The 142,785-nt window shown below is 50.0% G+C and overlaps 2 protein-coding genes across 2 annotated transcripts; one reads left to right on the top strand and one right to left on the bottom strand.

Annotated features, from left to right (window-relative positions):
* Positions 1 to 19,937: 19,937 nt before the first annotated feature.
* IGFBP5 (insulin like growth factor binding protein 5) lies at positions 19,938 to 39,898 on the top strand. The gene is made up of 4 exons (XM_075711323.1): positions 19,938 to 20,268; positions 38,847 to 39,073; positions 39,250 to 39,369; positions 39,767 to 39,898. The coding sequence occupies exons 1-4, from the start codon at positions 19,938 to 19,940 to the stop codon at positions 39,896 to 39,898; spliced, it is 810 nt and encodes a 269-aa protein (XP_075567438.1).
* Positions 39,899 to 50,130: 10,232 nt separating this feature from the next.
* IGFBP2 (insulin like growth factor binding protein 2) lies at positions 50,131 to 112,441 on the bottom strand. Its single transcript, XM_075711403.1, has 4 exons — positions 112,039 to 112,441; positions 54,110 to 54,333; positions 52,510 to 52,650; positions 50,131 to 50,298 (listed from the first exon to the last, which is right to left on the bottom strand). The coding sequence occupies exons 1-4, from the start codon at positions 112,439 to 112,441 to the stop codon at positions 50,131 to 50,133; spliced, it is 936 nt and encodes a 311-aa protein (XP_075567518.1).
* Between the last annotated feature and the right edge of the window lie 30,344 nt (positions 112,442 to 142,785).

The following is a 142,785-nucleotide window of genomic DNA, read 5'->3' as shown; positions in this document are numbered from 1 at the left end:
GGCCTCTCCTACACATCTAGAGATGCTGATAGCTCAGTCAGGCAGTGAGATTTGGCTGGCCCTTTCTGTTTATAATAGCTTACAAATCTTGCAACTTAAAAAAAAATTACAAACCACACGCATGTGCTGCTAAGTCACTCAGCTCCACATGGCTGGGGGAACCCAGCAAGTCCAAGCACAGCACAGAAACTCAACAGAAAAATGGACATCAGATGGGGTATGAAAAGAGGGCTGACAACCTGGGGGCAGTTGGCCCCTATACAGCTAGAAATCTGTTTGAAATTGCCTCAGGTAGGAGCTGTGGCCTGTTTCCTTACAAGTCTTTGCTAGAGAGATGCCAGCTCCCATCTTTCTATGTTACCATGTGCTGGTTTTGGCACCACCAAAATCCAGGTGCACTTCAAGCCTCCAGCACTAGGTCCTCCTCCGATGGGCTGCCACAACTGCACCCAAGAGCACCTGCCTCTTGCACTGAGACCTTCTGATGGGTGGAAATATTCTTTTATTACTAGCAATTACAGCAAGAGAAAATGAATTACTCGTCGCAAGTTTGGGTTACAATAAAGCAGCTGATGCTGGGTCTCTCGAGACAATTAATACAGCTCAGCTTGGAGAACAACATGAGAGCTAACAGCCAGCTGGAAGACTGCAAACAGCCTAGTAAAATGGCAAAGTTGGCAGTTACTACATTTTCCTGGCTGGTTGTGCATCTCATACTAAAGAGAGGTGACAACCTTTGGTCACTTTATGGGCTTTAATCGCAAACGATGCTCTCAGCAAGAGAACCCAACCGCCCACAGCTTTGCATACTCTGCTGTAGTCCCACAAAGCACCCTGTTGCACCACAGGCAACTAAACATGGACTGTCTGCCAGCACCTCGGCTGCACAAAGTGGGTGTATCAAAAATCAGCACAACAGTGTTTCTGTGCATAACAAGACATTTGTTCCCAGGTTCAGCCACCTCTACAGTTCAGTCCAGCCCTTGAAAAACATGTGAGTGTGGTGGTATCACTCAGGCCTGAGAGTGTCCTCAGGCAGGAGGAGGTCTGATTGCTGGAAGGAAGACTTGGGAGCCAGTACTAAAACCAGTGTGAGCACATATGGCTGCAATGGGCCAAAACTCCAGGCACTACTGGAAACAAAAAGTATCAAAATCTGGGGTTGTCTCATGCAATCACCCAGCACTTGATGGAGGAAACTATCATTTTCCAAGGCTGGTGCTCTCTCTCTGTCCCTCTGTCTAAATGTGCTGTTTGCTGAGGAGCTCTGCTTTGCACCACTGCAGTCAATACCTGAGAGAGAATGCAAGACAGAAACATAACACACTGTACAACTGTCTACCAGGCACATCTGGATGCAGTGTAAACCTCACCTCTTCGTCAATATAATAGCATGCATTTATTTCTCCCTCTGGGAAAAGCAAAAACAGTTCAGATCTGTGCAACAACAACAAAAACCAAAACAAAACTGTGATTAGTGATGTGGAAATGCTGCTAGAGGAGGAGACCCTGCAAAATGTGGACTGGTTTAGATAAATCGGGTGAAATATCCAGCTCTGTCCAAAACAGAAGCCAAAGCCCCCTTCAACCAGGTTTTCCTTTCCCCAGGGGAAGGAAAAGAGAAGCACTGAACTGCAGGACTGCTCATGATGGAGATTACCCCCATCTGCTCCCTCCTGGATGTAATCCTGAGAGTTACTGTCTTCTATAGTTTCAATGGACTTCCCATTCCCCATTCTCCCATCCTGGTCACCCGTGATGTAACAAATGTGACAGCTTCTCCAGTTCTCAGCTGAGCAAATATCCTGGCCACAATCATGACCACACTGATAGCTCTCCTAAATTTCCCCACCGCCTCTTTCCCCAGCACCCTTCCTTCTTTGCCTGACATGATGTTGCCCACATGGGACTGTCCACCCTCATCCTGCCATAAGCATCCCAAAAGCTTTTCCTGCTGTCCTGCCATCGCAGTAGGTTTCACAAGAAGCTGACACCAGGTTCTCTCTCCTCACATGGTCCTCATCCAGTGGATTATATATAAGCACAGATGGCTCTGCACTGTCTGCTAATTGGGGATTGGTCCTTTTTATCTAGTCACTGGGGCTCATCCTGGGCAGGGGCTGCCTGATTTCTTTGGTTTTGATTTTAGAGGGTTTTGTAAGAAGTTACCAGGCAGAACTGAAGGGCTAGTGGATGAGGCTTTCATGAATGCTTCGATGTGCGTGGCCTGCCAGGAAGCCTGTAGCTGTGCAAACACACCAGTGGCTTTTCAAGGATCTGCACCGGACAGCAGGGCTATGCAGGAATGTGACCCAACAAGTCTCCAATCCCCAGGACAAGGATGAAAGTTCATTTAGAGTAGGGATGGCTATGTTTCTTCTACCAGCCCACCCCCTCTGTCAAGTCCCTGAGTACCAGGAGTGAATAAGCTCAGCATGTGCCACAGGCCAGTGCGTAATGAGCCATTTTTATCACCCACTTCTCAGAGCTATGTAACATCCATGCATCGTTCTGCTCTGCTCTGCTCAGCTCTGCTGGGTGTGATGCATGGGAAAGCTTCAGCTCAGAGCAGCTTATGCCTCCCTGTAGGCACTTCTCCATCACTGCCTGCCCATGGCTGTAAAGCATGGGCCAGTATGGTGCATGCAGAGAATTGACTCCTTCTGGGTGCCTTTGAACAACTACAACTCCTGTCTCCCTGCTCTGCTTCCCTCCCTTCCTAACCCACCTTAGCCTCTCTGGTTGAGGCAGCCTGGAGCACAGTGACGGGGCAAACGGTGGGCAGAAGGAAAATGATAGAAGAGAATCATAGAATCATAGAATCGTTTAGGTTGGAAAAGACCTTTCAGATCATCAAGTCCAACCATTAACCTAACATTACCAAGTCCACCACTAAACCAATTAAGGGTATAGTAGCAATTTTGTGTTTCCTGGCTTGGTGGCTGCATTATTTTTAATGAAAGTAAAAACTAGGAATCATTAAGATTGGAAAGGATATCTAAGATCATCAGTCCAATCATCAACCCAACACCACCATGCCTACTAAACCATGTCCCAAAGTGCCACATCTACACTTTTTTTGAACACTTCCAGGGATGGTGACTCCACCACTTCTCTGGGCAGCCTGTTCCAATGCTTGACCACTCTTTCCATGAAGAAATTTTTCCTAATATCCAATCTAAACCTCCCCCGACGCAGCTTGAGCCCATTTCCTCTCATTCTATTGGTAACTACTTGGGAGAAGAGACCAACACCCACCTCACTACAACCTCCTTTCAGGTAGGTGTAGGGAGCGATAAGGTCTCCCCTCAGCCTCCTCTTCTCCAGACTAAACAACCCCAGTTCCCTCAGTCGCTACAGTGATGGAGCAGTGCCTCCCACAGCAAGGGAGCAGGGAGGAGGAGAAGATTTCGAAGCAACAGTGAGCTCCAGCTCTGCAGGAGGATCAGCTACAGCAGTCCCCTCATGGCGTGTCAAACTTGTAGCAAGGAACATGCTTCACAAACTCCTCAGCACATCTGGCCAGACTCTATAATCTAGCATGGCTCATCCCACCACCTCCGTTCCCTGTGTGGACAGTCTGCCAGTGGTTCATGGGAGGGCTGAGCTGATGGTGTGATTCTTTCCTACATTAGCCTTTAAGAGGGAAAATAACCCTCAACTAGGACATCCAACACCTAATAAAAATTGCCTTAAAGAGACTTCTGACAATATTCCCTAGACCTCACATTTCAGTTACACATAGGCACAAAACCTTCTGGTGGCAGAGGCAATTCTTATGCAGGTGAGGCTATTGGTGAGCATTTCCCAATGTGGGAACACCTTTGGCAGAGGAATGAACTGTCTGGTTGCAAAATATCATGCAGGTATTCCTTAGATGGCCATGACCAAACCCCCGCCAACTTGGAACGAGCAAGACAAGCAAACAGACCTTCAATTCTTCTGTTGAGTAACATCTCGGCAGGGGAGCGCTCCTTTGCCCTTCCTGTGAGCATCCAGGCATCATTAGCATCCCTAGCGTGTGGAAATCCTCATCAAGGACATGACCTCATTGTTTCAGCGGCTGCACAAATGCAGCTAAAAGACAGTCTCTGCCCCCAAAGAGCCCATAATCATGTGTAAAATGCTGGATGGGGACCACAGTTTGATTGAAAGAGAGTGTAAAGGAATAATAAGATAATACTGTAATATGTCTTTGGCCTGTCTCCCTTTCCTCAGTGTGTTACTCTCTCAAGCCTGATGATGTGATGTCTCATTTACAATTCTGGAAATGTAGGCCATATATATCCTTGTAACTAAGAGATCAGGGACCGTACCCTGGAGTCTGTCTGGCACAAGTCAGCTCAGCTTGGCTCATAACTAAATTCCCTTCCCTTCCCTCCTCCATGCTGTGGTAGCCGCATCCACAATCCTTACTGGGAATGGCCCTGGGACATGCTATTCCCCAGGCCAAGCCTAGGAAACACAGGTATCAGCTGACCAACTAAAAGGAAATATTTATTATGCCCAGTGTATAAAGCTAAGAAGTTGAGGCTAAGACTTGCCTGTGGCCACAGAGAAAGTCAATGTCAGAGACCAGGCTTTCCTTTCCAAGGGTCAGACCAGGAGACAGAGAGAGGCATATTTTCAGGTTAGGATTAGCCCTTATTGCATATCTGTTGCTTTTTTTAACACATCATTCAGAATTAGTTGTCATAAGGCTCAACTTCGTAAGAGTGTGCAGGCACATAAATCCTAATGTCCTGTGCTGCATGCACTTGTGGGTCTTTCTGAGGTGTGAGGAGTATTGGCTGCACATACAACCAACCACTGCCATGCACAGTGAAGCCTTTTCAGCAAATATAAATGCTCTTTCTCAACCAGTACATGGTTGGTGTTGCATATAGTGCCCTGGGAAAAATGGTCTGCAGCAAGTTATTGCAGTGTTCAGCAGAGGGCTTCTGGCCCTTGAGGAGGATCAAGTTAGCTCCAGCTGAGCCCCAGATGTTCAGCCACAGCTTCTGATCCTGCACGCACTACCAAGCTGGAGAGCACTTGTTATCAAATCTTCATCAGTGGTGTCTTCGGACACTTTTGAGTGATGGCTTGAAGTTAATCCACTGGAGATGTTTATCTCCAGTGCCATGGCTTGTAGTATAAGGAACTTGGATCTGGGAGTCCTGGATAGCTCAGGGTTCCTGTGAGTCACTACTCCTTTGAATTAGGAAGTAGCATTTGTCACACCTCCATTAAGCAATTATAATAAGCAACTTTAAGCTACAAGATCGCATTGCCTAGATGTGAGGTTTTACTCTGCGTGGCTGCATTTGCAGAAATGTCATGCTGTCTGCTTGCGCTTCTGTCTTCCTCTCTGCTGCTGTGGAGTATCTGCAGTGAGAGAACAGGGAAGGGATTTATTTTTTTGGGTGATATAAAGTGAGTGGGGAACAGTGAGAAGAGAACTGTAGATTTGACCTTGAGTGCTGGGAGAAAGCATAACACACAGTCTGTATAAAGTTTCCTCTTGAAGAAAAATAATAATAATAATAAAAAATCTTTTTGTTCCTCTACCAGAGAAGACTATAAAAATCTGCTCCTGCAAAGCTGAAGTGGATTTCACAGCCAAAGCGAGGTCATTCAGAAACTGTTGCCAGGTCAAGTTTTCACTTTGAACATTTTCACAGTTAAAGGAGGATCCAGAACATGGAAGAAAACACAGCCCCAGACTTTCCACTTTAAACTGCTTCTTGCTTGAACTATAAGGTTCAAAGAAGAGAGGAGGATTGGGGGGTCTGGTGTGGCAGGGCTTGGGTGACTTGTTTATCTAGAAAATCTTTGCATCTGCTCTTTTGAGTGAAGTTCCCATTGCTTTTTTTTTTTTTTACTCCATTTTCCAGCTGTGTAGCACAAAGCACAGGCAGGTCAACAGCCTTGCCGAAGATCACAGAGTGAGTCAGTGGCTCTGGAGAGATCAGAGCCAGGACCCCACTGCGTGCCAGCTCTTTGTGCTTCCCTCTGGTTTTAAAATTCATTTCAACCCCAGGTGCTAAAACAAGGTGAAATAGGACAAATTCCAGACTGTGACTTTGGCAGAGGCTTACAAAAGACACAGCAAAAATGCCACCACAATGCTGTGACACCAGACACCGCAGACTGAACGGTGCTCGGTCATGTTTGTGTTTAGGGGTATGGGCATTTCTGTGTCCCCATGACTTTGCAATAGCTTTTCAACCCATTGGTCCATTTCAACCCAATCTGACAACACTGCGAGGTCCTCCAAGATGTAACATTTCTAGTTTTCATGAAAACTTGCAACCACATAAAGGAGAGAGCTGGAAATTAAGTACCCGCTATAGGAAAAGGTGACTCAGCCACAGCATTAGCCACCAGCAAATCCACCCGAGAAGGGGGGTGGGGGTGGGGGGGGGGCTCAAACCAGGGGCTGTGGCTGCACTGGCACATTAAAACAAGTTAAAGAGGACAGGCGCTCAAGCATCAGCATGTCTGCACTATGTAACTGCTAGCACACTCCTCGTCACAGCTGTCATAGCATCTTCTAAGCCTTGGGACAGGTATCACACAGGCAAGAGACATGCCCATGCATAAGATGGGTGACATCTTCCTCTTTTGGGGGGGGCGGGGGTGGAGGGATGGAGGGTGCGCGACAGAATGAAATCACATAGAAGTGCCGCGCCACAGGACTTGGATCCTCCAGACCGACATTGGGCATTCCTTCTTTTTCCTGATTGGACAGTTAACCTATTAAAAGTGATCTCTGCCTTTTCTCCCAAATTACTATTTCTTTGTGCTCATGTTAATCAAAGTTCTTGCCATGAGTTTTAATTTCTGAAATGGCTAAAAATAAAAAAAAAATAAATATGTATTTAGAGAGCTGTTTTGAGGTATTTACAAAAAAAATAAAAATACCTGTCTATATTGCCAGCAGTGGATCTCGATTTGTTATTGTAGGGTCACTCGAAAGTAATGGCTGGCAAGGGTGAAAGTAATTTGCAAGCCCTGAGCTACATTGATTAATTGTGGCCAAGTTGTGCAGTGATAGTGGGGTCTTTTATTGGGAGGTCACCAAAGGGTACAGGGCTGAACAGAATGGATCATTACTGTAGGGCTGCTGGTTAACAGAAACTATAGAGCTGTTTATGAACAGGGGGCTCGGCTGGTCTGAACAGGATATTCATGAAGACTGGGCTACAAAATGGTTCATTGTTGTGGTCATGCGCTCTGGGCTGCTAATATTCGTGGGTGCACTTGTGTGGGCATGTTCAGTTTATTTAAAAAATAAGGGCATTGAAGCACTTGTTTTCTGAGGGAGAAAAAAAAATCACAGAGCAAGAATTACTCCAACTGTGCAAATATTGAAGAGAAAGAAAGGAGAATGTCTCATTCTCCTTTTTACAAGTTTTTAAATGACAAAACGAAAGATGTGAAATGCTGGGCAGAGCTGTGCTTGCCATCACCTGGGGTCCCCAGAAGGCTGCTAAACCAATAATCTTGCTTTCCTGACCTTGCAGCCTCCTAACAAATCCTTTCTACTTTAGCAGGATTTGTTTCAGAGAACTAGGCTGTGTAATCTGGTACTCTGGTAATGTCCTCATTTAACAGATTCAAGGCCAAATCCTGCTCATACCTCTGCTGGCACAGTCCCATCACTTTTGGTGTGACTGCTCTGGCTGAAAGCAGACTGTGACGTTTTTCCCATTAATCTCATTCCCCCTTCCTATTGTGTTTCATTTTATGGTGCCCTGGAAACTGGGAAACCTGTATGGCTTCAGCCATTTGATGTATAGGAAATGTAGTTGCTTAACTAATCTTTTCCCTCAACAGAGGGGTTTTTTTTTGGTTTGGGGGTTTTTTTGTTTGTTTTTTCAGAGCTGTCCTCACAATGCTTATGGAAACTGGTTATGGTAGAGGGGAAAAAGATTAGGAATGGTAACTCAGCAGCCACATACATCATGCTCAGTTAAAACTCTATCCAGGCAGCTCCAGGAACAGAAGTCCTGAGTCCAAACTTTGTCTAAGGCGACTCTCCAGCTATGCTTTCAGCTAAAAGAGCAGCCTTTCTGGCTCGTCCACCAGCTGGAATGGATGCAGTCATGACTGAGCCTAAGGCATCCCGTGTAGGCTGCAGCTGTACCACAGTGACTGCAGCCGTCTGCCGCTGCCTGGTCCTGGAAGTTGAGCAGGCTCCTGAGCCTGCTGGAAAAGCAGCAGTGTCCAAGGCATGAAAGCCAGGCTGGTTTGGATGAAGGACTGAAGGCATTAGCCCTGCGAGCACTGGAGCAGTCACCACTCAGTCAAGTGACCCTGGAAAGGACAGGATTTCTCAACATCCACCAAAACTCTCAGGTCTGGGGACATCTCAGATCCCCTGCACCTATCTTTAACCATGAAAGAGCTCAACAACTACCTTCAACCAGACAACCAACTTTTAGATGTGTAAAAAGAGGTGGGATGGAGTCTGCAAGCATAGCTAGTTAGGGTGTACAGGCTACTACATTGATTTGGAAGAGTGTGAGTAAAGTTGAGGATGAGATGGTGGAAGGATGGAGATGAAGGTCTTACAGGAATTTCACTGTGACCCCCCCAACATCTTGCACCGCTGCACTTGAACTATGTTCAGATTTAGGAAGGTTTCAGTGGACAGTGAGACATACAGTAAAAGGTTTGAAAACTTTGCCCACTTTTTGAAAAGATGAGATTTTAAGAGGCAGACGACAAGGTCTTCAAGGAAGAGATGGGAAATCAGGCAATGTGCTATTCACATACTCAGAGACCTCAGAAAACCATCAAGGATCTGGCAACAAATAGTGGCTTCAGGCAGAGCTAGAGCAGAGAGAATAGCTACAGGAGCCAGTCACCTGGGAAAGCTGCTACAGTAAAGTTTATATTGGATCAGGCTGTCCTGAGGGATTTCTGCAGGAAGATTGAAGAGGCTGCTGAAAACTCCGGAAAAAGAGTGCAAATGGGCCATAAAAATGAAGGCAAGTGGGAGGCATGTTTTTTTTCCTTTGGCCTAAATTTGTGCACAGGCTTTTGCTCACAGATGAAGTTCTTGTCCTGAGGAAGAATCCATCACTCTGGTATATGAATGTTGGCAGTGTTGGCATCATTGCCAGGATGCTTGTTTACTGTGCTGCTTCCTGATGTGACATTTCAACACTAAGAAAGGGCTCTCCAGCTTTCTTATGCTGCAGGAGAGGCAGATCCTTGCTCCTCTTCCTAACTCCATTGTAAATTGCTTGCTCTTCATACCACTGTGTCCTCTAAGTCTACCCTGTCAAGTTGGTCCACATTTCTCTTGAGCCCTTAACCTTCTGTTGCCCATTTTGCACACACTGGTTCAATCCCAGGCTCCCATCTGAAATGTAAAAAATAACTGCCATAGAGGAAGCCCAATATCTTAAGGCATCGTTTACACCAGACTTGCTCCAGACAGAGGGATGGTGATGAAAGGTCCATGGATCCCAGTAGAATGTGAGACCCATAGCTGTGGAGAAGCTTTCCTGGAATTTCCTTTCACAGGAGGGCTCAGCTTCCTTGGCCTATTCCCGTTACCCTCCTTTTGTCAAGCAGCATACAGCTGGATGGTGTTTTCCCGAGACTGTTGTGAGAAGTGCCTTCAAAGACGCATTGTCACATGTACTGGAGCATGCCTCCGCTCTGAGTGAGTTCCTGTCAGCTTGACGTGCGGGGGGAATACTGAATTAATTCCTGATGCCGTTACATGCATCACAACATGAAGATGTCACCACTGGCGTGTTGAGTCACTGCATTTCCTAAGGCTGCAAAAGCACAAGAATCATGACCATTTCCCGGCACAGACCCATGAGGGTGCTGGCTCCTGCAGAGACCCATGTGCTCTGCTCAACATCCCAATGACTTTTCCGAGGAGTTAGCACCAATGCAAGGCACAAGCGGGTCTGCCTTTCCCTCTCCCTCTCTCTCAGCCTACCATAGCATGGTTGTGAAAGGAAAATAGGAAGAGTCCAGAGAAAGCTATGCACCTGCCCCAGGTTGTGAAACTTGGTTCATATGAGGCTGTGGAGATTCCCCGCTCCAAAAAAAAAAAAAGTGTGTGTGTGTGTGTGGGAAGGAATTAAAAAAGAAATGATGGTTTGGACCAAGTTCAGGTCTTTGACATGTGCTCTGAGTCTGGGAACCCAAGAGACAGTTGTATGTTTAATGCCCCACTATTTCTGTACTGGGCGTAGACTCTGTTTTCCCTCACCACCTCCTGGATTGCATCTAATCTTATTTCAACTACCTTCTTAATGCATATACTTTAATACCACTTTTTAATTATTTCTTTTAATATTGAGTGAAACAATGATATTAAAACAAATAATTTTATGGGCCAGTCTCAACTCTATGGACCAGTGTGTCCCAGGGCTGTTCATCAGAGGGTGGCAAGGACTCCTGCTGGGTCATCCATGAGCGATGCTCCACTCTGCCAGGAGGGCTGGCAGAGCAGAAACAGGAGTCAGGATGCTTCCTAGGGAAAAAAAAGTGCAAGGGAAAGGATGTCTTGTTCACAGGGTGAAAATGCCTCCCCTCACCAACTAGGTGAGGGAATTATGGTAGCAGACTGGTAGTGGGGCCCTACAGCTTTTGCTGTATGTACTTTTGCTACTACTGCACAAGTGGGACAACAAGAGGGACGATGGCTGCAAGCCATTTGTCAGGAGTGCCAGGGAGATGTCCCTGGCTTACAAACACCACCCGTGGCTCTCTGCTGTGATGACGATGCCGGTCTATGTTAAGGGAGCCGGCAACTGGAAAGCAGAGGAGGATGATGGAAAAGGGAAGCAGGAAGGCTGTTGGTCCTGGATGGACAGACAGATGGATAATTATTGCCTTTAGGATCCTGGGGGACAGGTAAATTGTAAGGGAAGCTGTAATATGCCATAAAACGAATATCTCTTGTTGAGGCTGTGATTTGTCACAGCCAGGAGAGTTATGAATTTTAGTTCTAGAGTCGGTATTATTTCAGCTTACCCTTGAGGATCAGGATTCACAGGCTGGAGATGAAGTGAATGTTGTATAAAAATGTTTCCCCACTGGTAAGTGGGTGTTTCTGCTCTTCGCTGAGTGGTCTGCATGATATGCAGTTTTAGGGAGGGCATTTGGTATAAGGCATAAAATATATCACATTACAGGTGAGAATATGTGGGATCCAAAGCTTTTGATAGGTCTGAAGTGAGACAGCTCTGAAAATGCAGATAACTGGGTCAATGACAAAATGTGTTATTTTAGTGCCTTTGAGGTTTTGCTTCTGATGAGTATCTGGGTCCCCACACCTCTGGCTTAGGACAGGAGATGGGGTTTCAAGCAGGAAATGTCAAGCACAGGCAATAGAGGAGATAATAACTTGGGCTGTGGTGCAAGGGAGAGACTTGTCAAGGATCTCAGCACTGCAGGAGACTGGGGAGGATGGTGGCCTCAGAAAGAGGCACCAGAAAAAGGGGCTGGTTGGAGGACAGCCAAGTGCCTTTTGACATCTCTTCTCTCTTCCCTAATTGCTACACCCCTCTGGATAAAACAGGAATGGTCTGATTTGCAGGGGCTGCTCCGAATCGCTGTGTTTATCCATTAGACCCATCCACGCAAGGGCATGTTCCCAGGAGATCTGAATGAGGCACAGTTCAGCCCATAACTAGGAGATGACATCCCTTAATTCTTCTTTGCCTTGAATAACAGCTTTAGACAGTCACCCCCAGTCCTGCATCCTGCACCCCACCTCTGCTGTGCTCCAGACAGTCAAGGGATTGGGTTAACAAAACGTGGCACTGAAATTCGGCCTCAGAAGAGGTGGCAAATTGGCAAGCCAAGCCAGGACCCATTCACGGGAGCAAGCTCTGCCGTCAAGGGGGTGAAGCCATCCGCTCTCCCTGCACATGCACATTGTCCTCTCTGTCCCACTGGGGACAGAGGTGTCCCAGCAGCAGCTGCAAGTCACAAAGGACTTGTTCTAGAGGAAAAGCAAAGGCCAAAATGCGCACACAGGTTCCCCTGCAAGAGCTGATCCTCCTGCATGTCAGCAGTGTAACCGTCTGGAACAGTGTAATTATTGTAAATGTAATTAATAGTGATCTGGGAAGATTATAACTTTCTCTCTCTCTTCTTCTTCCCACCTCCCCTCCAAACTTTCTGGTTGTGCTTTTTTTGGCAACTCCAAAATAGTAATTTGATGCAAACTCTGGCCACAAATCCAATGGAGCTTGATAGGCTTTAAATGAGAGGAGGGGGATAGGCAGGGGTGATTGCTTTAATAACTGTTCTTGGAGAAAAGCCACTGATGTGTTTTCATTACTCGGAAGAAGAAGAAAGCCAGAAAGAAAACAAGTGGCAGGACAGCCATTAGAAAATAACTATGAATAATTATAGAGTGGGGGTAAGGGGAAGTCCAGGGAATTACTTCAGGGATATAATCAGGAGCCCACATCCAGGCCAGTTACTGGTGGCTAAGAAGAGGATGTATCCAAGCAGTGTTTGAGGGCCCCTCTGGTTTGGGTCCGTCTCCATCCAGTCTTGCACGAGCCTGCGTCCCCATCACAGAAGCTGTTGTCCCCGGTGTCTCAGCAGGACCCCAAAACGCTACACACATTCCTGACCTTACAGCGCTCTGCAGACCTTCAGGGATGAGGCTCCATGCATGTGTATGGGACAGGATGGGAACAGGATATTTTCTTTTCACAGTGGGGAAGCTGAGGGTCTAAGCTGCAGCCTGGATTAGATCCGTGAGGATCTTAATTGTCCTTCAAATGACATGACTGCTCTACTCATTGTGGGTGTTTAATGAAGGAGGCTATACACAAGCATCCCACCAGCAGAAAACTCTGCAAGAAATCAAGGTGTGTTAGTCAAAGGGAGGAGAAAGGAGAGTTTTCCCTAGTCAAAGGGGATATAAATGGGAACAGCCAGCTCTTCCCATCCCCACATCCCAGGGTAGTTTGGGTGTCCCTGGGAACTTCTGTGGCACCTCAGCAGAAGAGACAGCCTGGTTTCTGAGCACTGTTCAGAGTGATGCTGTAGAGGTCACATCTCCTCATCTCTAGAAAGCCTCCAAACCATCCATACTCACTCCTGTCAACAGTGCAGCCAGACAACCACCCGTGGGGCTCTCCATGCAAATTAGATCTCCCTGACCTTTGGAGAGGGGTTTTGGGGTGTTCCTGGTGGTGATATCGATTCAGACAAGAACATTTCCAGACAAGTGGCAATGCAAAAGGAAATTAAAATCCCAAATCCATCTTGGCTCATGCATAGAGCAGGAGGGAATCTGGAGTGCTTGAAAGATGAAAAAAGAAAAAAAAAAAAATCAACAGGGTCCTAGAGGTTATTTTCATGCCAACTCCTCAGGCGCTATGCAAAGGTTCAGGAATGAACGTGCGCAGCGGCCTGGAGGGAGCTGATGGTCACATTCAGGAGTCATCTCTTCCAGGTAAAGCACTGCTTACTGCCAGTTCACAGGGCCAGGCAGCAGGTACGTGATCACACTAGGCAAAGGGCATCCCACGTCACACCCAGCACACCCTGTAAGGGACCTCTGGATTCTCGGTCAACTCCAAGCATATTTTCTACACAAAATCATTATCCTAATGCTCACAGCAGAACCTGCAAAACCTTACAGGGCAGAAAGAAGCATCCTTCCGAGGACAACTGCTTCTTCTAGGAGATGCCCCTCACCCACGATAGCAACACTCTATTGTATTTGTGGGTCACCCATCACCATGGCATCCATCTGCACAGCAAGGCTTCTAAAGCTCCTTAGTCTATGCCAGAAAGACATGGCAACCCCCTGTATTTTATTGCACTACAAGGTAAATAATTAGACAATACCTACAGAAGACAGCAGGCTGGGGCATCTGTTCAAGTTTCCCAGAGACCATCTGAATTTATACTCTTCCTTTTATTTATACCATTTTTTCTTCTGGTTATTGATGATGTTTCTCATTTGTTTTTATTAAATGCAGGTGTTTTCTGCACTTCAGCTGGGAGCACTTTCCCTTTTCAGCCAATTCCAGATCTACTTTGTGTCTCAGTCACCTTTTGACTGTGATACTGGAGAGGCAGAGAAAGAGAGAGAAAAAAAGAGAGATACCGGTTTTTGCTGCCTCAGCAGATGTGTGTTAAAGTGTTTTAGTGATTCAGCCGGTGCGTCTGCCTGAGGCCAAAGGAGAGGCATTGTCTGAATCTAAAACAATTAATAACAAAAAAAGAATGCGGGCAGCACAGAGTGGGGGAAGGTGGAGGTGGAAAGTGAGCGAATCACAGGGATATTTCCAGTTTGCAGAGAGCCTTGACAAGATCTCCAACCACTTTCAAACACAGCCCTTTAAACCCACCCAGTCCCCTCAGAGATACAGAAGCCTCATCAGCCCTGTTGCGTAGATAGGGGAAACTGAAGCTGCGTTTGCAACTCATCCCCGGTCATCCAGAGTCTCTGGAAGAGGGCTAGCCTCCTCCCCAGATTCAGACTGCGCTTTCCTGATGCCCCAGGGAAGAGCACGACCCCGTACGCAGGCCCATACCCATGGCACGCATGGCCAGGGGGGACTGGGACTGTCGCAGCACCTGCTCGCTGCTGGGCCACGCACGTGTGCTGGGATGGACCCAAGCCACTCGCCCCGCATTTGGGGACCCCTCTCAGGTCCTTCAAGAGCCACCAGCAATGCAATGACCTCTGTTCTCTGCTCCATCTGGGAAGGTGCAAAGGGGAACCTCTGTTGTCTGCTCATGATGAAACATGTCTTTTCCCCATTAGCAGAAGAAACTAATTTCATCTGTTCTCAGGCAAGAGGAATTTGTCCCCTGAGCCATTTCTGCCTCTACCATTTAAACATCCAGCACAGCCTTTATGCTTTGGTCCTTGTGAAAGACTCTGAGGGCCTCCTGATGCTCAGGATCTGCTGTCCCCTCACTTACTGAATCCCCGCACCTTGCAAGTTGACTCAGGTAGGCCACAGGGAGATGGAGGCACCCCAGTCACCAGTCACCGCTGGAAATCTTGGCAGCTGAGCCATGACGATGTGAAACAGAGCCAACACAGCCCCACAGAACACCCAGGTGCTGATCTGGTGAGGGGAGACTCCATTTCTACATGTGGTTTAAAATTGATACCCCCATGAGGCATGTTAGAAAGCAAAACATTGATGCTGTCTTCACTGGAAGCATCAGTTGCTTTGTTTTTTTAATGACACAGAAAGCTGCTTGCAAAGAGATAATTTCATTCAGCCTAGCCCTTGCTGGATGTGGAAGGAAGTCCTTGGAGGTGACTCTGCAATGTATCCACTATGCCACCTAGCCCTCGCTAGCTCTACTACACCCGCCGCTGCAGGATGGGCTGCTCACGCCTGCTGGAAAGGGGCTTCCAGCATGAAGCTGTGAACACTTGTTGGGGTTATCATCACCAGTAAGAAGGCACTGTCCAAGGCAAGGATAAATATCTTGGGAAGAAATCCCATTTTGCTTCTGACACTCAACCCAGTCTCCATGCAAGTGAAATATCTTGTCAATACCTGCACCGCCTGCTGTTGCCCATCTTCCCTTTCTGCACTGCTGTCTCAGACTTGCCCCATCAGTTCTATTTTTGTCACTTGTCATTTTTCCCTCCAAGGATGAAATATTGGTGCTTTTATGTAACGATGCTTCAGGCACCTGATTTCACAACCTATCGGTGTTTTTAAATACTTGCACATGAAAAAAAATTATACATTCTCCTGTATAAGCATTATTTTGCTAATGAGTTTCAGATCTACACGAACTGGACAGTGGTTTTGGAGGGAGAAGAAAAAAAAAAAAAATCTCACTTTTGTATCTGTGATTCAGCTCTTAAACTTTCTAGATTGCCTGAACTTGTTTGATGCTCAGTTTAGCCCAAACTGATTAAAGCATATGTTCCATCCTTTTTATCATACCCAGGAAAGTCGGTGCTTTTGCACATTACAGAGAGTATTGTAATGAAGTGTGATGTACCTGAGATGTAAAGAACAGTAACTGATTTCCAAATAATTATTTATTTTTTTGCAACAGAGCCATATGTAACACATGGAGCCTATAGCAATGAAATGTATTAGAAGATGCTAATAGAAACCTTGGTTTCCTCTGAACGCTCTCTGTTCACTCCCCCAAAATAAGAAAGCATGTCTTATAAACATAAAACATGATTGTGATCTCCCTTGGAAGAGCGTAAGCCAGGAGAAATGTGATCTTTGTTGGCTGCAGGCTCTCCTACAGCTCACGACCAGCCATACACTGCACGCTGCCCTGTTGCTTTCCCAGGGTAGTGGGGTTTTTCTGGAGTGTCAGCAAAAGATGCCAAAAAGATAGCCCTCATGAGGAGCATGGACCAGGAATTCATCTGCAACTCCATCCTGACTGCTGGGCTCAGTGGTTCAATGCAGGTGGTAGCCCCAAGATCCCCATGGCTGAGGCTACTTTCATAATGTGGGAGAAAACCCACCATCAGGGCACATCTCATGGGTAAAACCTCATTGTCTTCTAGTTGAGGATATGACTCAGTTTTCAGGTGCGCTTTCATGGATGAAGGTCCTTGCAGCACAGCGTAGCAGTGAAAGTGGGTGGCTGCTAGACAACTTCACACCAGCTGGATTTTGGCCACCTCTGAAAGCTCAGGAGAAAGTTCCCGGGCAGACCTAAATTAGAGCAGCTTCCCTAGGGATCCCTCGCAGGATCTCTGCCCCATGGCGATCCAGCCGTGCCCAAGCCTCCTGTGCCAGGGCTTGCAGCTGGGCTCGATGGAGGCAGCTCTCTACACGCCTCACCATTTTGTGTCTGGCAGGTTGGAGTGGGAGTGAAACCTCCCCTCCACCCCTCCAGATACTCCTGCTGTCTCCATACCAGGTATTAATATATGGGGCACACTGTTTCTTAAGGGGTAGAGGAGAGAATGAGGAAAGCAAATTCTCTCCTGCCCTAAATCTGCTCACAAAGTGCTTCCAGATCTCCAGGTGAACAGTACTCGCTCTCTGCCCGGTGCTATTTTCTGCAAAGCACCCATTCAGACCGGTGGCAGATTCTCATAAAAATGAGCGGCAGGATGCAATTAATATGCTGTAAAAGTCATAAGTGTCAACTGGAGAAACCATTTAAAAACACTTCTAGATAAAATCCTAGCGGGTGGCTTTCTTTATCTTAAGGGTGCCTATTTTTTTGCAGTTAACTGTGATCTAAGCAGAGAGTCAGGTAGTATTAAATAAAATATCTGGAAAACCTCTTGGTAGGAAAGAAAAAGGAAAAGGAAAAAGAAAAAAGCTTAGAAACGTGGATTTCTTTCTTGAAAAGGGGGGGCAGGAGGGAGCTGATCTTTACTACAGAATCCACATGGGGCAGGAATGCAGTAAAACAAGGAACACCTGAGAGGTGCAAAAAAAGCCTTAAACTTGGAAATTTTGGAGAAGAAGGAGTTAATGCTTTTAAGCAACCATCCGTCCTCTTACCATAGATAAGGGTGCATTCTAGTGGCAAAATCCATGCAATGCAGCTGCACAGATGACTGATCTAAAAAGAAACCTGGGGAATATGAGGCTTTGGAGGAGTGTGTGCATATGTGGAAGGGGGGTTGACTTGAATCGCATGTAAACCTCATCCAGAACTGGCTGATCCCTTTTAATTTCCCACTCCCCTGGTAGATAACCCTGTGCTTGTGAGTGAACTCCCACCCCTTTGCTCAGCCATTCCTCCCGGCTGGGTTCAGGTCGTCCTTCTGCTCCAGGTGTAACATCCCGGTGCACAGCTGCCTGGGCGGGCCACGGGGCTGCAATTTTGGAGATTCCCTTCGCCATGCTTCCAGCTTCCCAGCTCCTAGCAATGAATGAGCACTGAGGGAGGCAAGTGCGAAGGACCATGGCCTGGAGAGCTGTAACCCTTAGGAATGCAGCGGTGGAACAAAAGACAACAAAACCCAAGCTGTCCAGGACAGAGGATGAGCATTGCAAAGCGCTTTTTTTTTTTTTTCCCTCCCCACTTTGTGCAGGGCAAGAGGCAGAAGAAGAATGAGCTAAAACGTGCAAATTGGACTTCACATGGCAAAATTCCCCTTGTTTTCTGGCATGCCCTAAGCAACAGCGAACTTTTCCAAACAGGAATCTAACACAGTTCTTAACAAGCAGCCCAACCCTCCCTCCTGCTCACTGTCCGGCTGCATTAACCCCTGCTGTTTGGGGGCGTCAGGGGCACACCCTGGCACCGACAAAGCCTCACTGCGTTTTTTACCCCTCGCCCAGGGGCAGAGGGGCAGGAGAAGAGAGCTGGGCACCCTGCACGCACAAAGGCTCCTTCCCAGACCAGGGCGGCCAAGAGCGGCTCCCTGGCACGCACCCAGCCATCTCCCTCCTGCGCTCACCTTTGGAGCGGGTGGGAAGGTGTGTGCACCGGCTCCCCCGTCTCTGAGGGTCCCCAGCCTGCCAGCTGCATAGGCAGCGGATGGGGGCCCATGCCCCACCAGCTTAGGGTAAAACGTGCAGGATAAGGCCCTGCTAACAGAATGCCCCCCCATTCCTCCCCAAACTCAGAGCCCTGACCTCTTCCTCCCAGACTCCCTGCAGCCCAGGCCGTCTTGCAACCCAATTGCAATCACTTTTCTCCTTTTTTTTTTTTTTTTTTTTTTTTTTGCTTAAACCAGAAGATCTGAACTTCCCCCCCTCCCCATCCCCGGCTTCCCCTCCCCCCTCCTCCTCCCCTTGTCTCTCCTCATAATATTATCCTTGATCACTGCCCGGGGTTTGAAGCCCAGAAGTCAGAAGCTGTGCACCCCACCCCCACCGGCTCGAGTGTGCACTGATAGGGCCCTCGCTGCTGGCACCTAGTCAAGCTGAGGTGTCATTGGGATCTCAAATTGCAGCTAGGGGCTGGCAGGCAGCCAGAGGCAGTCTATTTAAAAGACAGCCTGTTCTGCAGTATTCAGTCTCTTTAGAAACTTCTCCAGGGGAAAAGTGTTGGGAGATCTACAAAGTGGATTTTTTTTTCTTCCCTCTAGTTTCTTTTTTTTCCCCCCTTCCCCCTGCTTTTTACCGCTCCTCTGCAGACTTTGCAACAAAACACTCCAACTTTGCAGAAAACTTTTTTTTTCTTTTTGCCTTTTTTTGGCCTTTTTTTTTTCCGCTTTTTTTTTTTTTCTTTTTTGCCTTTGCAAATCTTGGAAGAGGAAAGCGGGAGGGTTGAACAGAGCCGATCGAAACACAACTTTGCTTCATACCAAGCTTCCCAGCAGCTCGCTGCGACGGGAGAGACTTTTTTCTCCTCCTGCAGAAGAAGAGAGAGGGAAGGGGAGCTTTGCATCCCCTCTTCCTTCTCCTGCGTGTTTTTTTTTTTCTCCCCTCTTGACTGCTTTGATGCATTAATAGCAGGACACTGGTTTTCAAGGAACTTTGCTCCCTTCCCAACCTGCCTCCTCCCAGCCCTTTGGGAAGAGTGTGCGTGCGTGTGCGTGAGTGTGTGAAATCGCCGTCCCACCTCCCCAAACCCCTCTGCTCCCCCACGCCTCCCCCTGCGACCTGTAGGCTGTGCAACCCCTGCAGGCTTTTCTCCCTTTCCCCCCTTCTTCCCTCCCCCTCTCTTTTTGCGCTCCCGCGGATCGCGGTGAAAATCCCCCCTTTCCAGGCGAGAAAAAGCTGAAAGAAGGATAAAAAGGAAAAAAAAAAAAAAAAAAAAGAAAGACAAAAAGCAAACCTAGACGCCCCCCCCTCCCAGCGCCGAAAGAAAAGCGGGAGGGTCTCGCACCCCGAGAATAAACCCCAGAGTGGGGCGCCTGCAAGAGGGGCTGCGCTCTCCGACCCTTTTCCTTTTTGAAATTTTTTAATTTTTTTTTTATTTTTTTTTTTTTTGCCCCCGAAGGGGCAAGCGGAAAGCGAGCGCCGCCCGCCCCCCGCCCCGCGCCGGCGGCAGCCCCCCGCGCCCCGTCCCGCAGCATCCCCGCCGCGATGCTGCTGCGGCTCCTGGTGCTGCTGGGCGCCTGCCCGGGGCTGTCGCGGTGCCTGGGCTCCTTCGTGCAGTGCGAGCCCTGCGACGGCAAAGCGCTGTCGCTCTGCCCGCCGCCGCCGCTGGGCTGCGAGCTGGTGAAGGAGCCGGGCTGCGGCTGCTGCCTCACCTGCGCCCTGCCCGCCGGCCAGCCCTGCGGCGTCTACACCGAGCGCTGCGCCCGCGGGCTCCGCTGCCTCCCGCGCCAGGGCGAGGAGAAGCCGCTGCACGCCCTGCTCCACGGCACCGCCGTGTGCCTCAGCGAGAAGAGCTACCGCGAGCAAGCCAAGGCCGGTGAGTGACACCCCCCCCCCCCCCAAAACCGCTTCGCCCAGCCTCATCTTTCCCGGGTGCTTTTCCGCCTTGCCGGCTCCTTTTCCAGCTTTCTGCCTGCTGTTTCCACCCCACCACCATCTCCCGGCTGCTCTTCCCCTCTTTCCGGGTGCTCTTCCATGCCCCGCCGCTTGCTTTTCCGCCTTTCCGGCTCCCTTTCCATCTTTCCGCTTGCTTTTCTACTCCCTCCCACTGGCTGGTCTTCCCTGCCCCCCCGCCCCCACCCCCCGGCGGCTTTCCCACCCTTCCGGCTGCTTTTCCATCTTCCCAGGTGCTCTTCCATGCCCCTGCTTGCTTTTCCACCTTCCCGGCTACTTTTCCATCTTTCTGCCCGCTGTTCCATCCCCCCCCTCCCCGGCTGCTCTTCCATCCCCCCTCCCCAGCCCTGTGCTTTTCTGCCTTTCTGGCTGCTCTTCCATTCCCCTCCACCACCACCAGCTGCTTTTCCATCTTTCTGGCTACTTTTCCATCTTCCTGCCTGATTTTTCTCTCACACACACATATACACCCCGGCTGCTTTTCCATCTTTCCAGCTATTTCCCCACTCCTTCCCCTCCCCGCCCCCTTCACCGGCATCTTTTCCAAGCCCCTGGTTGCTTTCCCACTGCTTCTCCACCACCACCACCACTTCCCCTGGCTGCCCTGCCATCCCCCTATTGCTTTTCCACCTTTCCAGCTACTTTTCCATCTTTCTGGCTGCTCTTCCATCCCCCTCCCCCCAGTTGCTTTTCCATCTTTCTGGCTGCTCTTCATCCCCCCCAGATGCTTTCCCATCTTTGCGGGTACTCTTCCATCCCCCTAGCTGTTCTTCCATCCCCCCCCCCCCCCCGCCCATTTTTCCCATCCTTCTTTCCATCCGTGCCCTGGTTGAACCTCCTGTTGCATCATCTCACAGCCTCCCCCACCCCCACTTCCATCATCACTGCTGGGTTGTCCCATCCCCAATGGAAAGCTTTTCTTCCCTCACCTCCCAGATGCACCCTCTTAGTCCCAGCTACATCCCAGCCCTTCCCCAGTTGCATCCTTTATACCTTTCCCACATCCCTGTCTTCACCCTCTCCCTGACCCCTTTCTCTGGCCATATCCTCCACCTTGCTCTGGGGCCCGAGCTGGCCTCCGCAGCTTGAGATACAGGGGAGGGCAGGGAACCTCCCTGCAACCATCTGCCCCATCCCCAAAGTCCTCAGGCCCCCGCAGGTTTGTTGCTCAGCCTCCGGCTTTCTCCAGCAGCCTGCTCTTCCTAGCTGCCGGCTACTGGATGTCGTTGTTGGGCAGTGGGTTTTAGCCCAGGGAGGTGCAGGTGCATTAGGGACAGGGAATCTGTGAAAGCAAAAGATAATGCTAGTGTTGCTAATAATTGGAAAGAATAGGTTAAAAGCAAGCCTGAAGGCTGGCATGGTAGCAGCAGTGCAAAGCCAAGCTTCAATGTTTGCACCTTGCACGTGACAAAAGCACGAAAGAAAGCGCTCCTTCACTTTGGCACGCATTAAACTCCCATTTCTGGATCATGTAGCTTGTGCAAGGACACTTTCCCTATGTTCTTCCAAATACATCTGTATTTCTGCCATGGTGTGAAGGGGAGGCAGGGAGGATGTCTGCATGTCCGGGGGACCAGGGAACCACTTGGCAAAAAAAACCAGAAGCAAGCCCCCCGCTTTTTTTTGGTCCATGAAGAAGTCATTTTTGCTTGTTAGCAAGCTTCTGCTTATACCCGCGCAATGGGAATCCATTTGTCCTTTCTAGCACCTAATAAATCTTGATGTTTTATTATTTTTCCCCATTGCTGCTTGCAGGCAGTGGTTGTGTTGCTATGCTCCATCCTTCAGAGCAAAACCAAATTCTGTGTGTGTAACTTCCCCCTTCCCTCAAATGACAACAAACGTCCAAAATCCCTTAAAATCAGCCAGAAACAGCAAAGCTGAGCTTGGTTTCTGAAGGGGAGCTGGAAGGAGTGAGGGCTGGGAGGTGGACCTGCACAGGGAGCAGAGGGTGAAGCCAGGAGCCGTGTTCCTGCCGTGGAGCCCAGGAAGCCGGGCAATAACCCGCTGGCAGCAGAGCTATGCGAAGTATTCCGGAGCGCGTCATCCCCGGTGTTTATTTACTCTGCGCGTGTGCGTGCGTGGCTGGGGGCAGGTGGCGTGGTCGGGAAGGCAAAGCTGTGCAGCGGCGGCTGGGAGAGGGTGCCCCGTGCAGACCGAAGACACCTGAAAAAGCTTTGGCACTTGGCTCCCAGCGTGAATCTCCTTTCGTTCCACCTGCCTCGCTCTTCCCAAGGAAATTGGTCCTTTGGCAGGTGCTTTGCATGAAAACTTCGGCCGGTCCCCTCGTAACATCGCTGCTTTTGGTTTTCTTGGGATGGGGAGCACCCGTTGAATGAACAAGGAGAGGGACAGGAAAGAGGTTGCAGGTTTGTTGCAAAACCAACCCCCTGGCACTACCTGCACTTCCAGTTTGGACTCCCCGAGCGCCGCAGGGGCCTCTTTTCGATGGGTTTTGTTCGCAGCCGGGAGATGAGCCTGGATCGGAAAGGCTGCTGCAGGAAGCCACGGGAGACTGGCAGGCTCCTCTTGAGATTTGCGCGATTGCAAAAAAGAAATAAAAAATAAATCAGGAATTCCTGAGGACGGGAGAGGGAAAAAACTCTCTTGGCATTCGACTGGTAGCATGTGAGAACAAAGTATATTTTCATAGGCGTGTTTCTAAGCAACAGGGCAAGGAAAGAAATGAAGTTTGACTTGAACTTTCTGGCCTCTGCCAGTTTGGCCAGCAGTGCAGGGACCATGCTCTGGGGAAGCTGGCCTGGCCCTCCGATCTATCAATGACCAAAATTGGCCCTGAGCTGCGGCCCGCTGAGAAAGAATCAGCATTCTGCAAAATAAACTATGTGACAGCAGCGAGGACTAGATCAAACTGCATTTCTATCTATTTCTGCTCTTGCACTGGCCGAGTTTAAAATCGCAGAGGCTTTCCTCCTTTTAGTCGAGGTGGAGAAGCAACAAGCAGTATTGCAAGAGCCTAAGCCTGGGAGGCCAGGCTTGGCTTTCCTCTAGACCCGACGTCTTGCCTGGGGACAAGACGCTCCCGGCTACTGTGCCTCAGTTTCCTCATCTGTAAGCTGGGCACAGCGGTACTGAGAAATGCCGGAGCTGCGGGGCAGGATGTGCTGCTGGTTTGCTGAGAGGTCGGAAATGAAAGCAAGTGTGGGATTAAAGAGCTTTGGTAAGGCTCGTTTTAAGTAGACAGATGTGTAGGTACTGACAGGACGGTCCCTGTAGTCCTTCCTGGCACAACAGTCAGACACTGTCCTTTACCGAAAGCCAAACAACACGGCTGTAATTGACTGTTCCTGGTAAAAAAACATGAATGAGCTTCATTTATGGCACAGGCTGCAGGATTCTGGGTTTTCTCTGTTTTGTTTAGGTTTCCTTTGAAATACACCACGTCTTTCCATTTTTCTCCCCCGTGCTCCCGCCAGACTTCCTCCTGCTGAGACAGCAAGGTCAGGCCAAGCGCTGGGGAGTGGAGGGCACAGATTGGAGCCTGCTGCCCTAAAAAGGCTCGTGGAAAAACAAAGGTTGTCAAATATTTCCTTCTCCTCTCTCGTTCCTGCTCTCTTTCTAGAAAGCGAGCAAGACTTGGCAAGTTTCCTCATGAAACCGTGAGCCAACGATAACCAGGAGGGGAAAGGGCGGGGGGGTGTGGAGAATTAGCCCTAAGAAAATCGTCTTTGCTGTGTCAGCTGGAAGTAGGCAGAGGTGGAGAGCTGCCGAGCCCAAGTTTCCTGCGGCTCATGTTCGGTGCAGTCTTTTATCCCTCCCCAGCATATTTCCCCCACCCCATTTCTCCTTCCCATTTGGGGATGGAGGGGCTTCAGGGGCGAGCGATGAGGACGTTCAGGGCAGGTGGGCAGCCCCGCGCCGAGGTCCAGGGCAAGGGTGAGGGTTAGGGCAGGGGTCGTGGGAGCGGGGCGCTTGGGGAGGGAACATGTGTCGCTCGGGGAGGGACCCGGCTGGTGCTGAGCGGCAGGTCCTTTGTGCGAAGCAGCCCCCGAGCTGTCAAGGCGAAAGCTAGTAGCAACAGGCCTGCAAAGCCTCGGATCCGAAACAGGAAAATCTCCATTTTTCTTTTGATCTGAAGTTTCAACAACAATAACAATATATTAAAAAAAAAAAAAAAAAAAAGAGGGTGAAATCCATCAGGTGCCAGCAAGAGAGCCGGGTTTCTGCGGTGTGTGTGTACGGGGGAGGGAGGGATGGGGTGGTTCAAACAGGAAAGGAGGGGCCTTGGCTGGAAAGATTTTTTGGCAGCCTGGTTTCTAAGGAAGGAGCGAGAATATTAAGTAGTTGATACAAATGAAATTCCTGCTGGGTGCCAGCAAAGTTCACCAGAGAAAAGACGTGGCTCTGTGCGTGCGTGAGTGCGTGCATGAGAGATAGAGCTGGTCCCGAGCTCCCGCGCAGCGCTGTCAGCCTGGACCCGCTCCAGAGCCTGTACCGCTGCAGCGCAGAACAGGGGCTGGCCTTAAATGGGAGCCTCTGCAAACCTGAGGGATGCTGGAGGAAGGCTGTGTGCCTCCTCGTGTCAATATTTAAGAACCAGCATCCTGTGCCTAGATGACCGTTGCGCCTTTGGCACGTCAGCGGTGTTGAGCACAGTTGTGTGCGACTGGAAGCGTTTGCATGACTGAGGCGTGAGGTGTCTCGTCAGGCTGAGAAGAGAGGGGTAGGAGAGCTCGGGTACGTTTTGTGCCAGCTGCGGGACAGCCCCTGGTTTCATTTGGTCGCGTAGTTTGGCACGTGTGCATCAGGGCAGCTGGGGAGGAAGGAGAGGAGGAGAAGCAGCGAGCGGGCGCTGCCTTGCACGGAGCACGGTGCTCTGCTTCCTCCTAACGTCCGCTGGAAGTTTTACCCATGCTGGATCGAAAGGCGTCACAGATGTAGGAGCAGCTGTGGGATCTGTTATAGTGGTGGCGGTTCCCAGAGCTCTTCACCCAAACTGGAAAGCCTGGGAGCAGTCTGGGAAGGGGGGCAGAAACCTCAGCCCCTCCGGGGCTCATCCTCCTCTGCTCAGTGGGGCGAGCCACTAAGAACAATTGCAGCTCGTTTCACCTGTGCTAAGACACAGCGGAGATAAAAGGGCCCATGGCACAGCAAATCCTGCCTATTTTTTTACCAAGCACTTAGTAGTGCAAATTCAAGGTCAGACATAAATGAAAGCAGAATTTCGCTGGAACACACCTGCCCCTCGATGCGGGCTGCAGAGCAGCAGGATTAATGTGCACGAGGAAGATATGCATGTGAGCATACGCACACATGTACCCGTGTTCACACGCCCGCGCACGCCTGCACAAACATTTAATGTGTGCAAGCACACAGGGAGCATTTTTGTCTCCGGGGGCAGAATGGTTTCCAGGCAGCACACACAAACCTGTCTTAGGTGCGGTGGTTCCACTTATGACTGGCACTTCGGTATTTTGCCATCAAGATCAGATATTGGCATACAGACAGGCCTACTCTGTCCTCCCACTGAGGGCTGAGAAATGAAGTGCAGCAGGTGAGCATATGAAACAAGGGGAGGCAAGGAAGGAGATAGAGGCAAGATATTCCTCCCAGCCAGCTATGTGGATCTGAACTCACCTGCCATGTTTGGAGGTGGGTTGTATTTTCTGGATGGACTGAGTCTATATTAGTTAAATACCCTGAGAGATATCCCAGTGAAGGTGCAGATAGGTTGTGTCTTGCAGAGGGCAGCCAATCCTCCTGCTGCATGCCAGGGCCGGAGGACACGTGTTGGGCGCACTGGTGCCTGGTGGCATCAGTAGAGGAGACGGCACCAGGGGCACTGAGTGCCCTGGGACCCTGCAAACTTCTCTTTGCCCAGGCAGCAACAACTGGCTTTTGGGAAAGTGGGAAAGAAAAACTGAATTGGGAAAAGATAGCAAATCTGCTGAAATGTGGCAAGACGAGGGCAGGAGAAACAACCTCCAGCATTGAGGAGGAAGAAGCAGCAGGACTTGAAGACATGGTGCATGCAGAGGTCAAAGATGATCTAAAGAGTTTGGCCTGGGTGAACTCACTGGCAGCCAGCATAATAACCACCTAGTCATTTGTAAAGGGATTTTTTACAGGTAAAAAGATAGATATTATCTGTTTATCCTCAGGAAAGGTGTAGCCAAAAGCACAAGAAGGCTCTACTGGCAAGGAGGAGAGGGAACCCCGTCCCAAGTGCTGTGATCCTCTAAGACCTGGACCCCCCCAGGCCCATTTAGTGAGGGCCTCCATGCTGGGTGTCCCTGGGGCGATGTTCAGGGCTGCCTGTGGGTCACAGAGTGGGGTGGCAGCTGTGCCAGCACTCCCAGACCCAGGGGCTGCCCATTTGAAATCACTGGGCACGGGTCATGCTTGATGCCTCTGCCCATCTGGGAAGGATCACGTTGCATCTGGTGAAGGAGTGAAATTCCTCATCCTCTCGCCCCTCAACCCCCACGAGACACTCTCTTTTCCTTCAGCTGTGTGGCCAAGGCAACTCTCAGCAAGATGTTGTTTTTGAGGTGGCTCTTTGACACTAGTGATCTGAGGGGACCCCTTAGTGTTTATGTCAATCCATGGCTCACAGTTAATCCCAGTGGAAGCCAGCGTAATGTGTTTGCAGAAATTTGGGAATCTCAGTAGTTTGATGTGGGCAAATTTGCTCTCAAGGAAGCAATTGCTCAGCATGTTTTGGTAGATCTCCTGTCTGTTTATGATGTTTCCAGGACAAGTGCACTAACTGCCCATCAGCCCATGTCTTTTAACCAACAGCTTCTGGCTGGGAGACCTGCCTTAAGCTATGCCTGCAGGAAGGTCCAAGCCTCCCTGGCTGCAGAGAGACTCTGGTCAACAGGCTAAACCTTGAGGAGGCATCTTAAATTTATGCCTGTGGAGTCAGCGGGCACTTCTTGTGTGTGTTTGCATAAAGCCTTGCTCTCACGATTGCTCTCATTCTCCAGACCCCTCTGATATTCCCATAATTTTCCCTTGTGCCTCCACCCTTTTGGTACTGCCTCTTTCACACAGAATGTGGAAATGGGGTGTCAATACCCCCCACAGCAAATTGGCACATCATTCCATATTAGCCTGGCAGGGCTTGATCCTGCAGGATGCTGAGCACCTTTTCGCTAGGCCCAGAGCATCATAGGCTTTCAGGCACCTAAGCCCCTTCATGGGAGCCAGCTACCTCGGTCCTCGAAGCACTGTGAGGCCAAAGCTGAAGATGCTGTTGGCTTCAGTAGGATTGGAAAGCTCTTAGCAGCTGCTTGCCTTGAGGGCTGTTATTGCAGTTTGGTTTGTTTGCTTGTTGGATGGACACAGCTGGCTCACTGATGGAGGTGATTGTTATGTTGATGGAGATAACTGGTCTGGTTGCTATTTAAGGGCAAGAAGGTAATCCTGATGGATACTCTTAAGGAAATGATCCCCTAGCTAAACAAGAGAGGGAATGTATCTTAAAGGTAACTTCAGGGGCAAAGTTGGCCAATAGTCATAATTCTTTTTTGTAGAAAACCAGTAGAAATATTTTCTGTTTCCAAACTCAGATGGGATTCATCCTCGGAAGACAATTAAATCAACAGACCCATTTATTATTCATGGTTAAGAAGTCAGATGTTATGCATTGGACTAACGATTAAAATCTAGGAATTAAATAAGCCAGTGAACAACTATGGAACCTGGCTTTCACTTTTTAATTTAAAGGGGATGCTGGAAAAGAAAAGAAGTTTTATTAGGGAGGGACTGCATGTCTTATACCTGTCCAGCAGTCAATTACGGTGCTGTCACAGCCACATGTATGTCTTAATACATCTTAATAATGTCTAAACACGAAGTGACATACAGTCACTTTGCTTTCACTTGTGACTCTTGCTTTCCTGAAGAAACAGCAGAAATGGGTGAAATTTTACCGTATCATTTCATAACCATTTCAGTGTTCAGTTATTTGGTTTTGTAATAGCAGACGCGGCTTGAGGTTGCAGGAAAAACAACGAAGTGCAACAGGGATTTTATCATTCCAGAAAGGTTCTGGGCCTGTGGCAAACGGTGACCAGTTGTCTGTCTTGGAGTTTCAGACCCCAAAATGGAGGTCTGCACCCTTTGCTCCATCAAGGGACCTGTGATATTTTTTTAACATTGAAAAGCATCTTTGCATTGTGTTGGACCAAAGGGAATTGGTTAGTGTATGCAATGGTACAGTGCAGGGAGGCAAATGGCTAAGAGAGGCAAGAGTCATCCATTAGGATCAAGCTTCAGCAAGTTTCTGCTTATCAATATTGTCAGAGTGTGAACATCAAACTTCTAGTACTTTTTTGTGGTACTACTTAGGTGGACTGACGGATTAAATAATGGCCAGGCCTACTCCAGGCGAAGGCTTTCTGAGAGAAGGAGCCATTAAGAAATTAGAAGGGAGTCCTGAGGGCAGAGCTGGCAATCTCATCACTTGGAGCTCATAAAAGTTAGGTCGGACGGTACATGTGACGATGTGTCATCTGGTGCTGACACAGAAATGAGCAATGGATGATCTCACAGATCTTTTCCATCTGATTTAAGGCAGCGTTGTGAAAGTCATGCTGAAGGCCTAGAAATTAATCCAGGCTAGGCTGGAGGTTGCAATCACAGCTGCATGCCTGAAATACTGTGGTGTTGGACCAGTTCTCATCCAGCACCTGACACAGGTGCATCTCCACACTTTACCTGATGTGCCTTCACCTCTCTCTGGGACAGGCAAAGGGTTTGGCTTTCTTCGCCCATCCAGTTACTGGCTGCTGTTGAAGCTGACAGAGACCCTCAATAACATGAGGACGGATCTTGTGATGGAGACCACCAGCCTCCAGTGGGAGCAGCTTCTCCCAGATTCAGTTCCAGTAGGCCAGTTGTTAAAAGCTTCTGCTCGGTATGAAACTAAATCAGATTCAAAACCCTGACTAAAAGGCAAAACCCACCTTCATCCATAAGCAGGCCAGAGAGCTTAGCATAAACTGTAGTGGCTACATCTCCAGTAGGACATCCTCTTCTTGGGATCATCTCCTTCAATACAGAGGTTTCCTCTTAGTTGCACATTGTTCTCAGGGTAAAATGCTACAATATCCACAGTGATATCCCAGCTTTTGATGGCCGCCAGCAATACCCTTCCTGGTTATGGTTCTCTTTCTGAGGCCTTCTTAGCACCCGTCTCTACTGTGATTTGTCGTGTTTGGGTTTCAGTGATCAAAATAGTATCAGCATCCTGGCAGCAACCTGCTTTCAAGTCCAAGTTTCTTGATATCTCGTGTATATTGACACCCGCCTTCAGATGAGTTTTGGAGACAGGCCCCACATAGTCCAAGGGGGCAAAGCTACCTACTCTTCCTCCCTAGTGACGCTTCGCCCACTGCTGTTGAGCTACCTGTTAGGCTTTTCCAACCCATCATACCTCCTTCATTCCTAAAGACATAGTGAGATTTTTTTCAGGTGATCCCTTACCTGGTGGCCAGACGAGCAGTTCACACCCTTTTGTTTTCATTCAGAAGACCTGAAAATATGTTTGCTTTCTAGGAAGAGTTTTCCTGTCTTTTTGCCATGGAGAACCTGCTGGTAAACAATTAGACGATGCTTGTCAGGAACTACTTTAGTTTTTCCTGACCTTTACTGTCAGTTAGGCAGAGACTGTCATGCAGTCTTCTTCCCTGAGTTTTCCTTCTTTGCTCTTTTCTGCTCTTAGTTCCTTGGCAGCCTGGTGGGATTTTTGCTGCCGTTATTACACCTGATGGAATCTGCCGCTAGGGTGGCTTTGTTGGAAATGATGCAAGACTAAGAAAGACTTAATTTTTCATCCTTTCCAGGAAGGAGAAATATGTCTTGGTCACTATGATATTGAAAGATGATTTCTTCAGATTTCTCTGGGTCATTCTTAAATTCAGCTCTCAGCTTCTTCTGTAGTTTCAGCATATGGAATGGGGAACATCTGTAGTCTCCAGATGATATGAAGGAAATATGTTTTATCTTCCTATCATCAGTGCATCAGCAACAGGAGCTTCTTGATGTAAATCTAATCCTGAAGTACTTCCTTCCCCTCCACTTGCCAGCTCAGTTGCCTGGAAGATAACTTTGTTCAGGAAATGTCAGGTTGATACAAGCAGCTATCTAGAAACAGAGTGCCTGCAATTTTGCAAGATGGTGCACGTTGGCATCATTTAATTGTAATGGATGGATGTTTGTTCCCCATCTTACCAGAGGGAGAAGCTCTGGAAGGTTTCCCAGCTCTTTTACTGGTTAGACATTTTGGGTTCCCTCTTGCACCAAAATGTTTGTTGCTGGGAACCCCAAGTCTCTGGCCACACTGTCTGTCCACCACAGGCCCAGACCTTCACCTGAACTTGGTGTGTCCTGTATATGCATTGCTAGCTCCCAAGCTTCTGTTGAGAACTGATCATAGCCAGATTTAGGAGCTCTCTGGAGAGACAGGTCAAAGACAACAGTGAGCCCTAGTCCTTGCTTGTACATCCCAGGTCAGAACCAGCCCTTGCTTGGAGCCTGCTGAACTAGCAGCTAGCAACATGTAGAGAAGGAGCTTACATCTTGGAGCTCCTCATCTCTAAAGTAGCTTTTCTCCTTGCTCTAGAGAGTTGCTCACAGGGATTTTTATTTTGTGGCTGCAGCAAGGAAGGGCAGCTCAGGAAAGTATCATTTGGCACACAGCAATGCAGATCCTTCCTTATGGTTCAAGTTCCCATAGCCATACCTCTCCCACCTCCGCAGCGTTTGCTGGCACTGCGGAGAAGTGGTGCTGACCCAGAGATCCGTTCCTGCAGATAGGCCCTGCGTTTCCAGAACAGACCAAAACATGAGCTGGTTCCCTTGAGAGCTCCTTTCCCACATGCTGAGCTGCATTTCTCCCCCATCCAGCTCTGTATGAGGACACTGAGGTCATCAGGATGATGATCTCCCTTTCCCATGAATCCTATGTGAACCTGGGGGCAGCCCAAGCACCTGATATTCACGCTCTGCAGGTGAGCCCTGGCTGATGCAGCAGAATCTGCATCCACAGGTTTCTGCTGAGGAGACAAAAATCTCCTGAGAAAGAGTTGGTCTTCCGGGCTAGTTCAACAAAGCCCAAACAACAACTTAAAAAAAAAGGCTATGGTATAGCACATCCCTCTGCCATCCATCCCCACTCTCCGAGGCTCTTTCAGGTATTCCTGAGCTGTTCCCAAGCATCCTACTGGACCTTGGCTTAATAAAATGGAGGTAAATCTTAACCTACGGTTGAGTCTTTCCAGCCTTCTGGATGCTTTTCCATCTCTTCTCTGAGCTTGGTCCCACAGATCCATATGCTTCTCTTTAAATGTGTCTCTGTGGGACAAGAGAGTGAAGTCCCAGCAGCTTTCACCATGCTGTCACAGGGATTTAAGGTAAATGGGATACCCCAGAGCTCTCATCCAAAATCTTGTGTGGCTTTTGGCCATGGACTATTTGGACTCTGATCATATGTCTTTGGTAGGGAACTGGGCAGAGTGGGCGTTTTTGTGAGTGCTCCACAATGCTTTGATGGCTAAAGACTTCCTTCTACCCTTTGCATGTCACAAAGGTGATTTGCTGCCTTCAGCACACGTTGAGATACCTAATCCCCAGTGAAGGAACTAAGTGTCTGGGTTTTCTTACCACTGCTTCTGTGCCTGTAAAACAGTTTGGCACTGCCACCCGTGAGAGCTGCACCACAGGCTGCAAGGGGACCAGTACTGAAGAGGTGGTGGTATTTATCTTTCTTAACTTCAGACCTTTGGAAGCCTAAGTGAGACCATTGGAGTCACAGGAGGAGAGAGTGGAGCCTCCAGAGATAGGTCGTTCCACCCTAAAACCGGCGCCCAGGCCAAATTATGGGGCTGGTCACAATTTGGAGGATGCAGCATCTCTGCAATGACTTAGAAATGGAGTTGAGCCATCCAGCAAAGCCCCAACACCTCTGTGTTAGCAGACGGGTGTTATTTGACACAGATCTGTCGTAAATGCCTGATGCACATTGCTGGGACTTGGGGGAGGTGGGGTGGCAGTCCAAGCAGGGCTGCTGTTTTTCTGTCATTCCTGGTGCGTGGCGTCTCCTCCCAGTCTCTCATCGCCTGCGAGCACCTCAGTGTGCTCCCTCACCAGTCCCCACCAGACTGGCTGTACTGGCCTGCCGACGAGTCCCCACCAAAGCACAAAAGTTCGTCGAAAGTCCAAGGCACATTGCAGCTGGCTCTCTGGCAGCCAACGCCCTGGGCTAGCGGAGGGACCGGCCAGAGCCTGCATCCCGGCCCTGGCTGCTTCTCCTCTGGTGGGTGCCAGACAGCCTCAGGCTGGGCGGCCGCCTGAGATCACCGCCTGACTTCACCAGGGCGGTGGTCCGGAGCAGTAACCCTGGCCCTGGGCATCGTGCCTGAGCCGGCTCTGCTGCCCACCCCCTCAGGGCTGTGATGAGGGGCTGGGGGTCGTTCACCACCATACTGGGGGTTGTGCCTGCAACAGGAACATAAACGAGCTGTTCTTCGTTAGGGCGGTGAAAGCTCATTGCTGTCTGGGCTGATCCCAGTGGCCGCGGAGGAGCTCAGGAATGCTTGTGCTCAGTTGTGCTCTCCAGCTGCCAAAGGGTGCGAGATGAGATGACCCTCCTCTCTCTGCATCCCTTCCCTGCCTGCATCATCCCTTCCCTGCCTGCATCATCCCTTCCCTGCTTGCATCATCCCTTCCCTGCCTGCATTTCGGGAATGCAAACACAGTGGCTGTCCCTGTGTGCTGATCAGGAGGGAGGGATTTTTATTTTCCTGGAGAGGAACTTGCCTGCCCATCCCAGGAGGTTTCAGTGGTGGGTCAGGCAGGTCCCTTCTATGGAGCAGGGACGAGTCGGGAGGGCAGCTGGGGGACATGCATGATGGAGGTTTTTACCAGCCAGGGACCTGAGCACAGACTTCCTGTATAAGACCCAATCTGAAGAAGAATAGGTGCATTTCTAATGTGATTTACAAGTGCAAAAGCTGTTTTCAGGGGCGTTCCTCCTCTCCCAGCCACAGGGAGCCCAGGGAAGCTGCTTTGCGTTGCCCAGCAAGAACCAGTGCCATAAAGGACGGGGGAGGAAGGAGAAATGGGAGGATCCCGTCTCTCCGGCAGGTACAGGGAAGAAGACAAACATTGATTTCAGCAATCATTGCCTCTGCCTGCGTGTGCGTGTAAAGTCCAGCAGGAAGACGTAAGAAGCTGGTGTGGGGCTGGGCAGATAACGGAGCCGCTGCAGATAGGACTCTGCAGCTGTTTGTGCCGGGGAGCTGTTGTTACGGGTGAAGCTCAGAGGGAGTGTCTGTATCTGGCTCTGATTAGTGCTTCGGGGTCCCGATCAATGGGAACTGCAGAAAAATCCCTCCCTCTCTCCCCAAGCCTCTCCCATAGATTTTTTCCCTTCTCTGTCGCCAGTGTCTGCTGCCTAGGTGACCGATGCCAAAATGTGGTACCTCCTGCCAAAAAGAAAGCCAAGGTGTCAGAGATCACCCAGCTAGGTTTGGAAAATGCCCCATTGTTGTAAGCAGCGATGGGATAGAAACTGGGATCCTCCAAAGACAGCTGCCACCAGGGCCCAAAACCACAAGGAGCCCCTTGGAAAAGCAGGATGAGGGGTCACTTGTGACGTCCTGCAGCTGAGGATATTCCCTTCATGGGAATGCTGGGAGGTGGCTCTTCATCCTGGGGGTAAATCCTCCTCCAGTGGAGAGCAGAGACATTGTGCAGTGTTGCACTGCGCGATGTAGTGGGAGACACTTGCTGCTCTCTAAGCAGTGATGTTTCAGCCCTGGATAACGGAAGCCTTAATTTCCATCTTGCAGTGAGTACCTCTGAAAAGAGATGTCCCAGTTTAGGGGCAAAGGAGGGACTGGGCAACTTCTTAAGTTCTCCACCAGTGACATTTGCTGTCATTCCTATGCTAGAGGTTTAACCGAGATCCCCGTTAAGTCCTTCTCAAACACCTTCCTAAGTGGTGTATTATGCTAATACTCATGCCGTAAATAATAATAATCATGATACTAATCAAGAGGGCTGTTTAGCAAGGTTGTGCTATGATTATGCTTGTCCTTCTTAGGTGCATGTGGCTTTTTTTTGGGTGTTTGAATGGGACAGCAAGTCCTCTAGCAGTGGGCTGTGGATGTAACAGGCACGGATCATTAGCAGCAGCAGTCAATAGATACTTTTCCTACCTTCCTGCCAGAAACCAATGAAAATGTATTACAAAAATTCAAGCCTCCTAGCCATTTGGAACAAGCTTCCTGCTCTTCTCTGTAATGTCAGCAAGCAGGGAGGTGGTGTTCCCACATGCCCCGCACCCACATGTGCACACACACACACCCTGTGAGGACCTCACACGTGAACAAAATGTCTGCAGCACAGAAGCACCCAGGCTGGGTTTTGACCCAGGTGCAGGAAGGTGCATGGGCTGCTCTGGGTGATGTCTGTCAAGGACAGCAGGCAGTCAGACAGGAGCAATTTGAAGCTTCCCAGAAACTGTGCCTGGTATTTTGCTACTCCGTGTCCCTTCTGTAGGGGCAGGGTGAAAGGGTTGGAAATAGATCTTCCGACAGAGCTCCCTCTAGCCAGCCTGGAGTGGGGAGAGGGCACTAAGCCCTCAGCCCCAGGGCAGAGGACAGGCCATGCTCTGCTATGGATATTTTCTGCTTCCCAGGGCTTGTGGGAGCCTGCATGAATTATCATCAACACCACAGTCCTTCTGGCCTGATTTGCGCCATGAGCATCTCCAGATGCTTGCCCAGGGGTCCTCCATGGGCATGGCACCACAGCATCAGACCAGACATGGAGCCATGGGGTGGCTCTGAGTTGAGTTCAGTCTCCTGCCTTGGCTGTAGGGTCAACATCCTCTTGAGGTGGCTATAGCCCAGGTCTTACCTCCAGGCTAGCCAGGCATCCTCGGCTTGGCCAGCAATGTCATTCTTCTTTGTGGCCAGCAAACCTGAGAACTCCACTGAGAGGTCACCTCCTTCTGAGGAGTGGAGAGAAGCGATGGAGATGTGAAAGCCACCCACCTCCTGCTTCCCACTGTCCCCTGGCTGGGGACAGGGTGAGTAGGACCTTCCTGCCTATGCCTTGTGCCTATAGCTGAAACACAGAGATGTAGCATGCTTTGCCTCTGCAAACAGCTGCCGCCTGAAACCCAATCGCTAGGTTGGCAAGGCGGATGGGAGTAGGCGGGAAGGGGCTGTGCAGCGGACCAGATCCTGACAGCGAGGGAGGAGGAACTCCAGCCTCCTTCCTGCGTCTCAGACAGGCACAATTAGGGCTCATTCAGGGAAATTGGGCGTTGCTCCTGCCGGCGTCTCCTCGGGAGTAGAGGTGCAGCAGTGCCAGCGCTGCCTGCCACGAGCCAGCCCCCGGGTGGCAGATGGAGGTTAATGAATGAGCTGGTGGGTGAGGATGGGCAGGCGGGTGCAGGGGCTCTGGAGATGCTGACATGGGTGTCTGGGCCCAGCTGCGGCGGGCACCTGCCGGTTGATGTGGATGAGCCAGCCAGGAGGCGAAGCAGGGGGACTGTGTGGGTGCTGCCTGCCCTGGATCCGCCTTTCCCTCTTGTGTTGGCACCGGGAAGGTTCCTCACCAGCTGCCTAGAGCTTGTCAGGAGTTTGTGTGTCAGAGATCTCTGCCCTTCAGTTTGTCAAAATTGTCTTGTTAGTATCAAATTAGGGAACAGATAGTTGAGTGTGTGAGCAGGGACAGCTTCAGCCTTGTTGCTGAAGGAAATTAGGCTATAAAAAACATCAGAGGGTGGAGGGAAAGGATCCCTCCAAGGCATCCGTGGGGCTCTCACTGGGAAATGAAGACCCAAACTAGACATCACTGCTGAGCGGTAGACGGAGGAGTCCCACGACAGCCATCCCTTGTCGTATTGCTACTTCAGCAGAGACCTGTGCATGCTGGGGAGGGTGAAGGGGGTCATTTCCAGGTGCTTTTTTAGACCTGGACTCAGGCTGGGAGCTGGGCATCTTTCAGTGCACGCCAGCCCTCTGCTCCCTCTGCAGAGCACCGGGCTCCTATGGCTCCCATCTCCCCTTGCCAAAAGGGCTCCACATTAGTCCCGAGCTCTCAGCCCACTCTGGCTGGCTGGCAGCTTGCAGGAAGCAGAGAAATAAGGTGTTTACAGAGGCTGAAGCTGCTGACTGTATGAGCAGGCTGAGCTGCTGCAAACACCCATTGCACTGTGAGTCCTGGGGACTGGACACCCCGTGCTGTTTTTCTGACTGAATCCTTACTGCCTTGTGCCATTTGTTTGTTATTTTAGGTTTGCCCAGGTAGCTGTGCCTCTCATATTTGTTATTGCAGAGGTAATGAGCTGTGCCCCTCTTGTGTTACTGTAGGATTGCCGGCACCAATGTGAATCCTCCCCTCCCTTTATTTACGGTAGGGCAGCCCAGGGAGATGCCCTGGCTCTGCCGTGTCCGGTCCTGGCAGTCGCTGCCTGAGGGGATTCCTGGGACAGATCACAGCGTGTTTCATTGCCGTCGAAGGGCTTAGCCACTGCGGATGTCTCCAGTCTCCTTTTGGACCTCAGATTGCCACAACATCTTTGTGGCAAAAGATGCTCTTTTACTGCACCTTGCACAGTGTCATTTCCTGGGGGACGAGATCATTCCTGATTTAATCAATTTCTTCCCTATCCCTTGTCTGTCATCCCCTTATAATAGAGGAGCCTGAAACTGTGGGGGCCTTTGAGTCCTGCAGCAAGAAAAAAACCCCAAACATATCAGCATCATGGGGCAAAACAGCAAGAGAATCCCATCCTGGGGATACACACGAGTCCCGGGGATGGTGCACAGGGTTATTTACATTGCTGTGGGCAGTTGGGAGGGTGCTGAGTCTGGGATGCTGACCCAGCTCCGTTCTTATGGAAAGAGGGAAAAAAAAAAAAAAGGCTGCTTTAATAAATAAGTGGCCGTGGAAAACTTTCCAGTTTTACTGGGAGAGGGCAGGTCTGCCTTGGCAAGGAGGGAGGGGAGACTGGCAGCTGTGGCAGGCTTGGGGGTGCAGCGAGCAGCCGGTCCCCTCAGCCTCCTCCCAGGCCACCCTGCTGGGGTGCGTGACAGGCCGGTGCTGCCATCTGCCGCTGAGCAGCGTGGCTGTCCCCCCTCGCCGGGCATCCCCCGGGCACCCCTGGGCAGCCCGGTGGGACAGAGCCATCCTCCCCACCTCAGGGGGTGCATCTGGGCTCCAGGGAGCAGCCAGTCTGCAAGGAGACTCCTGTTTGCCTTGTTGTGTGGGGGGGCATTATCCGCTTTTATTTTCACCCTAAGTCTTTTTCTTTTGTCCCAGCAGTGATGTTGCAAGGAGGCGCAAAATCGGTGCTCTGCTGTCTTCACCATCGGGTTGCAGGAGGGGATGAGTCAGGTTCACTGGCATTGAAGTAGCAGGAAACACCGTGCAGGGAGGGATTTCGGCCGCTCTGATGCTTTTCCTCCCGCCGCGGTGGGTTCCCCTGTGCCTGCCTGCTGGCCCCAGCGCAAACCTGGCATCAGTGCAGGGCTGCTGGGAACCAGGGACTGGGAGACCAGGAGCCTCAGGAGCCCTAAACTCTATTCAAATTTAGTCCAGAAATAACCCTTTTCACTCCGGTGGCTGTACTAAATGTCACAAGTCATCTAAGTTTAGCCTGTCACCAGCTCTCTCCTATATATAACTGTGAACGGCTCCTGACTGCATCCTGCCGGCACAGGTCACGCTGGGGCGATCCGGGGGGGTGTATAGGAAGGTGACTGCCATGGGCAGAGCCTAAATGCACCCCTCCCTTGCCGTCGGTACTATTGGTGGCAGCTACGGTCAGGCAGCACCACTCGGCAGCGTTACCCTGGGCTTTGCCGGCTGCTCAGTGGGTGCCAGCGGACAGGGGCTGGTTCGGTCCCATGAGTGTGGGGCTGCAGACTGAGGACCCTGGAGATCCCAGCACTTGTCAGCCGTGTCTTTGGCATCACTGCGGAAGTGTCGGCCCAATCACATGGTGGCTTTCCTATGGGATTGACCTTGACTTTGGAGTTGTCTCATCTTTGAGCATCCCTGGCTTTTGCTCTTGCATCTGCAAGGCAGGATGGGGTGTGAATTTGTCACTTAATCCTCTCGCCATGGCTAAGGAAGGGATTCTCTGCCACATTTTGCATGTCATCTGGTCCTTTCTGAGTTTGGGATAACCCTTCCACCAGTCCTTCTCCACTGACACTGCAAATGATGGTGGCCTTGTATGTAGGGGTCCATCCTGACCCCCAGCTCTTCTATGCCTTCAGACACCTTCCTGTCCCGAGCTCAGGGGTCACACAAAAGCCATGCTAAGTCTCACACAATGGGATAAAGCCAGGGCTGTAGGCAGCAGCTGGGAAAGGGGATTTCTTTGGTCATTTATTCCCATCCTGCCTGGTGCAAAGATGGCCTCTGGGGTTAGACAGGCGGCTCTCTGTGCAAAAGCAAGACCCAGTCAGCTTGTGGAGACCTAATGGTTTGGTACCCCTTCCCTTCCAGAACGGGAGTCCCGAGAGCATGAGGAGCCGACCACGTCGGAAATGACAGAGGAGACCTACCCACCCAAGGCCTACCGACCCAAGCACGGGCGCCTCTCCGAGCTCAAGGCTGAGGCCCTGAAGAAGGACCGCCGGAAGAAGCTGACCCTGGCCAAGTTTGTGGGCATGGCGGAGAACACGGCGCACCCCCGGGTCGTCATCCCTGAGCTCCGGCAAGAGTTTGAGCTGGTGGGTGCCTTCACCTTCCCTCTGCGGGGCTCTCATGGGCAGGGGGCTGCGGGAGGGCTTTGCCCCCCTGGGGAGCGGGTGCTGGTGGAGGGGACAGGGGACCTGGGAGCATTTGCAGCTGGAGGCTTGCTGCAGGGTGCTCCCCTTCTCACGTTCCATCTTCTCCCTGCTCGCAGGGCCCCTGCCGCAGGCACATGGAGGCATCCCTGCAGGAGCTCAAGAGCAGCCAGCGGATGGTCCCCCGTGCCGTCCACCTCCCCAACTGTGACCGAAAAGGCTTCTACAAGAGGAAGCAGGTAAGAAAGAGCCCCACGGAGGGATGCTTCCCACCAGGGAGGGTCTGCTGGATGGAAAGGATGGAGGATTTTCCTCGGCTAGGCGGATGGGGAGGTTGCTGTGAGCATCTCCAGGTGGTGGGTGGCCTTGCTGATGGCTCTGAGTGCCGTCCGGCCTGAGGTGAGCATCCTGAAGGAGCTGATGTGGGAGGAGGAAAAGTCAGAGAGCCCCAGGTTGGGGTAGCAGCAGGGATGGAGATGTGCTGCAAGCAGAGAGCAGGAGCTAGGTCCTACCCAGGGGATTGCATCGCTGGGGTGAAAGGGGCAAAGCGCAGGGCTGATCCTGATCCCCAGTGGGAGGGAGCCATGCAGCATCTGGCAGCCAGCTCTTGATCTCTGCCCTTGGGTGTCTCCCCAGTGCAAGCCCTCCCGAGGCCGGAAGCGTGGGTTGTGTTGGTGCGTGGACAAATACGGCATGAAGCTGCCGGGGACTGACTACCTGAGCGGAGACCTGCAGTGCCATGCGTTCGACAGCAGCAACGTGGAGTGAAGTCGCATCCCCTCCCTCCACCCCATCACTACCTACCCAAGCTCCCTTCCACCCTCCCCTCTGCACCTCCCCGCACCCCGGGACTCCGATTCCTTTCATCTCATGTAAGAAGAAAAAAAGAAAGGAAAAGAAAAAAGAGAAAGGAAGGAAAAGGAAAAAAAGAGAAAGGGAAAGAAAGAAGTAAGGAAAGGAAACACAAAAAGAGAGAAAAGAAAGGAGAAAAGATAAAAGGAAAAGAAAAAAGAAGAAAAAAGAAAAGAGAGAAAAAAGAGAAAAGAAAAGGAAAAGAAAAGAAAAGGAAAAGAAAAAGAAAAGAAAAGAAAAAAGAAAAGAAAAGAAAAGAAAAGAAAAGAAAAGAAAAGAAAAGAAAAGAAAAGAAAAGAAAAGAAAAGAAAAGAAAAGAAAAGAAAAGAAAAGAAAAGAAAAGAAAAAAGAAAAGAGAAGAGAAAAACAAACCCTGAAGAAACTGAGGACTCGGAATCTACAGCAGCCTCTTGACAACAAGGACTCAGCAAGGAAAGGACAGAGCCAGAGACAAATCAGCTGCGGCCGTTCCGCCGGTCTGTGCCTCTTCCCAATGCCACCCGCACCCCCCTGCCGCAAGCAGAGGCCACCCTGATGTAGGAAGCTCTCCGAGCTGGTGATTTTCCAGTACAGGTTTCAGGCGGGTTAATTTTTTTTTTTTTTTTTTCCTGGGTTAGACAGTCATTTTCTAAAGGGTCTTGAGAGAAAACCTTGCGGCCACCAGCGTCCCCTCTCCTCGCTGCGGTCCTCCGGAGTCTCCTCCCCACATCGCTGGGACTCACTCAAGTCGATTTCATTTGACTTCAGTCTCAAACGACCACCCCGGATCCAGGCAGATTTCGACACGTCGGGAGGAGGAGTGGGACTGCTGGCTTCGTGTCTGGAGATGAGCCGGGAGGGAAACACAGCTCCTGCAATGGCATGAATACCTCCCCCCCCCAAAAAAATATTCGTGGACTTCAAAAAGAAATCATCCAAAAAGGAAAGATATCCTTCTCCATCCTGTTCCTCTCAAATGGGATGTCAGAAATCTTTTTTGGACAAGCGGGACTCTGACCGTTGTCCATCCAGGTGTGGAAGCGTTTGTCGCCTGCGTGCGTGTGCGTGTGTGTGAGCGTGTGTGTGCACGGACGTGGCTTTTCCTCCTTGCAAAACTTCACCTTGAAACCTGCAATCTGGAGGGCTTAACTGTAAGCAGGGGGAGAGATGCTACCCCCTCCCAAAAAATAATAATAACTTGCTGGACTAAGCACGGGAGCAGAGTTACGGAGGAGCATCGGTGCCTGCGGGATCAGGGCCCTGCCAACGCCGAGGGCCCCGAAGATACTCCATCGCTGTCCAGACTGAAGCATCCCTATGTGGGGACAGAGGGATCGGGGCCAAAACTCTTCACTGCCCTTTGCTGTCACAAAGAACAAGTATGGAGATTTTTTTTTTTTTTTTTCACAGCCAAAAAAGTGGTTTGCTCCAGGGGAAAAAAAAACCCAAACCTACACTTTTTTTTGTCTTGGATTTTTGTGAAGGCTGGTTTATAGCCTTCCCCGTGGGTAGGAAAACACGGGTCTCCATCCTTCTGCATTGAGGATACTGCTCACGTTGCCACGGCTGATTCCTGCCACCCTGCAGTAACATCTTGCGACAGGCCCTCGCCTTTAACCTGGGATCCAGCTCCTTGTTGAGTGACAGCAGCCACCATGCTGTGGAGACCCACTGACTCAGGTGTGCTGGGCCAGCCCTCAGCTGCCTTCCCGACCTTTTTGTTGTTTTTAATTTTTACGTTCGATTTTGGGACTGTTGCCTCTCATTTCCCCGTGACAAGGGTCTCCAGGATGTTGGTGCTCAGAGGAGAACCTGCAGCAAAGGGAAGGAAGGAAAGGAAAGCAAGCCGTGGGGTCTGGGTGCTGTGGTCCCAGTGGGAAAACATGCACCCACCAGGGACCACATCCCACCACCGCGGCTGGAGCTGGCAGCCGGCACTGCCCAAAGGACACGGCTGACCTCAGGGCGAAGGTTTCTGCACCCCCGAAGCCCCTTTGAGCATGCCGGAGCTGGGCAGGGAGGAAAGGGGGTCTGCAGCACCAGCAGGGATGGGACAAGGGGGTTTCGACACCGAGGGGCTCCGGCGGAGGCTCCTCTCCATCACATATTGGGCACCCTGGTAGCCTCCCACGGCATGGCATTGCTCCCCCGAGCACCCCGTGGACCCCTCACCAGGACACTTGCCCTGATCAAGGGCAGGACTGGACACCCTGCAGTTATTTCTCCCAGAGTTATGCTGGGGGCAAGTTTCACAGATGGACTTCCACAGAGACCCAGTGGGGCATGTTTGGAGTTGGGGGTGAGGCATCTTCCCTTGCCAAAAAGAAGGGGGTGCCACCAAATGCAGATCTGTCCCCCCAAAAACCCTGCACAAGTGGGGTGACCCCTGTGTTGCTGGAGGGGAACATGGTGGGTGCTGGGGCCAAGGGAGGGACCCCTCCGGGCTCTGCAGGGCTGATGGAGCAGGGGCGGTTTGATGAGAGTGGGGGGTTAATGGTGCAGTGAAGTTGGGGTGAAGAATGGGGTAAAGAAGGCAGGTGGAGGAGGAGCCTGTGCCAACCCCAAGGGCCACAGGTCGCCACTGTCTCCCATCAACTCCGCTCGCCGATCCCTGTGCAAAACCTCCTGTTATAGGCCAGTACCACCTTCCCCAGGACCCTTCCCTCCTTCTCTCTCCCTCTTTCTTGCTTTTTTGTTTGTTTGTTTGTTTTGTTGTTTGATTTCCCAAAACTTGAAAGCCTTTGGCTGCAGAGAAAGGAGACGTGCTGCCAGGGCAGGATAGGAGCGGGCAGAGAGACGGCAGCTCCCCGTGGACCTTGTCTTTCAAGGCTGATGCTTTTGCATGGCGAGGGTCAGCTCACAGGGGATGCAATCCAGCTGGGGGCCCGGTGGTGGTCTCATGATGTGGCCACCATGGTGACACTGGGAGGGAGACACAGGGTGCCTCCCCAACCTCCCCCTACAAAGTGAGTCTCAGCCATGGCCCCAGGAGCACCAAAATCCATCCCACATAGCCTCCCTCCCCGCTGCACATCCAGTGCTGGGACGGCACTGCCTGTCCTGTCCCCACCAACGTGGGGGGAGGAGGATGCAAGGAGGGGGTTGCACAACCCTTACCCCCCTCCCCCTAAACCACCTTGGCTCTGGGGACAGGGCACCGAGCAACCCCCTGGCTGCCCGCTCCCTGGAGGATCCCCGGCAGGACGAGGCTGTTTGCAGGCTGCACTAGTATTTAGGACCGGGGTTGGGCTGGGGGCGAGCGGCTTCAGGAGAGGTTGGCCACTCCCTGGGGTGGCAGTGATGAGGTGCTCCTGTTCTCAGCACCCAGCAGCACCCCTTTGCATTTGGGCTGAGAAAACCAAAAGGGGCAGATTTGGGAGCTGGGGAGGGCAGAGGGTGGGGGCAAGGCACATGGGGAGATGCTGGTGATTCATGCATCAGGGGGAGGTGTGAGGCTCAGGGGTCTCCGGCCACAGCATTTGCACCGAGCCCACGCCGGTACCCGGGATGCTGGCTGGGAAGGAGAGGACAAGGATGGCGCAGGGGTCAGGACAGCCCTTCCACCACATCTCCCCGGGGAGCGGCGCTCAGCGGCTGGGCTACCCCTTGTCTGTACTGCAGTGGACTTCGAAAACCACTAGTACAAGAGCATTTTGCACTATTTCTCCGCTCTCTCCCCCCTTCACTATTTCTCCCCCTTCCCCATGAAAACTTTCTTTTTGTTGTTGGGTTTTTTTTGTTGTTGTTGTTGTTGTTTTTTTTTTCCCAAACGGAGCATTGTATATTTAAGGACCGACAGTTCACCTCGCTTCCAGACCGCTGTCCTGGCCCTGGCTAGGAGCCCTGCCTACTGTGCCCCCCTCCCCAGTCCCACCAGCCCCCCCGCCACTGCCACCGGGACAGATGTCACCGCGCACATTACCCATCGTTGTAACACAGTTGTTAAAACACACCAGATTCCGAGTTTCCTGCCTGGTTTTTATCTTTAAGCAATACTCACTACACATTTTACGGTAGCTTTTTATAGCTTTACATACATACGGTAGCTCTGTTGTTCTGTTTTGTTTTGTTTTTGTTGTTTTTTTTTCCAGTAAACAAGAAATACTCATAATCTTACTGGTGGGAAAAAAAAAAGCAGTTTGTGAAAAACTGACAATGGAAGAAGAGCTTAATGCTCTGTTTAGCATTTTGTACTTAAAAAAAAAAAAAATCTCACATTTTATTAAAAAAGTGAAGATTGCTGTATACTATTTATTCAACTTATAATTTATGTTACTCTTTGATCTTTGTCTTTTCTCATGACAAAGCATTTATTTAATAAAGTTATGCATTCAGTTAGCTTGTGCCTGACCCTCATGGAGCGTCGGTGTGCCGGGGCCCGTCAGCGAGTTGCTCCAGCCCCGAGCATCCCCTGGCTGGCCACACTGTGCCCCCGGGGGGGGCTCAGCCAGCTCCATAGGGGTGCTGGGGGAGGTACAGGGTGCGGGGTAATGTGGTGGCAATGGTTTAGGAGAGCTTTTGATACCAGAGCAATCTGCTAAGTCAGCGGTAAAATTGCAAGTCTGAGTTTAGAGCATCTTTAAAGCAGAGCTGCCCCATTATCTTTTTAGCAATTTATTTGCATGGATGTGGCAGTGGGGCACAGCACCTGCATTCAGCTGGGTTATGTGGGGGGAGAGGGCCTGGCTGCTGGTGATGCTGAGCCCTCAGCTGCTATCCCAAACTGAGCCCCACAGTTTGGGATCTGACATGGTATTTCAGCCTCAGACTTCTCTGGACTCAGTCTGGGAAGATTTGCTCCAGGGCCCCAGTGTGGAGGAGCATCCATGTGCCATCCCTGGGGCAGCCCAGACCAGCCAGGCTGTGGTGCTCAGACACCTTGTGGTAGCCCTCGGTGGTCCTTCCCACTGACCCATGTCCTCTCCGATTGGAGATCTCATCCCCCCACACCCACAGCCATCACCCTTCATCCTCCCACACACCCCCTCATCTCCCTCCTCCTGTGCCCCCCCCCCCCCCATCCACCCGGCTGCCAGCATCAACCCATGTGCCCAGAGCAGGATGGGGGGGCAAAATCGTCCCCTTTGGCCCCCACTGGGGACCGTGGGTTGCCAGGGTGTGCTAAGGGGTGTCCCCCATCTTATTTGCATCACTCGGAGTGCCACAGCCACCCCGTCCCCGACGGCCTTCTCACCCCATAGCACAGCTGGGCCCAAACCTGCTACCCCAAGTGAGTGAGGTTGGGGGGTCTGCACCCCGCTGCCCCCCATGCCACCCCGTAAGGCTGGGCCCGCCCCCCCGGGCACCCCACACTGCAGGAGCCGCAGCCGGCAGCAGGCGACGCGCCCAGCCTGCCTGCACTGCCTGCACTGCTTGTGCTGCCTGCACTGCTTGTGCTGCCTGCACTGCCTGTGCTGCCGCGCTGCCTGCGCTGCGATGCCTGCGCTGCCTGCGCTGCCTGCACTGCTTGTGCTGCCTGCACTGCCTGTGCTGCCGCGCTGCCTGCACTGCGATGCCTGCACTGCCTGCGCTGCCTGTGCTGCCTGCGCTGCCTGTGCTGCCTGCGCTGCTTGTGCTGCCTGCACTGCCAGCGCTGCCTGTGATGCCTGCACTTTCTGCGCTGCCTGCACTGTTTGTGCTGCCTGCGCTGCCTGCGCTGCTTGTGCTGCCTGCACTGCCTGCACTGCCTGTGCTGCCTGCGCTGCCGGGCAGGGAGGCATTGCTGCTGCTTTCTGCCACACAGGCACTGAAAATGCGCTTTCCGCCCAAAAAGTTAGTGCTCTTCCCCCGCGCCCCCAACTAGTGGGCTAGTAAATCATACTCCTACCCACAAGCTGTAGCTATAGCTGTACATAGATACAGCTTTATACTAATTATTTATATTAAATATCATTATTTATATTATACTAGTGTATAATTTTTACGCTGTACTAAAACTGTAGTTTGCCAGCATAGATCGTTTTGTGTGTGTACACCAGAGCTGCTGGGGTTTCGGCTAGCACCCCACATACTGCTGGCCCCATCCCAATGCCTGACCACACACCTGACTACCCAGAGTACAGGAGGCACAAAGGTGGCCCAGACGAAACCCCAGAGCCAGGATCCAAGCAGTGACACTCATCAGACACGTACGCAGCCTTCGAGGTGTGTTGCAACCCTGGGGAAACCTAACCAGAAGCTCTTTGCTCTCCTTGCCTTACTGCTGTGTCTCTGCCCCTCTGCAAGGAGCCTGGCCGGCTGCAAGCCCCCTTTGCTGGGTGAGGGCTCCTGTCCTCCTCAGGCTCTTGACTCAGGTGCAAGGGTCACCTCCAGCCCTTGAACCAGTGCGTGGCCCCAGGCATGGCTGGGCTCTGGGCTTGGACGTCTCTGCCACCCCCAGCCCTCCCTGGGCAGCATCTGGCTTGGAGCATCTATATGCCCCACAGTGCTGCTGGCATATCCACTGCGGCATCTCCTGAGCCGCCTTCAGCTGCCCCCAGGGGAAGAAAACAGGATGGTATTAAATGTTAGTTTTGCTCCTTTTCCCATGGTCTCCCGCTTACATCCCCCGCCAACCTGCCTGTCCTCCCCCCCTCCCCTGCAGTCCCATGCACTCACTGCCTCCTGTCCCCATACATTTTCCTGGTGCTCCCCACCACTGCCCAGCCCCTTGGCATGCATCAATCTCACTCAACGTCCTGGCATGGGGTAGGAAAAAACAGGTGGGGAAGCAGCCTGGCGGTTTTGTCTTCCTTTGGGGAGGCCAAATGGAAACCGCAGTCACCTGGATGCTGGTGGTTGAGGGCCTCTCCCTCAAGGCTGCAATTTTTACTGAATGCAGTATGGGTTGGGGTTTTTTTTTATTATTGTTCTTTGCCTCTCTGGTGCCCCAAGCACTGAGCTGTGCCGTCATGCTCACTTAGGCAGCACCTCTCACCCTGGGAGAAGGTGCAGGGCCTTCAAGGGATGTGTCTCCACGGCCCAATGAATGGAGCAGCTCAGCCAAGCCCTGATCTCACACGCAGTCCAGGTCTCCCTGCGCCTTCCCAGCAGCCTGTTCTGGGCAAAGACTTCACATGGAAACACTAAGGCTGGCTTTTTGGCTGGATCAAATTTTGCTCTCCTTGAACAAATAAAGGGGAGAGCCCTTGGAGGGTCCTTCATGGAAACTCATGGAAGGGTTTCTTGCTGCAGTTCCCTGCTCAGACGGGGAACTGTTTGCATGGGGTGCAGAGGAGACCAAAACCATAGCGAGATGCTTAAAGGAGCCTGGATGATTCATGGAAAACAGGTCCATCTGCTGGCTAAACCAGCACGGTTGGATGCAACTGCCAACTCAAGAAGCCCCTGAAATACCAAGGTTGGGAAGCTGGAAAGAGCAGAGCTCCCTGCTCCTTATAGCTTTTGCCCAAGCATCTGCCAAGGTCCCTGCACTGGGTAGAAGGGACCTTCCCTTGAAAAGCTGCTCCCTGCTTAATGAGCAGGAAACCACTGCTCTCATGCAGTCTCTCAGCAGCTCAGGGAGCTCCAGAAGCATCATGCCAGACAGGGCATTCACGTTGCCCCCAGCAAAACAGGACACAACCACCCTTTTCCAGCAAATATAGCTGCTGTCAGGCAGGGAGATGGTCTCCGTACACATGCTGGCCAGACGCTGACTCAAGAGGACTCGAGGGCATGGTTGCATTTTGCAGACTCACAAGGTACCATGTGTGGAGCAGGAATGTAGCAGGCCAGCGGACAAGCGACACCAGTTCCTCCCCGCTCATCCAGCTTGGACCAGCAACAATAAAAGGCCCAACTCCCATTGCTGCTTGTCCAGCCCACTGTTTAAACACTCCCAGGACAAAAGCTGAACCGGCCCAGTTTTGTGTGTGATGCATCAGGAAACGTGTCCTGTGAACAGAGGGGAGTGGGGAGGGGGAAGATGACAGTTTTCTGGCATCCCATTTAATTTATTCCAACTTTATGCAGCTCAGCTTTTCCAAAAGAAAAAAAAAAACACAAAAGAAAACTTCCTGATTCCTAAACAAAACAAAAAATACAAACTACAAATGAGAGCCAGCGTGTGCAAGGTTTACATGAAAAAGCAGAACACCCTCAGATGTTAACAGAAAACAGGTAGCATTTTTACAGTTACTTCGCTTTGCATGCAGGTGGGTTTCCTTTCTCTCTCCCCCTCATACACATCCATGTGCACAAACCCCCACCCCTGCCTTTTCAAAGGGGGGCCTTTCCCTGTCTCCTCCACTGCCACATCCAAACCCCTGCAAAGTTGTAAGGGGCGTAATTTGCAGAAACCACCTCTGCCCTTGGCACTCAGGATCTGAAATGTGGGGCCAAGAAGGTGGGAAAAAGCAACAAACCCCAGCGCTCCCCTTCCTCCAGAGCCCGTTGGGCTTTTCGCTTTTCCTATCCAGATCAAAGTCCCCAGATGAGGGGGTATCAGCAGTGGGGACCGCGAGGTGGTGTTTCTCCAGCACCATTTGGTGCTGGCAGTTAGCAGGGGCTGGTCACATCCCTACGGGTCATGGTCAGGCAGCTTTGCTGCCTGGCTCGTGTGGTGCAGGCATAGGGTGCTCCCAGCCAGACCCCACGCTTGCCAAGGAACCTCCTTCCTCCACCCTATTCAACCTAACCCCGCAAAGGACCTGGGATCTGGAGGCTGTTTGCTACTCAGAAGCATCTGCCAGAAATTGGGAGATGCTTTATTTCCCACCCCCCGCCCTTGATTTCATTTAAGGAAAGCCCGAGACTTTTGCTGCAAGGAGAGGATTCTTGCAATTGCTCTACAAATGGTATCCATATTAAAAAGGAAAAAAAAAAAAAGGAAGAAAATAATAAAATCTCCTTGCTTAGGCGATGGGGAAGTTATTTATTCTCAGCATTGGTGTGTTCTGTACAGAAAGAAATCAACAGGTGAAATAACAGCAGAGACGTATCTCTCCTTGGAGCGGCATGTCCAGCGCAAAACCTCTCAGAGCGCCTGGAATCACTGGGATTTAATCTATACAAATGTGTCTGTGGGCAGAGGGGTGCGTGTGTGTCAGGGCCTTTACAAAGCAAGATATATACTGTAATTTACTTACAAAAAAAAGAAAAAGTGTGTGCTGAATAGCTGATGCTCACTCCAGTCCCAAGCGAAAATGGAGGGACAAGGGGAGCTGCTTGGGAGTGCAGGTTTTAGATGGTTTTTTCCCTAGCTAGAAACAAAGAAAGAATGAATGAGAGAGAGAGAGAGAGAGAGAGAGAGAGAGAGAGAGAGAGAGAGAGAGAGAGAGAGAGAGACTCCCTGGTTTGTTATCCTAAATCTACACAGGCATCCTTCCACCCAGCCCCAGCAAGTTCACTTTAGCTCCCTTAGCATAAGCTGATGCTAAGAAATACTGGGCAATAGCCCTTCAGATCCCCTGGAAAACCAAGCACTTAGCTTTGCCGTCACTCAAAGGCCCCATCCTCTCGGACCAGTGGCTGGAGCTGGGTCCCTGCAGGGCTGGCTGTGCCCCAGCACCAGGCAGGGAAGCACCCAGGGGTGTTTTGGGGCAGGCTCTCTTATCCTTAGCCCTTTCCCTCACTGACGCCTCCTTGGGGGATGCATCCCAACTGCACCAGCACGTTCCAGCTTGGAACCGGGGAGCTTTCCTCCTTCCCTCCCTCCCACACCACATCCCATGCCAGGACTGATGGCTGGGCTGGAGCACAGGTGACCGGCAGGACACAAGAGGCAGGCGACACAGTATTTACAGTCTTTGGTCTCGGGGAAGGGAGGGAAAGAAGGGGAAAGGGTGGGTTTTTTCCTTTGCTTTTTGTCCCCCTCCTGCACATGGCGAGGGGTTTTGCCCCTGGGAAGTGTCAGGGAGCACACGGCGCTCCATGCTGGAGGGTGCGGGAAGATGCCGCGAAGCAGCAGGGAGGGCAGGGCCACGGGGCGAGGAGCAAAAAAGACTGGTTCTCTGGCTTACGTTGGGTGAAAGACTATAGGAAAGCAGTCCCTTCTCCTTGCAACCCCCCCACCACCCTTCCCCTCCCGTCATCCCTCCTGTCCCCAGGAGCCGGGCAGCAGGGGAAGGAGGGCAGCACGCAGTACCCAACCCCAGTCTCTTCCAGAGCCTAGAGACATGCTGAAACCCATGTAAAATCCAACACTGGGGCCATGGTGAGCCACCTCCAGCGAGCAGGATCACGTCCGTCTACTGGCTCCGCAGGGCATGTGCTCCCCGGTCCTCCTGCTCGTGGGCTGTGTAGAAAAGGTGGCACTCAGGGTCCCCGCGGATGGTGGGTGCGCCCTGGATCACCTTCCCGTGGATGGGGTCCACGCACCAGCACTCTCCCCGCTGCCCATTCACCGACATCTTGCACTGCATAGAGAGGAACACAGCAGATGTCAGAGGAGGAAATAGGTGGACAGAACAACCCCCTTCCCAGCCCCACCAGCCCAAAGCCCAAACACAAGAAGAGCTGGGGTTCCTCCAGGGATTTGGCACTAGTTTGGTTTTAGGCAAGATTCATGGATGCTGCACTCGGACACCCCAGGGTCTATGCTGCACCAGCATCACTGCTCCAGAGGTCCAGGCTGAGGGCCGGACCTCTTCCCTCAGGGGCTGTGCCAGGGACCAAGAAGCCAATTTTAATGAACCACAAGGACAACTTCCCCTGAGATATATCACTCCCTGTCATCTGTGGATGAAAGCATCCATGGAGTCAAAATCCCTGGGGGAAGAGGGATGAGACAGACTGACAAAGAAGCTGCGTAAGCTGCTTCTCACCTGCAAATTGGGCTAAACAAAATGAAACATGAGAGCAAGGCCCCCACAGCCAGATACAAACATGTTTCCAAATAGGGTTTTACTCTGTCCCAGAACAGAGGTAGGGACCGTGGTGCATCTGGACCTGGACTCTGCCCCCACCCCAGCCTGGTCTGGTTAGAGAGAAATTTCTTGTCCTAACGATTATTATCCACCTCTTGCCCTGGAAGGGCTGCAGGCACTTTGAACGTGATGCTCATCCCTCCACCCTTTGAACAGGGCGTAGCAGGCGATGCAGAGGTTACTCCAGCAGGCCAGCCTCTGCGTGCACTCTGTAAAGCTGAATTCAAGCCATTTTCTGCAGCTGGACTGAGGTCAAAATGCAGCCTTGTTCATGGGAACAAAAAGCACGAAAAGAGAGGAAGAAAAAGCCTCCCCAGCAGGAGAGTGCACCCAGGCACCCTCCACCCGAGCACAGGCCCACAGGAGGTGGGAGCAACTGGGAATGCTTTTGTTGGCATCCACTTTCCTGCAAACGAAAAGGAGCCGATGCTCAGCTCCGGAAACCTAGATGGAGGGAGATGGGTATTGCTTCACATTTGCCTTGTTTGCCCTTAACCAGGGCAGGGTAGGGGGGAAACAGAAAGCAATTTTCGTCCCCTCTCTTTTTCTGCAGCAGTGACCAGTGTGTAACCCATCTACACCCTTCAGTGCAGGCTGACTTGTTTCCCAGGCACAAGGAGTAGCAGAGACTGTCCTTCCTTTTGCGGTGTTCCCCAGACACGGCTCATCTCCTTATGGGGAATTTGCCAGCTCTGCTCCATGCACCCCTTCCAAGTGTGCTCATGCTGGGGGATCCAGCCAGCCCGTGGGGCTCTTCAGGGGGAGGCAGAGAGTGAGGGTCCAGGCAGGACAGGGAAGAGAGAAGGGATGGAGTGAGATTATCTCAGAGCATTCTCTTTTTTTAATGCTTTTTTATGCTCCTCATCAAGGGGTGGAAGTAGCCCTGAGAAAAAGGCTTAGCCAAGAAAACAGCAGGTTTTCTGGGGTCCCCTCCAAAGGCACAGTTACACATAGCTGTAAGGGGTGCTTGTATCCAGGCACTATTCACACATGGCTGCCAGTCAACCCCTGGACAAGCTGGTGTTTTGCTGCCCAAGAGGTTTTTCCTGGCATCGTTTCCCCCCCCACGCCTTTTTGCATGAATGAAGCCAAGAAGTCAAAATTCAGATAGATATTAAGTCTTCTGAGTCCTTTTGGGCCCTGTAAATACTTTCAGAAGGATGCTGCCCCCAACTCCCACCTCATCTGAAAGGAATCCCTCCTGGAGCTGTGGGACCAACCTCAATTTGTGGAGAATAACTAGTAAAGTGTGCTAGAAACCTACTTGACCCCAGGAGAAGTGTTTTCTGCTTTGTCTGCAGGACTGGCCATCATTCAGCCCCTCTCTGCTTTTCCCTGTAACGGGGCCCAGCCAGGACAGGACTTGGCTCCAAGCACATGAAAACAGACCTGGACAGATAAGCAGCTCTCGCAGGGAAGAAGGAGCTCTGAACTAAACAGACACTCCATCTCTGGGCTTCACACAACCAAGCATGGATGTGGGTCCCATCTCCACTTGCTAGCCTGTGGCTGCAGATGCACCTGGGTGTTACTAACCTGTCCATGCCACATACGATATTTGCCATTTTCACTATGTGCATGACATCAGCCCAGCCCGGAGCTCAATGTAAGCCCATGGCTGCACATGGGGGGACACGTGTTAAGCTGAGGGCTGCCACTGGGAACACGGCCAGCCCTGGGGCTCTGGGTCTCCCTACTTACCTGTTTGAGATTGTACAAGCCATGCTTGTCACAGTTGGGGATGTGGAGGGAGTAGAGGTGCTCCAAGGGACCTCGCTCATCCGGCAGCCGCATAGTAGAGATGCGTTCCAGGACCTGATCCAGCTCCTGCTGACAAGGGGTCTGAAAAGAGCCCAGAAAGCAGAAAACAAAACCAAAAGAGTCAGGGCAGTGGGACCATTCAACGTTAACACTTTGGACAACAGAAACACCAGTAGGGATGAACACCTGTGTGTGCCTCCTCATGACACAGGTTTGCCACTGGGTCCTACTGCAGACTTTACTTGCAGGCACCCAAAATCAGAGTGCTACATGTCTGCACATGCCGATGTGTGGAGATCCACACAGGGAGACATGCACATCTCTCCCATGTGTCTCATGTAGCCAAGAGCCAACGTGACACCAGGTCACAGGCCGCGGAGGCACAGAGGAGAAGCCTCAGAGATGCTCCCATGGGTCCCACTGGTGGTGACAAGTGACTAATCCTGACAGACTAGGAGGGTTTCCATGAGCATAGCCCAGATCCCACACCTGTGATGCAGCTTTGGCCCAGACATGCAATTCAAAGCATGTGAGATCCCATGGGAGTGGAGGGGAAGCCCCGGGAATGACAGCACCCAGCAAAACCAGCCTCTGGAGGCATCCCTCTTGCTCCACAGCAGCCCCAAGCCAGTGCTCCCAGCCAAGGCAGCCTGGTTGAATTATGCGTGATGTGAGCTGGAGTGAGTCCATGCCTCTCTGCCTCTGCAGTTGCTGGTTTTTTTTCCAAAGGAGCAGCAGCAGTGTGGGAGCTCTTTAAGTTGACAGAGCCTGCACCTTATCTTGAACTTCTGCTTTGCCTGTTCTTTGGAGGGCATGAGGGCTCTCTTTTAAAGCCCCTTTCTGTTCCTGTGCTCCTCAGATATAAATATATGTTCACAGAGATAGGTATTACGGACCTTTTGGGGTAGCTTTCCATCCCCATCCCATCTGGTTGCCTTAACCAAGCTGCCCACTAGAGGGAAACCACGGCCAAGGACTGGAGGACAGAGACAGGGATACGGAAGCAGAGGACAGGAAGGACTCTGAGCATTCTCCCTGCTATGTGACAGCCCCACAGCCCATCCTCGGGGGCTCTGGGCCGCCCCCCCTCAACCTGGACTGGGGCTGCCCTGCAGCAGGCAGACACCCTTCCACCTCCCAAATCCCCTTGGGCCATCCCTGGCACTTGCTTAGGGAAAAAGAGTGTGAGAAAGCCGGTCTGCGGGCAAAGGGCATGCTCGCACCCCTGCAGAGGTAGGTGCTGAGCCAGCGGGACCCCCCTTCCCTGGCTCTGCTGTCAGGAGATGAAGCTGCAATGAAAATAACGCCTCCTTGCCAGCACATCAAAGTTCATCAGATGGTGTTTTCGGCCCCAGCTTCAGGCCAAAACAAACGTTTGCTTTTCTTTCTTTCCTCTCCCCCTCTCCCCCTTTTTTCTTTCTCTATTTTTTTTTTCTTTTTAAGACAGTTTGTTGCAGATGTCACTAAGGCTTTTGCATTCAGCGTTTCCCAGTGAGCCCGCAGCTGCCTCCGTTAGCTCCCCATGCCCCCGCCTTCTCACCCTGCCCGTCGACAGCCGTGACTTCTTCGAGTCCTCGTGGTTGTGATGGGGCTTGCCGACTTTGCCCATCTGACGCTGCTGCTCATTCACCTTCTCCCTCATAACCGCCAGCTCCTTCATGCCCGTCTTCATGGGCTTCCTCCCACCGGCTCCACTCAGGATCCCCGTGGTGCCGTCCACGTGGTTCTCAGCGAGAATGCTCTCAGATCGGTCATCGCCATTATCTGCAGGAGACAGGGCAGACAAGGAAAGGGTCACACTCAGCCAGGCACTCTCACGTGTTCATCCCATCCTGGATCGCTTTCAAGCGTGGCCTGTTACCAAGCCATAAAATCTTCGCATGCAAAAATTTTAAATTGCATTAGCCCTTTCATCTGGAAGGTGAGAATAGATCCTTTCATTCTGGAGTTATTACCACACTAAAAGACAGTTTAGAGAGCTGGGGAAATCGCTGCTGGAGAAGTTGTTTCTGGTTTTTCTTTGACCTTCTAAATTACTTCCCGAAGAATGTAATTTTCCCATCAGAAGTCCAGTTGGGTTAGGGATGCCAAGTGTACTTCGGCTCCAAAACTTAAAACCACAGTGATTAGTAACAATACCTTGAGTCCATCTATCATCCCCCAGAGTATCTCCAGGAATACTTACTCAATATTAATGTGCTAAAATAAATTCTCAGGCCTGCTTTCAAAAATACCTTGCCTCTGTTTTATGGCCTCCCTAATTTCCCTCAGAGATCCTGCCATTTCAGTGATTGTCTTTGCTGTACTGTCTTTCACATCGTGTGTCATACAGTGCATTACTCATTTAGCTTCCACCTACTTCTGCATTTGGCCACTTCTGCTGACCGTGGAACAGACCCATGTGTCCTGGGCCCAACCCTGCCCCTGTTGCAAGCTGCAAGACCCCCAGGTAATTCGGCCATTTCAAAATCAGTTAGCAGAATCTGGGGATAAACACTGGACTTTTACCACCTCCTCCACTCTCTGCTTTGTGCATTTTCCCAGTTCACTGAGTGCCGTTTCTGAGAGCAATCCTTGCCAAAGTAGGACACAATGGTCACAATGCTGCGGACACCAGTCCCTTTGGACTTTGTGGTGGCAATGAGGACAGATCTCAATTCCCCCTGCTTGCTCCAGAAGCCCAGAAGGTGACAGCTGACCCCTCCTTGGTACCTGGTCTGATCTGGCTGAGCAAGCACATCTAACTGTAGCTAGATCTAACATTGAAGCTGGCTCTGCTTTAAGCAGGAGCTTGGACCAAGACCTCCAGAGGTCCTTTCCAGCCCAAATTATGATTCAACCCATGCATGCACATCACCTCTCACTGCAATAACCCAGGCTAAGTATACCTCTGTATATATATCTGTATATAGGAGCTCTTCAGCAGCTCCACAGGTCCCACACAAGTGACAGACCAGGCCATTCTGGTCCTACAGTGGTGACAAACATGAAATGTCTTTTAGCATATGCCAAGGAGGAACTGTAGCAGCCAGCCTCCCAACATCAGCATTCTCTCAGGCACCTCCGATTTCAGCCTTCCAGCACTTCAGAACTCAGGCACTTCTATAGAAGTAAAGAAATCACAAACTGCACAATGGAGGGCAAGCAATGCTTTAGCTCATGTAACAATGCTTAATTTATGGATATCTCCTGCTTCTTGGAAGACCAAGCACACAGAGCATTTACAGATTTTAACACTTCCTCTTTTTCAGAAGCTGCATTGTGATGTTTTGTCAGGGCATAGCTCTACTGTCACGACAGAGAGTGAAAAATCACAATAGCAAGTGTTTTATTTCTGCCACAGCTTTCCAAGCTCTTTTCAAGTGTTACAACCCCAGGCTCACACAGGGGAAACTGCAAGAAGAGTTTTGTCTGAACTTACTCAGCAAATGTGCAGCTGCCTGCAGACTGATGGCAAGAGAACGGCACAAGTGGGCTGGATCAAAGAGCCACCCCAGCCCAGCATGCCATCCACAAGAGACCAGCAGCAGCTGCTTGGGGACACACATCAGAAGGACCATTCCCAATCTGTGCTGCAGACCAGCAGTAAAAGCCCTTTCATGGCTGGAGACTGCATCTGACCCACAGGATTTAAAAGCCACCAACAGACCCATCCCTCAATGGATTTGTCCAATATCCTTTTGAACTTCCTCACCATTTTGGCCTCAGATCTCCCAATACTGGGATCGTCCCACTTCCCAGAAATACCAAATGCGTTTGGTCTGCAGGTTTTTAGCTGCTTAGGTAGCAACTGAAAAGCAAACACGGGGCAAAACCAATCTGGAAAAGTCCATGACTTTCCTCAATACTGGTTCCAGATGAGAACTGGGACCAGGTTTGATAGCCAGATGGGCGAGCTCAAAGTCTGGGCTGCTGCCTGGCGATTGCCGTCTGGCTGTCATCCTAGGAGCCGGACAAGGAATATTTTGAGCAGGAATCTTCTGTTTATACATCAGTCTCCCCGTTAATTAGAAACACATAGTGAGAAGAGAGAAGGCCATGAGGCCGCCCTTCAGACAGGATCAAATGAAAAAGCACCGTGCAAGAGACAGGCAAGGCTGGCCAGGCTCTGATCCTCAATGAGCTGCTTAGGAGGGTTTTAGCCTTCCGACGTCTTTTGTGCTCCCCTCCTTGGTGCCCACCAAGCTGTCAACAACAGCAGAAGAACGAGGGCAGCATCTCAGACACATTGCAGTCTCCTGCTTCATTCAGAAAACCAGTGGTACAAACTGACGGAAAAGCAGCAAACTGGAAGCGGTGCCTTCCCCCATCAATTCTTGCTCCTTCCTGCCTCCAACTAAAATATATAGACATCTGCCCAAATAAGCACTGTGCTAGTAAATGAAGGCGAGCTGGTAAGCCTCTTGTCAGCTGATTCATTCACAAAACCTGCTTCTGATAATATTTTCGCTCATTTTTCTCACTTTCCAATGCTAACAAATATCAGCCCAAAGAAAACCACTGATGGGAGTAGAGTGTGCAAGCCCATGTGCATGAACACACCCAGGGACAGGGGAGATTGGTCTTGGCTCCCAGGGCACCATCACAGGAGCACAGACCAGGAAGATCTAGCTGCTATCAACTGCAAGCTCTCCTCTCCAAGGCCAAGCCAGCCACGGTGAGCCATACCTTTGCCTTGCTGCCAAGCTGGACCGATCCACCTGGGGCTGATGCGGGAGCCCCATCACAGCTTTTCCGTCTCCCAAATCCAGTGCTGCTCTTAGGAGGAGCTCTCCTGACCTGGGGGTTGCACGGATAGCTCAATCACTGGGGAAGGGAGATGGGACAGAAGAGGTTGGCCCCACGTGCAAAGCGCTGGTGTTTCCTTCACGGACAAGCTGCATGCACAGGAAGAGGCTGAGCATCAGGTGTGATGAATCACATTTCAAAGAGCAAATGGGCCAGGTAGCAATGACAAGAGCGGAGACACCAAGCCTCGAGGTTGGGAGAATACAGAGCATGCCAAGAGCCAAACAATGCCTTTTACAGCCAGATAATGCTTTTTAACACTGCCCAAAAGAAGCAAGTTGTGCGTGCTTGCTTATGACTATCCATGAACCAATTAAGCCACCCATCAACCCTACTTGCATGGGATGGGCAGGTATGCAATTGCCTCAGATACACAACCCTAATCTTTTTGTCGTGCTGGCAAACACCTTTTTGCTGACCAATTTCAATTCATACTAAATATATCTGTGAATGGAGTGCTGTCAAACTCCAAAACAATTAAGTTTTATAGTTCTTCCATTTTTTTATGGCATGTGGAAAACATCTCCTGTGCTATTTTGCATTAAAAGGTAGAGCACTTTGTGCAGGGTGGGACAAGCATGGCAGGAATCAAAGCAGATAGCTGAAGTTCTCCTGACCACTCATGTGGAGCCCATGAAACACCTCTCTCCATGCCAAGAAAATGATTTCTTTATGGCCTTTTTCAAGGAAAATTCCCATTGGCTTCAACGGGGTGAGGACTTGGCTGAGGAGGAAGCGTGTTCAAATGGCCATCAGCTAACATCTGTAGGGAGCTGCACAGTCTCGCCAACATTTTCAAAAGCAGCTACCAATTTCCAGCACTGAACTGTTCTGGAATCTGGTTTGACACCTCTAGGCACCTCTGCTAAGATGGCTGAGAAACAGAGGGGCTTAAAAACAACCTGCCACTTCCAGAGCTACAAGAAAAAAGCACTGCACAACAAAAGGCAGCTGCCTGAAGTTAAAAATACATCTTTATCCTTTTGAAGAGCCCCAAAGCATATCTGGGCTGTGGGACGGAATAGAGCCAGTAGCACCCACTTCACATGAGAGGGCCAGGCTCTACCACGGGGAGAATGCACCATGCCAAGGACGGCAGCTGCCCTCTCCAGCACTGCTCTCTGCACTTGCTTTCCTTCGACAACAACTTGCCCGCAGGGTTTCACATGCATTTGCTTATCTGCCCGGGGTGTTTGCATAGCATTTAAGTGCTGATTAAGATCCCAGACCCACAGAAAGTTTCACCCAAGTGGCCTTCAACAACCTGCCTGGAGCCCTGCTACTCAGGTCCCAGCTGTGTCCTGGGCTGGACAGGGCTTACATCTCCCTCCCGCAGCAATCGCAGCCTCCACTGGCCAGCGCTTCCCCTCTGAGGACATCAAAGCGCTTCACAGTTCATTAATTACCCTGGCGAGAGAGGCGTTCATCCTGGGTTGCACACGGTAAAAAAACAAAGAGAAAAATTTGAGAGCGTTGCCCGAAGCCGTGCAGGGAGTCAATGAGCAAACGCAGGAGCCTGCGCTCCTGCCCTGGCACTGCACCGTGCACAGGAGCAAGCGCACTGGGGGCTGCAGGAATGTAATATCCAGAGAGTGATTTTTTTGAGTGTCTGTCTCATCTAGCCTTTTTGGGTTTTCCCCTCCAACACTTTTAGCTTCTTGTGGCTGTGAGTTCTACCATTTCAGGATAATTTAAGTGCCTGCTCTGGGTTTTGGTTGCCACTTCTTATTTTAAGGAGCAGAGCTGCCTGTCCCAGGCTGCCAGGAACCCAGCACTTGTCCTTCACAGCCTGAGAGCAGACAAGGTCTTTAAACCTGACCTTTAACATGCACAACAGCAATGGCTGGAGAATTAAGTGCAGGAAGGTGGGGAAGGAGCAGACAAACCCTGACTGCAGCCCCAGTGACCTCTGCCTCATCAGTCTGCAAAGTATTTCTAGGAGAGCCCTGGGCAAAGGTTCCTGTGCAATAGCTCTGGTGTGGGTGTTGACCTGGAGCTTGGATACCTCAGAAAACGTTTGCCAGCAGGGATTATACCCACATTGCAATTTCCTCACAGCAGGAGCTGCCAAGAACAAAGTCCCCCCCAGGCCCTCTGGCCCATCCTACCCCAAAAAGGACCCAAGGTTTGCTGATTACTGTTGCCAAACTGCAAAGTGCTGAGCCATGGCACAGCATTCATCAGCACTCAGCCAGCAGCAGAGGGGAAACGCAAGGGCACTGGTACGTGGTCTGGCCCTAGGCATTATCAAGCCAGGATGGACGCAGCTCTCCAGAGGCAGACGAAACCAAAGCAGCCACTCAAGTTTCACTCTTCACTTTGCACAGAAAATAAAAAGCATGACTGGGAAATGTCACAGCAGGAGCACGAGCTATGGGCTGCGTAGGAGAGGGGGTAGTGGGAGGAGAGGGGATCCAGAAGGGATGTAGAGCAGAGAAGCAGCCCCCCTGCCCCAGGACAACATCTCCCACAGGGGTCAACCATGGATGCTCAGGAAGGAGCAGAAGAAAGGACACAATTACAGAACAATCCCTCCCCAGCTCTCCTCCTGGCAATCAGCAGTTCAGGAGCCAAAGGTTGCATCTAGAGTGTGTTTAATAGCCATTGACAGGCCTAACTGGGGAGGAAGCCATGCGTGATCCCTTTCTAGATTCAACTACAGGGACACCCCCCATACCTCCTCCTGGTCCCCTCCTCCCCAGCCACCAGCCTGTTCTACTTAGCCTCATCTGATTCTGCACAGGCAACACATGGGTGTCTAAGCGCTCGATTTGGTTGCAGAGGACACACAGCCAGCATTCCTGGACAGCCCAGGGGTGTCCGTGCCACCCAGCTTTTGGGAAGGCTGGCAGGAAGGCTGGTCTACCCAAATCTCTCAGAACTGTGGTCTGCCATGAGACACAGAGACGGAGATCAGCTCAGAGCATCTCTCAATCTGCCAAGGAGCTCCTCAGGGTGGGTTCCTGGGATCCTCTGCCTGCACTCCACAGGGTTATTTCATCCCACCAACTTGCTCAGTAACAGCAAGGCAACTGCACACCACAACCAAAAAATTCCTGCATAGGCCTCCAAGAGCTTGTTTTAGCTCTGTGATAAGCTGTCCACAAAGCACTCTGAGATCCCCTGGGGCTGAGAGCCCTGAGGCTCTGCAAACACCCTTTATTTTTGCCATGAGATCTTTTCAGCCCATCTCTACCAGCAGGGAGAGCAGGACTGGGGAGGGAACGGTGTGTTCTGGACAAGGGTTGGTTGCTTAGCAAGCTCCTCTCCCTGCCCTGAGCGGCTGGCACCAAGGGGTGATCCAAGGGGCACCCAGTGCCTTCCTTTGGCTCTGGCGTCCCGCAGGAAATGCTTTATGCTCCTCCAAAGTGCCAGGGACATTGACTCGGGGCAGCGCAGCTTTCAGCAGCCTGCTTGGCTCTCTTTTCTCTGCCCATTCCTGGTGGCTGGAGAGAGCAACTTTCCCTCCTTCATCCACCTAGCCAAAGAAAAACCTCTTACCCAGCGCAGCGTCCTATAGTGTGCCTGTGCCCCATCACACACAAAATCCTCTGGCACCCTGGAACAAGCACAGAAGTGATACTGAAATGGAGCTAATGTCAGGTGAGGGAAGAAGAGGGACCCAGATGTACCTTCCCGTGGCCTTTACTTCAAACAGTCTTTTTTTTTTTAATCATGTTTGTAGACTGGTTTCCCAAGGATACGGGACTTGTGCAATAACACAGCCTGCCTTTATGTGTTTCTGTATGTGCATGTGTTTGCATGACTGCCTGTCTCCCTATTAGTCCTCCTCCCCCTCCACCTCCCAATATATCTACAAACACGTCAGCAAATGCCAACTACATCTCAAACAGGAACAGAATTCTCAAAAATAGTAAGTTTCCACCATTTCATGGAAATGTGCGGCCAGGCTGAAGAGAGATAAAATAGCAGGGTTTGTTTTGTTAGCTTTCTTTCAAAACGATTCGACTGATGGGCTGTGTAGCACATCACCAGCCCACTCCGTGTGGGCCCAGCAGAGCACAAACCACCACTGGGGAAGGTCTGCTCCAGCCCTCCTCCTGCCAACAGCCAGCCTGCAAGTGTTGTTTGCAACATCCTGTTCCCTCCCACGCCAGCCGCTCACTGCCTGCCAAGAACGATAAGGGAAAACGCTGTTCAGGTCCCTCAAAAATGCAGGGGAACACTTCAAGTCCCCTCATTTACTCAACTTCCACTTGCAATCCTGATTTTCTGTCACTCACTTCTTCCCCCTGCACGTGGGGCTGCTGAGCATCCCAACGCGCACCTAGAGCAGAGGCTCTCCGGACTCACCTAAAAGCTGAGGAGCCAGAGGGTCTCATCTTGTGGCTGATGACAGTGGTTTTGAGCATGTGCTTAACTTCAACATGTGTGAAGGCAGCTTGCTCAGGGGAAAGACCTTAACATGTTTGGAAGGTTTTGCTGAGTGAGGCTCTCCGAGCTCCCTGCCACCATAAAAGCATTCCCCCTTGTTAGTGAACCGTATCTCAGCCTTTTCAACACACTTCTCCGATTAGCCCTCCACAAAGCTGCAACCTTCCCAGCAGAACCAAATGAATTAACTTGAAAACACTTCCAAGCTTAAATTAATTGCACTGCAGCTTCCCGATTTGACCTTGACCCCGTCTGTAAAATCCCCAGAGTAGCTGCTACTTAGTCATTAGGGGCTTCTGCCTGAATGAAACGAGCAGTTAACCTTACCAGGCCAAGTCTCTGCTCTCCTTCCCCAGTCACTCGCATGCATCTGTGTGGTCTTCAGTGCCCCAGCCACCCCAAAAACCTGCACCAACTTCTAGTATAAGCTCAGCTCCTACATCCTCAGTTCCTATGAATTTCCAGAATGAAACCAGACCACAAAACCAACTCATTCATTTCCTACAGGTTTTACTGCTGTGATTGAATTACCTTTATTTCCCCAGTTTGTTTTAGGAAACACTGGCTCATCTCTGACCCCAAGTCTAAGCCCATCAGGGCTTTTACATCCCACAGTCCAGACTATGCAAGCACAGAAGAGTTTTCCTTACCGCAGCCTCTGTGAGGGTACCTGCATGTTAATTATTACCTAGATGATCTCTGGCATTGGGATGCTGCACCTCTCTTTCCTGCAGGAGTGCCAGAGGCTGGCAGAGTTACAGGAGCTGTGAATCTTAACAAGGCTTATTCCCAGGTATGACACTCGGCAGCCTGCCAGAAAGGGCTGATGAAGGACTGATGATCTGACGGTCACACAATCACAAACAAGAAACTCTTCTAGGAATTCACACGAAACATTTCTGCCTGCCTCGCACATTTTTGGAAAAAGTATAATATACAGAACCTGTTCAGACTCTTCTCCTATTTTAAGATGATTACCTTTATAGGTGTAGGCAGGAACAAGCAAACACCAAGTTAGCTGGAGACAGACTGTCAAAAATCGATTTGAACCTGCACCAAGGAAAGACGTGCTACTGGAGGAAGTGTTAACATATGCCTGTTGGGGTCTTCAAACCCACGTAATGTGTCTCTTGGATAGCACGCTTTAGCCAAATACAAGATGCCTTGCTCCAAGGAGAGGTGGCTGAGGGAAATTGTGTGGTCTTTATCATATGAAAAGCTAGGGGAGATAGTCTAGGGGTTGTTTCTGGCAATGCCCTCTGCCTGTTCTGGCTCCTCAAGGATGGCGTAGCTCACCAGAAAGATGTCCTCTGGCTCTGGAAGCCCAACTGTGCCTTTTGGTGCCTGATCATGACCCCCACCAAGATCAACGGTTGGTGGGGAAGCGGCTCTTGACAGGGCATGACCAGAGGAACCTATGGCAGAGTATTTCTGCACACCTTCTGGGAAGGCTGCATGCAGAGCGGCCGAAAGTCTGACCTTCCACCCTGCAGAAAGGTGGAAAAGCTTCAAAATCAGGAGGAAAAAAAATACAAGTAAAGCAAAAAAAGACTTAAAACCCCCAAAAGGTCAGAGCAGTGCCCCACCCTGCCTGCAACAGCAGTCTTTCGCCTGTCTCTGGTATTGCTCCACTCCCTTCTCAGCCACATTGGCTTATCTGGTTATTATGACTATTGCATGCAAATGGAATGAAATTCAGCCATTTGTATTACTAGTTTTTAAATAACATCTCACTTTTCCACAGTCGATTTTCCAGACGGCAGCTCAGTCCAGGGCTCCCCTCACCACCCACCCAAATCTCACTGCACATTTCCTCAAAGTCTGCCTTTTTTAAAATGCACTATGATTACAGTAATTCCTTCCTATCTTCTCCTCAGAAACCCTGCAAGAGCCCAACAGCAATTACCACCAGGGTCACCTCGAGGTCTGCTGGACCTACTGTCCCCACGCAGCCCCCAAGCCAAGCACCAGCCCTTGAAGCCAACACTGTGACGCCTTTTTCCCCAGGAACCTGCATTCCCCAGGGACAAAGCACAAGTGCCTCCAAACAAAACCAGAGCGCTGAACTGTAGGTGGAAAGAGGCAGTATCGGCTGTTAATTTAGTTGTCTCTTCTGCCCACCAGCATCTCCCAGCTGCCTCCAGCACTCACAGACATCATCCTTCCCTCCTCATGGGGGATATTACAGAGTTGCCATATCCCATTATTTAAGCCCCAAGTTGAGCTGTTCACAGATTATGGGTTTTTTCTCATTTGATGTTCAAGCTAAACAACGTTGCAATCGTTTCAGGTTATGTCAAAACACTCTGTTCATCTGTTCTTGGGCAATATTTCACTCAGTTTTGCAGTCACTTTGCCGGATTTCTTTAACCCTTGTTTTATCCTTCTCCCAGGTATTTGAACCCTCATGTTAGAGTACACCACGAGAAGGGACTAAACCTGGTCTTGCATGTGTATTTATTATGCACATTTACTATTTATCTTACTATGTGCATTTACTGAAATAAGGCAACTGCCACTCTCTAGGCAGGAAGTCTTTATTGACACAACACTGCTATTGGAATAATGAGAAGTTTTGCCAAAATTAAGACTTGCAGATTTGTCCCACTGCTGATTGACATGCACTCATACAGTAATGCCATGAAGAGCTCAGACTCATGGACAGGCTACCAGAAGGCAGTGATTTACTGCAGATTGGCTGATCTGTAATAACTGTTTATGGCATACAACAGCCATGCGCATGCAAGTAATGCAAGTTACTTTCATGGTCCTTCAGTGACTTCCAACATCCAGAGCCTACAGTGTGGCCAGATCAATGTCACTTGGCCTTCAGAAGGGGAAGTTTCCTCCCACACAGGTGGGAGGGAAGCAGTGCAAGGCAGCCTGCTGCTTCGCCCTGCAGTGTCATTGCTTTGGTCTCTTGCCTTAATAGAGAAAGGGGCTGGATCTCACTTTGTTTTCAAAGGACTCTGTATTTTGGGCCACCCATGAAGTTGCCCAAGCTCCAACCTCAGGAATATGCAGGCTCCCACTGAGCTATAAGGCAGGAAGAGAGAGTCATAAAACTGTGGTAGAGGAAGGAAGAAAAGAAAGGGGAAGATCAGTCGGCTGCATTCCCAAGGAGGAGGGAGGCATTGCAAAGCTTAAAAAACAGACCACCACAAAACACAGAGTGATGAAGACACATGTGATAAGCCAGCTGAACCACTGGAAGGGAAGCTTGGATGTGCAACAGTCAGCTCTCCACTCAAACAGCTCCAGAAACGATTTCATGTACATCCAGCCAGCACGCTCAGCATCAGTGCCCTGGTGCATTTGCTGTGCACCCGATCTATACAGCACCTCTTTCCTGCTGGGAGGATCTGGCTACCACCTAAAGGCTTAGAAGATACCCAGGCTTGTGGCAAAGAGCCCTTTAAAAGGGGGAGCTGCTGGTATGTGGTGGTGGGGTGGTCCCCAAGTTGGAGCAAACCACCCATGCCTGTGTTAACAAGCCAAGTAGTTAAAACACTGAGCTTCTGCAAGAAAATGCCAGGGAATCCCCTGGCTTCAAGAAGGATTGGCTTTCACAAGGAGTTCACCCCAAAACGCTAGACAGCTTCAGCTGGCTTGTGGCATACTGATGTTTAAGTCCTCCTCCAAACCAGCCCTGCACATGGTCTAAGCCTGGCCCAGGTGAGCCTCCCCAGCCAAAACCCAGCCGGCTGCTCTGCAGCAAGTATCACTCACCCCATACATTGCAGGTGGTATACAGCATGTGAATAACAGGTTTTACCTGGCCTTTATCCATCTTATTACAGCCAAAACCATCTCACAGCTTTCTGCTGCATTTTTGAACCCCCAAATTTGCAAAACAAAATGTGGCAGTCATTTAAAGGCGTGTAACTCCCCAGGCACCAGGTCTGGGGAACGAGCACATCAAGGGGGCCACCACAACCTCCCATGAGCACTAAGGTGGGAGGCTGTCATTAGATAAATTGCCCTGGAGTCTATCTAATTGCCATTAGATAAATTGCAACTGAAAAGCACCGTAACCGCAGCCATCCCAGGGCAAGGGGGCACGAGCTGAGGGGACAGTGGGAAACATCAGCCCCGAGCACCCACATACCCGCCGAGGGCTTTCATCAGCCCCCAGAACAAAAGCGCTGCTGTGCCATTCCCCGTCGGGAAGCAATGGGCACACACACCCACCTCCATCGTACTCGGTCCATAAAACTCCACTTCATTAGAGCTGCTGTTGCCACATCTGTTAGTGCTTTAAAGCACGTACATCTGGCTTAATAGAGCACTTGACTTTATTGCTGCTTTATCTCCATTTTCTGAACAGGCCTTGGGGAGAGGGTTTTGTGCATTTCGGGTTTGGGTTTTTTCCCTTCTTCCTTTTTAAATTTTTTTCCACTGAAAACCCACCTGAAGCAGGAACAAAAGCCCCTGTGACAGTTGCTCACATGCTGGGGGCTGCTTTTAGGAAAGTCTCCCCTCTAGACAATGAACCCCATCCTAAATATTCTGGTTTATGTGCTCCAAAGCTGCAGAGCCTTGATACACCAATCCTGCCCTCCCACTCTCTCTCTGTCCCCCCTGGAAAAAATCAGAGTTACTGACGGAAGGTGTCACAGTACATGCCAGGGAGAAAAGAAAGAAAAGGAAAAGGATCTTGCTGCCCCTGCAGTCTCTGAAACTTCGCCTCTGCCAAGTTACAACAAACAGGAAAAGCAGCATCAAAACACAGCCCCCACGGCCCCCTCAATCCACCCATCGCAGGCTGCGCTGGTGCCAGCTACCGCTCACAAACAATCACGCTGCAAGCCTCCTCCGGCACGTTCCTCCAGGTGGCCTGAAAAGCCCAGCTCAGGAAGCCTGCATCCAATGCATGGGGTGCTTGAAATCCCTTCCAGGAAGCGCAAAGGTTCTTCATGCCCCCAGACAGAGGAAAGGTTACCCGCAAGCCCCTTTGCCAGCTCCTGTGCTAGAAGATGCTTGTGTTTCCCTGTGAAAGGAGAAACCAGGCACGCAGTAGCTTGGGAACAGAGAGGAGCACTGGCTGCAAAGTTGGCTGTTTTCCCACTAAGGCACCCCAAGTGCTTCCCAGCCACTGGGAGAACAACAGGACTGGTCCCTCCTGTGGCAAGGAGTTGGGGCACCAGCAGCATCCTCCCAGGGACCCATGCCCAGCATCTTTCCACAGCTTTCAGGCCATGATCTGGCATGGGCAGGTACCAGCAGCGTCTCCAAAGCCTGGCTTTAAAACACTGCCGCAGATAGTATTTCTCTTGCCACAGACTGAGGCTGGGCCTGCTCAGCAGGCAGCCTGGCTTTCACCGAGCACCAAATGCACAGCAGATGCATTACGCTAGCTGATGCTAACACAGGATGCAACCCATGCATGCAGCCCAGGAGCTTTATACCTGCTAAAAGCAGGCCAGCTGCTGAAACCAGGACTACCGCAGCTTCAGGGTAAGTGGCTAGATGAGAAGTTGATGCCTCACCACACCACCACACATCATGGCTGTGATGCAGCAATCCCCACAATCCGTTTCAGACGTTCAAAAGTAAGCTCCTCAGTGACACCCCTTGCTTTTTGTGCCCGTCAGGTACGTTCCTCGCCCCCGGTTGGTCATGTCCCCACATGTGCTGCTCTGACCATCAGCTACTTGTTCTCCTGCCCCCCACCCACAAGGGAGTCCTGTTCAGCCAGCGTCACTCTGATCCCTCCTTGTAAGCTTTGGCTTTCAACTCTTCCGATGGAAGCAGGCGTCGATGTCTTGCCTGTCCCCCTTCCTACGAGAGTAAGATACTCAAAGCACTGTCAGCTTTCCCAATGCCATGTTCCAGTTTGATTTCATGCTGCGGTGCTGAGTCCAACCATCTTTTATCCCCACTGCCTGGTATCTTTTCTCAGATGTCTAAACACAAAAGCCACCCCTGAAGCGAGTAAAAAGCAAGGCGTACTAGCAGTAGCCGAATGAGCTCCCCTGGTCCTTCCTGCCTCAGTCCAACAAGACTTCAAGCCCAGGAGAAGAAACATCTGAATAGAGAAGTGAAAGAGGGTCAAAATGTAATTAAGCTCCGCACTTTCTATCCCAAACTGTTGGTGGGTGTTGCTGCGGGTTTGAGAGTTACTCAGGCACTCTTGTTTCACTGGAGAGGAAAACAGTCCTGTCTCTAACAAGACAAGCTCTTCTGGATTCCTTGGGAGGAAGGCAGTAAGCAAATTACAATTTCTAAACCTCTCCCTGTCCTCTTCCCTTCCTCCAGCAAGGCTCACATGCACAAAGCAGAGACATCTTTCCTATCAATAAATCCCTCTTCAGGCTTTTCAACTGAACCTGGTTGGGCTCTAGCCATGGGAAGGACCAACCCAAGTCCTCCTCACAAGGACACCCCATCTTCTGAAGTTGGGGAAGGCAGAGAATACAGATACTGCAGTACATAAAAAACAAAACCTGCAACCGGAGCCTCTGACTGCATGTCCTCCGCTCAGGGTCCATGCGCCCCACGAGCCGAGTATGGCTTACGTGCAACCCATGTTAACCCCCCTTCCACTGAGAGCCATGGAAAGGAGGCAGCAGAGGGCATCTGCAGCGATGCTCACCAGTCAGAGAGGGAGCAGGCTGTGGCAGTTCCTTGTGCGGAGACCAGACCAGTCACGACTCCAAAATACAAGCTGACCATGACGCAGAGACTCATCTACGCAGAGGCTGAGGGAGGAGCAGGGCAGGCCCATCCAGCTGCACGCAGCTTGTTTGAGGCCCCAGCACGTGACTGCTTCATGTCTCCCTGCCAAGGCACCAGCGCGCTCTTCTAGCACTGGGTTGCTATCTCCGTGGTCCACCAGCAGCTACAGCTGCGGTCAGCAGCAGATGTTAGGAGGAGCGTAAGGACTGATCTTTTCCTCAGCTTCTGTAAGCCAGTGGTGTAGGGACTTTCCAAGCCAGAGGCTGCACATGGATCTTTATATTTCATAGCCAGCCATCCCTATAGTTCTTTTTAGAAGCCATTTATACCAAGGACATTTCCAACCTCCTACAGCAGTGACTTTCATAGTTTAATTCTGTGCCCTGCTCCCGCAGATGTGCTGCTTGATCTTTTCATGGGATGCCAAATAAAATTGAAAAATAGTGATCTTCTCATTCCTCCCCCTATTCACAATTTCATAGCTATCCATCTCAGCCCACAGGAACAAGTCAGCAGAAAGACCTAAACACCAAAGTGCAGGTCTTCATACTCTGTTGAGACAGGTTTTGAAGACCACTTAACCAAGGGTTGACCTTCAGAAAGCAATGTGCACCTGCTGTGTGCCACGCACACCTCCATCACGCCTCCGAAATCAACCACGGCCCTCACAAGGGGCTGGGAGCCAGGACACCTCTTCTTTAAAGAGAATGTGAAAAGGCCAGGCATTTTTCTAATACAGAAGGCCTTGGCACAAGCTGAGGGCACAGGAACAAAGCCAAAGCACATGGAAAACAGCGGCAGCAGCAGTTCTTACTGCTGCCTGTCTAATTGGAGAGCCGGGTCGCCACCCCAGAGTGAGGGATTCATTGCAAGCTCCTGACAAGCTGCGCAGGGTGCCCTGACATGGCGAGAGACCCCTCCAGTGCCACCCCTGCTGCTGCCCCGAGGGCCCCAGCCCATCGGCACTCGCTCTTGTCGCAGGCTGCTCTTTCTCAAAAGCCTGAGAAGCATATTGGCTGAGCCCCAATGAAAGCACCTTCTAATGGGATTTTTCAGGTTTCAAGGATATCAGTGTCTGGCACAGGCTGAAGTAATTAAGAGGACGTCCAACAGACTATCTGGCATTGATTAACCGGCTGTTTACCACTGCGAACATTGCAAGTCCCCCTGTAAAATTCTGCACTAACACACTTGGTTTTTTCCTAATTGTTTTCTCCTTTGCCCCATCCCTGCCTTTCACAAAGCCCAGCCATGGCTCCTCTCACACCTCCCTCAGCCTCCCTGTGCTTTGCCTTGCTAAATAAACCGTGATGGTGTCAGCCAGGCTAAAGCTGGAACACTTGCTGAGGGTTAAAGGGAAAACGTGTTGCTCTTGGCAAACAGATAAACCCAGTTTTCACTGAACAGGCCTCAAGATGGACAGCCACATGCGCTTGCAATCATCATGTTTGCATTTGACTCTTCCTATTGAATACCAGGGTAAGAAAATTCTTGGGCTGATCTCATTTCTACCCACTTCACTGGGTTTGTCCCTACACATACACTGATCAGTTCACCATCAAGTTCTTCCAGACCAGAGACATTCCTAAAGCTGCAACAGCTGAGTTATAGACTCGTTTCACTATGTCTCCCTCCTACATCGCTTAGAAAGCGTGCCTGGAGGAGCAGCAAACAGTTAGCCCTGGAGGGAAGGGTTTGTAGTCAGCAGCGAAGAGTTACTGGTGGCATTTAACACCTCACAGGAGCAGTAATGCAAATTCTGCAGGGAGAGAGCAAAGACAGGATTTGTTACAGCAGCAGAGACAGCAGAGTTGGTAGGTCCAGTTTCACTGGACACAGGCTGGGTCCTCCACCCCAGCAGAGGAGGACCCCCATGCAGCAGGCTGAGCAAGCCCTGCACAGTTTGTCAGTGGGTCTCATCGTGCAACAGCCCAACATACAGAAAACAAAAGATCAGTGGGTTTTTAACAGCAACTGCTATTTCCATACACCAACCAGACTGCATAATGCACCACATGGGCCACCTCTTCTAGACATGCCAAGCAAATCACCAGAGTACGTCCACTCTCTCTGCATGAAATACCACCAGTGGTTATGTCCTCCCCTTTCTTTGAAGGACAAGTAGGAAGTTCTTCCATTCACAGGGAGCTCCAAAGGAGCAAATGCACTCAGCACCTCCAGTATTCAGATCCACCCCAGCAAAGCTGTTATCATCTCTGCTCCCAATGCCCCCCCGTCAGCAGCATGGGAGATGTATGGGAAGACCAGAGATTGGTGGGGGAGGACTCTGCCTCTTTTGATGTCTGCAGAATGCTATGTAAAACTGATGGGGCAGCACAGATATTTATTATTAAGGGAGTGAATGAGGAGAATGGAAACTGCTAATCAATAATGAAAAGCAAAAGTGAATAAAACCTGCAGAGAAAATTCCCCGCAAGCTTCTTATTCATTCCTAAAATACAAGTGTAATGGAGCACCAGAGAAGAAAGCAGGATAAATTGGTCAGATAAGAAATTAAAAAGGAAAAAGAGCAACCAGGGAAAATTTGACTTCACCTACAGTCAAGTATATGAAGACCAGAAAGGAATTAATGACACTTGCAAATAGTCAACTGAGATGAAGACTTTACTGGATGAGACAGACATGGATGATCCAATTAGTTAGCCACTGGCACAGTTTACAAAAGGGTTGTCATGGTGTCTCCTGTTGGGAGTGATTTTAAAGTAAAAACTGAATGTCTTTTGTAATGCTCTGGTCAAAACAGCAATTCACACAGCAAAAATCTGTGGTCTGAACTGGACGAAGAGTCAGCCTTAAGGATGGGACACCTTCATTCTGGCCTTAAAGCTGTGAAAAATGAACCCAAAAGTACCAGAGATGGATGCATCTAGGAGAAGACCTGACATCGCATGGCCTGACCCCTAAACCGAGTACCTCTGCCAAAGAAAAGGGCAGTGCTCAGATCAGAGCTGCTACTGTGGAGATGGTGAGCGTGGGATGGAGGTCTCCAGATGATGATTCCTTACAAAAGCGGCCTTGATCAGTTGCCACGACTGAGGAGGTTAGCATAAATCCTTAAATCAGACAGGAAATGAGGCAGCGTCAATACAACGAAACAGCCCCTGAGACGGACAAAGGAACAAACTCTTAATACAGCATCAGGTGGTGGAAAATGTGAGAAGTCATTGGAGAAGTCATCCAGACAAGTTAACTGGAAAATGGCAGGAGGCTGATGAATATTTGGCGCTGAAACAGCCATCAGCCTCCCTGGGATGTTCCCAGAATGAAACTGTAGAATGAGCCATAAACAGTCTGAAGTGCATCTTGCTCCTTTGCCCCGAAGGCAACACGGCCACGCTGGGGGAGCTTGGAGGTGGGGAGAAGCAAATGTCTAAATCCAACCCTCAGTGAGTCACAGGAGTAAGTCACTCTACAGCAATCTACAAAGGACCACTGTAAGCTGGGGAAGAGCCTTCTGGAGACCTTAAAGGCATGTGACACTTCTCAATTTCTCTCCTGCCAGCTTCTGTTTCATTTGCAATTAAATTATCACAGATGCCAGCTATCCTTTTCCCTATTTCCATCAGGGCTGTTGGCCTCAGACAGTGTACCTGATACCTCCTCTTGAACAACTGATTATCTATCAAGGGCTCCTAACTTTACCACATTATCTAGTTATTGGCATTGTACAAGGGCTTTGTTTTAAAATCTTCTCCCATCTCCCTGTTGCAAATACTCACTTTCTGAGCACTTGCTATCTCACCATTCCCCAAATCCCCTTTCATTGAAAGTTTAAGGTCACAAAGTACAGATTTCCTCATTTCAGTTCCCCCCAAAGCTGGAGTAATTTGGCTTGGCAGCAGGGCAAACTCTAAAGCCTACAGAAAACAAACACATAGGACACTTCTGTTACCCTGAAATGCTGAGCAATAATATCTCAGTAAATAAATAAATACATGGAAACTCGCTTTAGGTCAGAGTACGTCATGCTGCTTGGTTTGCTACAATTAAATACAAAATCTATTTAAAAAAAAGAAAACACACAGGCAGACTGGGGTCCTGCACCTAGAAAACAGTATTAACAAAAAGAGCAAAAAATCTCTACATCTCCATTCCCTTTAAAAATTCTGTACAGTAACTTATTGTGAAAGAGGAACACTGCTTTAGTCTAGATCCAACTGCACTTTGAACCAGACCCCAAATTCTGAGAGCACAATTTTATTTTGAATTTGGTGGGTAAATATTGATCTTTAACAACCACTCTCCCATTACAAAACGTCCCTTTTGCCAAACTGAAGGAACATTAGTATGGCAAGGTTGGCCCTACGTTTCCCTGTACACTGACAAAACCTGCTCGGCCCACAAACAGAACAAAAACAAAACCAAAAAAAATCTTGTTTAAGGGAAAACCAAAATCCTCCCTGGTATTAGTGCAAGGGCCTCCTGAGCCACTGGATGTGGGACTTGCCATCAGCCACATCGCACCACCCTCCTTGGGAGCAGGAACACATCTGCCCTGCCCTCAAGGTTTCACCTGGAGAAGATGTCGTAGAAGGACAGTGCTCCAGCCAGCAGGAGATGCCGGGTTTTCTAGATGGGATATTATTAGGGCAGAGTTATGGTACACTGTTCTCATGCCAACACTCTTCTCTAGCTTACGGCGCTCTTTCCCCTCCCCGTCTTTGTTTCCCTCCTGTATCTCAAGGGAGCAGCCAAGTCCTTCCCTGCCAAGCCCTCCCTGTGGCACATGCTCCCACTCCTCTGGAGCTCGTCCCTGCACCTGCGCCTGCCCACATCCATTTTTTTTCAAGCTCATGACTGCAGCCAAGGGCTTGCCAGCTGCTTTCAGAGGGGTTAACACTTCCCTCCCCCTGTGGGATGCTTCTTTCTGGATATAGGGTGAGCCTGGGTGGTTTTTGCAAAGCAGGACCCGAGTGGCAGTCCACCTTCACCCTGGGATTCATTGAAATATACCGGTCTTAGTTGTGCACTCACAGATTTTGCTCGCAAAATCCTGTTCATCAAAGTCTCCAGTGTGGTCTTTTGCTGCTCATCCCAGCACTCCGTACTATGCAGTTTTACCCCATTCCTGACCCTGTCACCCCTCCACATCACTTATCCTAAAGATTTTTCATGAGCTTTCTCTCTCCATGACAATGAACCTAACTCACCCCAACCACAAGTGTTCAACACCTACGGTTTCCACCAGGGCCATCATTGCAAACCCGCAGCCAGGTGCACCTCACTTCTTATCCCTGGGGTCCTCTGCAGCCAAATCCCACCATCCCCACACAAGCCTCTGTCACTCCCTCACCATTTCTCAAACTGCCTCCCCTTTTAAGGAATATTTTCTCACATGCATTTGTATCTACTGCTCCATGGGAGATCACACAGACCAGCTAACTGATTTTTCAGAAAAGTGCAGTGTATCAGACAAAAGTATTGGCTCAGCCTGGCACGATCCACCTTTGCTTCATCTGCTAGGTGTTTACCTTCAAGTCCTCTATTACTCTGTCCTCCAGATCTGCCAGTGTCATCCACGGCTGAGGATGGGTTAATGGGTCTGTATTTGTTTGAATCACTCCCCCACCTTTGGCAATCTGAAATACTGGGTCCCTATCTCTTATTTACCACCATGACCTAAAAATCTTTATACATGACACAGTGATTTTTCTTTTTTTCTTTTTTCCTGGTCCCTTCAGAAAGGGTGGCCAGTGTTCCTGGCCTCTGCTCTACAACCAATTTCAATCAATTTAATTCTTTGACTTTTGGTTTTTCCCCTTAGTTTTCAAGGTTTCCATGTCCTCATCCCCTCCAACTGTACTGAACACTGAAGCAAAGTTCGGTTAATACTGGAGCCATACCTAGATCATCTTTAATCTCCAGTTGGTTTTCACTGCACAGCAGCTTCAAGTCTCTTTTTATTTATATAGCTGAGAAACCTGTTGCTATTTGTTTTAATTTCCTTTGCCAGGCCTAAAGCAGCTTGACTTTTGGCAATTCTCATTTTATCCCTACCCCTCCTGACCTCTAAGACATTGCTTTTTTGCCGATTAGTCTTTTTTTCCATTCCTTACAGACTCTGTTTAATCCCAAATATCCTTTTTAAGGTGGCTATTCACCAGCTTCAGCCTGGAGCCCTTTCCTGCCATGTTTTCCTCGCTTGGGATCCCTGGTCCAGATAGTTTCTGCACCTCTGAATTAGAGAGAAGCTCTGCATCTTCTGCATTCAAGCTCTCGTGCTCCTCTGCCCAGATGACTTCACCCACCAGGTTTTTTCATTTTTCAAAGTCTGCCCTTTCAAAAGACAAGTATCCTAGTTCCAGACCTACTTTTGTTTAGGCTTCCATTTAATTTAAAAGGAATCTGTTTTATGAGCACTAAGTCCAAGATTCCTCTGTACAACCAGGCCCTCCTATAACATCAACACTAGTTACCAAAACAAAACCTAAAATAGCACCTCCATTTGCTGGTGCTGTTACTATTTAATGAAAAAAATCTGGGCTATCACATCCAGGAATATTTATGTTTCACCTTATTAATACAGTGTGTTTGCCAATGTGTATTCCTAGATATTAAGATACATTCCTAAGCTCCCACAGCAATATTATTTTGGTAACATTTATCTTTCTAATAACATTACATAGAGATCTATCCACACAACCCCTGCCACTCCTCATTTAACAGTCTGCAGCTCTATCTACCTATCCCAAGGTACTTCTATGAAGTGCAGTCTCCTAAGGTATTTTGTGAATACCTTCAAGTGGTCCTATCACCAGGATGTCTCTCAAAACAACCAGCCTGTCACAGGAACAACTGTACCAGCTCAGACCACAGGTCCACATAGCCTCATCTCGTACAGCAGACAAAAGTGGGTGAAGATCAAAGACTGTTTGAGGGGATTTTTAACCCCCATTAACTTCCCCAGTCTCCCCTTGGGCACTCAGAAATTTTGAGCGTTCACAGCATCCTCTGGAAAGTAGTCCCACAACCCAGTTACTGATGCTATGAAAAGCCACATCCCTTTATTTGGGCAGCCTCTGACCTCTCAGCTGTGGTCCTCAAAAGAGAGCCATAAAACACCTTCAAAAAGGTGAGCTTAGAAACAAGCATTTATAACTGCTAGATACTAGAAATCCTGGTTTCAACAGGGAGATTGGCTTTATTGCCTGCTGTAGTTCTGTTCTGCCTCCTTTCAGCTAATCCCATGTTCAACAGATGGTAAGTTCTCTCTCTCTCTTCCCCATAGAAGGCAATTTCCTTTATTGCACTTTTTTTTCGCTACCACCCCTCTCATATGCAGGTATGAATTACCTTTCTCTCCAACAACCTACCTGATCAACATACCTCATCAAGCTTGCAGTATTTGCTCTCAAACAGAATGTAGCTTGGAAGACTGTCATCTCTGTTCCAGACTTCAGCTCACGTACCTGAAAGCTTGGCCACTAGCCTAATAAGAGAGGTTACCCTTCCCCACATAGCCTGCCTTGCCTGCGTCTTTAGACTACTACAGCTAGGACAACACTACTAGTCCACATAGTCTACCTGCTAGTGCTTGTGGTGTCATGAACTCTGTGGTTCTTGACTTCTGATCACAGCTCCCCAGACCCTCCTCCTTTCTGAGGATACTACTGAAGAAAACAAAACACACTACCACACAAAAACACCACCACAAAAACCTTTCATCGAAGACCATTTAAGTCTTTGCTACTGGTGTCCTCACCTTTGGTCTGTTTGAGATGGAGTCAGGAGTGTTGTCTCAATGTGAGGGGCTGTGAATGGACTTGTCATGGAAGTCACAGGACCTGGCACGTTTCTTCATCAAAACCAATGTTATCCAAAAAAAAGGGGAAATGCAAATGGAAGAGGATGAATTGGACTAAGACAAAAATGGATTCTGGTAGACTAAGAAAGTCCCAGTGCCCCTTCTGTTACTGACTGTAAGGCCAAAGAGCTTTGCTTTCAGTACTTTGTACCTGCTCCCACTCCAATTTTTGTGCACTGTGTTTCACAGTAAAGTCCTTGAAAGCATCTAATGTGGCCCTGGCCATAATCTGCTTAAGGCAGTTTACAATGGCACGGTAGAGCTGACTTCAGAGAAGTCAATCCTGACACCAGGAAGGTCCCATAAACAGTCTCAGGGCCAAGTTCATGAACTGGGATTCAAGAGAATTGGATTCAAGCCCTCCTATTCTGCTTCCTTTAAGAGACCTTGAGGAAGAAATTGTATCACTCTGTCTTGTAGTACACATCTATAAAAAAAAGGGATCATAAAAATCCCATCCTTGACAGAATGACTGTTAGCATCAAGCCAGCAGATAGAAGGAAGTCCTTGTAACTATGGCAAGGACAGCCATATAGCCACACTGAATAGATATTTAGGTGCAAGTCCCTTGCTCTGACACTGACCATGCTTTTAGTGCCACATAAATAATTCCACTTTATTTTGTCATGCTATTATCTCTGCACATACAGTTAAAGGGCGGGGGGGGGGGGCGGGGAAGTCAAGTTTCTTTTTCTCTTCAGCACTGCAAAGACTGGTGCTGTTTAGTGAAATCTGAGAGGAAAAGGATTGTGGTAATTACCTCACCTGCCTCACTCCAAAGATTGCCTCTTCACAAAAAACTTCATGCACTGCAGCTGCCCAACCGGAGACAACCCCAGGCATTAACCCTGAGCTGTGCATCTGACTTGCTTTTTATCTCAGGCTATGCAGATTAAGCAAAGCTGACCCCATGCAGAAACCCAGGAGAGACAGCTGCCTCTGGATGCTTACCCTGACATGGCTCCCAAACCCAAACCACCCAGCAGGGTGGGGGAAATGCAGCTGTTTCCCCATAGCACCAAACAAAATCCACTTAACCATATCACCTTGTTACGTGCTGAAAAACTCCTATTCTTGCTTGGCACGAGGCACTGTGATTACAAAGTGTGGCAGAGGTTGGACACTCCTCAAACTCGGGACTTTCAGGAAAGATTTGGGTGCGCCTTTTTTTTCCTCCCATACAACAAGAATCAGCAATTTTGCAGAAGTGATTTGCATTTTCTTAACCCAGTCATTTTTCATATCAAAGAGGTGTACGTGCCAAAACACACGTGAGCCTAGGCACGTAAGAGGCAACAGTAGTCTCCAACTTGCCCTTGAGAAAAGTTAGGCAGTAATGAGCTATTTACTCATTGGGAGAAAGTTACTCGCAGTCAGTGAGCATCTTCAGAAGGACCAAGGTTCGGTCCTGAAAGAACCGTAAGACCCCAGGAGCAAAGGTCAGACTCAGCCTCCTAGAAGTGATAAATTAATTCTACACCTGAGCCACTTCATCAAATGCTATTGTTATCACTTAAGAGGAACATGTTGACCTGAGGTCCCTTCAGGGCAACAGAGTCCCAGCATACAATTTGCTGAACAAACCCATTTAGAGACAATCGCGTCTCCTAAAGACTTCTTCACAGAAAAAACAGTCAGGCTTTAAGGGAAAAGCTGAGCACCCCTAATCTCATTGCTTCATGACTGGATTAGCTAATATGGATCTTCAGGTTCAGGTCCTGAAGCTGAGCTCCCTCAAACCCACCTGCTCCTGCTGAACCTCCTGGCTGACTCAAAGGCTGCAGTAACCAGCCACGTTATGGAGAGAGAAGTCCTCCAGCCCAGAGCCTTCACTCTCCTTGAATGCATCAAGGTTTATAAGTTCTCCAAAATCAACACTGCACCATCACAATGCTTGCTAACAGGCAAGCTGGAGCAACTGAGGGTCATCTGCTCAAGATCACGCAGGCATCAGTGGCAGAGCTGGGAACAGAGTCCCAGGCACCAGACTCCAGCCCTTGTTTTTTTCCACAATAGATAGCGTAACTCCAGGGTTAGGCAACTTGCACAAGTCCAGACTGGCTGCTCCTCCCACCATAAAGAATGCTCTTGCCTGCTCTCTATTGTAGGGCTCAATGGCCATGGGTTTGGAAGGAGGACAAGGCAAAGACAAAGGAACAATACAGCGGTATATGATACAGACTGGTCTCTCATGTTGCCCTATCTCCTCAGCTGGTTATAATCTCTTCCACAAAATGAAATAACAAGAGGATGACTAATGACTGGAAGATGAGAGCCTTGCTGAAGCAACACAGCAGGGCAAAGGACTCTTGCCAAGGGCAGTCGAGAATCTTATTTCATTGCTTCCATGAATACAGCAGCCATTTACTTATCTCACCAGATCCATCATGCCTTCAGTAGGCTGCTGCAATTAAAAGAAAAAAAACCCCAACCTTATCTTCCACTGAAGGCACTGATTAATGCCCCCAAATCACCTTAGTTGCTCTGAACCCATTTTCCCTTAATGAGCTAGGCCAGCTCTGTGCTCTTCCACCACAGCTGTTCACAAGCACCTATTAGAGATTTCAAGCACTCGGGGAAAGCAGCATGAAGAGGATCAGCCAGGAAATCCCCAGATGGCCTACGGGGAGGGAAAAAGGGTTGCATGATGCAACCTTGTGCTTAAGTAAACCTGCCCTAACCAGTTCCTATCCAGAGTAATTTCTTCCCAGGGCAAATGAATTTCTTCCTGAGACAGCTGTTCATTCACATACAGATGTCCAGAGGCAGCTAACTCCATGTTTCTGTTGCATTGTCTCCACCACTTATGCCACAACTTCAATTATATCTAATGTTATTTCACTCCCTGCTTTGACCAACAACAGCTCTTGTTTCAGGGAAGGTCACTCTTCCCTCTTGTTTCCCCTCCACGTCTGCACATCTTGGACCAAGCCTTTGCTGTCTCTCTTCCAAGAGCAACGTTAGTTTGTGACCCTGTCCTCCCTTCTGCTCTGATGCCAAATAAGCACCAGTCCAAACCTGTTCCCATAATGAGGATTCCCACCTGGATGAGCCTCTGGTGACTACAGCAGTTTCTGTAGCAGCTTACTCTGAACTTGAAGGTTGTGCTGTGCTGCATCATCAAGAAACACTTGGAAAAAGGGAATTGGGGTCAGGGCACTGAGGAAGGAACCAGGAACATCCAACAGATGTCAACCTGCCATCAGCAGGGGTGGAAACAGCAGCAGTTCTCAGGAAGAATGCACAGAACAGGAAAGAAAAGGTTTCACAAGGCAGAAAGGAACAATTGCCTTAAAATGGCCAGATTTCCACCAGAATACTCTTGGGTTGGGGGAGGATGAGGCCAGTTTCAGCATCTCTTCTGCCCAAAATGACAATGCACTGGTGGGTCCTCCAGGGAGCAGAACCGAGGTGGCCAGCTGTCCAGGGGACTGGCACAGATGAATGCTTTCCATGTGGTTCTCTGACGTCAAATTCAAAGTATTAAAAGGGTCTCATCTCTGCCAATTTTCACAAAATGAGTAACAAATAGTTTAAATGGCTTCAAAGATTATTACACTGGGCATGCAATGGAATGACTGAAACACGGGGAATGTCACCACTTACGTTTGTTTAAATACAGGCTGAGAAGTCACCCATAGGACCTGACTCCCGTAGTCAGTCTAGAAAGACTGACAAGAGACTATACATTTGCTTACCACCAAATCTTTCCTTCTTGAGCATTAACCATCCCCAAAGTCCAGCCTAGCAGGGAAGCACACAGAGTCAAGGTGGAACTGGAAAAACTCCTGGTGCCAGACTGTAGCTGTGTGCCACTGCAGCTGGACAAGGCAGAGAAAGAAAAAAGACTTGGCACATCCAAATGATGGTGCAAGACAAGTCAATGGGTCTCCAATGAGTGTCTCCCCTCCAAGAGATCTAACACCTATAGGAAATGTGATAATACAAGGTAGTCCACAAGGTTCCTCTTCCAGTCCCCTGCTTTAGCTCCTCACGTGTGACCTTAACGAGGGGAGAGATGATGCTCACCCCAGGATAAGCTCCAGAGAGGCCCAGAAGACAGACATCGCTGCGACAGGAATCTCAGCAAGTCATCTCCCAGAGCCAGAAACACTGACTAATTAGAAACATCTGTAAATCCCCAACTGGGGAGGTGCCTGAAAAAAGCCAAAACATAATAATGATTATGATGATATTTGTAACTGATGTTACTTGTTATCTTCTCAAAATGTTGACAGCAGCTCTTAGCAAGCACACACCAGTGAATAGCTTACATGCACTAATTCTCTCTTAAAAAGCACATGTTTAACCCTCATCAGAGAGAGCACTTCTCCATTCCACACACGACCTTAGGGATTGCCAAAATGATTTAAAACCCTAGCAAACAAGAGCTTTTGGAGGTGATAATCAACCCCCTCTTGCCCACACGTGACTCTCAAGGTCTGTTTCTCATGCTCTACAGTTTCCAGCTGGGACCCATCAGCAAGCTATCAATTACCCCTTACATACAAATGAACAGGTAATTAGTAAAATGACCTAATTAATATTAATGCACTGGAGTGATAGAGCTAACAAAGCTTGATTTTTAAGGAGGTTTTTTTTTTATGTAGCTCTTTCCTGAGACTGTGCCCGAGAGTTTGTTGTTGGCTCTCTGATGTCTAATACTGGATGAGTTTCTGCTACAACCCCATCAGGAGATGTGAACAAGGTACAGTCCCACCACCCAGCAATTATTTTCGTAAAAGCTGTAGGAAACCAGTATCTTAGAGCTCGATCCCTCCGGTGGATTTTCTGGTTCAAAAGTTTTCAGGGTAGCCATAGAGACAAAGATAATCCACACGTGCCCACACACAAGGCTCGTTTGGAAGAAAGCCAGGCTCAAAATGGGACAGCCAGTACATTGCTTTAAAACAAGAAAGGAAAGTCTTTACTGAGTGCAAGAGCTAAACAAGGACCACGTTTGCACTTTACCACCCAGATGCCCTCCCGACAGAGTTAATATGGCATGGCACACTGCAGAGATGTTAAGGGGGAAGGATCTGCAGTTTGACTGTAATCAGGTGCTTAGAGCACTCTGCGTACACAAAGCTTGCATGTACATGACAGGGATCAAAAATGTAAAATTTGGGAATTTTAAGGGGTGGGGGAGAGGCAAAGAACAGGCACAGTGAACCCAGCCTCACAAAACACATGCATGCACTCGCCTGCGCTAAGTGAAGATGCCGAGAGCTTCATCGTCAGGCCCTGGAGCAGCGCAGGGGATCCCCCCCCGCCCTCCCCATCCCTGGGGCTCAGGCGGCGGCACGAACAAGTGGGGACAGACGTGTTACGGAGCAGCCCGCGGGGAAGCAGAAAGCCAGTTGCTCACCTCCCAAAGCCTGCAGGCAAGGCTTGCTCACTGCCTGCCCCCAGCTGCTGCGGCAAGAAGATGTGGTCCCTGCGTGCATGATGCCAGCAGGGCAGCACCCCAGGGAAGGGGCAGAGATGGGCAGCCCTGCACATAGCAATAGGGTATTTTACCCCAGACACCATCCAGGCCTGGAGGTGTTCCCATGTTTCTGACTCCAGCACATCCCATATGGAGGGAACCCAGGGACAGGGCTGGATCAAGCATGAGGAATTAAGCTTGAATTCTCTTAAAGCAACTTTAGGACCCAAACAAAATACAGCGGGTCAGGGGGACCCTGCCAGCTGGCTGGGCTGGCCACACTGCAGCTGAGGAATTCAGGGGCACCTTCTCCACGTGAGAGACCTCCCAACTCCAATTAGCCTTGTCAGCAAGGAGCAGTATTTGCCCCTGTGCCATGTCACCCAAGAGACCATTGAACTAATCAGCAATTCAAATATTCTCGCAAGTTTTCTGCTCTCCTCAGGTTGGGACAGTTTTCAAGGGACATTGTCAAGGCTGACATACCCCCCCAAAAAACCCAGCACACATCACATCCCCAGCCTGAACCCTTCAAAAATGAGAGGCAGAGGGAGAGCAGAGAGAAAGGCAAAAAGCTGCATCAGGATGGAGGACACAGCACAAAGGATGCAAGCACAGGCACGTCGACAGCCCCTGGGAAAGGGGGGCAGGGGGGTTGAAACACAGCCCAGGCCTGCTGCTTAGCAGCTGGGATTTTAACACTTGTTGCAGCAAGAGAAATTAGTAACAGAAATCAGCACAGGGAAAGATGAGGGTGTCAGGTTCAAGGCCTGTGCTGCACTAAAAGAGAGCAGCAAAAGTGGTCTTTAGGGAAGGGTTGATTTGCTTTGTTTTATATTTTTTTAAACAGTTCTTCAGACCCCTGACCACAGCCCCAGGGGATGTACACCCTCCCTTAGACCTTCCTATTCTACTATCTTGGTGCATCTCCAAGGCATGAACACCCTGGAAACGAGAACAGCAAGTGAATTTTTATTATTTTCTCTGCTGGAGCTTTTAGGGAGTCGAAAGAAAATTCTTTTGTGAATGGCAACAGCTAGCTTTGTTATCCATAGCCCCTTCCACTGATCCTTGCAAAGTATTGAATGGGAGAAGTAAAATGAAAAAAATAACCCACATTACCCTGTCTCACAGCAGTTCAGCTCCAGCCCACATCCCACAGACATTTGCATGGCCGCCGTGAACCAGAGCCAACACGTGTGTCAGTGCTGCCCAGGCATCGCCCACTACATGGCTCCTTCAGCGCGAGGCCACCCCACAGCTCAGACCCCCTCTCCTCCAGCAGGGAAACACATGGGAGAGAAAGTGATCAGGAGCCACACTCACCACTTTCTCAGGACAACCCCAGCCCCATATTCCTGTTGCAGATACTCTGCAACAGTTGGGCCCTGCAGCAAGCGCAAGGCTGCAGGAGGAGCCTTCCCAACATCCCTCCAGGGTGCACGTGCACGGCATCCCCCCTGACCCGAGCGCAGCACTGGTCCAAGTGCATTTGGGGGAGTGCAGGGCACTTGCGCCCCGCTCAGAGCAGCCTCCTGGGCCACCAGCTGAGCCATGGCAGCCACCTGCATGCAGTGCTCCCAGGAGACTCAACACATCCAGTCCCTCGCTTCCACTTTAGTCTGTTCGTAAGAAACTCAAGCATCTGGGGTGATTTAGGCTAAGCCATTTTGTTTCACAACTGGAGTGGAGAAAGAGCGGGCTTGTGCTCAGTGGCCCTGCTTCCACCAACAGAAGAAACCTCTGCCCTGCAAGATGCTCATGCCTACACAGACTCAAACACCACGCAGTTTCCCTGGAAGTGGGTAATTATTTTTACATAGAACTAATGAAGCAGTAATCAGTGCCAAACTATGATTTTAACCTGATCCGTTACACAGGCAGGCTCCTACCTGAGATTTAACAGGTGCCAGCAGCAGCTCAGGTTCCTATTGCAAGTGGCAGAGCTCTCCTACATCAGGATAAGCAATGAACACCTCCATCCTGCATCTGAAATTGTTGAGCACAATAAAACACTGAGCTCAGCCACCACCTATCTGAGCCAATATTACTGAAGTGAAGGCTCCTGAGCTTTTCCCAATACTTTTGCACTGGGACCATGTTCAGGTTATGGCTGCAGAGGATCATACAGTCCTCTGCTTCTGAGATTTCTTCCTGCAAGGAATGTGAACTGCTTGGAAACACTAGCGGCTTCCCCACACGGATGCAGGGAGGGAAGCCGAGACACCAGGCAACCACAGCCTCTCAGAAAAGAATTTGTGATGAAAAATGATGGCTTTCCCTCCCAGCAGGAGTAACCTTAAACTGGGAGAGACTCTAGACCCACATTCTGCACTGCAGCCACTTGCTCCAAGCAGAGATCTCGGAGCACAGAGGGTTGCCAGATCAGGACTGCACCTATACATTAGGACTCTTTCTAAAGCATGTCAGTCAATGAACAGACTCAGCAGGAGCCTAGTTGGGCTGGTGGACAAAAGGGAGGGGGCAGGGGAAAACTGTGACAAATTGAAAATTCAACATGGATTGCATAACTGCATGAATAATTCCTTTCAAGCCAAAAGGGATTCCTGCAAAAGAGGTAGTTTGCTGCAGTCCCTCAGCTCTGCTTAATGAAAGAACCCCTGGACAGTTGGGTGGTTTTGTTTGTTTTATTGGTTCCCCCCCCCCCCAAAAAATGCTTATAACCCTGTTGCAAGCTGTAAGATGCAACTGATCTTCCATCAGCAGAGAAGAGCTGGGGGAACCAACCAAACGGGCAACGCTGGAAACAGATTTCCCTACCCTGGCTGGACGAGAAATTTGCTCGAAATGGCAAAGACACTCATTCCCTTTTGCTAGAGACAATTTTTCATTAATGAAAACAACGTAAGAGATATTCATGGGAGAGGGGGGAAAAAATCTGCTGACAAATATTTTCCTCTAAAACACTGAGATTTATTAAAGCATGGGGTCACCTCCCAGCAGGAAAGAGGAATTGGTGAAATGAAGAAGGGAAGGCTGGAAAAGCAGAGGCGGGGGGGGGGGGGGGGGGGGGGGATGTCCCAACAGTAAGATCTACTCAAGTTATTGAGTGGCATGCCCATAAGCGGGGAAGCCCCATTTCTCAAGCTATAGGATGCAAACCTGGCACCACCCAGCATGAGGGAGCCCCCTGCCCCCGGGAGCTCCCCCCCGCCACCATTTCCCAGCTGCCACACCTGGGTTAGGTTTTTTCCACATGCATTTCTAACCCTGCAAGAATCTCTTCTGGACACACTGCCCCCAAGAGAGACTGGTCTCACTGTATTCCCATACAACCCTAAAAGCAGCCAGAATGACCCAGACCAAAGGCCCATTTTTGCCTTGCATCCTGTCTCCAACCAGGGCCAACCAAGATGCACAGGAGGGTGTCCATACCCTGCAGGACCAACAGCCTACCCAAACCTCTGGGGCTGACAGTGTCCTCTCAGCAACAGCCAAAATGACCTTTCCTCAAAGGCAGCAGTCCCCAAGAAGGGAGGAGGTGGTGTCCAAAGCGTTTCACCTGGTGAGAACAAGAAATTGGGAGGTGGAAGAAGGGGGTAGAGGCAAACCCTGAACTAAGGTCTCCACCTTATCACTCTCTACAACTACCTGAGAGGAGGCTGTAGCAAGGTGGGTGTTGGTCTCTTCTCCCAGGTAAGAAGCAATAGGACAAGAGGAAACAGCCTCAATTTGGACCAGGAGAGGTTTAGATTGGATATTAGGAAAAAATTCTTCACTAAAAGGGTTGTCAAGCACTGGAACAGGCTGCTCAAGGAAGCGGTTGAGTCACCATCCCTGGAGGTATTTAAAAGACGTGTAGATGTGCTGCTTAGGGACATGGTTTAGTGGTGAACTTGGGAGTGCTAGGTTAATGGTTGAATTCAATGATCTTAAGAGTCTTTTGCAACCTAAATAATTTTGGTGCAGAAAGTGCATTGTTTCCCAAAGGCAGAGCCAGACATCTCAGGAGCAGTGCTACCCATGAGTGCATCCTGGGCACTAGCACCCACATAGAAGCCTTGATGTCTAATACGGTAGTTGAACAACACTACAGACTTCCTCTCCAAGTGGGCACTGGCAGGGCCTTTCCTCTTCTACCTGGCCAGTGATTTGCACCAAACTTTCGGGAAGGAAATCATCAATCAGACCCCTGCACCACCCCACCTGCAGGGAGTTGGTCAATGGATCCAAAAACTAGTGCAAATGGAAAACCTTTATAGAAATCAGGCTAAAATGCATTCCCTTCAGTGGGATCTTTAAGAGCCAAGCCAAGTGGCTTTGGAGCTCCCTCCTTGAATTCCACATCATATTTTACACTGTTTGCCTAACACCAGATCCCCGACTCCCTGCCAAACCCTCCTAATCCATCAGCTTCAAGGCCAGGACTGCAGCCCACTCCACAAGTTCCTCCTCCCCTCTTCCCAGGCAGCCCCAGCTTCTCCTCTTCCCTGAACACCAGCCCCACAACTGCTTATTCACCATTTTCTACCTCCACCCCAGTTCCCCTTCTTCCCTCTTCTTGCTTCCCACAAGAACATCATGAGACCTAACTCCCCTCCCAGCCAAAACCAGGTCCCATTTTGTTCAGGAGGTCCTGGATGTCTGTCATGAGCTCCAGGGACAGGCATGAACACCAGAGAAAGGGACAGGATGACAGGTTGGTTGGTTTGGAGGCTTCTGCTCATCGGGAGGGTGGGAGAGCACCAATCCCTTTTTCCCTGCTTGTGTCCCTATTTGGGGGTGGAGATGCATGAAAGAGATTCAGGACTGTCTCCTTCTCTAGCCCCTTGGCTGGCAGAAGCAATTTTGCAGCTCAGTGCTTCAGATCTTCTGCTCAGGATGGCTCTGAGCACCCACAAAGTTACATTGCTACCAGGAGATGCCACTTCATGTGTTCTCAAACCACCCCACTCAAGACAGCGCTCACATGGCAGAACTGAGCCTCTCCATCCTCCCATCCAGCTCAGCTGGGACATGAGCAGCAAAACCCACAGCCTGACTGCCAGCTTGGGAGCAGCCATGCTGCACAAGTGCTGACTCAGGCATGAGCAACACCGGCGTGAGGGCATCGCCTGCCCTCGGCATCCAGGGCCCAGACAGCCCGCAGCTTCAGCCCAGAACATGCTCTGCCCCAGTGAATCACACACCAACCCTGGCAAGTCCCTTCAAGACCCATCAGTCACCAGAGGGGAAAAAAAAAAAGAAAAAAAAAAAATTACATGCACACAAAGTAATTAGAGGTGTAACCCTCTCCCCTCACTCTGTGCAGGCTTAATGCTCCCTTTGTCCAGGCATGTTTGCCTTGCTAAGTCGTGCCTCAGGACAGCTTTCTTGACAGAAGACAAAGGTTAATTAATAAAAAAAGAAAAAACACAAAGAGAAACCCCTCATTAAAATGGCCACCCTCTCAGCATGGCGCTCTACCCAGACTGGTCCTTCCTGGAAACAGAGCACTGACCCATGGCTGTGACCCCTGCAAAAAAGCCAAATTACACACAGCCAACTCAGGGCCATCTCCAGTGATGGACAGGTAGGAAACCAGCCAGCAGAGCAGACCCGAGACGCAGCAAGGTGCAAGCCTGATGGTTGTTATCCACCTCACCCACTGAAATCCCGACCTCACTGACCGTTTGTCTCCAGTTAAATTAAAACCTTCCCCTGGTAGCTTGGTGGCACACATCCTGTGACCTACTGTAGCTCTGCTACCCCCCTGCACCAACAGCTCTTGGGATTACATTACGAAGGATGGGATATCAACTATCAAAGATGCTCTTCTCCCATCCCTCCTCACCTAAACTGCTGAAACCACAGCAAACCTCATTTCCAGTTTACCACCTTCATTATCAAATGCTTCACCTCCACAACAGAAGTCTCTCATTACAGCACAGACATGAGAAACACAGGTAAAAGTCTGCTTCAAACCTGCACTCTGCAAGTGCTAAAACATCTCTCCCACGTACTCATCCAATTTACCTCGGACACACATGAGCACTTCTGATCCTGTTAGCTAGAGAGAGGTGGTGAAAGCACACATGCACGTGCATGCTCACCAGCCAGCTCATTAAATCTAATTAGACAGTCTTCCACGGGGAATTCTGAAATGCATATCCAGCAATTGCTGTGCACTGCTCTTTCCTCAACCCTCTGGATGTGTGAGCATGATTACTCACCACATGAAAAATAAAACTAATATGAAACTTAAGGGAACTGCCATACTTGCACATTAACAGAGGTGCACTGTAATTTAATCAGTCTTCCTGCTTAGAGACAAATACGGTGGCAGCAATACAGGGAAAGAACACCCAAGCCTCAGATTTGGATCCAAACCTCTCCAAGAAACTGAGAATTCAGAACACCAGAAGTTTTCCCCCGGTAACTTACTCAAAAGTTTACCCTGGTGACATTCTGGTGTGTAAGGTGTGGAGCCAACACATATATGCAGGCCACCATCAGCACAATGAGGACAACTGAGCAAAAGTACAAGGAACTGAATTCTGAGGGACTTGAGGAAAAAGAAACCATGAGCTTCCAGTATAGGAAAATTGTGGCTTCGGACCTGATATATCATGTATAGGATATATGAGGGCTAAGCACTGAAGTGGAGGGTCTAATGCATTCCCCAAAGTGTTCTCCATCCTCACCTCTGCCAATGTCACCAGCCAGCGGCAGTTAACATCAGCTCCAGGGACATTCCCTGTGCTCAGGACAGATGTCCTTTACAAATGCCACTTTCCTGCATCAATTCATCACACAACAAAATCCCTCAACTGGCTTGTTCACACAGGGGAAGCTTAATCTAAATTCATGTTCACAGTAGAGTAGCTAAACTATGTTAAACATGCCAAATCAATCCAGACCATTCCTCCTTTCAGTTCTTATTTGCAGGGAGAATTCTGCTTACTTTGAACAAGGAGCATTTCAGTTCTCAGTAAGTGTATTGCATTAAACCTTCTATAGATAGAACTAATCCAGACTATATACACATCATTAACTCCTAGGAGTCCCTGGGCATCCATACTCGGCAACCTCCCATCATGCCTAATCCAGCAGATCCCAGACGGGCTTGGGAAACTCCCATGTTCCTGGCTGATTTGAAAGCACCCTGGCAGGTTTGACCAGGAGGTGTCAACAGCATTGCTCATCTGCAGCAGCCTATGGAGGGTACTCAGGAGACAAAATAAGCATCTCTTCTGGTGCTCATCATTTCTTTAAGCTATGTTCTTTGTTAGGGCAATTGGTCAGCTAGAACTGCTCTACTGAAAGCAAAGAAATGGTGTCCATTGAAATCATCTATACACAGGTAAAATATTCAAAAAAATATTTCTCTTTCTCATCTCTCCATAGCCAAGTCTTGAACAACCAAACCCAAGCAACAGATCACTCAGGACACAGAGCTGTTGTATACCTCTGATGCCAGCAACAGCGGGAACTAGTTTCATCTCCAGACTTACCTCCTTTCAGAGGAGCTTTACAAATGCTTTTAACACACAGGGGTCACAAACAACATTAAACAGATAGGAACCACTGAAAGTTGAAGAGTATTTGGCATTTCAAACCCCAGCATACAGCATGGAGGCCTTCACGTGGCCAGGACTCAGGACAGTTTTGCATCACTACAAGGTCCTGGACCAGAGGCTACAGACCGCAACTGCTGTTCCTCTTTGAAAGATGTCGAAAAACTCTCCCTTGCTGTATCATGAGTGCTCTACCTCCAGCTCTCTGCTCCCTGGAGATTTTGGACAAAGACCACCCACAGATTCAGCATCCCCAGACTGCATCACAGGATCTGGCTGCCCAGTGATCAAGATTACGATAGCATGTAGGGCCAAGACAGGCCCTAGTCCTCCTCTCCAAAGCCTTGCACAGCACCTGCCCTGTGAGCAGAGGACAGTCACACCCTGGCCAGGCTCAGGGAGCAGCTATGTTTGATGAGAACAAGAAAGCCATCAGCCCTGGGAGCCCATGGGGCCAGCGGTCTCTAGGGCACCAGCCAGCACAGCCCTCCTGCCACAGTGCCATAGGCTTGTCCCAAATGCAGCCACATCAATGCACAGAGACATCTCAGCGCACACGCGGGTATAGGTGGCTGTGTGTCTGTCTGGGCACATGACACTTGCAATTTCATGACAGACGCTCTGAAAACAGGAACACAGATATGACGGACACAAAAGCCACATATCACAACTGTCTAACAAAGAAACTTCTCTAATTCTTCTCAGATACACTTTGGGTCAAATCCAGCTGCAGGCAAGGATTATGGAAAGGTTCCCACTGACCTTCTGTGAGTTGGATATGACCTTCATGCAGATGCACTTGCATAGGGCACGGCTAGTTAAGCATAAGGCTGGTACGTTCAGTAAATTTGCAAGCTTGGCTAGTGAAGCCAAAGGGTTTGCAATTTCCATAAATCAAGCCACTCCCCGTTTTTTCACCCCTGCTCTTTCAGGTCTTAAAGACCAAAAAAGAAAAGAAAAACAGATACACACAAAAAGCTCCTACATTAAAGTAGGAAAAATCATGGCATACAATGGACTAAAACAACCATCACTCATTCATATGGATGACATACCCATAGCATTTGCCTTTGTTTTTCTTGCTGGTTAAGTATCTAACATATTCCTACTGTTGACAGTAATAAATGCAAGTTCTAAAATATGCAGGATGACAAGTATCCAGCTAGGGTCAGTGCATGCAGCTGCACTGACTGAGCTGTTCATATTTTGTGATTATTCCAATTTTGTCATAGACATTACAGTTTCAATTTAAAAGACATCAGAAATTAACTGTGAACTGCAGCATAAAGCTAGAGAATAGCTAGCTGTCAAAACAAGACAAAAAAACCCCAAAACATTTTCACCAACAAGACCTTTCAGGAGAAGATCAAGATTTCAGCAAAGTGATATAGCCAGTAAGTGATAGAAGAAACTAAAAACAACAGCTTTCCATAATTTTTGTGGCCCTACATTAGATGACTTTTTCTTGTGGCTCATGATCAGAGACAGTGAAATATTTCCAACCTTTTTTTCCATTTTGGCCTGAAAAAGTTGAATTGTAGCAAAGACTAAAAAAGAGAACCTGTAAAAATTGAGACACAACACAACCAAAGGCTTAGCTGTATTACAGAGCTGGCTTTGCTCTGTAAGAGTGTTGTTTCAGCAAGATAACTAAAAGAAAAGATAATAAGACATTTATTCCAACTACTGGAAAATACAGATGTTAGTCCTAGATTATATCTGTTAAAGACAAAAGCTATGGGAAGGGAAAAACTTTTTAAAAGCATTGGAGTCACAACAGCTTTTTCACGGAGAGAAGCATCTTGAATATAAATAAGTGTCCAAAATAGGTCAGCGCTCTTTTCTTGGCCACTGAAGTCTGATACTTTTCACTGGAGGTTAGCCTGGACAGTGGTGGCACACACACTGCAGGGACGGAGGCTGAGCCCACGGGCATCTCCTCGCCTGGTGTGAGCCCCAGTGCTCCAAGCACAGCCCTGTGGCGGCGGGTCAGGGCTCGCACACCGAGCATCACCAGGCGCGCTCAAGGCATCGGCCACACACTTTGCAGCAGTACCTGCATTTCTGCCAATGGTACAGGTTTCCAATAAAACCTCGCTCCCATCCCAGGAGGGTTTTGGAATGCTGTGTGTCCACAGTTTTGAGCTTATCAAGCAAGAAGCATGATAAGAGACACGGGGGTTTCCACAGCCCCTGCCAAGACCCACCAGCTCCACGCGTTCAGCCCCGAGCATCCTGGCCACAGCCTGGCAGGGAGCAGCTCTTTGTGCCAGGGCAGGATTGGGCCCCGCATGATCCAGCTACAGCGGGCAAAGCCATTACCCCCCCCACCAGTGGTTACAGCCCTTTAAACCAAAACAAAGAGCAGTTTTAGACCCAAAAATCAGGCCACAAGGTGCAGAGCATGCACCTGAGCTGCTCTACCGCTGCTTCCACAGGGGAGGCTGGTGGGGATGCAGTAACACCAGGTTGCAGGAGAGCCACAGGGTTTGGTTTTTTTTTTTGGGGGCGGGGGGGGAGGGTTGTGGTTATTGTTTGGTTTTTTGAGTTTTTTTTGGGGGGGGGGGTTGTTTTTTGTTGTTTGGTTTTTTTTTTTTTAAGGAAGAAAGTGAACATGTTATTTCTACAGCACTGAGAGGCAAGCCTGCTGGTCTAGCCTCAGCAGCATTCCTGCCTAGCTCGGCTTGTTTACCACCAATAAAAAGCCCATTAGTTGTACAATGTGCCTGTTAAAAATAACTCCAAAAAATTCATCACTGGCAAATTAGTAAGACATCAGGACGCGCAGACACCTCAGCATGGTGTTATGGAAACCACAGAGGAGTCAGACTTCCCTCAGGAGCTTTTCCCAAGGAAGATGAGCCCGGTGATTTCTCTCCCTTTGAGTGGACCCAGCTAATCTGAAGGGCTCAGGACCAGAATGCAGCAGTCATCCAGCCAACCAGCCCAGGGTTTCCGATCAAGTGACTTCCAGAGAAAATAAACTCACCAAGCTGAGATGCCACCAGTTTGTGCCAGCGCCAATGAGCGCACAAGGTCCCCCTCACACGGGGTGGCCAGCAGAGGAGGCTGTGATGCTCCAGAGCTTCCCCAAAACTTCACATCCCTGCCCAGGGTCTGATACAATGGCAGCAACAAGTGCTGACTCAGCACATCCCCCTCCCTGGCCACCCAAGGACCCTGCTTTAAAAGCGTCGCTGGTATAAACCCAAAGGAGGCATGGGGGTAATCATAAGCTGCCCTCCTCCTTTAAGGACCAGACACTCCTCACCAGACTCCTACAAGCACTGCTAGCACAAGGAGAAAAGCCCTGTGTTTTCCTCATACATCTTAACATCTGCTGTAAAGAAATACTCAGCTCCCAGCCCAGTCCCTGACCAAATAAGACACAAAAGTTAGCCTTGCCACCTGCCACGCACACCGTCACTCTCCAGCTAAGGAGCCCACAGCAGCACAGCTCAGACCTTGCAGGCAGGGCTCAGAGTGCCTTTTCTGATCACTGCCCCCAAATTTGTGCAATTCAGTGGTCACCCCAAAGCTGACCCAGGGGCTTACACAGGCAGTAGAAAGAGTGGAGGCACTGCCTGGCTTCCCACAACCTTCCTCGAGCACCCGGAGCTGAGGACGCAAAGGGAGAGGTAGAGTAAGTTCAAGAAGGTGCTGCCCTGTGAGTTGCAGGGAGAAGAGACAAGGGGGTTGACAATACTGTCCCTCTTAGCACCCTCCTCTAGAGACTGATCAATCCTGGGAGCTGCTCTAAACTCAAGAGCAATGTTACTTTTCCTCTTGAGCCCAGCCAACTTACATGGAAGTTGCCCCAGCTGAACAGCCCAAATCCCTAGCATCACCTCCAACCCCACCATTAACTAGTTAGGGAAAACCTAAGATACCAATTTGCAAAGATGCAACCTAATTTTATTCGCTGCCTTTCCCCACAAAAGCAGGGTGTCTGCAACTCCTCTGCAATTAGGGTGTTTCTGCCTTTCCTCCACGTGAGCACTCACAACCCCTTCCACAAGCCCAGCCATCCCTCTCCCCAGCCCCTCAGGAGCAAGCTCCTTTGGGAACCTACCAAGCAGAGCTACACATTGATGACACTGCATTTGTGAAATAGGATGAGGATCCCCTTCTGCTCGCAGGATGATAAGAGGGGCCTTCAAAAGCAGCTGCAAATACCCAAGGCAGTGATTTAGACTGACCTTTTCACAAGAGGAAACTTTCTCTCCCCATGCCCACACAGGACAGCAAATGTATTTTTTAGACACGCACCATATCCTCTAGATTTCTAACAATGAAAGTGGGATCACGCAAGCAGGTTAGCAAGCATTGTGCTAAATCCTGTCTGAAAATATAATCTCTGGATATAAGAAATGGAAGCATCCATTGGCATAGAGGGTCCACAGTATCTGTGTTCCTGCTGTTACTAACAATTCTCCTACAGAGCCGTGAACACTGAAAATTCCCAAGCAGGACCCAAATGCCATGCCAGAAACACCCACCAACCTCATATCAGAGGACAACAGTTGGTAAAACACACCTAACAGACTTAGACACAAGGGAAAAAGAGGTCCTCTTAGCCTGGGAAGGAAAAACAATCAACCTCCCTGCCTACCCCCACCTAACATTTAAATTCAGGTGGGATTTGATAGAAACAACAGAGGGATAAGAGCTACAAGCAAATCAGTTGCCAGTGTTTGGGCTGGGATGGTGAGGATGCTCAGCTGCTTCAACCGTGATCATCTCCAGCTGGAAACAGGTGAGAACCGCTCCCCTTGCAGGGTCTCTATTTCCAAAACCAGCATTATGGTTTTAAAGCTACACTCAGGAACAGCTTTCCCACTGCCGGTAAGCCCCTTCCACAACGAGTAAACCAGTAACTCCAGTGAAGTTACACCGAGGAAGAGTTTGGCCTGTTAAGGTCCCTACCAGATACGTTTTTTAACAAAGAGCAAAGGAGCTTCTTCAAAGCGAGTCACCAAACTGCAGCATGCTTTGCACACCTCGCAGGGATGGAGGTGGATGTGGCTACGTCAGAACAAGCCACAGCAGAGCTTTGCTGGACCACTCTCCGCATGGAGACCTCATCGGCCATGGCTCGTGCTGGAGCGCCATCACCTCCAGCCCCACCAGAGTTATGTATTCCCACATCATTTTAACTAAATTGCTTACGTCTGGGTTTCTCAAGATGTTAACTCCATCCTGCAGATGCTTAAAATAAGACCCAAACCACAACGGCCAGCGAGCTGCTCTGCACTCACCCCTGATGCATCTCATGTGTCCAAAACAATTTTGGGGGAGAAGGCAGGAGGGGCGACTCCACTCCAGCAGATTTCACACCGGCTGGAGTGCCGCATCGTCTGTGCCGCCGGCAAGGTACTGTCAGCCCTGCCGCTGCAAGGCAGCGTGCCAGCGCAAACACCGTGTCGGCTGCTCCAGCTGGTTCGACAGCAAAGCAACCATGTCCTCCGGCCGGATCCAGGCTGCGGCCTGCCAGCCAAGCCGGACACGCACATCTCCAGTGCCGATGGCCACGGAAACCGAGCTTCAGTTTGCCCTCGTTAAGCTGGTTTTGGGTGCGGGGCTGCCCTCCAAGCTGGTGCAGGGGAGATGGGGGTGCAAGCCCCGGGAGTTTGCAATAAAGGAGATCTGTGTGGCTGGCGAGTGCGAAGTCTCCTGGGAATGGCCCTTTTACTGGGCTCCAGATGCTGTGGAGTGATTGCTTATATGAAGGCGGGGGAGGCCTCTTTACTGTTTCTCATTTCCTCCTTTTTTGCTTCTTCCCCCCCCCCCCCCCCCCCCCCGATTTCCTGGTTTTGTTCAGAAGCACAAGAGAGTCATTCATCATTTTTCTTCCAGCACAAGGAGCGCTCTCACCTCCCCCTCACCCCTAAATCCCTCCCCACCAGAAAAGGGCACGCGTTCGCCAGCCAAAAAGGCTCGCAGCAGGGAAGGCAAAGCTCCCCGGCTCCTGCAAACAGCTCCGGCACAAAGGGCCACATTCTCAGCTGGGTTCAGTGGGTGCCAGCCCCCCAAAGGGTGAAGGCCAAAACTCAACGACAGCAGAAAGAAAACAGAGATCAGCAGCGGAGGAAAGTAATTTGCACCGGTTTGAATTATAGGCAATGCAAAGCAGAGAGGAATTTGCATGCTGAGGAGACAGACAGTGCCTCAGGTAACGAGAAAAAAAGAGCTAAGAGATGATGGTCTGCATCCATCTCAGCCCACGTGCACTGATGGTCACTTGACTTGCCAACACATGCGAAAACCTTCCTTGCAGAGTTGCCCCCCCCACCCTCTTGAAACTGGATGGGCACCAGTCCAAGTGCAGTCCAGGCGCTGGATTTGCACCACTCTACATCACAGCAAGCCACCTGCCCCAGCTTTGGAATGGGCTTCCAGGAAAGCCCCATTCAGTTTGCAGGAGGGGGGAAAAGGGGTGGCTACAGATGCAGACATTTAACCCATGTCAACGACACCCCCAGGAAAACCTCATTGCAGGGCTTTGCTCCAAAGTCCACTTGGGTTCACAGTCACACTGCTCTCTCCATAGCTTCTTGATGGCCTTCTCCTTGCCCCATCTTGAAGTGAGAGCGCCAGGACTAAAACATCTCAGTACAGCTGCAACAGAGAAGAGAAGCTGTCTCCAAATGTCCTTGAGAAAGAGAGCGAGCAGGAAGACCTCAAAGTAGTTCAAATTCTGGCACACGTTTTTATAAGCAACTGTGCATTTGCGTGAAAACCAGGACTGTGCAAACACCTGGGGTCTGTTTGGGGCCTTTTGTTTTGGCTGATGACCTGGAAAAAAGGAAATACAACCAGACATATAGAAAATGTTCCAGGTTTTGGTTCTGTTTGGGTTTAATAACAGCAAACAAGTCAAAAAGGTCTGCTTATGGTCAAGCGCAAGGCTGCCTTTTGGTCCTTTAGAAGGAAAAGAAATAGATTGTGGTCAGTACTGAGGCCAGTTGGGTGGAGGGGAGCCTGCATACCAGCAGCTCCACCGAGGAGGTACGTTTATGGCACAATTTCAGCAAGAACTGGAAGAGCAATGAAATCACAAGCCACCAAGAGCCCAGCCATTTGGGACTAAACTCTTCCACACCCACTGAGCCAGAGATCCTGGGGCTCCTGCAGCTGCTGCTCACAAGGCTCACCAAGCCAAGCAGGATCACTGCACTCCTCCAGTCTCTCCCCAAAACACCACCAGCTGCTTACATGAACTGAAATGCCATCATTTGGAAAGACCCAAGTGTTACAGTGCGGGAGCCCAGGCAGCCTGTGTTCATGTCTCGGGCAAAGGAAGAGTTTGGGGCCACTTTTCACACATCCTGGATCACTGGGTAAACTGCTGGCATGCTCTTCGGGGACGCTTTTGGGAGTCTGGCTGTTCATTCCCTTTGCTTTCTTTAAAAATGCTCAAATGGGAAACTATTTTTGCTGCTGGTCTCCCTTAACATCTTTGCAAGCTTGTTTTGAGGTTCCTTTGTGCTCCCAAGGAGAAACATCAATATTTCAAAGTTACCTGTATAACACCTTAGATTTTGGTTTGGTTTTTTTTTTTTTTTTTAATGGTTTGGCAGCCAAACCGAAATGACCAGCCCCAAGCAGGAACCAACATGTGGATTCCATCGTACTCCAAACCCAGAGTGTGTCACCTCCACAGCTCCCAGACGTGCTCACGCAGAGCTTTGCGCCTGATCCTCCCGCCCCAGCGGGATAGCCCCTAACAGCTCCTCTCTCTGGAGCAACAGCAGGTTTCAGCAGGTCCTCACTGAGCCAGACAGGTCAAAAGGAGCCTGCCAGCACCCTGCTGAAAATATGCAAAGTTAATCTGAGAGCAGGCATGGGGAGAGAAGGTGAGGCTGGCAGAAATGCAGTGAGAGAAACCAAGAGGAAGAAAGAGAGCGCAGCACTTTATAGCAGGGAAAAAATAAACTTGCTGACCAAAAACATGCAATGGGAAACATGTACAGGGCTCTAGGGAAAAAACCAGCAGCAAAGGAAGAAGGCAAGAGGGGCTGGGATGAACGTGCTGGTCCGAATGCATATGGTCACCATCGGTACAATGGTGCATATTTTCTTCTCGGCACCAAGGAGATCCCAGAGGACCCCCAAAAGCCTTTTGCAAATCAGGACCAAGCTCTTGACTTCTCCTGGCTACAGCAGCTCCTGGATCATTCCTTACCCGTCAGGCTCTCATCCCACAAAAGTCCAGGCTTCTGCTATTGGAAAGAACATTAAAATAAACTCCAGAATCCCAGGGGATTTTGCATTGGAGCCTTTTCAGTGTTCTCCTCATGCTGGCATCTTCAAGCTAGGCGACATGTGGCACCATCATGGTTTCTGCAGTGTTCATCACTGGAGCAACTAGTAGGCTGTTCAGTCTAAGAAACTTGCTCTCCTGAGATACAGTCCCCGTCACTGGGTCTCCTGGGACCAAAGGATAAGTATCCCCAAGAACAACACACCCAGCGGCACCTGCTTCAGCTTTCTTGACTTCCAGGTGGGGCTTTCCATGGCGCAGTACAGGCCAAATGCAGGTGCCCAGGGCCAGTCTGTGCCTGGGGGCAGCAGACCCACAGTCAGGGAGAGAGGAGAGTAATTACAGAGTAACAAAAAGCCGGATGCCAGCCCCCACCCCACGCAGCTCAGACTGCAGCAGAGGGGATGCGGGAGGGAAGCGAGCTGCTCAAAACCCAGATGAGCTCCCAAATGAGGCCAGACTTACCCTATTCTAGCTACAGACCTGCATCTTGGCCTTCACAAGGGCCAGGAAAAGTCCCGCACATTTTCTTTAGAAAGGAGCACAACAGTGAAAAGCCCCCAGTAGGAGAGTTTTCCTTTCAGCCTGACCTGGACCGTCCTGCGTATCCGCCGCAAGGGCACGGCCACCGGGAGCCAGCTCACCCGCTTGGGGAGGAGAAAAGAGAAGTTAATTTTCGCAGCCAAAAGAAAATAGGGAGTTCTTTTCAGATGGCAGGAATGTAACCGTGACATTTAGTCACTTGCTATTTCTGCTTCCCGGGTATGTCTCTCTACAGGAAAGCCCCTGGACAGAAGTCTCTCCAGGCAGCGCTGCAACATGTGTTTGCTCAAACTTTAGTGTCTAAACCCGCTCCAAGGTCCCCATGCTGGCTCCTTGGGGAGCTGCAGGGTTTTTGGGGAGGTTCAGTCTCGCCCGCTCTGTGCCTTGGCTGCCTTAAAACAGGAGCAAACCTACAATCCTGGCCTAGGGCCGCTCAGGGTCTGACTCACCGGCTGAAAACAGCAAAGCCCCGCTCTCCCTGCGACATGCAAGACGGCAGCGCTGCGCTGCACCAGCCCCTGCGCTGCGCGAGGCTGGCTTTGGAGCAGAGAGCAAACACCGCGCCTCTGCCTCTGAAGCGCAGCCGTTCACCACCATCACGATGGGCAAATTGCATTTGCTCCACGTTGAGCTGTGACGGTGAGTGACCCTACGTCATGGCACTGCTCCTGCAGCGAAGCTAGCACCCCCAGCTGAACTCCCCAGCTCCATCAAGGAGACAGTATCTGATCTGCGATGTCCTGCCAGCCTGGAGGGATGGGTTGTGGCTACGTGCCCTCCAGGCACTGTGCATACATCCACGGTTGGCGAGAAGAGAGCAATCCAGCTCAGGGTTACTCCAGTACAGAGCAGCCTGCACACCTTGCACAACAAGCCCCGGGTACCGGCGTCAGGCAGTCAGCCCAGCTCAGGTCACGCTGCTGACACCGCTCAGCCCGTGATTTCAGGGATTTCCAAAGCACAGCCCAGTCTGCCAGGTGCTCACAGCTGCCGCCTTCGTTGTGTTACCGCACTAATTGCAGTCTTGCATTGCAGATGCTTTCTGCCACACAGCCTGAAGTCCCACCCATTCACAGCTCTTTCATGGACAAAATTGTGGGAACTACCACCATTAAAAAAGTTTCCTAAATCTAATGGAGTCCACAGTGGACTGCTTCAAGAGAAGAGCTGCAAAAGCTCACTGCAGATGCTGCAGAGTTTCTCAGTATGTAATTTATATGGCAGTGGGCAGCCCACAGTGGGTTGTAAACACTCCCACAGGAGTATTCACACACTCAACACTGAGTTTGATGTCAGTCTTGAACATGGGTAATGATGATGGGAGACAAAGCAAGATACATGATTTAACTGCCAGAAATGCAGCTTCATCACGGGATGCCATGGAGGGGATATGCATTCAGTTGACTATCCCCACACAGGCAGGGAAAAATAAAAGAGCTATAGGGAAAAAAAAAAAACCGAAACACAGAATCGGTTAAATATTTATAGGGGGCTGCTGCATTTCAATCGCAAGCAGATTTTCAGGTCAGCTGAGACATTTCAGCTCTGCTAGGGCAGATCAGTTCCAGGGGACGGGACACTGCCAACAACCACAACCCAGACACTGACCTCTCCTAGCACATAACTCAGGGAAAAAGTAGACGTAGGCAAGGTTGTGCTTCCACTGGGCACAGCCCAAGTGATGGGACCTCCCTTCTCGCCACGGCCGCTGTTCCTGGACACGAGGTGGCGGGAGATGGGAACAGGTAGCAAACTGGATTCATAAGCGCAACCCTAAATCGGTCTTGTCCATGGAGATCTTCCTATCCCGAAGCCTCAACACTGCAGTGATGTACACAGCCAAGGGTGTGCTTGCCTCCCCCAGTGCTTGAAGCCCCACTGCTAGAAGTCAGGAGGGCAGCTCACCCAACCAAGAAGGTACCTCTGTGAGCAGCCGGTACACTGGGCTGTGTTTTGGAAATCCCTGAAATCGCAGGCTGAGCAGTGTCAGCAGTGTGATGGGTTTCCATAGCACTGTTCCCATGTCACAAGGCTCACTCCGTACTCTTTTCATAAATTCCCAATTTGTTGCACCGCTGGCTACCACCTAAGGCAGGATTATGGGCTTGATGGACCTTTGGCCAGGTTGGTCTGCTGCCCGGTCATATCTGCACTGCCCAAGAGTTTTCAGTGTGGTCTGAATTTGCAAAGGTCGGTTTCAGCACGTGCAGGACCAGCCTAATGGCCAGGGGTTAAGGTAACAAATCCTTGAAACCAGCCTGATAAAAAGAACAAACAGAAAAATGGAGGAAAGCAATGACTGAAATCAATAACAAACATTACTAGAAAGATGGAAACCTTCCAGCTGTCTGAGATTAGAAGAATCTATGTCTGCATTATCATTTTTTACTCTTTTTTACCAGGCATATTTTGTTAATGCTGATAATTTTGTGTTTCAGCCCTTTGTCAGCAAAGCTGGCCGTAGTCCCTGCAGGATGAGAATCACAATTCTCAAGAAGGCTGAGCACCAACCAAACCACACTTTGTGCAGTGGGACCTGCAGGAACTTTACCACCTCCCTGGTCAGCTTTGCCATGTTGAACTCACGTCATCCAAAACAAGAGGAAAAAAAAGCAAGCAAGTCAAGTCCTGGTTCACAAAGGTGGGGCTGAGCAGAAAGGAGGGGTTAGACTCAAAAGGAGAACCCCCTGTCCAAACACAAGTATCTGAAGCAATATTCGTAAAACAAACACTGGAACGACCAGCAAGCAGCACGCATTTTGCACACCTGCCCCTTACCAGCAGGCAAATCTCAAGACGTCAGCGCTTCTAAAAAGGGATTAGAATAAAAACACACTAAGTCCATGGACAACCTTTGTTTAAAAAGCCACATGAGAGGCAATAAGTTTCCATAGGCTGACTCCCCACAAATGTAAGCAAGGGAAAGTTATCAGCTCTGGGTTCCCAAAATATTTACTCAATCTAATGTTATTCTGGTTGCTCTTGAGTAGACCTTTCCAAAGTCCCATGCTGTCATTTTTATGGCGTACCCTTGACCAAAATTCAAATGCAGAGCACCCTTTCCCAAGGGTATTTCCAAGCACTTTAGTACCATAGAAGTGTCCTTGCAAGGTAGGAACAGTGCTATGGAAACCCATCCCATAGGGGAGAGGAGGCTGAAGATGTGCAGCCTCCACTGTGTAACATCCAAGGGTCAGGTCTGAACGCTGCATCAAACTGAAACTGTGGGAGTAATTAAGAAACCTAGATGAATGGCTTAAGCTGAGTAGGGGCCAAGAGGCTGAGAGAAGACACCCTTGTGGAGCAGGCTGCGGTGTTTTAGTGGCTGCAATTGATCTAAACCGTGGGTTTAGATCCCGTCTGGCCAAAAGCCACAGCTTGGGAAGCACGTCTGGTGGAAGATGTCGGTATACTCTGCGTGTTTCCTCACAAAGGCTCGGGATACCAGTTCTTATTTTTAGTACTATTTTCATTTCTTTATGTAATGAGTTCAGTGTTTCAGGCAGCCCTGGAGGAGCAGGAAGGACATGTCCCATAATAAAACTAATTAATTCGTGTGGAATTTCTAGCCATTATTGTGAAAGTGGCCAAATTCCTCACTCCTGAAAAGCTGCCAAAATGGCCATTAATCTGGCTGTGGTCACGAGCAGGATTCCTGTGGCCTCCTGCAACACCCAGCTGGCCCCCGGGACAGAGACTGCAGAAACCAAAGTGGATGTTGTTACTTCCTCACACCGACTCCCACAAGCCCGTGTTTTACTAAACAAGACGGCTGCCTCAGAGCACTCCGTGCCAAATTCCTCCCAGTGCCCCCAGACCAAGCACGCCCCAGTCATGTGCACAGAGGTCTAGACCTCCAAAATCAGCCATAATCAGGCAGTTCAGCATTATTCAAAGCTCTGCACACCAACTGTTTCCACCTGCCCAGCCTTGGCAATGCTCTCAGTGACAGGTGCCCTGAAGGGTGCAGGGTACCAAATTTGTCCTAGAGACATCAGAAGTTGTATTTCCACCACCAAGCTGGGCGTGCTAGGAGGCTGAGCTTTTCAGGTCCCATCTGCAGGCAGTGGGAAGCTGGGCTCCTCCACAGAGAAATTCCAGGCAAGAATCTCATCGACCAAAATCCCTCAATAATGCACAGGAATTAATGGAATCTGTCTCACTCCCTGCAAGCTGGGGGTGACAGGGTCTGCGGGGTCTGGCAGGGAAAAAAAGCACGGAATAAACTTATTTTAGTCACTAAAATCAACAACAACAAAATGACTCAGAGTACCCACAGGGAGCTGACCTGTTGTGTAAGAAGGCACCATTTTGCCATAGTCTTGTTTTTCTCACCCAGTTCTGGACTGCTCTTTAAATTCAGTGATGGGTTAGAGGGCTAGTCTCTAAACAACACCGCTAGTGCTGTTCCACCATCCAGTCCCAGGAATGGACGTAATTCCTCAACACCACTAGAAATCCAGACCTTCTGTTCCAAATGTCCTGTGTAACTGACTAACTGTAACAACCTGGATTTCTAACAGTCCCAACAAAATCCTCCCAAAACCACCTCTGCACAAGCTGTGGAGGCAGCGCTGTTCACCATGGCCAAAGGAAGAGGTCCCCTACCATGGCCACCCATTGCCTTAGGCCTCCTCATTCCAGCTTCCATCATGGCAGATGATTTACCTGTCCATTCACACCACAGTCAGATCAAGATAGCACAGCAGTGATCTCCCTGCCATTACATCAATCCGGTTCATATCATGTTCAGAAGAAAGGCAAGTGCCCTCTACACATCAGGGATTGTATCAAACTCAGGGCCCTTGGTTAGTGGTGGGTAGTATGCTAGGAAAAGAACAGCTGTTGGAGCCCGGTAGTGCAGACAGGGAGAAGTTTCCATCACAGGAACAGTCTTTGACCAGGAGAACTAAGAGATGCCTTGCCAGAGCCTGGGATGGAGCCTGGAGCAGTTCATCCAACCTTCAGAAAGCAGCGCTAAGACTCGTTATAGTGTTACCACTCAGCATTTTCCATGCACTGGTTCACCTGCAAACCTAGAAGAGCTACTGTGTGGAGGGTGGATTGCAGCATCCCTGACAAGTGTCCCCAAGGAGCAAGACATAATTCACCAATGTAACTGGAATTTGTCTTGAGCAAAGGCACTGCAGGGTGAGCAAGGAGGACCAGGAGGAATAGAAAACAGCCACGGAAAGCCCTGGCGCTGATGGGTTAGCCTCACTGCTAACAGAAACACCATGGTGGCCAACCACCATGACCCTACAACCCCCACACTGAACCCTCCCAGTGGCCAGGACCCAGAGGACACAAACCAGGCACCTCAGGGAGCCCCCAAGCCAGACACCCCACATTATCCACAGCCTCGGTAGCTCCACATCCCTGCTGGGGCTACGGGGCAGAGCCCCAGCATCAGCCCTGGGCTCCAATGGTGTGGGAGGATGGAGCCCCACGCCAGCCACCGCTCCCGCTCTTCCTCCTCATGCCATTCGTCTTCACTAAACCTGAGTTCCTCTCTCCATTTCTGCTTGCTTTTGAAGTGCCAGATGAAACAGCACCAGATGGAGGCGAGCCGCTCGCCCGCTGAAAGCAACGGGAGACGAGTGTTTCCACATGGGCTGTGTGGGAGGGCTGCCATCGCGCCGGTCGCAAGCCCCGCGTCTCCCCCCAGCTCAGCTCACAGCCGAACACCGCACCAAGCACCACAGACAAAACCTCCTGGATCCAAACAGAAAATGACCCCCGCGCAACTTTCCAGATGCAAAAAAAGGTCAGATTCTGGCCAGTTTCACTGCTTCTGCTCTTCTGCCTTCACTGGGGCCACTCAGCATCTGTCCTGCTCCCCTTGAGAGCAAAATTTGGGACTTCTAAAATACAGGGCACTCCCTACCCAACAGGAGACAGATCACACCGGGGAACACACACCTGATCTTTGGAGGTACCAAAAAGGTCTTGGAGGACACCCAAAACCACAAAAACACCTTCAACAACTCACTGCACCCACCAGCCCCCCAGACTGAACAGCAAGCACTCCTGGGACGTGGACATCAGGTGCCTACCCTTCTCTAGTTTTAAGACAGCAAGACAAAAACATGCGATGGTTATCAGACAACCTCCTCACCAAGCCAAGAGAAGTCCATTAGCATGGGCTGGGTCTTCTACAGCTAGCCAGAAGAGCTGAGAACAGACTACCCTGGCTGAAGTCTGAAAAGCAAGACCTTACGGGGAAATCTTGCTGTGATCTGAAGCAGATATACTGGGCAAAGCTTCATGAATCTTTCCTACATTATAGGACTACAGGACTCTCCCATAGACAACGCCACGCAAGTGACTGCAACAGCATGTCACTGTTGTAGGTATCCTGCATCACTTGGCTACAAGGACAAGCTGCAAGGAGGCACAAAAACTCCTCTCTAAAATTGCCTCCAGCAAGTAAGGTGTTGGAAACATTATTAATTTCAAGGGCAGAGCATTAGAAATCCCCTCATCCCACCTGAGCTGGTTTATCTGCAGAAAATTGTAAGGAAAAGCAGGGATTTCAACACGGTCCAATTCCCACCAGCGCTTTGTGTCACTCTCAATTACAGTCCAGAATGAAATACCAAGAAATCGTTCCTTGCGGCCGGCAGAATTAATGGGATCTTTGACTACAGAGAGCACCAGGCAGTGAACTTGTTCCTTTACCAGCCAAGAGGCACAGTGCAGCTTTCTTCAGAATAAAAGCTGCAATGTCAAAGGATAGTTTAAGGCTTATAAACTGACCTGATGTTTCCCAGTATTCCAGTCCATAAGAAAGGCATGTGATTACTGACCCTTTCCTTTCTAAAACAATTTATTTCTACCATAAGCTGATGCAGCAAGAGACTTTATCTTCCCACTGGTATCTAGCTAAATTACGTGTGGGGCAAAACACCGAACAGAAGACAATCAATAATGTAGTTACAACAAGCTGTCAAATGCTGGGCTGCAGCAAAGCTCCGATAACTGTACACTAACCGCTTTCTCTTAAGCTTCTGCCCAGTATAACCATCACATCATGTTCACTGGTAATTAGATGTCAACTTGCACGTTTAATGAGGTCACACTTGGCCAGTTCATGAATGAGAAACACCTCCCAGCTTACTGGCAGTGACTGCTGAAGGTGGGCAAGGATGTTTCAGCCAGAGACTCGGTCTGCTGAAGGTAGTTTGTCTTTGTGGAAACAATCATAAAACTGGATTTGCAATCTGCTAAACTGGCAGAAAACTCATCCTTCCAGAAAAGTGAAGATTTTGTTGGGTTAACTGCCTGTCATGGCTCACTCGGGGTCCAGACAAGGACCAAGACCTGTATGATGGAGCACAAGGATGTGCACAAGGACAGGGGAGGGAGTAGGGCACGACTGCCACGAGATCAGCTCAGCAGGGATGAAAGGCAGCCAAGAATAACCTGCACAACATGTTAGGACCCCCAGCAAGGATTTTTCCTTCTCTCTTGAGTCTATACCAGCAGCATGCACCATGGTTAGCCTCCAAATCACATAGCACAACCAGCACCCATGAAGCAGCACGTTATTGCATGGCACACAGCAAAGGGACATTAACACAACTCCCTCCCCCAGGCAGACACAGGGCCCGAACGCAGCTTTCTCCACAAGTCTAATACCATCTGGTAAAGCCTCGCTCTTCCACCAAGGACAAACCTGCCTCTTCTGGCAAATGCAAACAGACAGCAAGGACAAGTTGGAAAGCCAAGCCCAATGTGTTCAATATGTGCTGCTGAAGGACGCCCTCAAAAGCAGTCACACATGCACTGATTCAGGCAGCACCTGCCCAAGGAAGAGCCAGGGGTGAAGACGGGTGGGAGCAATAGTGGAAGCACATGCAATGGCAATGGCTTTGCATCCCTCTGATGCAGAAGGGGTCTTCTAAGCAGCCACTGGATCTAAGTTACGTATTTCACCCTGATTCAAGGAAAGAAACCAGGAATTCTTACACCTGGAAACTCAGTACGCCACCAAGCTCAGCCCTCCTCCTGTAAAAGAAATGCTTTAAAAGCATCTTTACATTTTACCTTGGCTGCCGCCTTACTCTGTCTGCCTAAAGCGAAAGACCGCCTTCCCTGAAGGAATCATAGCCCCAGCAGGGAAGGCAGCTGTGACCATGCTCAGAAAGCTGGAATTGCCCAATTCAAGCAGAAATACAAAAAATCCACCAGGGAAACTACTGTTCCTCCCAGGTCTCTAGGGCTGAATAGGTGACCAGGAAAAACAGGTACAGGAGTGCTGCTGGTCACTGGGATGAAACCCTGCCTTGACAAATCCAGTCATGTTTGTGGGTAACAGCAACAGTCGCCCATCAGGCAGATAAATTAGCCCCAGCTAATACTGCAGCCAGGTCTAGTACAGAGCCATACACAAACACACCTCTTGCATTCCAGTTTTCACTGTTTTGCCTCCTGAATTGTTTATCTCATCTCAATTCCTGGATGTGGATAAAACAAACGACATGGACTTTCTCACAGATGGGGCTTCTTGCTGTTCCCTTGACAAATACCATGCTCTGTGAGTATGAGCCTGAAACCCAGAGGAAAGGAAACAACTGCAAAGGGCAAGAAGGAAACAGATCATTTGCCAAGGGACAGCATGAAAACACATTTCTCCTTTGGGCCAGAGCCTTGAAATCTTCCCCTTCCCTCCAAACCAGCATTTTCACACCACCATCACCCTCCCTACAGAAAACTCAACGGGGACTGGGGCAGGGGGTAGCATTATTTTCCAGAAGCTGCTCCACAAGGTGTTATTTATTGTCTTAATACTTAAAGATGACAGCCAGCCCAGGGCCCGACCAGGTTAGCTCTTGACCAGACACAGCTGCCGCGAAGCAGCTTGGACACCTGGTCCTCCTACTGGCCAAGCCCCAGAGGCAGCAAGGACAGATGAGCTGTGTGGGTTTTTTTCATTCACATAGCATCCTTAGAGCTGTTATTAATTGCATTTCACTTTTAATGATTTCTTCCATGGCAAGGAGCTCTGCAGACATTTGGTTTAGCCTGGACAGAGCCACTGTAGTGGCTGTGAACATATTAACATGCTCCTGTGGATTTGGTTCTTACAGTTGGCTTCTCTGCTGTCTAGTAATGTCCAAGCTTGCATAAGCCAGGCTGAACGCCTGGTAGCAGCGCTCATAACTAACCTCCCTCTTGCTCATGTGCTTACGCCTCAAAAGGCATCTAGCATGGGGCAAGGGGGACATTCATAGCCCGGCTCTCCTCTACCCCTTGCCCACTTTTTAGCAACACGGTGCCTTCAGGAACTCCACTGCTGTGCTAGATCCGGCCAACTTGACTGACGAGGTCAGAAGTTGTGGGGGCGGAAGGACAGATACACACATGCACATGCAGATCATGACGGATGCTTCATTTCCTTATAAAAGCTGGAGAAAAGCAGAAGTCTTCCTGGCAATTCAGTGGACATGAAAAATGCACTCATAGCATTACTGGCATGGTTTTCAAGTTGCTGTTAAAATTCCACTTATATTATGCTACCTCCAACCTCAGAGTCTTCTGTGTTTTGGAGCAATACATTAAACTGTCTTTTAGCAGCTGCCTGCCAAGGGGAAATGGAGGTTTTGACATTTGACCCATAAGGAAGGATGTGTGGCATTTGGGGCTACCCAAATAAGGATTTTAGTTGGATGCTAAAACGAGCTGTGTTTTTAACAGTTAACTATTTTGACGCTGTTTTTGTATCATGGCAGTTCAAAGTGGAGTCCCTGACCAGGTGAATGAGGCAACCCCAGCCCTGCAAGTTCAAATTTTCCTGGGGCTGCATTCTTTGCACAGATCCTTTCCATTTGGAAAGGTTACTTTGCACTGGCATGGACTAAAAAAAACACATTTGTTTTAATAAAAAAGTGAGATTCCAAAGCAGGACTCAATAGCCAGCAGTGAGTTCAGAGGCAGATCCCACTGAGTTAGTACAAATATCCCAACAACAAAATGAAACAATACTACAAACCCAACTGAACTGCACTGGCAAAGGGGAAAAAAAAAAAACTCCCTTAACTGGTCAGCTTTGAACACGGGCTCAAGAGCCTTTTTTTCCAGAGTGGAACAAGTTTTATTCCTAGGACCTTGTCTCCATTAGGAGAAAGTAGATGTTCTTCAGCTATTCTCGTAACTCGGGCAAGACAGTTTAGGACATTTGCTGACATCGCTAAGATCTGCCCTGCTGCACCTCCTAGCACACGTTCCCACCTTAGAGCAGCACTGGCACCCTGCTGCACCTTGAGCCAGTTCAGGTCATTGATCAGACAGAAAACCATTGACTTGTTTCCCGGGACTGGCTTTCTGCAGGGTTAGCTCCTGAGCCAGCAGGAGCTAAACCCAGCAGAAGGAAGGAAGAAGGACGGTGCAGTTGACCACTCGACAAGACCACACAAGCTCCGGATTCCGGTTTGCCATGGTCAAAGCAGAAGGCAGCATCCCCACCCTCTGGCTGAGACTGGAGAGATTGAGAGACCCCAACACTACCTGAAACACCTCTCAAAGCACATTGTGTCTCCAGGACCCATTTGGCCACCCTAGACCTGCTTGGAAAGAAGGTGGCTATTGGGGACTGGAACATTTTCTGCCAGGACACAGACTCCTAACACGACATGCAGACAGTCCTTACTCTGCTCCCTGTGTGCCAAGCAGCCTGCTGCTCTTGCTGAGGTGCTGAGAGAATAAACATATTCGAGACTGGCATGAACTCTCCGTGAGCTTCACGCACACGGTAACCACCCTCTGTCCCCAGTTCAGGCAGTCTCAGTCAGCAGTACGTAAAGTTTGTTACACAATGACCTGAAATAAACTGTAAAACAGTGTGGTCCAGTGGCATCAAAACTATTTCAGAGGCCCTGATCCCTGGAGGTGCTGAGCCTCGGTCTCGCTCCCATCATCGGTGGGAGTTCGTGCACTCGCCTCCCCAGGGAGGGGGGTAGAAGTTCTCAGCCTGATTTCCACAGACTGCTGCTATTTTGTTCCGACATTCCCAACATCTTCAAAATACCCAAAGCCTCTTGTGCAATGAGCACAACATCCCCTGCTTCCTAGCTACATGGTGGTTTATGTTACTTTCCGCCTACAACAATTTCAGGATTGGCTTTACAGACCTAAGTGGAAGACTAAACAATGCTGGAGCCACAGCAGGAGAATTTGCAGAGTTTTATTCCTTGTTTCATTTGGGCAATCATTCTGCCTCTCATCAGGGACAAAAAAACTTGCCAACCTCTTAATTTAGGAATAGCACGAGCTCTGCATTCCAGCCCTGAATCAGCCAAAGGAGCCTTTTCAAGCTGGAAAGGGGAAAAAGGGCAAATACCTTTAAGCACATTTAAAAAAAAAAAAAAAAAGCCTCAACACCTGCCTTTTGCAGGCAAAAACCTGCTCTCGGGGCACTCTTGAAACTAGCTTGACATCAGCATTTGAAAGGGAATTCCAATCCCTGCTCTTTCGGGTGCCTGACTGCTTTCCCTGTCACTGCTTTAAATGAAAAGCAAACGCAAACTCTCCCTCGTATATGTTTCTCAGGCACGCTGCAGATGGAAGCAACGATGTGAGTCTGAACAGAATAGTATCAAATGAAGCTGGCAGATTCGGATTTCGGGTTTGTTGTGGGTTTGGTTGTTTTGGGGTTTCTTCCCTAATGGCTACAAGAACCTGTTAAAAGTTTTGTAATCTGAAGAGAGCAAACCCTTTTCTGGATGTCCAAGCTCCTCTGCCAAGACATGCTTGACTGTGAATATTCCAGCTGCATGTTTCACATCACGCTGGTTAAAGATGTGCCAGTATTTTTATTATTCACCCCCTATGGACATTACTGAGCACCACATACATTAAAGTGTTCTTAAACTGTGCTATTTACATGTGTGTGTATTACACACAGAGATACAGTCAAATAAATCACATCCATTGTAAAGGAATAAAGGTAATAAAATCAAGCAAAATACCTAGTGAAGTAACATAATTCTGAAATGAAGTCCATAAAAGCAAAAAAGCAGCATTAACTCAGAAAATCACCTCTCAGCCCATCACTGCAATGCTCTCCGCTCCCCTCCCCCCCCCAACTTCTTGTAAAAGCATAAGCCTGGAAGTCAGCACCAGATTCCTTAAATCTAAATGCCCTTGGCTTCTTCTGGAGAGTGTAAAATCCACTCCCTTGGCACTCATATTCTGTAGTCAAGCAAGATTTCACATCAACGTGTTCTCCAGACTCCCGGCTCTCCACAGCCCTTTGCAGCTGGGCAAAGGAGTGGGGACAGGAGTGGGGACCACAGCAGTCACAGCCTGGGTGCACAGAAGCAGCAGCTTGCAACGTGCAAAGTTTTCCCTGCTGCTGGTTCTTCTTCCCTCCCTCCATCTCTCCGCCTCGAGCAGAGCAGCGTGCGCAGGTACCCGGAGCAGCGTGCGCAGGTACCCCGCTGTGCTCCCATCCTCCGGGGGAGCGAAGCTGAAAGGTATAGCAGGGTTCAGAGCGCTTTTAAAGAGAGCCTCAACAAGAGAGAAGGGAGGGAATTCAAAGTTGTGCTGCTGAACTAGTTCTGCAAACAGTGTCAGAACCCCAGTCGTAGCCAGGGGAGCAAAACCAGCAAGGAGGCAGAAGTCAAGGAGGGGTGATTTCAAAGGAGAAGGTGCTAGTTTCTACTCCCAGACCCGATTCAGCAATTTTCAACATCCCACGGAAAGGGAAAGAGCTTGTGGCTGATCGTAACCGAGAGGAGGCATTAATAAAACCAAGCTCTGCTGTATCGGCATCCCCGGGAGCGCTCCCTCCCACAGCAATCGCAGCAACAGGTCAAGAGCCTGTTGGCATCCCCATCCTCGGGGCTGTGCCCTTGGGGGACGCTCCTCTTCCCTCGGCACCCAGTGCCTGGACCAGGGGGGCCAGAGGGGGCCACGACCCCCACAAGAGCCGGCAGCGGCCACCCCAGCTCCAAGGTGGGCTCTGCTGGGAACGCAGCTGTAGGGAATGGGCTCCCCACATAGCAGGGCCCTTGCAGTCCCCCAGCCACCCCCTTCCCACCAGCCAGCACATGGTCCTCCCACACTGCCTCTCCCTGTATCTTTGGGGCATCCATCACCCTCTAGGGTGATTTTACTCACCCACCAAACCCAAATCTGAACCTCCACCTCCCTATGCTCCCCGAAGGACTCCCCCTGCCCTCAGCTGCATCTCCCCAAACTTCACCCTTATCTGCCCCCACGGGTTTTGTTCTCTAGAAAACCCGAACCTCCACCCTGCCCCCCGGGGCAGTCCCTGCATTCTCCCCCCGTTACACCCCACCCCCGGGGTTCCTGCCCCGTGCCAAGGAAACGTCTCTAACCCGCGGGGCAGCTGCACCCCCAAATACCCCATTTTCCCCACACGCCCAGGGATGCACTCAGGCTCCTTCCCCGCCTCCAGCACCCCTCTCATTCCTGCCCGCTTTGTCCCTCCCTGGACTCTCTCTCCTGTCCCGCACGATCCCCTTCCCTGCCCTCCCGAGGGGTCCCTCTGCCCCGGGAGGACCCCCTTTAGGCCACCCTTCAGCATCCCTTTGTCCCCTGGACGTGCCGCTGCCCCCGGCGCCCGCTCCCGGGTGCGCGGTGCCCGCTGCCCCACGCCCGCCGCGCCAAGCGCACGATGCACCGTCGCCGGCGCCCGGAGCGCGGTGCAGCCTCCCCGCTCCCCAGCACCAGGTCGCCGGCGCCCGGTGCCCGGAGCGCGGTGCCCGCTCCCCAGCTCCCAGCGCGGTGCCCGCTCCCCAGCTCCCAGCGCGGTGCCCGCTCCCCAGCTCGCAGCGCGGTGCCCGCTCCCCAGCGCGGTGCCCGGTCCCCAGCTCCCAGCGCGGTGCCCGGTGCCCGGAGCGCGGTGCCCGGTCCCCAGCTCCCAGCGGGGCGCCCGGTCCCCAGCGCGGTGCCCGGTCCCCAGCTCGCAGGGTCGGCGCCCCGTCCTCGGCTCCGCCGGCGCCGCGCCTGAGCCGCGCTGCCCGGTGCCGGCCCCGCGGGGTGCGCGGTGCCGGGCGCTGCTCACCTGCGGGGCGCTCGGCGCTGGCGCCGTACTCGGCCGTGTCGCGGCGGCGGGCGCAGGTGCCCTGCCCCTGCACCAGGGCTTGCAGGGGCAGCTCGGCGCCGGGGTCGGGGTAGCAGCGCAAGCCGGCGGCGCAGCGCGGCGTGTAGACGCCGCACGCCTCGGCCTCCAGGCGGGCGCACACCGGGCAGCAGCCGCAGCCCGGCTCCCGCACCAGCTCGGGGCAGGGCGGGCGGGCGGCCGGGGGGCAGGCGGCCAGGCGCTCCGCCGTGCAGGGCGGGCAGCGGAACAGCACCTCGGGCAGCGCCGGCCCCGCCAGCGCCAGCGCCGCCGCCGCCGCCGCCACCAGCAGCCGCGGCCAGGCGGCCCGCGCCGCGCCGCCGCGACCGACCCCGCCGAGCGCCATGGCGGGACTGACGGGCGGCGGGGCCGGCAGGTGGACACGCCGCTCGGCCCCCCCGGCGGCGCGGCGCGGCGGGGCGCGGAGAGGAGCGGAGCCGGGCGGCGCGGCACGGCACGGCACGGCACGGCGCGGCACGGCACGGCGCGGAGAGGAGCGGAGCGGGGCCGGGCGCGCCGCGGCGCCGCCGGGTCCTAGAGCCGCCCCCGCGCCCGCCCCCCCCCCCCCCCGCGGGGGTCGGGGCTGCCCCTGAGGGGAGAGGGGATCAGACCCAGAGGGAGTCGGGGGCTGCTGCACAGGAGGTTGGGGGTGCCCCGAAGAGGAAATGGGGGGGTCTGGTCGATACGGGGCGAGGGCCTGCTGCAGCGGGAGTCAGGGGCTGCCCCGCGGGGGATGGGGAGCTGGCTCGCCAGGAGGTTGGGGTCCGCCCCGCTGGGTATAGCGGGGGGCAAACGCAGAGGGAATCGAGGCCTGCCTCACGGGGGGATTGGGGCCTGCCCCACAGAGTCACCTAGTACAGGGAGGGATGGAGATCCTACCCCCCAAGAGGGTTGGGGTCCTGCCCCGCAGGGACACCCAGTGCCGGGGGGATGGGGGGAGACTGGGGGATCTCCACACCCCCAGAGAGAGTGGGGCTGGGGAGCAGGTGGGGGCCCACTCTCACCCCGCTGCCCCAGAAGAGCCAGGCCAAGCACGAGCAGCCATGTTTTAGGCCACATCCCACCGTGGGGACAGGGGAGCAAAACCTGGATTCAGGGATGGTCCCTCTATTCAGCCCCCCACCAAACACAGGGCCTGGGAGCCACCCTGCCTCCATGGGAGCGGGACCCTGAGGTGGGGTGAGCCCCCTTGGATATGCAGGGCTCCATTCCCATAAGGCTGTCCACATCTCCAGCCTGGCTCCCCACAGGGCATAAACACCCCCAGACCAAAGCCATCTGCAGCAGGCTCAGCGCCTCCCCTGCGGCACTGCCCCGCGAGGGTGCCCGAAAGTCAGGGTGCAACCGGGGATGCAGAGGCAGAGCCCTCCCGGCTTTGGGGCTTTGGTGTGAAATATGCATTTCAAACCCTATCACACTCCTCTCCCTGCTGCCCGACTGTCACAGGCAACGCAGAGGGTTTTAAGTACAAAGGGTATTACACAGAGGTGACTTTTTTTCACTAATAAAAAAAAATAACAACAAAGCTAAGGGAATGCAACTGAGCTAACGAAGGTGGAAAACTCGGTTAATACTGTTGTGGGGTTATATGGTTAAAGTCAGATACTGAGGCAGCCTGAGTTCCCTCAGGCACGGGAATGTCAGCTTTGGGGCACTTAACTTTAAGTTAACATTTGCTGCTGTAGTTTTTTGGGGTTTTGTTTTTGTTTATTTCAAATTAAGAAAAATGCTGCTGTTGATGACTCGTGTGGCACAACTTTCAGCACAGGATTACTCATGGCCCTGGAGTTATACAACAACATGTTTGTTTGTGGGATCAACGAGCACAGGGTGGGACAATGGTCTGCGGCGTTCAGCACGCTCCGTGAAATCCCTCTGATACATCCTGGCACCAAGCACATGGTCCCATCCCGGTCCCTGGATCTTCCCAGGCAGTAGCACAGGTTATACAAGAGTTTAATCAAGCATGGTCCCTTTCTCTGGCTGTCCATCATGCTGCAGATACCTTGTCGTGGAAAAGCTGCCCATTTGCTTTAGTTTTGAAAATGTACCATTGCTTGTTTGCACCTTGCTCAAGCTAGGTGGTGATTTTAACCATCCCCGTTTCACTTCTGGGGGAATCCAGTTAGTTTTGGGGTCCCTGTGGCAGCAGCACTCATTGCTGCTTGCAGCACTCATTGCTCTGAGTGTAGGGGACTCCAAAACTCCAAGCCAAAAAAAAACGTTCCCCTGAAATTAGAAGCAAATAACAAAGATATTTTTATTCCACTTCATGTTACAAAAAATCCCTTTCTGTATTACAGAACCCAAGTTTTAGCCTGAGTGACTCAAGGAAGTATCTTCAAGAAGACAAAAAAATATATATATATGTAGAAAAAAGCCCAGCACAGACTTTGCATTTGTTACTCCCACAAATTGCAAAGTGGGAAAACAGGATGCACAGCCCTGCACACAAGCAGCCCCTCTAAAGCCTGCCTTCAAAACAGATTTGCCAGCAGATGTTCAATAGAAAATGGAGTGAATTATTTTCACCGCACACTCACGACTTCTCGGAGCTGTGGGGAAGGAGGCTCTCAGTACCTTTTTTATGATCTGCCGTTGACTTCACTAATGACTCACATTTGATTCCAATGAGATATTTTCATATGACTAATGAATCTATATTTGGAGGTGTAAGAGGGTTTGGCTAATTATCTGTTGCAGTCAGTTAAATATTCCAAGTATTCAAAGTAGGTTTTCTTCCAGTGGCAAACGTTATGCCCCCACGGTCTGTCTTCTCCTGGTGCTTTAAAAGCAGCCCAGCACTTTGACTTGTACCAAGCTGACATCTGGGTTTCTGTGTGTGTAAGCACAAGAGATGGCCTGAACTTAATTATACGGCGAACCAATCCTGCATTTTTTAGGTGGCCAATAGGTCATTCCCCAAGGGACAATTTAAACCCGATTTTTCAACACGTACTTGATGCTTGCAGCGGCCCGTTTTGCTGGGGGCATTTACTGGGGTGCCATTAATAACTCCTGGCAGGGGCAAATTCCTTATGAGCACCGTTGTGTAGGCTGCTTGCGCACAAATCATTTTTCCACAGGGAGGGCTCGCAATCTGATGAGAGAAGGGAAGGGAGAGAGGAGGGGGAGGGAAGGGGCTCCGTCAGCTCAGCTGCCTGAATTGCAGGAGGACATTAAACATAATGATCCTGGAGGGAAAGAAACCGTACGCAGCTCAGATGTGGGAACGAGCCAGGATTTCCTGTTCATATGCCTCTTTAGTAGGTGCTCGGGCTGTTCTCCTCCTTTTATCGCCATCATTTTCTTTGTCCACCACCGAAGCAATAACGCCGGTGCAGATACAATGGATCAGATGTTCCCCCTGCCCCTGCTGCTGCAGCCCTCGGCCGGGAGACCTCTCTGTGCCGCTCTCCAACTCGAGCAGAACAATAAAGAAGATTTTACAGCTGTTGTGGGGATGGGGGGAGGCGGGGAGGCAGAGGGAAAACAGCTTGAGTGCCCGTGGCCAGCTATAATTTCTCCAGTGGGTCTTTGCTGACAGTTTTAGGATTAACAAGTGAGCTCTGTTCCCAGGCATTTACCCCTCTGGATAAGCTAGCCTGTTTGTTCTCAAGGGTTTATTTTACCCTACAAAATATGGCATTGCCAAACAGATGTAGGCTTGTTCCTAGAAAGGCAAGTTATAGCTGAAGCTGCATCTCACAGAGGCTTTAGCCCTTGGAATTGTTTGGAAATGCTACAGTATTCCTCCTACCCTTTTCAGGGCAGTTTTTTCCCACAGACGTGCTGGTCGATTCTTTTATGGCTCTGTCCTTTGTCAAGGATGAATTAGGAAAAATAAACTTGCAAACAAAAAGTGGAGGCCCAGCACAGAGATCCTCTTGCTCCCAATGATTAAGAAGTATTTTACAGCTCTGGGTGTGTGTGTGGGAGAAAACAATGTGTCCTCCTGTGTTTTTCTTTCGCTCATTTTTAGCCGGGGGGCGGAGAAAAAACGTGAAAGAAGAGTAAAACAGTCTTATTATTTTTAAAGGCCTCCTTCTCAATAGACTGACACGAAGTGCTTTACGGTGAGTGCTGGAGAAAACCTCGCGTGTCCCAGAGCTGGCGTGATGAGGGACAGGTGATGAAGAAGGGAAGGCTGCAAGGAGGAAGGCTGTGAGGATGCGTGCTGGGCCTGATGTGAGTATTTGGTGGCCAGCATCTTGCTTTCTCCCTGGCAATTCAGCAAACTTTGGCCATGAATAAAGGTTTGCCAAGGGGCTGGGACCTGGGAATTGCCACTGACTCACAGTGAAGCGCATCAGGGCGGGACAGTGGGGGGTCTGCCCCTGTCCCTCTCCAGGGGGTGGCAGGGGGACATGCCCAAGGTCAGCACAAGTCAGTAGTGGGGGTGGAAGGAGTTCAGCCCCGATCCCTGTCCTCTGCAGGGAGACCCCGGCTCCCCCTCAAAAGGAACAAAATAGCCTTAAAATCCAATTACGGAGATGCCAAGTCTCTTCATGAGACGTGTACATTCATGGTCTCAGGTGATGCCTTGCCCTTGCCGGCCAACACGTTTTTCCCCTCAGCAGCAGGTCAAGCATGCTGCCGGAGCACTGGGGGGCCGTATCCTCTCCTTGTACACTCTTAGAGGGAAATCTTGCTTCACCCACAAGCCCAGCTCCTGTTCCCTACGCTGGCATTTAGGAAATAGCTCCCTGTCCCCTGCACACGCTCCTTAGGACCATAGGTCCCTTGACGCTCCAGCCCCACGCCACGTTGCCCCCCTGGCCACAGGAGCAGGGAGGGTGAAACTTAACCTGCCTCCAGGCACCCCAGTTCAGTAGCTTTGCCCACCGAATTGAGGTGGTGGGAATGAGCTGAGCAGGGCACTGCAGGGAGGATGGAGGCACTGCGAGACCCACTTGATCCAGCTTTGCCCACAGTGCTAGCTGCTCCCCAAGGCAATCACACTGAAAATGGCAAGCTTTCAAGGAAATAAAAGAATGGCCTAGAAATGACTTGCCAGCATCACCTCCTCTTCCTTCTCAGGGTTAGGTGCACAGAGGTATGCCGCAAACCTTACCTGTGCTGCCAGGGCAGGCTGCAGGGAGCAAAATTGCAAGTGGTGCAAGACCACATTTTGCCCACCCACCAGGCTCGGTCAGCACAAGTGGTTGAACACAGAGGCGGGAATAGTTCTTATCTGAAATGAAGCTCATGTTTTCTCACTTGGAGCAACAAGCGGGCTCCAAGCACTCCACATGCTCCAGCACGAGGCAGGGACAGAGGTGCACCACCGGGCACGTCTCCCCCGCACACCCTCTGCCTGTCCCTGCCCTCCAGCCTTCGCTCCTGGTGGTGACTCTCTTCTGTTTGCCCTGCAGTTACACCTCAGCTTCTTGTCCTTCCCCCCCAGCCAAAACTCATCCAGCGTGTTTCATGCTTCCCTCAGCACTTGCTCTCTGGAGCTTGGTTGGCTCCGGTGCGAGGAGCACGGTTACCCTGCGAGCTCCTACGGCTCTGATCCCCACCCTGAGCTCTGCTGCTCCACAGGTCATGCTCAGAGGTAGGTCTGAACCTGCCTGATGCCCCAGGCCCCCCTCTCCATCCACAAATTGTTTTCCCCAGGTGCATCAACCCCGCCAGAGTTCAGATGTCAGCAGAAGGGTCAATTATAGGCCACTTTGTTTACATTTACCCTGTCTGAGATGTTTATAGGGCAGCCCTAAATGCATTATCTATCAGCCTGATCCAGTAATTACGAATGCTTTGGAGTGGTCCAGGCTAGTTTGTTTAGGTTTCTCCAGCACTGATTAGAGATTAGCAGAGCTAAAACCACCCATTAGCTGGAAGGCATAAAGCAGTGGTGGTTTTCAGGCTCAAGGGCCAGGTGCTTCATACCTGCCCGTCTCCCAGGCACCGCCACTCGCCAGCAAGTGTGCAGGGGAGGGAGGCAGGGTGCCACGAGTTTGTCTGGTCTGCAGTTGCCATACATAGCAGAGACTTGTGGATTTGGACACCCCAGTAGCCAAACTCCTTGCTCATCCCTAAGCATCCCTCAAAAATGCCTTTATAAGTCTCAGGTGTACAAAGCAGTTTGAAACCAAGCAGCTGACCAGGAGGAGGTGATGCAAAAAGGGTTAAATATGGACCTAGGCTGGGTTAAATATGGACCAGGCACAGTGATTCGGCTTATAGGGATGATAAAACAAGAGCAGAGAGGATCTGTGTGGAGATTGCCCTTGACTTCAGCAGGTACCAGGGTTAATTGCTGTTGGAAGAGGACCTGGCAAGGATGAAGGAGATGTAGCTGAGGACGGGGAAGGAAGAGCCTTTATCTCAGTCCAGGGTAGTGGTGCATCTTTGCAGAGATTTTCCTACTTTAAACAAATCTCTGTTTGAAGTGGGCCTTGGGTGGCTAAAGGACCTGGTACCACCCACAGCTTCTGTATCACAGTTTCCCAGTTGCAGTCCTCAGGATATCAGCAGAAGGTGACCTCTTGGCAAAGACACTAAAACTTCAGCACCTTTTCAGACATCACAAAATCCTAGCCCTAACCTATAGGGAACGGGGATTAATACTCTCTGGGTTTGGTGGCTAACAGCCCTAGCTTCTTACCTGAGGACCTGCTCCTCTGGCCTCAGAGACCTTCCCTCTCCAGGCCACTCAACCCGGAATTCCCTTCAGTGGTAGGAGTGCTTCCACAAACTCACGGGCCTGGGTGTAAGAGCCACCACATCGCTTACACCTACTGAGTCTTCCAATGTGCTTCTTGGTTTCCATGGTGATTTAGATGCCCAGATAAAAGTTAGGTTCAAAATCCCTTTGTTTTAGTGAGCCCAGATGCTAGAGGGTCCAGCTCCTCAGAGAGGGCTGGAACAGCCTCCCAGCCCCATGACACGGTGGGAATAGGAAGCAGGCAGGATCCCCCTGACAAATATGAGAACCCAAAGATCCCTTTGACATTTACATTGACAGGCTTTCCCTCAGTGTCTGGTACCCCTTGAGCAGGGCAGCGGGATGAAAGCATTTCAAAGCACACGTAGATGCTTAAGAATTTTATTAGCAGCATCAGCCAACATTTCCACTTGCTTTGTATTTGCTGTTGGAAAAGTAATAACAGCTTTGGAGAACCTACTCAGGAGAGAAAACGGCTCTTTCCTAGGCACCACGCTGGGATACTGCTTTGAGTAACAACATTGCATGCAGGAATGGTGTAGAAAGGGGCTACAGCCCTAGGAGGAGCAGGGATTGCTTACACAAGCCCACAGAAAGTGCTTGGATGGAACAGGATGAAGGAAAGAAAAGTGTGGTGCGACTACATATCAAGAAAAGACTCCAGCTGCTGGTCTCTAGCTGCCTATGTCAAAGCCTTCTTGGGGAAGTAACTTTATTCATTTCCTGGGACAAATAAGTACTGGAAAAAATACAGGGAACAGTCTCGTGTTGGCCAGGGACAAGACAGACCATTCAGATCTTAAGCCAGAGCACAGAGCTCTCCTGGGGCAAGAGAAATGTTTGAAGGTGCACTGATATTTACCTCTAACACAAAGGAAACCCCAGGCCCCTGCAATCCCCTGGCTGTTGAGGATCAGGAGCTACTCCAGGACTAGGGAACATGCAGGGCTGTGCTGCCTGTGACCCCCTACCAACTCCTAAAACAAGCATTTCCCCAGTTCTGTTTCCCTGGTCCTGTGTCTGCACTTTTCTTGGGTCTGACTCATTTCTGGAGATGTGGCTGAGGCAGAGGGAGATGGAGCCAAGAGCCGAGGGGACAGAGCATCTTGCAGAAACAGGTCCTCATCCCACAGCTCTCCTGACCTCAGACAAGCTCTGTCCCTGCTCAATGGTAAAGGCAGAGACCATTCGTAGGGCATCTTGGGACAACACCAATTCCGCCTTTCTGCCTCCAGACAAAACCCCTGTCCTCCTCAGCAACAGCACAGGAGAAAGACTGAGGAGCCAACCCTGTATAAAAGTGCCTTTTTCTGCTAGCAGCTACAGGTGAACATCTCTGGTGAGCATCATGGCTATTTGACCAGTAACGGTACTTAACCAAGAAGACAGCAGAAAAACACAGGGCCTCAACTCAGAATATTTAATCATATGCTTTAAAGCACACTACCTGTCAAGGCAGGTGTGGGAGGAGGTGATCTGGATGATCTCACTCCAAGGTAATGCGATGAGCCCTCCTGCACTGTTGCAGCCCTGCTGAGGCAGCCAGGCAGCCTGGTGGGTGGGTTTCCCCTTGCAGGACACTCCCACAGCAGTGAGTCTTTCCATTTCTTCAGTATGTTTATATGTACCAGCCTGTGAACACAAGCAGTGACATGCAGCCCACAAGCAAGATCTCTTCCATGACCTTCTGCCCAAGCATCACTGCTTGTTTCTGGCTTGCTGCTCTGGACCCTCACTGATTCCTGTTACACAGAAGGAGCTGGACTAACACGCTCTCCCTTTCCTTGCTGACATGGTCACCCTGCCAAAGAAAATGCATGACAAAAGTAACAAGGATGGGCCACCACTGCCCAAGGCTGTATATTCCTCCACCCCAAGAAAAGGTCCCCTGGTGATCCCACAAACCAGTACCTCCTGGAGCCCCCCACCACAAGCAAATGGATGCCGTGCAAAGCAGAGGGTTCAGCTAGAGACCTCCAGAGGTCCCCTTCAGAGCTGGAAAAGGTTGCTCAGTCTCTGTTCCGGTGCAGTTTTGGATCTCCAGGGATGGAGATCCCACAGCCTCTCTAGGCTAAAACACTCTCCCTTTGAACTTATTTTCTTTTTATCAAGACAGAACTTCCTTCACAGCAACTTGTCCCTGTTGCTTCTTGTCCTTTCATGGTGCCCCTCTGAGAAGAGACCTGCTCCGTGCTCTCTGAACCCTCCCTTTGGAGAGTCAAAGACAGCAACTAGCTCTTGCCCTCTCTTCTCCAGGTTGAACAAACCCAGCCCACAGCCTCTCCTCATTGCTTGCTATCACATGCTAGTTATTAACCAGACCTTTTATTAAAGATTCTGGTGTCTCACTCGGCAGTAGAGCATGATTTTAGGTTTATAGCTCTGTGTCTATTTCCAAGAATATTCTACTGGCCTGATGTACAAAGCTACTTAAACCTTAAAATGAAGTCATCTCTGTTGCAGAATACAGCTTGCTAATTAACCCTTCACAAAAACACTACAGCTAAGATCTCAAAGCATGAGCACCAGCGTAGCCCAATGAAAGGGCAAAGGGCTTTTAAGAAGATAACAGGAAGGATCCAGATCACGGGTTTGCCTGGACATCGGAGCTGCATGAGCCAAGCTCTATCACATTGCTTTGAAAGCAAGTGGACATTAAAGCCAAGGACGCTCCCACTCAAGTAAACTAAACTTCGCTTTTAAGCGCAGCCCCACTCTGCAAAGCAGCTCTATAAAAATGTCATTGTGGGACTTCCTGTTTATTGTCTCGCGCAGACTCCAGATGAAACCCATCGCACCGAAGAGAGCTGTTTTCTAGCGAGCCTTCTGCAAACACAGGTTCTCCTCCCTCACCCACCAGCTCTAAAACAAAGGGTCCAAATCTACCTCCCCAAACCCTATGCAACACCCTGGCTTTTAGGATATCCACCCAGCCAGAACCTGCTAATCCACTTTCTTGCTCCATGCTGGATCCATCCTTCTCCTCCAGCATCTGCCTCTCCTATGGGTCACTCTGTCCCAACAGATGCTGCTGGTGTGGCTGCAGGGGGGTATGGGGAGCAGTCAAGAGCATGGCCCTTATCTTAGGCAATAAATCAGTTACTCACTTTTTTACCTACCAGAACAGCTGTGAGCTGGAGCAAAGCATACCTGCCTTCATTGCTGGGATTTTTCAGACCAGCCTAAGAGAATCAGGAGCCTGTGCATTACAGGCATTAAAAGGCAAATGAGTACATGATTTCCTACAGCACTTTTTACTCTCCCAGCCTGCACCAAGTACAGCCCAATTTTGACCCTTCAAAGGAAACAAATGCACAACAACTGGTACTGTTTTTCCACAGTGTCTTTTGAGAGTTGAACCACACTTTAAATCACTTTGATGATGCACACACACTAATTTGTCCCAAGAACAAAGAGAGAGCGTGTCCCCCCCCCCAAAAAAAAAAAGACAGAAATATCTGCTTCACTTCAAACTTGGGTTTTTTTAATTTGCTGGTTAAATCTTAAATCTTAAACCTCAGCCAGGTATAAGAGTGAACAGTGCACATCACCAGAAAGAAGGGGGCTCGATTAGGAAAATTCTGTCCTGCAGCATGTGGGACTGTATACCTGCCAGCTGGAACAGTAACAGGTAACAATGTGAATGGATGGCTGCACTAGAGCTGTGAAGGAGCAGCAGACACAATTTGAGCAATACTTACGCACACCTTGGGCAGAACTGCTCCTTGCTTATAGCAGGCAGGCTGGGGAAACAGCAGCTCTTCCAGGGAATCAGCTTTCAAGACCCCGGGGTTTGTGCTCCAAAGTGGACCAAATAAAGAGGAAGATGTCTTCCAAAACAGCAGGAAACAGACACAGGAAACAAAAACCATACAGAAAATACTTCTTGTGTCTAGCCACATTAGTAAGGCTGAAAAATAGCTAAAAATTTTGAATATTAGATCATGCCAGTACCAATCAGTATACCGATGTTGCAAAGGATAAAATATGGTGTAACTGGCCAGGAGAAATGGCAAGATGCAGCCAGGTGAAGAGGGGAAAAAAGGGGCTGGATAATGTGATCTTGTCTGCTGACAGCCCAAAACAATCCCAAAGGATCTTTCCTGAGCAATTTGCTGGATTTGCTGCTCTGGGCCTGATGTGAGCAGCGCAAGAGGGACTGCAGGAACAGGATTGCTCTCTTAGCTCGCTTGCCCTCTGCCGGATGCCAGGAGCTCGGCGAGCCCAGCCTGATACCCAGAGCACCAGGTTAAAGTCAGCTCTTTTACAGTCCAGGGCTGCATTTCTGCAGGGCTGCATGCACTGGGAGTAGCAAGGGGAAGGGTTAGGGAAAAGCTAAACACAAGGTATGGCAGAGCTAGAAACTGCAGTGGATACAGAAAGTGATGGAGGGTGAGTTAAAAAAAGAAGAAACATCTTCCTCTTGCTACTTGTACCTCTCTGAATTGCCCAATGTCTCAATGAAACAAGCTTTTTCTAGCTCAGGTTCTCAAGATTTGGGTGTCTATCTTTGTGAAGGAGATTAACACTGCTTTCTAATGCTGCATTAACATGCCTAGAAGAGCAAGAAGTGGGTGTCAGGAGGGTACTGCCTTCCTTCTGTCCAAGCAGGACTGCCCAGCCCCATGGAGAGGAGATGGGGGCATGGCTGGCACTGTGAGATGTCCAGCTTTCAAACTCCTCCAGCCACTTACCCACTGCGGAAACAACCCCCAGCCCAATGGCTTTTGTGGGCCAGCCCAACCCAGCAGAGCATAAACACAAAAGATCTCCTAGGAAATAGCTTCTGCATCTCTTAGTTTCATGGGACAAGTCAGGGCAGGGAGCTACATGGGAGCCAGCCAGGATTCCTGTATACGCACACCACCAGCAGCCTGCACACAAGCTCCCACGAGGTTTAAATCATGGTCTATGGGAAAACATCAGCTTCTCCAGACAAACTAGTCACATCAAAAAAATCAACGGTAGCGATAAGAACCTGGAGGGGTTTGAGAGCAAGCTCAGTGTGATCCACATAGCGCCGTGATATCTGCCCTTTCACCTGCATCCTCCCAGACAGGCAGAGCGTTTCTTAGGACGCCTCGCATCCCCCACTGCTGGGAATTCACTGGAAAACCCACCCTGGTGTGGCAGAGATGGGACCCAACCACGTGGCTTCCTATACCAAAAACCACCATGGTTGCCCTCTACACCCACTTTTCTCCTGCAAAAGCAAGTAGATGCTCCCAGTCCAGCATGATGGTAACCTCTCACATGAGGACAAAGGGTGTCACCGCATGCACATTGCCATTTTGCCAATAAACACAGTCATTACTCAAAGAAGGGCAAAAGCACAGTGAGCAGTATGAAGTGCTCGGTAAACCAGTTCACCACATTGGTCTGAACTGGGAAGAGCTGTGAGAGCTCAGCCTGCCAAATCCTCTGCTGGAGTCCTTCCAAATTACCCAAGCCAGCCAGGACAGCACAGCTTGGCCGGGAAGCTGATGGGATGGGGTGTTTGCAGGGAGCTGGACTTCCCCTGTGTCTAGACTGACTTGGGGAGGTGGGGGGGTTGCACTCTGTGACTCACCCCAGGCACCTGGCAGCATGGCAGTGGCCTCCGCTCTCCCCTGCAAAACCTGACAGCTGGGGTGGAGGAGGCTGTGTGCATGATCCTGAGAAGAACGAGTCTGCAGCTGGGCCTGGGTGCTGAGATGCTCTGGCTGGGGACCAGGCAGTCTGGCTGCAACCTCCATGCTCGGATCTGAGAGCACAGGCAGAGAAACCCGCTCCATCACTGCTTCTGTCCATGGTGTGTTCTGTACCTAACTCTTGGGACCCCTTGAACATGAGCAGGTCAGAGCTCTGGGTGTCTGCTTTCAAACCCACTCTTGAACTGGCAGCATGGATGTCACAGCTAGTTTGTGGCTACCACAGCCTACTGTGAGCCCAGAAAGTCTAGCAGGGCTGTACTTCACACTGGGACAATAAAGCCACCATCCCCTGGGATGGCAATAAACTGTCCCCAGAAAAGAACAGCTCTGCTGGTGTAACTGCACTGGGGACTTCAGTGAGCCCAGCTAAAGCCACTCACAAATCATATCACCTCCCACCCCTGACCCGCATAGCTCTGCGGGTAAAACTCTGTACCATTGCTCTGGCCAGAAACATTAGACATAACAAATGTATTTTTAAAACAAGGGGGAGGAACATTTTTCAGGCCTAGGGGGTAGAGGATGTTGGCTTGAACTGCAGGAGAAAGTTCAAGGTCAAATCCTCCTGCATGCAAACCAGCTCCTCCGGCAATGCTTTGCAGCGGTGCCAAATATCATCTCCTATTCTAACATCTTCCACACCTCTCTCTTTTGGGCACACACATATTTCGGGGGGGGGGGAAGGGGAAAAAAAAAAAAAAATCAGGCTGTAGATCAGCTCTACTCTTAGCTGGTAAAGTCCTCAAGGCAAGGAGAGTCTCCAAATTATACCTGAAAACCATGAGAAGCAAGCCAGGTGATGCTGTCTTTCTCACACCAAGATGTCAGTGCATCAGCCCATGCTTCTCACTCAGGATCCCAACAGAAGGTTTGGGCTTCATAATTCTTGTTATCACCTCTCTTCCAAGACTGGGACAGACAGATGGACAGGCAGACAAGCAGATCATACATCAATAAAATGGATCACATTTAGAGCACCTCTGACTCTTCACCATGGTCTTCTTCCCACTGGGAAGCCAACCTGAAAGACCCCGGACCACTCTCAAGGGACACCTATCCAAAACCCCTTTCCCAAAAGATTGCCTGAAGCCTTATTATTTGTAGTAATTGTCCCAGCCAATCAAAGGGCTACTTTGTGGATTGAGCTGCAGTCAATTGACAAAAGCAAGAGGTAAAACCAGACTGAAGTCCTATTTTGGGCCTCACTACCAACAGATGTAGTTTTATAAGCTGGTTTTCTTGGTTTTTTTTACTCTCTTACTATTTTACTCTCCTCCTCATTGAAAGAGAGGCAAGTGGTTGTAGGGAAGTGATGAAGCCCACCCTACTCACAATGTTTTGTTATAGAATCATAGAATGCTTTGGGTTGGAAGGGACCTTGAGAGATCATCGAGCCCAACCCCCCTGCAGTAAGCAGGGATTGAACCTGTGAACTTGGCGTTATTAGCACCATGCTCTAACCAACTGAGTTGTTGATCTCAGTCATCTCCCCCAGCCTGAGCCACAGCAGATACTGCACAAGTTAGATTTGTAAGACAAAGTTCTCTCTTCAAATATGTTTAGTTCGGCATTTTGGTGAGCAGTATTTCCTGCAATGAACCTCATCTTGTGGGTATGCTTACTCCCCTGAAGAAATGTCCTTGTGTACAGCAGATTAATCACTGTCCCCTGGGCATGGTGTTCCTTCATTTTTATTATAGTAAACTATTTTCAGGAAAAATACTGCATCAGGAAATTAACTACGCTACAGATGCTAAAAACATGTATCTTGTATGGCTCAAAGCAATCAGCATGGTCATTTTTCTGCTCTACCCATTTTCAGTTCCTGCCACCCTTAAAAAAAGGTCAAGGAAGGTGCATAATAGAGGTCCTGCAATTTTGTTCTGAGGTCTTCACCTGCTCTTTAATTCAGCTAAACCCTCAACAGAATATTTTTCACATGCCTGTCCAAAAGCAGTCCACCATTCAAGAGCTTACCCCGCTACCTGTGACTGCAAAGCACTCTCATTAACCATTTTCTTTATAGTGCTCCTCACCACATAGGTGTCCCACACACTTCCCAAAGGTTTTGGAGAGGCAGCCACCCTGGGCAGCACTCGGCAGCCTCTCGGCAGGGCTGAGCAGAGCCCTGCAGCGGGAAGGGGAAGCTCTGGACGTCTCATGGGAACATGACGTCAGTGCGGCAGCATGCCAGAGTCAACACTTGTGCTGACCTTCAGCTGCGAGCAAGAAAATCCCATAACAGAGACCGTGCCACAAACATCTGTGCTCTCGCCGTGGCCAGGTGAAATTAGTGTAACGGGCTGTTAATTGGCCTCTCCCTGAAACCGATCCAGGGGCAGCAGTGCTGGGGATTGTGCAGTACAGGAGGAGCAGTGGTTGCACTCCCCAATCTGCTCCCCATCTGGGCAGCCCCGCTCCTGGGGACTGTGTGTTCACCATCTGGGCTTGCAATGGGTCATCTCCAGGCATCCTGGCTCAGCCAGGCTTATTGAGTCTCCGACAAGGTCCTTCACCCTAGGACTATCTGCTTGGAGGAGATCTGATGGCCGGAGCCGCCCTGTCCTCTAGGCTGCCCGCAGAGACCCACCAGTGGCTGGCTGGCCCACAGGAAACACTCTTCCCTTGATGGCTCACCTTGCCCTACAGACACAGATCTCCTTCTGCTGGTGCCTGGTGATTAGAGAGCTGCTCCCAGTGCCAGGTTCTCCTCTGCTGCCTGGCTGTATGCTGGGACACACTGGCTTCGTGTCCAAATTTTTCAAATATTTTGCTTTGTGGTTTTTCATGCAGTGTTCAAGATATTTTTCAAAAGGCACCTTATAAATTGACTCAATAAATACACATAAAACACTGGGTTTAATCCTTCCTTTCACATTCTTCTTTTCATTATTAAAATGTCCCTAACTTACTGACTCCCTCCCCACCCTGTGTTTAGGCCAGTCCAGTCCAACTTAAAATACTTTTGGCTTCTACAGGAAGACTGGAAAATGACTATTTTATTTCAAGGAAGCTTGTTTTGGACTAAAATCAGGGCTTGTAAATGGTCGAAGCAAAGAATGGCTGTAAGGACTATCACATCAGGTGCACAAAATTATGACAGTGTGGTGGTGATTTCATGCCAAGGGGCCCAGTACCGTACAACAAGACCTCCACTCACCAGCCCTCCCTCATTGGGGCATTCTGAATGGAAAAAGTACATACAAAAGAACAACAAATTCTCAGGGATAGAGAGGCTGAAGGACACCCAGACATAGGTTTAGCAGTGTGGGTACAGCCTTGGGGACAGGCAGGACCTGCCCATGCCAATGGTGGGACTGTCTCCCTTGTATGGGTCGAAAAGGTGCCTGACTACAAGTGAATGACTCCTAAAAGGTGGGTTCAGCCCCTCCAAAAACAAGGTCAGATGGGCACTGGTTTGGAATTAACTTTAGAGGAAGACCCATCAAGCCTGCTTTGGTTTACCTCGTCACCATGGTGTTTGCATCATATCCAGCACCAGGGATGCTCAGCCACCCAACAACTGTCTGCTCTCATCAGCCTCCAGTTCCATCTTCTCCTTGCAGCCCAGCTCTGCCCAGCACCGATGGACAATCTCCAGGCCCTTTGTGCATTAAAGAAGTAATGGGACAAGCCAACGAGGAGAAGCAGTGAAGGTCAAAATTGTGATGATAGCAGTTTAGCCTGCACTGGCCCATGCTCTGCACCTCTTGGGTTTCCTCCAGCAGCTGAAAAATGGAGAGAGACAGCGAAGTACTAGAAGGGAATTTTGTACATCACCAGATAACACCTGAGCATTCAGGATTTCCCCTGCCACCAGGTGACAGAGCCTTATCTGAAAAATGAGAATTAAGCTTTGTTATTTTCATCACAGCCACAGGGCACAGTGGGAGACTCATGCCATCCATAGGGATAAAGGGGGCACCCTCATCTGGGAGGGCTCTGGGTGACAAGCCCCAGAGGATAATGTAAGGATAATGAAAAAAGAGAGGTGCTCTTTAAAAAGCACAAAGTTCCTAAATAGGGTCTCATCAGCTAAGAGGTCAGAGCAGCTGAGAGACTACACTAGCCCAGATTTTGTTCCTGGAGCCCTAACCCTGTGGTTTAACTTTCTTAAGATTCCTTTAAGGATCACAATGTTCTGGACAAGAGACCTTTGGGACCTCTTGGGTAAACGTGGGCATTTCTTGTATTCATTACCAGCCTCTGGCTGCATTAATACCTTAGCTATTTCATCACAGGCCTCTCATGCCTGTTAATATGTCTTTTGGACTCATTTCAGCCCGCAAGCCTCCCAGTTCCACAGTTTTGCTGAACAGCTTTGTCCTTTTTCAGAAGGAGCTGAGCACTGTGGTCTGGAGGTTAAAGCCCTGGAGGCCTGCGCATGGGATGGCTGGCTTCTGTCCCTGGCTCACTGCAGCCTGGGCACCCCTTTTACCCTTTCTATCCCTCTGAGCTCTATGGAAAGAACCTGTCAGCAGCAGGGTGACCTGGCCTGTGGTGTTTGCAGGAGGGGGAATTACCTATGCACAGGCGCATTTGTGTGTCTCTGATGTTCTCACTTCTTCACTGATAACCCAAAGCATGACGGCAGCAGTAAAGCCAGGCACAATGCCAGCTCAGCCAGCCATGTCCAACGCTCGTGAAGCTTTACTGTAAGACCTGAAAGGCAGAGAGATCACGCTGCTTGGTCCAATAAATGAAGGGGTAAACCCAGCTTTTGACACAACTCTAATTACTTAAAGATGCCCACAAGTCCAAATGGAACTTTGTCTTCAAGGTCTGAAAGAGGAAGGACATACAAGTCCTTTTCATGAGATTTGTCTGGATTTTTCTTTGGGGAAATAGTTCAGTCCAGGGGTCAGGGAGAGTCTGCAAGCAGAGCCAGAGATAGCACACCCAAGCCCATGTGCTCAGTGCAAACCAAGCCCTGAGAAGTGGGCATGGCAATGACCTTCAATGCCTTCTGCAGGAGGAAGATGCGCAAAGGAGATTAGGACCAGAGTCCAGTCCCTGCTCCATGCGCTCATGGTGGCTTCCCTGCCCATCTCCCAGGAAAACCCTCCTCACCCTCTTTCCCTTGGAGGTGCGGAAAACTGGAGCTCGTGCACAAACTGGGGTTTCTCACCTCTGTGCAAGTGAATCCCACTAGGGTCAAAAACCCAAGGCTTGGGGCACAGGAGCTGGCAACTAAATGAGTCAGGATAGCCAGCTTATGGCATTGGGCTGGCAAGATTGTGGCACCGTCACCAGGCTGTTTGAGAGGGACCTTCCAGGCAGCTGGATTTGCTGCCACCTAAGCATGGAGGTTTTGATCCTCTCTAAGGCTTTTAACAGTGGTTTAATGAAGAATTAGCCAAGCTAGTCAGGAAGAAAGGTTGTTAAAATGTTGTTGCTTTTCCCTGCTAAAAAATGTCATTATCCTTGACCACTTTTTAACATGTTTCTCAGGTTTAGGATGAAGAAACAAAACCTCTAATGCTTTCAGCAAAGGCCCATAAATTTGTTTTAAAAGAAAATAACCTCAGAGTTGGGGTTATTTGGTCAGTTTCCCATGAAAAAAAATCTAGGGAAAAAATCCTGAGAGAGAGATGTGCCCTGTTAAAATGCTCACTTTCACAAAAAAGGATTGGTTTTCATCGTAGATAAACAATTCCTGTAAGAAAATTAGAAGCATGTCTGATGAGATAGTTCATATGGGTTTCGTTCAATAGGAGCTACTGGATCTGGTACCCTTATATTCTTATCCTGTCACACTCTTTCTGAAACTGTCAGTCAAAGAACCTGCATCCTATAACCAGGTAACTAAACAAGACTGACACATCTTTGCTCTTTTCATTATAGGCAGGGATTTGTTGTTGTTCTTGAAGGCCTTAATTTGCAGTATTCAACAGCTTAACAATTTCCCCACGCCTTCTGCTCGTTAATTGCATCAGTGAGAGGAATACATTTGATTTATATCTATCTACGTCAAAAACCATCATGAGTGACACTTTTTAATAGGAACAATGTATTCAACAATAAGAAAAATGTCACAGTGCTTTCCAGGATGACAATAAACTGATAGATCTTGGAGTTTTTAAAGCAAGGATAAGGTAAATTAATTCGGGTTGTTCCTCCTGGTGCCAAGTCTGAAGCTGATGCCTTGCCAAATCTACTTTAGAAGTACAAATTGGCGAGGAAAAGCAATGAAAGATATGTACTTGTCACTTACGTTCCTGTTGCTCGAGGCTGGATCTCAAACTACCTTCTCCAAAACAGCTGGCTCCATGGCACGCACATCCTACCCAAAGAGAAATTCTTGAAGGAAGTCTTCCACTATGGTCCACCCAAACACCCCTTTTTTTCCTCAGTTCCCTTCAAGCGATCAAATACAGGTCTCTTCTGAGTGTGAACTGCAGATGATGACTTCAAGGACCTTACCTATGGGCAGGAGAGAGAGGAAGGAGGAACTGGAAAGGATATTGATGCTTCTGCAGGCCAAATGAAACCTTTGACAAGGCCAGAGATACAGATAAAGTGACTTACTGTTATCCAAAATGTCCAGCACCCCTCCTGCCCCCACATTTAAGGAAAGGGCCAGAGGTGGTATTAGGCAGACAATATCTGGTTCAAATGAACTATCTGACCATGCTTTTATCTATCAGCAAGCCCACAAGATACCCAGATCTGCTTGCCTTTCTTTCCATAAATGTTGTGCAGGTCTGGTCACTGCAAACAGTTCCATACTGGTGGCTTTGGAAACTTCATCCATTTGTGCCCAGGGGAGAAGCCGGCCAGCTGAGGCAGCACAAGCTTCAGTCCAGCCAGGAACAGAGAAGGAGGAGCCTGTCTTTTACCAGTGCCCTCTGCAGACAAGTTTGCTGGGCTGAGTTTTGGAGCTGGGGCTGAAGTATTTGGGAAAGAAAATGACTGAGGACAAAAGATGGAGGGGGAGGACAGGTTCAGAGATGTAACTTCAAATCTGAAAGTGTGACACGAACCATTCAGTCCGTCAATGACACAACACCAGGGTGACTTGGTTGAGGCAATAATTATGCACCTAGAGAAGAGAACTGATATGACAGGCCTGGCAGACAGAAGCATAACACAATCCACGGTATAGCAGCAAAACTGTCCAAATTCAGCCTAGAAATAAGCTTGGTAGAAGGAGTCACCCATTGGCACAACTCATCAATGTCTGTGATGCCTTCTCCATCACTGACGGTTAAGAACAGCGCATGGATATTTCCCTACAAGGTCTGCTCTTGCAGTCCTGAAAACTTCTAGCACTATTCAGGAGACCGGATGATCGATGTCCCCTTCATCTTACCTGAGCCAGTGCTCAGCTACCTGCTGGGGACCACTTGAGATGACCAAGACAATCAGTTCATCAAAAAGAACTGTTGACCTACATTTTGGTGAAGGACTCCGCTTCAGCACCAGGCTCCTGAACAATGCAGCCTGCTGGCCAGATATTTCTCTCCCTCTGCCTAACCCATCAGCTCAGAAACCATCCAGAAGAGACCAAAATGATCACTCAGTCTGAACTCTTGCACAAAACAGACCACAGAGCCTGCCCCAGTAATTCCTGCATGAATACACTGCAGTCGTCTGGAGCCACTGGGAATACAGGGCTGGAAACAATAGCTTCGAAAGAGCAAATCAAACTTATAAACCAAAAAACGGAGAGGGGGGGAATAAAAGTCACGATGAGTCAAGGATTATATGTGATAGCAGGGTTTCTTTGGCTGGGGTCCAGCAAGAGACACTGTCTGCATCCAACCCTCAGGATGAGCATGACAGAGCAGTTTGTGCTGCAGAGAATTAAAAGTCTTCAGACAGGAGAAGGGTGAGGGAAAAGGCAGCAATCTGAGATGGGGCTGGGCCTAACTCAGACACACACAAGTCATTAAGCTAATGTCTCTTCACTAATTACACACACAGAGACATATCCTGCAAGGAAACAGCCTGAGAAACAGCCTCATGGAATGGGCATTAAACAAATGCATTAAGCAGGGGAACAGTAATCCTTTTTCGATGTCAGCAGGGTGCGAGGCATTTCTCATCCACAGGACCGCAGCCATTCAGTTATGCTCAGCCCATGAAAATCCCACAGAAGCAAGAAACTGCAAGAAGCTACAAGCCCCCCGCCATCATTGCTTTGTGTACAAAGGCTCAGGGCAAAGAGAAGGAGATCTGGCTGATGATGCACGCATGCTGTTAAACATACCTCCTTGTAAAGGACTGCGAGCCCCAGGTTCAGATTTAGTAATTAAATCATGAAATGGGAGTGGGGGAAGGAGACCAAGACTTCTGGGTGTTGTTTGCAGCTCTGCCGATGTTTGCTCAGTGATTCAACCCAGCGTTATTGGGTCTTTTAGAAACAGGCCATGAGTCATCCACACCATTGGTTCCTTCCCTCTCTAGAAAATCCCCAACCCAGGAGGGTGAACACAGAGGAACAGCATTTTTCTTTATGAAACTGTTCAGCCTTCCAGGTTCCCCTATCTCTTCTTATGCTAGGTATCTGTAAGCTTCAAGCTCCTCCAAACAGAAATGGAGGAGGCATAACATGATGCCCTCAGACATCAGTGCTTGAAAGGTAGGACCTGCTGTTTCTTAAAGTCAAAGCAACAAGGGGCCTCAGGAGGACAGTGTGCTTTCACTCCTCCAAACAGTGTCAGCTCTACCACTTCCACCACTTCTGACAAGTGTTTGCCTAATCTCCAACTTGAAACTTCCAGACATGACATTACTACCACCTCACTTCATCACTGTGTGACCATCCTTATTGCAGGGAAGTTGTTCCTATCACAGAATTGTAGAATTTTGAAGCTGGAAAGGACCTCTGGAGGTCTGCTCCAACCCCAACTCAAAGGAAGGACAAACAGATCTGCTTGGCCAGATGTTGGCCAACCAACACCTAACCTGTGTCTCTCTTGCTGCAGTTTCAACCATCACTTCTTGTTGGGTCTGTCATGGATGCAGAGAACCTTTCACCTTACAGCAAAATCATTTGTGTATTTAAAAAAATGTTTTCAAAAAGCCTTTCCTTCTTCAGATCCTTCAGCCTTTCCTCATAGGTCATGTTTTTGAGACTGCTGATCTTTTATGCCTGCCTCCCACAGACAATTGCTAGTCTCCAGCTACAGAGATCCTGGAGCTGCCAACCTCATGAAGACTACTGCAGCTCTAAACGGGAAGAATTAGAAGCACGTGCCTCCACAGGCTGCCTCTATGGAGAGAAGACAGAAGGCAGGCAGGCAAAGCAGAAACAGCTCATCAGATGCTCTGAACACCAGCCTTCCCTTGGGCCCCTTCTCCTCATGTCTCCAACAACCTCCAGCATGAAGACACATAAAAAACCCAAATGCTCAGTTAAACTGTTGATAGCTGTGGTACTTCTTTCTGTGCTAACAATGTTGCATGCCCCACTGCTTCCCCAGGGCTGGCAGCATAAAAGAGTGGAAAACCTAACTCACGAGACATTACTGTTATTGTTTTCTAACAGGGCCATGCTAAAAAACCCTCTACCCAGAGGAAAGCCCTTTTGTGCCATGAACAGGCCAAACACAGTCCAACTGCTGACCAGCAGACTGGGGAGGAGAGGCTCATGGTGAGATGTGTTCCACAGGATCCAGAAAAGTTAAGACTAGGTCTCCCTTGGCTGTAAGCCCACTCTTGGATATCATCTGCTCTGCAAATCCGTCAGCTGCATCACCCCATCCTCTTCCTAGCCCTGTCCTGGGAGCTCTGCTTCACCATCGTTCCTTGTCTGTCCCCATGCCCCAGGGTGTTTGTCACCTCCCCAGCCACAAGAAAAACCCCTCATTCAACTTCTCTTCAACCTGCCCTAGTCCTGCATTCTCTCCACATCCTCCCCCTCTCCAAACACACCTGCATTTTAAGGCTGAGAAACTCCAGTCAAACAGGAGGTGCTTTAGGAGAGCAGGGCTTTGAAGAGGAAGGGCCTTGCCATGTTAACTAGAAGCACCTGCCAGCCAACAGCCCAGCCCCTGAACGCGCAAGGAATTTTGACCTCACACAGTGAAATTTCCTAGAACTTTAAACCGTTGTTGTTGTTGTTGTTGTTGTCGTCGTCGTCGTTTCTTTGGCTCTCTCTTGCTTTTCAATTTTCCACTTGGCAACCGTGTTGAAATGATGCAAGGAAGTAGCCACTGCTTAACTGCAAATTATTAATTAGATGCCAAGGAGTCTGTGCATGACTGCACGCAGGGCAAGGGGGGCTGTGCCCTACGTTACAAAATCAACAGACCGGCTTGGCATTGCTTTTCTGCCCTGAGATATTATTTAGTGGCGAGTCTCCATTTACTGCAGAACTGATTCCTAAAAGAAGAGGCACTTGCACAGTCTATTGAGGGGGAGAAGGGGAGGGAAAACCAGAAAAACCTCCACCCTTGGTGACCAAGGGCTGATCCTTTAGCTGTTGAAACTCTTTCCTAAGAGCCTCAATCACTGTTAAAACAAATACTAATTGTTCTTAGCTAGGGACTGGATAGAAATAGTCTGACTGAAGACATTCTGCTGTAAAATACCAATCTGATTAAATTGAGAGAGACTTCAGGCGCTCAGGGCTACCCAGCTCTCCAGGTTTTCCTAAGACTTACTGCCACTCCAGCAGGAGCTGACATCCCTCTGCTGAGACATCGTGTCTGGCCACACGCGTCCTCCCAGACTGCTGCAGCGCAACTGGAAGTAAGTTTGCACAAGCTGTGGCTGAAGGCACTGCGGTTTTCGGTGCTGTACGTACACTTCGCCCTAGACACGTCTCTGTTCAGAGGACCTCATAGTTTAAACACTCAAGAGCAACAAACATCCCGGGGGGGATCTGTTCCAATGGGTAATTACCCTCATTGTTAAAAATTAACAACAAAACAATAATCGTAGACAGCTGGGCCTTTCATGCCTTTTATAGCAACATTCCCACAGCTCCACAAGAGACATTGTTTGGGATTCACAAATAAATTTTCACCCCAATTCAGGATAAATCCTTTCCTGGCATGCATATCCTGGGCAGCAGGCCTGGGGGGCTTCGATGCTTGTAGGAGCCAAGCTCTAGACCATGCTTGTGCACCCGGACTTGCTGCATCCCTCATTTTCTGTGTGTTTTAACTCACAGGATTACCTGGCCTTGGCACTGACAGAGACTTGGGAGCCTTTGGCTGCCTCCTCCCCTCCTGGGAGGTTGGCTGGTAGCAGATGGCCCAGGGCAAAAGGAGGCTCAAGGTGAAGTGTAAGCATGTAAAAAGCTGCAGCCAGCTCATCTTCAGGGGGTAGCCAGAGGTGACCAGGAGATGGACTTAAACTGAGCAGAGAAACCACCCCAGCTCCTGGAAGCCAAGCTGTTAACCTAGGAGAAGACTGGCAGAGGCCTGACAGGAAGGGTGGAGGGAGGTTGGTCAGCTGTGATGAGGTGCATCCTGCAAAGCCAAAAAAGCATGCTTGGCTTGGAGTTCTCCGAGTGCCAAATCCTTAGTGGTCTTGGGACTATCATTTGAAGGCAGACCTCAGCTGCACCCTGCTCATCTCAGGCTTGGGTGACCCTTCCCTCTACCACCTGTAACAATTCATATTTCTGTATGCCGGAAAGTGCTAACCAAGATCAAGGGCGTGGGCTTGCAAGTGGCAAGAAAAACCTCCTGCAGCTCCCCTAGATGCTGCAGTTGATCGCCGCCACTCTGCAGCCTGATGCAAAACCAGAGCAGGATGATGTAAACCATCACATAGACCCTGTCAGGGTTAGCAGGAACAGGCAGTGCTCAGTCCCAGCCCTGGGAATCAGAAAGTCTTCGTAGTCCAGACCAAGAAACATCCCTGGGGAATCTGCTCTGCTGGTTAATCACCATCACCCTTAAAAATTAATAACAAAACAATAACAGTAGACAGCTGTGCTTTTCCTGCCTTTTATAGCAACGTCCCCCCACAGCATAGTGACGGACATTGTTTTGGGTTCACAAACAGCTTTTGGGCCATGTTCATGCCTTTGTCTCTTTTTCTATGGCCCATCTCTCACCTGCTAGACTCCACTCACCAAAAGGCAGTCAGCCTGCCACTTCCACTGCAGTAAAACCAACCAGCCGTGAGAAAAGCACACGCACGCACACAGCAAGCTTGGTCCTAGCCTGGGTGAAGCTTAGCATTCCTTCACATTCTGGGTTGTGGAAAGAGTTGTTCAAATCAGGCTCATAGCAACGTTTTAGACGTCGCACTCAGAGTTATGTAAAATATTTTCCCTGCTTTGGTAGTTGGCAAACTTTGTTTTATAAGGCAAATGGAATTTATTAATGCGAAATATTTATCAAGTCTTTGTATTTTTTTTTTCCAAGGGAGTAGAGAGGTTGACCAGGAGTCTTTCATCTTTGTTGGCTTCTGAATGTTAAAAATGCAGCCGATTTAGAGCAAGACCACAAGCCAGAGTCTCTCTCATTTCTATGCAACCCCTTTTTCTGAAAGTGATGGCAAGTTCTCCCTTTGACAAAGGTACCATCTTCCTGCAGTGATGGCAGGGAATGCTCCTGAAATGTATTCTCAAAGGCTTGGGTGATCTCCATCCTATGGATGAATAAGAGGTAAAAAGCAGCAGGCAGGGTCCTCTGTGCTCAGCTCTCCACCAAAGGGCAAAACAAGAAGATATTCCATGCCTCAAGGACCTCACATCCTCCAGGAAGGTGCATGTAAGGTGAGAACACACCAAAAAAGGAAATAGTGGGAAAGAGGAGGACAGTACATTGGCCAAATGAAGTAGCCTGATTCCCACGTACAACCACTCTGATCACTGATCTCCACCCTTCGGAAATAAAAGAAGTAATGCAACTGGCAGCTCTACCACCATGTCTAATGCCCCGGATTCTCCAAGTGAGCACTGTGAAACAACTTAACACTGCTTAAGGTCCACAGTGTAAAAAACATCACTGTCTTTAGCTGCTAAGCACTGGTTCAGTAATAATAATCCAAACCAAAGCTCTTGGCAACAGCCAGACTGCTGATGGGCTTGGACCACAAACCAGCTTCTTTAGGCTTACTTACCTGTCTGATTGTTTATCATCTTCTGTCTTTTCCTTTGACTGTTTTCTTCTTTGTTTTGGTAGGTACCAGCACAGTCTTCATCTGAGGTTCATACAGACTATCATGGCATAGGCATTTTTGTCAGAGGTGGACCTACTTTGGAATAAACACCTCTGCTTGCTACAGGAGGTTGTATTTATTTCTTTCTTATTCTTCATGCACAAAGAAGAATACATCTTCAGCTGACTAAGGTTAAAAATTAGTTGTTTAATACCTGGATTATTTATTTGTTCCCCTTGTTCCCTTGCATGACTTGGGTCTACTCTGCATTTAAGGGTTTTTTAAATGTTCCCTTTACAGATTTGCCTTTTACTCTCAAATCCAATCCATTACAGTAAAAACAGCTTCACATCCAACAGCTTGAATGGAAACAGACATGGTTGATAGGGACCAAGATCCTATCTTCAAGCAATCAATTTGGCCAGAATATTGGAAACAATCTTGTTCTGCATCAAAACTTCTCCCTTCAAAGGTGAGGCCCAGTAGTAGGTGATGACTTGAGAGAACTTTGTTCGGTGAAAAAGGCAAGTGTCCTCTTGGTCCACCACTTAGCATATCCCATGAAATAATATTTATTTGGAGGAATTGGGTCCCCTCTCCACACATTCAAAGAACTGGAGCCATTCCAGAACTGCCTGAAGGGGAGAGCAAAGCAACGACTTGCAGGACATTTGTCTCAGGGTGGGAAAGGGCTGCAGAATAAAATGTTCCTCTTACAAGATGAGATTTAATCAAAGAAATGGAGAGGGCTCACAGAGCAAATTCCTGAAACAAAACTCATAAGTTATAAATAAATATTCCCTGGTGTGGACAGACGTCTCTTTGGAAAAGCCCGCTGAATCAAGGCTGAAAATACTCTGTTTTGGTGAACAAAAAACAAAAAAGAAGTCACGATTAACAGGAGAGCTACAAGATCCACAAGGAGCAGTTCTCCACTCTCCAGCTTAACAGGCCCATTTCATGGGAGTGTGCCAAAGTCAACGCTTTGAGCACAGAGAGCGTGAACAAGAAGCACCTTAGTGGAAAAGTAAGGAGCCATCACATGGCCTGGACTACCCTTCCAGTTGTCTCAAGTATGGCCTCTTCTGTGCCAAGGTCTGCCCTTGGCTTTCCAGCCCTCTGCTCATCCCAGGCTGTAACATGATGAATGCAGGCTCTGTTGCCCCACAACTCAAATTTCCTCTGCAGCAGCTTCCCCGCATCCCCCACTGAGCTCTTTCCACGAAGAGCAGGACTCTGAGCACAGGAAGGGGAATCTAACATCCCAACCTGAACACAAACTCTTGCTCCCAAGGTTTGTCCATTAGATGACCAAAGGCCAGGAGAGTACGTTAGAGGCAGAGCAAAGCCCAGGGAATCTTTTACGGAATTCACATTTTAAAAGCGCAGCCCAAAGCCTTAGCTGGTGTAACCCAGCAATACTGTGCTTGTAATTGCACAAAAATAAGAAACCCTGGCCAGCTCTTCCTCTGCTGCCACAGGGGCAAGGGGCAGCCATGACCGTGCACACCACAGCAGAGCTGGTGAGGGCAGCTCCAACACATTTTGCCTCCTGAGAACTCAGGTGGAGGCATGCTGCCAGCAAAGCCCCAGACATGCAGCCCCGCAGGGCTAACTGTGCTCTTCCCCTGGCTGCGCACCGGGAAGTTCGGACACTTTCCCACAGCTACAGTGCTCACACTCTGGGTCAGGAGGTGAGTAAGAGAGGACAAGAGAAGAAACAAGAGGTGGGCAAAGGTCGAGGGAAAGCCGGCCCTTTGGCACTCCAAATGCTTATGCAAGATTGTCTCCAGTGAAGCTCAGGAGAGCTTTGTAGCCTGACATACTGATGGATGCCAGAGTCCTAGGAGAAGGTTTCTTTTAGGGAGACATTGGGGTTTTGGCGATGCTGTGCTGGCTTCTCCCGCCTTTCTTTGCTTTGGCAGTTCAAGATGCCAGAGCAGCAGTGCCCTTTGCCTGGGGCAGAGGCAGAGAGGCAGCCTGGACCTGAAGCTCTGACCTGCAGGTCTGTGGGTCCCTGCCTGGCTGTAGGCACCAGCTCCAGGGCTGCTTCTATACCAGTATAAGCACTGGGGGGGGGGGGTGAACAAAAGGGGAGCAGACAGCCTCATTCACTTGCTAATAGGCTACTGAAAGACAGACATCAAATCTATGATTGCCATGTGTGCTGGTACAGTCAAGCCTGTACAAGGATACAGTCCAACTTGCTAAAAACAAAGGAAAAAGCAAGACAGGGCAAAAGAGGAGAGGAAATGGATTAGATTTTCCAGAAGCACCCCAAAAAACAAACTTCCAGCTCAACAGGAGCCCCAGGAGGCTGAGCAGGGCAGTGACACCAAACTGCTGAACACCAAACAAGCACTGTTTTTAGTTCTGGTTAGAAAAATCCTTTCTTGCAGAGGTGCTATAGTTCATATGCTCAGAGCGACACTATACAGAAAGGAGAAGGGTTGGGATTTTTTTGGGAAAGGGGGTGGGAAAAAAAAAAAAAGAGCACAAACCCTGCGCTGGGAAAGCCACATCGATGAGCTTGTTAACATTTGAAGAGACTGCTTGGCGTGATTCCTTACAAAGATTCCTGCCAAGAATTTGCAAGAGGAAAGTATATTTAGCAATCCAAGGCATGCCAAAGCCTTGTCAAGAGAAAAAAACACTTTGAATATGTGGAATAGCAATTAGACATTTTCTAAGCAGCCATTTTCAAAATGCATCCAGGCATCTAATAAGGGCACCTGAGGCATATCCACAACTCTGCCACACTCCATGCCTCAAAAGACATCCGCTAAGGATCGAATACTTGGAGGAAGGATATGTTACCGATGGCAACTGCCCACTTCCAGAGCGCTGGGGCCGGTTTCAAGCAGGCGATTCTCTGTCACCCTGAGCCACTGGAAATACACAGTCTCATGCCACTGCATATCACCTTGCAGCATCCTTTGAGGAATCATTTCTCCAAGAAAAGCTGTGAGCCATGCTGCATTGCTGGGAAGCAGAGGGGTGCTGCCTGTCCAGTTCTTTCATAGGAGCTAGACCACCAGTTCTGCAATGCTCTGTTTCCCCAAAGGGAGCTGGTAAACATCCAGGTGAGATGAGCAGCAGCTCAAAGCTGGAACAATATGTCAAATCAGATGGTGACTTGCAGCCCGTTAAAGTGGTGCTTACATCATATCCCGGTCCTGGCTGATTCTCTCATTGGCCAACGCTCTGAGCTGCAAAGCCAGCTATAAACTACATCACTACAGCTCCTTTCTTTCTAGGGAGAGACCTAGAAAAATACAGGGTGTATCTGCCCCAGGAAGGTAACTCACCTGCATCGGTCAACTCTTGTTTCTGAAGCACTGTTGGGAATCTTCCTGGGATGCAGCATAGAGGAAGAGGCATGAAACAGCTCAGGAAGGCAACGGGCAGCACTTGATCTTGCACAAGGATGAAGGCAGCCGACCATACAGCAAGGCCCAATACGTTTGCTGTTCATGTAAGTTAGAAATCAGTTAGAAATCACACTAGGACATACTCCATAAAACATGGTGCCCATTGCTTATACCTGTCAGGCTCTACTATAGTCAAATCCCCAGGTAAGACACAAAGCCAAAAGGGAGTACCTGCACATGGGCTGAGTTCACATGGCCTTTAAGTCAGGACACACAGAACCAATGCCTGTGGCTGAGGTTTTTCATCCCCACGAGCCCTAGGTCCCAACAGTCTTTAACGCATGGCACAGCACAAGCGGTGCCCCAAGGCTTAGTATCATGACCACCTAAGACCAAACAGGCTGTCAGTGAGCAGGAGCAAGCGCAAATGGGCTAAAGCCAAAGCAATTATTTTCTTTTGGAAGCAGATAAATGCTTAACAGAGAAATCAGAATGAGGACAGTTTTCACGAGCTCTTTCAATCTTCGGTTTCCAAGTTCCTTTGGGCTTCTGAAATGCCTCTTTGATTACAGCCACCATCCCCTTGGGTTATATCCTTGATCCAGCATAACAATCCCATGGGACTGATAGATTGCTCTGAGAAAGAAGTCCCCTTTCCACCTGCTCTTCAAAAGCAACCAAGATCAACGAACCTGCTCAGCCACATCTACAGAACAGTCAGACAGATTCAAAGTCTCCATTTCCATCAAACGTTCCTCCTGTTCCCATGGTTGTAGCAATCTGGGTAGGTCGGACAATGCTGTAAACTCACACCCTCCAAGACAGGTGTCAGCACTTTGCTCTCTACTTATACGGCATTTAAGACAACTCTATCCAAGTTCCTGACTAAGGCTCAACTACAAGTATACTGAAATCGGTAGGTAAAATTGCTAAGAATTCCTGTTTTCACCCTAGATTCCCAGAGAAAATGACAAATTTTGAGGATCACCTGGCCAAATCACATAGTTGTTGATACAAGTTCTCCTAGGATATATACAGGGTTTGGACAGAGCAACACCACAAACTCAGCTCTGTTAGAGGTGATAAGCGACCACAAAACCCCCATCTCCAACCTCCGCATTCCTATTCCTACGTCCTTATCTCTTTTGGCACAGACCCCTGTTTCAGTCTGAAATCACTGTCACGATCTATTTTAGGGGGAAAGCATGAAACGCTGAGCTAAGAAGCTATAGTAAGCGTACAGGTGAGCAGAGCCTTTCTCCTGGATGGGAAGGGAAGCTGAGAAGATGCAGCCAAGCAGCAGCCTTGCAAGGCTGAGCAGCAGAGCGGCAGTGTCGCCCGCTGGCCGCTCGCAGCATTGACAGCTGACGGCGCCCTGACCACAGCATCCTTCCTCTTCCCTGCCTTCTCCACCTTCCTCCCTGCTCTCACTTTGGGGAAACGTGCCGAATTGGCAGCCCTGAAGGTTCATCGGTACAAAACACCTCTGCTCTGGAGCAGGCCAGGGTACCACGGTGCTCTTGGGAGGAGAAAAGCCCAGGAGCTCTGCGGGTGCAGCCCATGAAGGCACGCAGGTAGGACCATGCAGTCCAGATCAAAAAAATCACCCCACATCCTTATCTTCTCTTCCTATTTCTACCCTGCCCACTTCTACTCTCTGCAAATATTAATCCCAAAAGTAATTAATAACTTTCTCAGCAGAAATAGAAGTCACCTTAGATAAAATACTTGTGCAAACACCCTGGGATATCAACATATCTCAACTCCCAGAACTGAGAAGGGAGAGGGACATGGAAACGTGACCCAAGCACACTGAGTCAAGAATAAAAGGCAATACACAGAACAACACTGTCCTGCTCGGAAAGGCAGCAAGAGCCGGTAACACACA

This window comes from Pelecanus crispus, chromosome 5, assembly GCF_030463565.1.
Source record: "Pelecanus crispus isolate bPelCri1 chromosome 5, bPelCri1.pri, whole genome shotgun sequence".
Taxonomy (NCBI): Eukaryota; Metazoa; Chordata; class Aves; order Pelecaniformes; family Pelecanidae; genus Pelecanus; species Pelecanus crispus.
This window is presented reverse-complemented; position numbering and strand designations above follow the sequence as displayed.

Coding starts and splice junctions, on each gene's coding strand:
- IGFBP5 (XM_075711323.1), top strand. CDS start 19,938: ATGCTGCTGCGGCTCCTGGTGCTGCTGGGCGCCTGCCCGGGGCTGTCG. Junction 39,074..39,249: donor TCCGGCAAGAGTTTGAGCTG/GTGGGTGCCTTC, acceptor CCCTGCTCGCAG/GGCCCCTGCCGCAGGCACAT. Junction 39,370..39,766: donor GCTTCTACAAGAGGAAGCAG/GTAAGAAAGAGC, acceptor GTGTCTCCCCAG/TGCAAGCCCTCCCGAGGCCG.
- IGFBP2 (XM_075711403.1), bottom strand. CDS start 112,441: ATGGCGCTCGGCGGGGTCGGTCGCGGCGGCGCGGCGCGGGCCGCCTGG. Junction 54,334..112,038: donor CAGCGCCGAGCGCCCCGCAG/GTGAGCAGCGCC, acceptor TGTCTCCTGCAG/ATAATGGCGATGACCGATCT. Junction 52,651..54,109: donor CACGGCTGTCGACGGGCAGG/GTGAGAAGGCGG, acceptor GGCTCTTTTCAG/ACCCCTTGTCAGCAGGAGCT.